Genomic DNA, 144,179 nt, shown 5'->3' on the forward strand with positions numbered 1-144,179 from the left:
AGATGAAGCACTAACATAAACATAATTTAGTTTGTTTGCTAAACGGAATCCCAGAATGTTTAAGAATGTTATAGATTTTAATGTTGTTTTAAGTATTAGAATACAAAGTGATATGATTTTGGTTTTATAACAGGGGTTCTTAACTATTTGGTATTCATGAACCCCTTTGGGTTTCAAACAAACCTATGAACTCCTCTGAATAATGTTTTAAAATACGTACAATAAAATACATGGATGGGATTGTGAGAAAAAAATTATACTAATATGGTTTCAAAATATTGCTAAAAATTTTCAGATTCCATGTTAAGGTTACTATTACTATACTATTACTATTACTAAGATTACTATTACTATAAGATATCCATGGATTTTCATTTGATTTTTCGAGACAATGTGATAACAGAAAAAAAGAATTCACTCTAGGTTTAGAGGATTTGAATTCTTGTGTCCAATGTTCACTAGCTATGTGTTCTTGAACAAGTCATTTAAGTTTTGGGCATTATACTTTCCTCAACTGTAAAATATTCCTTCCAAATATAGATATGTTATCTCATGATCTATAAAATTAGCCTTTTATTTATGCATCAAAGGGAATTTTATAGATTTTTGCATTTATTTATTCACAGGGTTGTTGTTTAATCATTTTCAGTCATATCTGATTCTTTATGACCCCTTTTTGGCTTTTCTTGGCAGAGATACTAGAACAGCTTGCCATTTATTTTTCTAGCTCATTTTATAGATAAGGAAACTGAGGCAAATAGGATAAAATGATTTTTCCAGAGTCAGACAATAAGTGACTAAGGCCATGTTTAAACTTATATCTTCCTGACTCTGAGCCCAGCACTCTATTCACTACACTTAGCTGCCTTGGTACATAGGATAAAACCTTCCAAACATATGCTGATTTCTTGATGGCATAGAGTATCTCAGATTAAGTAGCTATATTTGAAGAATGAGATATCTTATAATTTGAATACACACACACACACACACACACACACACACACATATAAATACACTATTCTCCTATTGATAGTCAAAGGATATAAGCAGACTTTTCAGAAGACAAAATCAAAGCTATCTATAATCATATGAAAAAATGCTCCACATTACTATTTATTAGGGAAATGAAAATTAAAACAACTCTTAGACATTATCTCTTACTTATCAGAAAAAAACAAAAACAAATATTAGAAGGGATGAAGGAAAATAGGGACATTAATTCAGTGTTGGTAGAGTTGTGAATTGTTCTAGTTATTTTAGAGAGAATTTGGAACTATATCCAAAGGACTACAAAACTATGCATACCCTTTGACTCATTAATACCACTACTGGGACTCTATCTCAAAGAGATCAAGAGAAAAGGAATAATAACACATATATGAATGAAAAAATATATGTAGTAGGTGGGGGGCGGAAGGAAGGAGTGGCAAAGAATTGGAAATTGATGTTGTGCTCATCAATTAAGAAAAGACTGAACAAATTGTGGCATATATTGTGATGAAGTATTATTGTGCTATAAGAAATGATGAGGGCAATAATTTCAGAAAAATGTGGAAAGATCTCTCTGAACTAATACAAAGTGAAATGAAAAGAATGGAGAGATTATTGTGCCCAATAGCAGTAACTGTAATGATCATAAGAGAAAGATTTGGCTACTCCAATTAATCCAAGACATTTCCAAGACTCAAGATGAAAAATACTATTCACCTCCAGAGAAAAATGAAGAACATTGACTACAAATCAAAAATTTTCTTTCTTTTTTCTTGCTTTTAAAAACATGGCTAATAATTATGTTTTGCATGACTTCGCACGTATAATTGATAACATACCATTTGCCTTCTCGTGGGTAGGGCAAGGGTGGGAGGGAGAGAACAAATTTAGAATTCAGAAATTAAAAAGAATGTTGAAAGTGAAGAAATTTTAAATTAAAATGATTAAGCTTGATTCTGTTGAGAAAACTGGAAATACATATACAAAAGAAAGAAATATAATTCTAATGGGGAAAGAAAATACATAAAAGGGACCTGAAAATGGAGGTGGTGGAGAGAGATGAAAACTTGGCATTATAGAGAAAGTTTCCAGCGTCAAGAGGACAGCTCAGAGACAAATCAAAGAATTCTGTCATTTATTGTCATTCAGGCTCTAAATATAGGAGTTATATTGGCTTCTTCACTTTCCTTTGACTACCCCCAATGTCCAATCAATTATCAAGTCTTATGAGTTCTACCTCAAATTTTTTCATATCTTATCTCCTTGTATATCACTTTCTCCCTAGTAGATGGAAACTTCTTGAGGACAGGAGCACTAACAACTTTTTTTTTTTTGAGTACCCAGTGTCTAGCAGAGTAGGTATTTAATGTTTCTTACATTTAATTGACTACAACTTGGCCTTGAAACATCCATTAAAAGGAAAGCATAGTTCCATATTCAGAATAATGATTCTCTATAAACTGTTCGAATAAGCAGTTAGCTAAGTTTTCCTCTTGACCTCACTGATCTGAAATATTGGAGACAGTTTATTTTGTAGCATCTCCAATTAATTTCTGACCTTGGTAAATTTTGGGTACAATAAGGCAGCAAAAAAGTGGAGATCAGATTTAATTTTGAATTTCCGGGCTATTGCTGGTTTGGATCACAACTTGAATATTACTTATACATATTATTTTTGGTCAATGACTTTTTTTTGTGGAGCACCCTGGCTAAATATAATTAAGCATAGCAAGTTTTGTTCTCAGAAGTCCTTCAGGTTCTCACATGGGAACTCAGAGTACCAACAGGAAGCACCTGTATTATACTAACATATCAAGCACTCACAGCTCCCATAAGCAACATTGTTCCTGAGGTTCCAAAGCTGTCCTGCAAATAGACACACCCAGTAAGAGTTGAAGGCTGTAATTTGAATTATGAGTGAAAATGCTTTCTGTGATTTAGTATCCTCAGGGATACAATCAAATCCTGGCATTACAACTAACTACAATGTGAGTTTGGATGGAACATGGGTCCATCTCTAAAATATAACTGCTATGTTTTTAATCTTTACATTTTGTCTTGTTTCCAAAAATGTGACTAAGGGAAACATACTTAATTTTGAACCAAGTCCAATGAGCCTTAATTATTCCTGCTTACAAAGTTCAAGTGTAAACATATTTTCCTTGAAAAGTTCATAACGTAACTAAGAAATGAATGATTCCTAGGCAGATTCCTAAGCTGCTACATAGGGCAGTAGATGAAGAAATTACCTGGAGTTAGAAAATCTGGGTGCAAATTTGACATTCGATACTTACTATTGTGATTCTAGGCAAGTTACTTCTTTATCTATAAAATGGGGATAATTGCAACATCCTTCCAGAGTTGTGATGAGGATTAAATGAGATAATCATTGTAAAGCATTTTGTAAACCTTCAAGTGCCACACAAAGGGCAGCCATTATTATTAAATTAAACTGCTAGGATGAATACAGAGAGGACTGGCGAGACTTACATGAACTGATGCTGAGTGAAATGAGCAGAACCAGGAGATCATTATATACCTCAACAACAAGACTGTTTGAGGATGTATTCTGATGGAAGTGGATCTCTTCGATAAAGAGAGCCTTAATTGATCAAAGATGGACAGAAGCAGCTACACCCAGAGAAAGAACACTGGGAAATGAATATAAACTGCTTGCATTTTTGTTTTTCTTCCCGGGTTATTTATATCTTCTGAATTCAATTCTCCCTGTACAACAAGAAAACTGTCCGGTTCTGCACAAATATATTGTATCCAGGATATACTGTAACCTATTCAACATGTAAAGGACTGCTTGCCATCTGGGGGAAGGGGTGGAGGGAGGGAGGGGAAAAATCGGAACAGAAATGAATGCAAGGGATAATGCTGTAAAAAATTACCCTGGCATGCATTCTATCAATAAAAAGATATTAAAATTAAAAAATTAAACTGCTATATAAATGCTAAGTATTATAATTTTAAAAAATACAGAAATATTTTGAAAAGAATTTAGGTTAAATTAATGTTAGTTAAGTATATTCTGTTCTCTAAGAATAAAATAGGCTGTATGTAGAATAAAAATGAAATTAACTCTTTCATAAATCTATTTTTAGCTATGGTATCATTCTCCCTATCTCCTAATTTCTCTTGGGTCAAGACTTACTCCTTCCTTTTTTAGGGAATGGTAAAGATTGTGCCAATGTGGAAGAAAGTTAAAGAGAGAGAGAGAGCTGGACTGGGCAGTACACATTCTAGTGTTGGGTGAAAGGATACAAGGGAATGCATGAAATATCAAGGTCTCATCATCTCTGACACAGGCATTCCTGAGGCAACAGGGAAAGGCAAAGAAGGCATTGATAAAGTCCCCAGAACCCCCAGAATACCAAGGATATTTCTGTTGCTTAGCCCATGATACAAAACTATCAGCTATCAGCACCTAAAACCCTGGGTATTCTTCATACCCAAGACTTTGCATAGCATGGCCTGATTTGCAAAACTTCTCCTGATACCACAGATATACACAGATACACTTGGGGAAATCATCCCAGGAATGCCAGATTTCTGGAACTATAATGCATCAACACAAAGACAATTCGCTGCACTCATCCTCTTTCCAAGTTAATCTGTAAATGCTGAATAATGAACCAATCTGAACATCAACCCAAGGAAACTGCTTCTGTCTCTTGTTATCTGGTGTTTGTACATAGCATCAGAGTGAGAAAAATGCTGGTAAACTCCTTTATATTTACAGCTGTTCCTTGCCACTCTCACAACTCAGCTGTGGTGACAAGGACGTCATCTGAGGAATGTATGGTTAGACAAAAGCAGATGGGCTGGCTGTGTAGAAATTTGTGAAGGGTATTCAAAATATAGAGCTACACTGGGTCCATTCAAGGTTAAGAGAATGCCAAAAAATGCCTTCAACATGTCAGATGGATTTACTGTGGCATATTTATGGGAGTACCAGAGTTGTACAAGATGGATAGGTATAGTTGAGTTGAGATTTGTATTGGAGAGATTGCTGATGTTATGTTATATATGTTGATTGGTATTAAATCAATCTAATTAATTAGTTAAATTAATTAAATCAATTAAAATCACTGTAGTATTAAAGTATTATGGGAAAAAAGTAAAACAAAACAAAACAAATACTTTCCTGATAATTGGAGTGATTCCATATTAAAATAGGCTATTCTGGAAACTATTGAGTTTCCCCATCCCTGAGTGACACTGGATGACCACTATCAGAAATGATAGTTAAGGATTGGATTAGATGACCTCTGGGATCTCTTTGAATTTTATAATCCAATGGGGATGATTTTAAAAATTAAGGAGATTAACACAGGAATATATTTACTTATTATCTTTTGACAAAAATAGAGCAAAACTCTTGAGAGAAAGTAATATATGGAATAACTTCAAAATAAAGCTGAAACTTGAAATGTTTATAAAGATAATTTGGGCAAAAATGGCCCCATTGATTTTTCTTTAGGTGGTGTAAATTTTTTTTGTAGGAATTACTTATAAAAATGATTAAAATTTATTCTCAGTCTCATTTCTCTCATAGTTTTAGGAATGAACAACTTAAGTCCATTTAAATAAAAGGTTCTTAATCTTTTTTGTGTCTTAGATCCCTTTGGCAGTCTGATGAAACCTATGGACCACTTCTCAGAATAATTTATTTAAATAATTGAAGGAAATGCTAAATTTCATTTAAAGGTTAATGAAGATAAAGATTATTTTTTTTCTATTCCAAGTTCATAGGACCTCTGAAATCTCATCCATGGACTTCACAAAGATCTATGGACTACAGGTTAAGTGCTTGTGATTTAAATTAAAAGCCCACTTGTCTTTAAAGACAATAACTCTTTAAAAATTGAAAATATCACTGATTTTATGCATGAACGTGTTGTTACAATGGGATTAGAAGAATGTTTATCTGGGCTAATGTATGATTAGCTTTTCTTGTGTAAATTCTCCTACAAAATCTTTATTTTTGTCTCTATTTGTAGTTATCTTCCTATTCGATGAAGAATATTTTAATCTTTTCATCATCTATATCATCTATAAATATAAATACTTTCTTTGTTCTTTCCTTCAAGATAAGTCATTTAAATTTTCTGAATTTCAGTTTCCTTATCTGTAAAATAAAGAAATTAATAGCACCTACTTCAAAAGATTGTAGTGAGAATGTCATTCACCGAAAAAAAAAAAGCCTCTGGAAAAACCATCATTTATAAGAAATCCCTTTTCTATTTAAATGCTCTATAAGACATGCCATACGAAAGTGGCAAAACAATTTTGGTAAGTCAGTCTTATATCTTGCTTGATATTAATGATCAGAAAGTCATCAAATGACATTTTCTTTTAATGAATCTTGTAGGATTTTTAACATTTACGTATAAGATACTTTGCTATAAACAGATTTCTAAAATATAGGTGACATATATCTACATGTGTGTATGTAACTAGTGTCTAATTTTCATGGGGTAACCTGGTTGTCTCAATGATCACAGAGACTTCCACTTCCCTTGCCATATTTAGGATTAGCTTGTAATTTCATTGGGTTGCTCTCCCTCTCACTTCCTCATCCCATTGCTAAGATACCTTTACTGCCACCTTTATCTATGCTTTTTTTCTTTTTTATACCAGTTCAAAATGGAGTTTTTAATAACAGGACTTGGGAGTATGTCAAAGAAGAAGAAAAGAAGGAAAAAAATATATGGAACTTGATGTCACTCTTTCTTTTTCCATTTCTGGAGTTACTACACCTGGGACCCAATTAATATGAATATGTATCACATGACTCAAATTAACACTGCATGTTTCCATTGGGCTAGAACCAATCACCTTACTTTAATTTCAAATAGTGCAAATTTGAATAATACAACAATTTCTACAATTTCATTATTTCTCTTAATTGGGGCCTAACTATATAACTCTCTATGGGCTGTATTAATTTTTTTTTTCTGGACCTTGTTTCATTTGTTTAATACTTTATTGAATTAATCTCAAATTTCCCTCCCCTGCCCTAGCATGACAGATACATTGAATGTGGTTGTGACTAAAATGTAATTTCATTTTATTCTACTTGTTTACTCTACATTTGAACAAAATGGGATTTGTAGCTATAGAAAAGGTATGTGATATTTAACATGTACCACTAACGGCCATAGGAGATACTATATGAAGGAATAGAGAGATCACAGAATTTCAAGTCAGAGGATGTGTTTTTGAAATGTGCCTTTTATTTCCTGTGTGTGACTTTGGACAAGTAACTTAATATCTTTAAATCCAGTTTTCTAATCTGTAATATGAATGTATCAGACAAGACCTTCTAGTTTTCAACCTATAAGCCTTTGCCTTTTTCTACAGATCTTAATGAAAAAAGAACATTGGGGGTAGAAGCATATTTTTATTCTTTATTTCTATATCATTATTTATTTATTTCTGTTTGCTTCCCTATTTATTTATTCATTGATTTATCTATTTAACCATTTTTCTTTTTAGTTATCTATTATCAAATATAATGTGGAAAACATTTCTGCAATCATATTGTCTTTACTAATTAATAGTAATAGAAATCCTAATGTACAGAATGGACTTTAAAAACCAATTCCAGCTTCATTTTTTTGTTTGGTTAACCAAAAGCATAATGGAGCAAAATCTTTGACAGTATAACATAACTTTTATATAAGAGAATGAGTGAATGATACTCTCAGTTATATTTCCAGTAATTTATAGGTTAAGCATTTAATTAGCAAGTTCTACGACATAAGGGGAAAAAATAAGAATATGCAAAATGTATTTCCTGAGTATTCCAATCATCAAAGTTGGGCCCAAGTAAAAATGTCAAGTATATTCCTTTGTTGTTTTATTCCTTCTTAGTTCCGTTGGTTTCTGCACCAAAAAAACAATTTTGCTCATGGTAGATTTTGTCTCTTTTAGTCATGAACACTACAGGAAATTGAATTAGCAGATTGTGCCCAATCAGACATTACCAAGATGGTAGTCTCCAGGATCCATCCTACTTTGCAGACAATGCTTCCCTTTATGATATCTATAATTCAGATAAACTGGCCTTCTTGTCCCTCACACAGGAATGCTGTCTTCCATCTCTGTGCTGCTGCAGTCTGTCCCTCATATTGGAAATAAATATACTGCCTCCACAGTTCCCCCTCTTAGAATTTTAGTCTCTTACAAAGTTCAGATTAAGTACTTCTACAAGGTTCATGATCCTTCCAGCTGTTACTACCTTCGCATTCAATCACTCCCTTTTTTTCTCAAAATTTTCCTATTCTGTTTTTCTTTACATATTTCAGTTTTGAAGCATTTCTTGGCTTTTCTTCTTACTCCACACCCTTGTCCTGGTATATATCTCCTGACTACAGAATTTCTTCTTTCTGCATTCTATTTCATAGTAATATAACTACATTAGATTGCGAGTTCTGCTCAGTATTAATGCATTGAGCTATGTGATATTGCAAAAATGATGGTTATTGACAATGTGATTGATATTGCTTAACTATTCATATGCTGATTTTAGAGTATGTTGTGCAGCTATTGCTATCTACATATGCATAGGTCTGTGTATATTGCTTTGCAGTAATACTAATTTCTATGTATGTTCTACTATTTATTTGCTACATGTTGCTATATTGATTCATAGGATACAATCTCAATTAAAATTTGAACAAAATGGGATTTGTAGCTATAGAAAAGGTATGTGATATTTAACATGTATTGATCTACCTGCCATGGCGGGGTGGGGGTGGGGAGTGGAGGGAAGGAGGGGAAAAATTGGAACAAAAGGTTTTGCAATTGTCAATGCTGAAAAATTACCCATGCATATAACTTGGAAACAAAAAGCTATAATAAAAAATAAAGTAACAAAAAAGAAAAAGAAGAAAAAAGAAAAGATATGTGACATAATGAATGAAAAAGCTTAAAAGCCTTTTTAATCATAGGGGTAGATACAGAGTAGAAATAAGAATATTATAAAAAATATTGAGAAAGGTTGTAATAAATTTATATGGATATACTCTATAATCAAAAGCAAGTTCAAATCCAGTAACAACTCTGTGTGTGTAGGGGGGGATATAAAATACTCATTATCATTGATCACTCAAAAATTCTTGGTATAAAAACAGTAGATGGTAGTATTTGGAAATCGATTATTATACTTCTCTCAGGAAGTGCAGAGTTGATTAATAAAATATAATTATTAATGAACAAAAACACTTGCCTGTAGAAAAACTAAGAGATCTTTCTTTGCAATGGGAAGAGATGCTTCCCCCAACATAGGAAAGTTATAGAAATGGAAATAGAGGGATTATATCAGGAAAGCACTTAGAAAAAAATCAATGGAATCTTGGGGTATTAGCATAAGTGTATTATTTCTACATTGGTAGTAAGTAGTTCCACAAGAAAATAATTGTATAATTTGGTAGAGTCAGAAAGCCCACTCTTCCATTTTATACAGGGCCTGATGATAGAAAATATTAAAGTAATATATCGTGATGCTTTTGATCTGTCAATCTGTCGATAAGTATTTAATAAACTGTTATTATGTGGCAAGCACTATCTTAAGTGCTAGGAAATGCCAATAAATGCAAAACCATTGTCTTTTACCTCAAGAAGTTCATATTCTAATGGACACTTTCCAAAGCAGGGGCCATTGACCTTTCAAGAGGAGCACCGAGAAGGTAGAGAAGACTAGGATACACGGTATGGTTCAGAAATAAGCAACTAACTACAGGTATACACAGTATTTAAGAATGCTTATAACCAATCTGGGCAAAATTAAGTTTCTATTTAGTAATTTTGCTGTTCTCTGCTTATTTAGTTTTGTATTCTGTATATATGTATCATCACTATGATACCTCACTTTGCATCGAAAAACACTTCTACTCATGGTAGATTTTGTCTGTTTTAGTCATGATCACTGCAGGAAACCACCCCACTATATAGACTTATTAGCAAATAGATGAAAAGGAAATGGGCTGGTCATGTTGTAAGATTAAGAACTCACTAGTATATTCCATTATCATCCATGCAATATGAAGAGATTTGAAGGATAGCTCGAAGCATGTTGAGTGGAACTGCTATGTAGGATTTACTGGAGAACAGGGGCAGGAGTAGACTAAGATTGAGGAGATGTGGAAGAAGTATCTGTGTCAATGAGATCACAAGTCTCTAAAATGTTCAGATTTTATCCAGGTTATCCAACATACCCATTATTTTTCTTTATGTTAGCCAGAGTCAGTCTCCCCAGAAAATGTAATTTGCAAATCTTTAATACCAATAATATGGAAATAACATAAAAAAAAATTTAGGGGAAGTGATGCAAGTGCTTTGTACTAAGAAGGCCCTTAATAAATATGAGTTGATTTAAGGAGTCAGTGATTAATAATTCCTTTCATTTATTGCTTCAGTCTGCTTTACTATAAAATGTGAACTGACTGACATCTATATCTAAATGAACTTTATTTGCTAATCCTATTTGCTATTTGTGATATCCATAGAATTCTTATTAGAGAAATAACTTTAGTGGCCTTTGGGAAAGGAATGAAAGAGAGTCTAGTGTGTCATTTCTAGACAATATAAATAAGGTAGTTGTATGAATTATTTAAACATATGGATGTATTTAAACATATAGATACATGAGCTCATTGAACAAAATGTATCTAGGTGTCATCAGAAATCATATTGCTGAATTTTAATAATATTGCACTTCATTTCATATATTGGGAGCTTATAATTGAAAAGTAATCACCTCTGGGGACATTATGTATCACTCAAGGAAATGGTCCCCAATGTCTTTTTAATTCTTTGTCACAAAAAGGAGTTAAACTAGTGAGTTTTTTTTTTTTTATTCAGATCTTTTTTTAATCCATCCTTCCTTGAAATTCTACAAGTGAATTATACCTTATCAATATGTATTGTATTATTTCAAGTGAACTTGTCAGCATAGTAATCATAGGTTTCATGGAGATAAATATGATCTCATTATCACTTTCCTAGGTTCCATTTTTGGATATTTTGAACAGTTTTTCTTCCATAAAATTGGGGATGGGGATATGGGAGGGTGTCAGGGAGAGTAATTAGCAACAAAAACTCTCACTGTCATCAGAAAATGACTGATTCTGGAAGCCAGGCCCAGGAATATGAACATGTAAGGGAATGTTCATCTCAGCATCCCATAGTCAGAGAGTTAGTAGAGATACCTAGGAAAAAGTAGGATGAGCGCGAAGTGAGTAGTTATCATATTAACACTTCTCCTATTGTTACACAAGAAACAGGTTCCTGGAGATACTCCAGGTCCAAATTCTATGGATCCCTTTAAGCCAATGAAAGGTCATTGATGTTTAATAGTGTTAAAAATAAACCATTCTTATCCATATCAGCTGCATATGGATTGTTGAACAACATCCCACTTTTCTCCTCTTGACAGTTAACATTTTGCATGGCTTCTAAATGAACTTTTCTTTAAACACACATTGAACTTATGAATCAGCTGTGGGTTGTTAAGGAGAATACTGTATTTAGTGGCAAAAGAAATGGAAAAAAGTAATCTACAAAGATTTTTTAAAAAGAGTAGACATAACAAACTATGAGTGATGTGTTTAAGTTAAATGAACTTCCTTCAAGTTAATGAGCTAATACGCTGACTTTTGTAAGCAATGGTGGTAGGAAAGCGAGAACATCTACAAAGTCAGAAAAAGTGAGTGAGCACTACAGACAGACCTAGTCCTGGAGTCAAATACAAAGCAGAATATACTTCATAAGTTTACTTTTAACATATAAACATCTCCTGGACAAAATGAGTCTGCAAACTCTATCCTATCTTCTTTCACTCTCTCTCCAGTCTCGGCCATCAGAATTAAAAGACTGAAAAAAAAAAGGATCCTCTTAAAAATCTTTCATTTGATTATAAAGTTATTCCTTCTACATAATGGGAATTAGGGTTAGGTACATAGAATCCCTGCAATCTGGAAAATCCATGTATATAAAAATATACCAAAAGGCTTTCCTTTCATATCAGAGAAGAATTCTGAATTAGTATAGTGGTAAAAAATAAAATATGTTGCTATCATAAATACTATACATTTTATGCATTTCTAAGTTTCTAAATATTTTCTGTGTCATCTAATGGCTTTCATGTCTCATTTGCTGCTTCCTCAAAACTTCCTTCAAATTCCCATTTAATTTCTTATGCAGACACCAGATACATGAAAACTCTGATGAAGAAAGTTGAAATGTGAAAGGGATAACTGATTTACCTTCAAGTTCTTTCTTGGAATCAGTGGGAAGAAAAGATCTGCAGCATTCTGAGTCTGAGGATGGATCTGTAAGACACACTAACATGAATTTAAAAAGAAAAGGCTCATCATTGTTGTCTATAAATATTTAGCTAACATCCACCCTATGTAAAAGCTAAAACGTGCTTTAGAGTGGCTGATGCAGCTGTTTGTAGCATTAAGAGGACACATACTTCTATCCTTGGGGAATTAGTCAATGAGCTGGGGTTAAGTAGACAAATATATAGAACCATACCAGCTAAACACAGATATGCAAAGAAGAGCACACAAGCCCAACTTTTGTTTGTTTGAGGATAGGAGTTATCTATTCATCTTTCTTCCAATTGAATGAAGGTTTTTAAAAGGTTGGTAGGATAATTGAAAAAAAAAGGTTTGGGGTTACTAATTATTACATACTAGGGAAAAGGTTTTTAAAGGATTGGTTAGGTAATTGAAATAAGCTTTAGAGATTACTAGTAGAGATTACTAGTGAACTAATTTCAAGTGTTCTCCATTTGGACATAAAATGGAGAATCTATTATTTATTCAATTCAAAGAAATTGTGATTCACATAATAAATTCTCTGATTTTTGACAATACATGAGAGAAGAACTTCAGTTTTTTAAAAATAATATTTAATAATAGTAACAACACCCCCAGTATATATATTTTTAAAAACCATAATTTTTACTGCATTCCTAGTAGAAATTGTTTCCTTTATCTAAGGTATACTTTTTTTACAGAGCAGATCTGCAATCAGGCCTTATACATGAAGAACTGTGATTTTATGGTAGCCTCATAGGACTTGTCCAGGGACCTTGGCAAGCATCTAGTCCATCTCCTACATTTTTATGTAGTCAGTAACTGAGGCTCAGTACAAGTTATATGCAGGTAAATAAGAGAGTTAGTATTCCAATGCAGTTTTTAGGATTAAGAATCTTAAAGATTAATTGGATTAATCCTTAGGTTTCTTAGTCCAGGGTTCTTTCCACCGTACCACATGATAAATGAGAAGGAAACACAGAAAGCCTTTTTTGTAATACTGAAAGTGTGTGTATATATGTGTTTGTGTGTGTGTGTGTGTGTGTGTGTGTGTGTGTGTGTGTGAGAGAGAGAGAGAGAGAGAGAGAGAGAGAGAGAGAGAGAGAGAAAGAGAGAGAGAGATGGACAGACAGATAGACAAGACAGAGAAAGAAATAGCAAGAGAGAGACAGAAAGAAAAAAGAGAGTGGGAAAGAGAGAGAAGAAGAGGGAAGGAAGAAGGAGAAATAGAGAGACTAAGAGAGACAGAATGACAGAGACAGAGAGGTGTTTTAGCAAATAAAGTCCTAGTCATTATAAAGTTGATATTTTGGTTTAATTATTGTTAGCAAGAGGCTGCCTTCTCAAGTAGATTTTAAGAATAACTATATTATATACATTCTTCTCTCATTGGACATGCAAGGTAAATAATTTTACTAAAAATGGGTTGTAAGGTGAGGGACTTCTATTGGAACAAGGTGCAAGAGGTGAGGGGAGAAGAGGCGCCATTTAACCAGAAGTAGTCCACTATGGCTCATTTAATTTTGTTGCCCATTAAAAAGAGTCAACTTAACACTTGCTCAGGGTCACTTAGTGGCTTCAAAAATGACCTGGCTAGACAGTCTGGGGCCTGGAGGACTGCTGCAGAGCAGCAGTGTCAGGCCTGCCAAGGGATAATGCAGTGTCAGTCCAAATTAGCTAGGAAAGCCAAACCCTGGCTGTAACCTCTTATTTTGTTTTTGTTTCCAATTATAAAACAAAAGGTACCCAAATCCAAAGACAATGGCCATTGAAGTTCTGGCTTGTTGTGTAATTAGCAGACTAAGAATCTAAATTTGAGGGAGGGTTATGGTGAAGGTCAGAGGATATCATTGTTAAAGGAAGTACAGAAACTAGTGCATTTACATCACTTAGAATGAGATAGTAATAAATTCCACTTATGTAGCCACTTAAACATTGCAAGTGCTTTGTCTATAGTTTCATATTTTAGGCCTTTAGAATAACCCTGTGATTTTTATAATCCACATTTTAAAGGTGTGGAAACTGAGGATCAAAAGAAATGTTCCTATAGTCACACAGTTAATATAGACATAGGATTTCAGTCCAGGTCTTCCTGATATTGGAAAGGACATTAGAAAAATGGTAGAAGGAGAAATACAGGTTTTAGTTTTGCAGGTAAAATATTCTTTTCCCCTCTTCCAAAAACACACACAATTAAATAAAGTTTGATGGTTTTTAGCTAATTTGCCCTCCCCATTAGTATAAATGGGTTTGGTTATTGAGCAATAGAGCATTTTTTTTCCTTTATGTGCATTTTGGAAATCAGCGATAAATACAAACAAATATGACTAAGAGGAAAAATAATTTGCCAGTTAAAGTTCTTAGTATCTTTCTGTCCTTTCCCCCAACCTTTATCCAAACTATAAAAGACCCTAGTAAATTTTTAAAAAGTCTAATGCCCTTTGCACTGTGACTGATATTGTACTTTTGGAGAATTCCAAAGGTTTCCATTCTCCCATGCTTTTACTATAGCTCATTTTGGCAGTATACTTTCCAGGGATGTATGCATAGATGATGAAACTGAAGCTCACATTGCCAGAGTTTACTCAGTGTTTGGGAGGCTCTAAAGGAAAGTATGGCAGAGAAGAGGTATTAGTTTGCCTACCAAATCGAAGGTCCACAAAGCCATTGTGCTGACCTTATTGTTACTGGCCTGGGCAGCACCATTCCAGGAAACTGAATTGCTATAATTTAAATTGTTTCATGAAGATACTAACAATTACCTGGCAAGATATGGTACTGAATACTGAGGCCCTTTCTCAAGTTGAACTGCCAAACATTCAAATTCTAATAAAGGGAACACAGTGATGATAGATTGGTTATGTTGTTCAAATACCAAATGCATGTCTCCCTAAAAGACAATTTTACAGAAAACTCCCAAAAATAAATGCTCACATGGAGGTCAAAAGAAATGTTACAAGGAAACTCTTGAGGTCTCTCTGAAAAGCTTTGGAATTGATTGTGTGACATGGAAAACACTGTCATAGAACTGTCCACCTCAAAGAAGGGCTCTGTGCTTTATAAGCAAAGCAGAATTGCAATAGCTCAAAAGAAATGTGAGATGTGTAAACTGAGACATCTGCACTCCAAATGTTCACATGGACTATTTGTTCCCAACCTGTCGTAGAGCCTTCAGACCTCATCCTAGTCTGATGAGCCACAGTTGGACACACTGTATCTTCACTCTAACATGGTGATGTTGTTTTGGTCCACTTTGAGAAAAAAGAACAATAACCAACCAAATTATTAGTTAAATCCTAGAGACTTACCTAAACTAAAATTAAAATTACTTACTTAGATTCTCAAAAGTATAATGTGTCAGAGGCAAAATTCAAATCCTGGATACTCCAAGCTTGGTACTTTTAAAATATATGTATTAATTAATACATATTCTAATATTCCCTATATTAATAAATTAGTTGCCTGAATTTGGAACAAAAAGAAAATCATGTGTGTATACTGGATGTAAATTATCAATTTGTTTAAGAATACCAGAAAAATATGGAGATTGCTTCACCTTCCTAACTCTTAATCTTTCAACTATTAAATATAAAACATCTTGGAGACTGTCTCATCTTTATGATATAGTAGAGAAAAAAAAAACTGGATCAAGAATCCTAGTTTTTTAGTTCTAGTACATTTTCTAAGTCCAAGAATTTTCTCTGTCTCCCATGCTTAGAAGTTTCTCACTTCTCATCTCTATTTCCTTTTATATCACACTTTGAATCCTATTGTGTGTCTAGTACCCTAAAAACATAACATATATTTTTCGTCTCATATAACCTGTTATTTAGCCACAGAGTCTCCATCCTGTCTGTAGCTGTGCAGTGGAGTCTTCAAATAAAAAAACCTAATTGTAGCATATACCCAGGACAGTGAAGGAGCCAGCTTGAACCAGTCTACAACAATTGATTGTTATTATTTTTCAATGTGAACATTTATCTCAGTAGTTGAGATACAAATCTACAAGGATACAAAGGTACAAATCAGGATTTGATTTATTGTTTTGTGGATTCTCTGAACTTAAAGTAAGAAAGAAAATGTTAATAATGTAGATTTAATTTAAAATTGTTAAGTGTAATTTTTCCCCCTTCATTTTTGAATTGGATCAAACATCAAGAAAGTAATGTGAGTGTGGAGGCATGTTATTGTGCTAGATAAGAAAAGCCAAAATATAGGGATAGAATTTAGAACTCAAAACTTTTTTTTAAAAAATTATTTTAATATGTAATTGGGGAAAAATAAAATACTATTAAAAACATTTACCATCACACCCCTTCATGAACCCCTTTTACAACATCCCAAGGAAGATCATCTAGCATGACAGGAGACTTTATTCACAAGAGATTTACTGCCTTCCAAGACAACCCATTCCATGAAAGATATGTCTACTTATCAAGGTTGTTCAGAGAATTAAATAAGATATTGTGTGTAAGAACATTTTAATATAGTCAATAATATATGAATAGGAGATGGGACACACCGCCTCCTAGACCTAAGCAGGCCTTAGGCAATCTGTAAGGACTCACCAAATCTAATAGTTCTTGAATACATTTCAATTATTTTGAATCTGCCTATCAGCTGCTCCCCTTGGAAATACAGAAATGTTCCTCAGTGCTGTTCCATTCACACTTTCCTGTAGGGTTATATGTAATAATTGAGAAAATTTGTAGCTAGTCTTGAAGTTCCACCTCAAGGGCAAGCACCTGAAATTTGAATTGGATACTCATTCTTCCTAGAGATATTTTTCCTTATTGTCAGTCTTTCTTGCCTTCATTCATCTTAGGAACATATTCTTTCTCACAGGTATAGTTTCACCATCATATTTTTATCATGGAAAAAATATGGCTGCAAAACCTCTGTAGGCTTTGTTCATGTCAATAACATTATACTTTCCACTTTCACCTGTACATTTCCTCTAAGGGTCCATGTGCTGGACATCAATGTGTCATTTCTCTCTCAATAATTTTATCATTTTTGCCTTTTCACACATCCATCTTGGTGAGCATATCTGCTGTTGGAAAGTTTAAAGGCCTGCCTAGCCTGAAAACATGGGTCCCAAAGCTCACCACGTGAGGAGTAGAAATAACTATTTTATTATTGTCCCTTTTTTTTTATTATAAAGGTCAATTTGAATGATCTGGCTGATTAAGCAAATATTCCCTTTTTCTGTAATTGCTTCAAGTATGTCCCACCTGAAGCTATTCTAGACAATGGCTTTCCCTAAAGACCTGCACCAATATTCAATTAAAAGCCCCAAAGTAGTTGGGATTTCCTTGTAAAACATTTAGTTCAAGTTAGAAAGTGTTTCACAAGGAAGCTACTTAGTATTAAAATTTGGGACATGATTTCTAAATTAAAAGAAAAGTTACAATGTTAATTACAGCATAGAGGTAGAAATCCCTTGATACAAACCAGCAAATAAACTGTCAGAATCTAGGACTCAAAAACAACGAAAACAAAAAACTAAAAAACAGAGGAAAAGAAAACAGAAAACTGGATACTTGCCATGAATGCTTTGGGAAAAATATCAGGAAACTTTGGAGATAATAAGACACTTTTCTACTAGATATATTATCCTCTAAACTTAAAAATCTTCACTTTCATTAGTAGTCAGTTGTATGACGCCTACTAGCCTAAGGTCATTGAGAGATTAGTGATAAGATATACAGAGCTGCAGAGTTCATAACACAGCAGATTTGGAAAGAATTCTCATGTTAAGTGCATGACCCAAAAAGAGGACTGTTTATTTCAGCCAGTAACAAACATGACAAATGATGTGACACTCTGACATCATTGCTACTAGAGACTGGAAATGCTGGGCTGAACATCTGCCCAGAATCAAGTTCCCACACGTCCGCTGCCAAAACTAGCTGAATAAATCCAGACCAGTTTAGAAAATTTTCCCCCTGCAAAATGACTTATCTCTCTTATTTTGCAATTCTGATATACTTCAGAGTTTTGGAGAAGGTGAACTTTCATTTCCTATGCATTGAAAAAAATTTACTTCCAATTGTAAGCATTATTTACTTTTCTTCACTATTTGACTTTTTTCTTTGATGCTGACACTAATGCCCAGCCTATTTACCATTTCTTAAATATACTGCCCAAGCATAGTCATTGATATTCTCTATCATTACAATTTGACAGATGAAAAGAGAGGCTCTTTAAGACTTACAGAATCTCCAAACTAAAAGAGAGCTCAGTTATCATCTACTTAATCACTTCCCTTGAGAATGAATTCTGCCTCTACTGTTGGAGTAATAATTTAAGGATTGTTAATAGGTAAGTGAACAGTGAAATTTGAAGGAGAAAAAGATAAAAAACAAACAAGCCAAGTAAGTATTTCTTCTGTTGTATATATATTGAAGTCTGTAGGACTTTTAATCTGAGTCATAGTTGGGAGGAGGGGAAATAGAGGTTCATCCATGGGGAAATTACCAAATAAGTGTGGTACATGGACGTCATGGAATGTAAGTATTTCTTCGGTTTTATATATATATATATATATTGAAGTCTGTAGGACTTTTAATCTGAGTCATAGTTGGGAGGAGGGGAAATAGAGGTTCATCCATGGGGAAATTACCAAATAAGTTGTGGTACATGGACGTCATGGAATATTATTGTGCTATAAAAAATCAGTAAAATTATGAATAAAAAGAAGTATGTTACGACTTATATGAACTAGTTCAAAGTAAGTAAGCAAAACCAGAAAAATAATATAATATATACAATGACTATAGCAATGGAAATGGAACAGAAAAAAAAATTAAACACATATGAATACTATGGTGTCAATACACAAATATTTAACAACAATAACTTTTATAATAGAGTCCACTATGTAGTACCTCATTTGATCCTTATAACCACCCTGGGAAGTAGGTATTGTTATTATCCTCATTTTACAAATGAGGAAACTGAGGCAAACTGAGGTGAAGTGACTTGCCCAGAGTTCTACAACTAATAAATATTGGGAGATGAATTTGAATTCAGATCTTTCTAACTCCAAATTTGGAGCTCTCTCCCCTGTACTCTCTAGTTTCTCTATAATGAAGTTATGGTGAACTCACTGTGTTTCAGAAAGTATGCTGAATGCTGAGGAAAAAAGAAAGACAAAAATAATTCCTCCCCTCAAGCAGCTTAGTTTATAATGGGTAAACTCATCTCTAAATTCATAGGTTATGAGAATATACTTCTCTTCCTTCTCTGCAAAAGGAGGGGAGTTATGGATATGACTTGGTTGATATATTGGTCAATATTTTGGAAGTAAATTTTTCCTCTTTTTAATTTTTTTTACATAAGTTATAATTGAGAGAAAAAAGATGGAGATACATGTTGGGAAATTTGTTGTTTTTGAATTGTTTGTCATGTTCAACTTTAATCCATGAGTAGTTTTGTCCATTAGTGTTTTTTTTAATTTAAAAATTTTATTTTATTATTTATTTTTTCAAATACATTAAAAGATAATTTTCAACATTCATCTTTGTAAAACCTTGGGCTACAAATTTTTCTCTTCACTTTCCCTCTCCCTTAGAGAGCAAACAATTCAATATTAGTTAAACAAGTGTAATTCTTCTAAACATATTTCCATATGTCATACTATGCAAGAAAAATTAAATCAAAAGGGAGAAAAATGAGAAGAAAAAAAAAACAAGCAAACAAACAAATAAAAAAAGGTGAAAAATACTATGCTTTGATCCACATTCATTCTCCACAATTCTCTTTCTGGATGCAGATGGCATTTTTCCATTACAAATCTATTGGAATTGCAAAAATATGGAATGCTTCATGAACTTGAATGTCATCCTTATATAGGGACCATTCTAATCTTCTTTGTATCATTCCAATTTTAGCATCTGCTGAAACGAGCACCATGTGTATTTTTTGGGAAAGATACTGGAGTAGTTTGCCATTTTCTTCTCTAGTGTGTCCCCATTTTACAAATGTGGAATAAGGTAAATAGGAGTAAAATAACTTTTCCAGGGTTATGCAGCTATTAAGTATCAGAGGTCAGATTTGAATTCACATCTTCCTGACTCCAGGTCTCATCTTCTTTCCACTGCACCACCTAGTTGCCCCTTGAGAAATTTAAGTAGTACTTTAAAAAAAAGTACCAATTTAAAAAACAACACAAAAAATAAAGGCAGTGGACAACATATGGAGATTAATGAGCTAGGAGCTTTAGATGGCACTAGGGCTGGAAACAAGGCAACTAACAGAGAAAATCAGTTAAAAGATGGGACTGAGAAAACCTTCCAATCTGGTATTGTTTATAGTATTTTAAAATCTCTGTCCTTATGCCTCACCACTCTACCAAGCTAGAGTAGCAGCTTGATTGGAGTCCCAATATTTAGGGTATAAAATTTTGAGAAGTTGGTCATCACAGGGTGGTGATTTTTTTGGTGACAACAAGTTTGAAGAACATTTACTGAATCAGGAAAGAAATTATGATTTGAATAGGCAAAGGTAATGCCCACACCAAAAAAAAAAAAAAAAAAAAAAAAAAAGGGATAGATCTGGAAGTAGTAATATACTATTAGGTATATATTGATATTGCTTATATATATATGCTTTTATTCCAAGTGTTATCAAAATCTAAATATACAGAAAAAACATCATATGCTAATAATATATAATCTTTGTGAGGCAGGAAGTTCACTCTTACCCTGCTCAGATGAAAGGAGATGATTTGATGACTTGATAAGAGCTTTCATAGTTTCAGAGATTCATAGTTAAAAAGATCCTTACAGGTCATTTGATCCTGCTCCCTCATCTTACAGGTGAGGAAATGATAAGTTAAGTAACTCATTAAAAGTTACAAAGGTAGAAAATTTGAATCTCACTCTTCTGCTTCCAAACTTAACCCTCTTTCCTACTATACCAGGCTGCTGACCTAAGGATGAATATTCTCTTATCATAAGAAGAGATAAATTACCAACCACCATCTTGGCCATAGAGATAACACTTGTTTTTTCCTTGTACTTGGCACAGACATAAAGAAACTAAAAAATAAAAGTTAGGTCAGGAAATGGTGAAATATATCATTTTGATACCATGCTTTTTAATGAGTACAAACTATGTTCTTCATCTTGAATTAGATTTACATAAAGGGAACATAGTGATAGAAATATTGGATAACATAAATATTTACTGTTATTTATGTTATCTTGCCTCTCGCCTGCTATTAATGTGTCTGTTACAGTATCAATATTTCATGAGCTTTGATCTAACACATCACAGAGTAAAGTGACACTATATCACACCAGACCAAGAAAATGTGCATCTTCAAATGTTGGTTGTGTTGGCAGCACTTTTTCCAGATGGGTGGAGATCATTTAAGTTCCCAATTAAGTTCCTTGGGTCTATTGGCAAATTCCATTTTCTACATTTCCTGAAGGGATCATTTATATTAAAGATTCAAGGCTGGTCAAGCCTTTGTAATTAATTGTCTGTAACCCATTAGTTCAGTTGGTCAAAGCAAAGAATTTTTTCTGTTTTACAGTAGATGAAACTGAGGTATAGATAGGCTGAGGGATTGGCACAGGTTCACAAAAGCAGGAAGTTTCTTTTTTTTTTTACATTGTAGATGCTTTATTTTTTATTTTTTTTTAATTTTTTATTTAATAATTACTTTATATTGACACTCGTTTCTGTTCCGATTTTTTTTTCCCCTCCCTCCCTCCACCCCCTCCCCTAGATGGCAAGCAGTCCTTTATATGTTGGATATGTTGCAGTATATCCTAGATACAATATATGTTTGCAGAACCGAACAGTTCTCTTGTTGCTTAGGGAGAATTGGATTCAGAAGGTATAAATAACCCGGGAAGAAAAACAAAAATGCAGATAGTTCACATTCGTTTCCCAGTGTTCTTTCTTTGGGTGTAGCTGCTTTTGTCCATCATTTATCAATTGAAACTCAGGTCTCTTTGTCAAAGAAATCCACTTCCATCAAAATATGTCCTCATACAATATCGTTGTCGAAGTGTGTAATGATCTCCTGGTTCTGCTCATTTCACTTAGCATCAGTTCATGTAAGTCTCGCCAGTCCTCTCTGTATTCATCCTGTTGGTCATTTCTTACAGAACAATAATATTCCATAACATTCATATACCACAATTTACCCAGCCATTCTCCAATTGATGGGCATCCATTCATTTTCCAGTTTCTAGCCACTACAAACAGGGCTGCTACAAACATTTTGGCACATAGAGGTCCCTTTCCCTTCTTTAGTATTTCTTTGGGATATAAGCCCAATAGAAACACTGCTGGATCAAAGGGTATGCACAATTTGATAATTTTTTGGGCATAATTCCAGATTGCTCTCCAGAATGGTTGGATTCGTTCACAACTCCACCAACAATGCATTAGTGTCCCAGTTTTCCCGCATCCCCTCCAATATTCATCATTATTTTTTCCTGTCATCTTAGCCAATCTGACAGGTGTGTAGTGGTATCTCAGAGTTGTCTTAATTTGCATTTCTCTGATCAATAATGATTTGGAACACTCTTTCATATGAGTGGTAATAGTTTCAATCTCATTCTCTGAAAATTGTCTGTTCATATCCTTTGACCATTTATCAATTGGAGAATGGCTTGATTTCTTATAAATTTGAGTCAGTTCTCTATATATTTTGGAAATGAGGCCTAAGCAGGAAGTTTCTGAAACAAGAATTGAAATCAGAATTTCTTGACTACTAAGCACTTGAGTTGTCTAACGACTTTCCTAAAACTTTCATTTTACCCTATAATATATCTTTTCTCCCCAGATTATATTGAAGCAGCATTATCAATACTCTCATTTTTATAGCACTTTTATATTTGTCACTAACCTTGTGAGATGGCTTGTATAGTTATTTTTTGTAATTTAGGATATTGAAGCTATCAGAGCCAGCAAAATGTGCAACATAAAATAGATCAGGGATATCACTAATATACAAAGTCAGTTCTGGTTTTGACCTAGAAACTTATTCTTTACTCATAAATTTCTGCTTGTACCAAGTAGATAGTGCTAACAAAATGACAATCTTAGAGTCATAACAGAAATCAGGGTTGAAGTGACATCACAGAGTAGAAAAAATTCCAGCTTTCAAGTTGGTAGACCTGGGTTCAAGTTTTTATTATGTCACTCAAAATACTCTGCCACTGAACTTGGAGTAACAAAGGGTTCCAAAGTTGAGAATCCTTCACATACTTCACAAAAGAAACTATATCACATATTTGCTATTTGCTATTATAAAAGGATAGAGGTATATGATAATTGTATTCTATTCTGCCATCATCAGACCATACGTATGTTCATATTTGTGTCCAAAAAAGTATATGATCTACTTTTATTAGATCATTTTGTGATAAGTTCTGAATGTCATATTTTATGAAAGTCTTTGGTAGTTTTATGTACAGAGAAAGGATACTAAGAACATGATGGAGACTAAAAAAATGTCACACTAGAGTCAGAAACTAGAGACAGTGTAGTTAAAAGAAAATTTGGGGCAACAATACTTTTCAAATATTTTAAATGTAAGCATATTATTGCTACAACTTACTCTGCTTGGCCCCAGAAGCAGGACTGAAACCATATAGGTGGAGTCATTAGGAGATAGAATTAATTCAACATAGAAAAAGAATTTTCAAAACTGTTTCAAAATGCACTGAACTGACTTAGAAGAAAATAAGTTCCTATAAACTGAATATCTTAAGCATAGTTGGGCTAATTCCTTGTTTGTTGGGATTACAACTTCAGAAAAGAAGAAACTATGAACTATGCCCAAAAGGCTATAAAATCATGCATATCCTTTGACTTTTTCATATCATTACTAGGCACGCATCCAAAAGAGATTTTTAAAAAAGGAAAAAGATCTATATGTACAAAAATATTTATAATGACTCTCTTCTCAGGACAAAAAATTGGAAGTTGAGGAGATGCCCATGAATTGGGGAATGGCTGAATAAATTGTGGTATGTGATTATGATGGAATATTATTGTTCTATGGGAAATGATGAGCAGGATGCTCTCAGATAAACCTGGAAATCCTCCATAAAGTCAAGCAAAGTGAAATGAACTGTGTACAGAGTAATAGCAAAGTTATGGTATGATCAGTTGTGAATCACTTTGCTATTTTCAATAATATAATGATCTAGGACTACTCTATTAAGAACTGATGGTGAAAAACGCTATCCATACCAGAGAAAGAAGTAATTGTGTCTGAATACAGATTAAAACATACTTTTTTTTAAATTTTATTTTTCTAAAGGGTTTTTTGGGGAGGAGGGGAGATTTGTTTTCATAATTTTTCAACACTGACTCTTGCAAAGCCTTCTCTTTCAACTTTTTCCTCCTTCCTTCTACTCTCTTCCCTAGATGACAGGTAGTCCCATACATGGTAAATATTTTAAAGTATATGTTAAATATAATATATGCATACATATTTATATAGTTATCTTGCTGCACAAGAAAAATAGAATTTAGAAAGAAGGTAAAAATAACCTGGGAAGAAAAACAAAAATGTAAGCAAACAATAACAAAAAGAGTATAAATGCTATGTTGTGTTCCACACTCATTTCCCAGTGTTCTTTCTTTGGGTGTAGCTGGTTCTGTTCATTATTGATCAATTGGAACTGATTTGGATCTTCTCATTGTTGAAGACAGCCATTCCATCAGAATTGATCCTCATATGGTATTGTTGTTAAAGTATATAACGATCTCCTGGTTCTGCTTATTTCACAGCATCAATTCATATAAGCCTCTCCAAGCCTCTCTGTATTCATCCTGCTGGTCATTTCTTACAGAGCAATAATGTTCCATAACATTCATATATCACAATTTACTCAGCCATTCTCCAATTGATGGGCATCCATTCAATTTTGTGGAATATTTTGCATAAATTTACATGTGCCTTCTTAGAGAGGTGTGGAATTGGAGAGGAAGGGAGAAAAACTAGAACTCATAAAATTTTAAGACAAATATAAAAATTGTTTTACATGTAATTGGGAAAATAAAAATATTTAATATATAAAAGGAAGATGAATGGATTACATCATTCCAGATGTAACCCCAGCTAAGAAACTAGTGAGACCTAATAGCTAGATGAAAGGACTTGACTTTTTCTGAAACAATAGCAGCAGTGGAGGAGTTGCTGACATAGAGGTATCTTGCAGAGGTACTTTGGTAGGAGATCGGAGAAGAGAAAAAGCTAGAAAAGCTAGCCACTGAATGAGGAGATGAGTCTGGACATTGCTTGGGAGCTGAGGTGACTATTTTGTGGTGAAAACTTGTTTAAATTCATCAAGGAAATTTTTCCTCATTTCTGTCCTTGAACTAAAGCACAGGGAGAGAGACAGAGATGCATATTCTAAACAGAGAGGGCCAAAGAGAGAGAAAAAAAGAAATAGAGACAGAGATAGAGAGAAAAGGAAGGAAAGTTGAAGGAAAGAGAGGAGAGAGGAAAAGAAAAAGAAGAAGAGAAACCATTTGCTGACATGTCCATAATTAAGAGTTAAAATCTACAATGAGGGAACCCTTATATCCTTGGAGGATTCCAACTAAAGCCCTAATTAGAGAGAAGAGGAAGAGTAAAGGGCTGGAAAGAACAATAAGAAATCATTCATAGAAAAGGGAAAGGAGAGGAAGGAAATTCACTTGCTGAGAAGGTCCTTGGATTAAGAATTATGCACTAAAGTAAGGAAGTCGGTCCTTTTTGTCTTACCCAAAGGTTCTTATACTTAGTTGTGAACCCACTTGGGGGTATGTAAGTGAATGTAGGGGTTGTGAAAAATGTAGTAATAAAGAAAGTTATCAAATATTCTGCCAAGATTTAATTCTTTATATAAAAAATAAATAGGCAATCCATCTGTATGTTTTCATCTTTAATAAATAGTAACATATGTAAACAAAAGAATTTTTTAAAAATAAATAATTATATAAATGTATTATTTTTTATTAGTAAATAGCTGATTTGTGTATCTATTTTATATATCTATGTACCCAGGAGTCAAGTAAAAATGTCTTGGGGAAATGATAGTATAAAAAGTTTCATAAGCCTAGTTCTAACTCATCCTTTGCCTTGGAGAGTTCCAACTGAAATCCATGTAGAGGGAAGGGGGGAAATAGAAGAAGTGGAAAGAACAATGGGATATCATCTACCAAAAAAGAAAAGGGGCAGAATGAATGAAGTGACTTAGCCTTGCTCTGTTCATCAGAGCCAACATCTCCCCTCCTCTCCTTCCCCCCCCCCCACCCCAGTCCCTCCCACTGCTCTAAAAAAAAAAAGTTTCTATGGCTACATACACTGCACAGAAGATTTTGCCTTTGCCCAGAGTAAGCAATTAATGCATGTTTATTAAATTGCAATATTTGTTGAATCAAATTAAAAGTCGTATTGGCTTTTCCTTTGGATCTTCAGAAGGTCACACTATTTTTCACGCCTTCTGAAGTAGCTCTCTTGACATAAAAGCAGCCTCTGTGATTCCTCAGTCTGCACAGTCTTTGAACAAGTCTCTCTTCTGAGTGTTTCCCTGGAGTGACTTGTTTCTGATTGCAGCTTTTTCCTCAGCTTAGTATACTCTCTTACCCAGCTTGGCTCTCTTCAGTCTCCGCTTTGCCCTTTTTGTGCCTCTGAGCTTCTCCTTTTATATAATGGGTTTATGGAGCTCTAAGTCCCTCAGCTCCTTTCATTTGGGCTGCTGAAAGAAGTTGGTGAATAATTCCTCAACTTGGTTTGTTAAAGGAGCACATGCCAGTATAACAGGGTGAATGGAACTTTTCAGTGGTAGGAGGACAGAAGAGGGTATGGGTGATAGCAAGTTGCCACCTTAAGCAACTCAAGGGACATTCTAACTGTCCACCACTATCCCCCCTTTATGAGGTAATTCTGAAAATGAAATGACCTATATTTAGTTAAGAGAAAGAGAGAGGAGACATACAGAAAGACAGAAAGAGGCAGAAATACAGAGACAGAGATATAGATACAAAAAGAGATATATATTTAAAAAAAAAAAAAGACAAACCTAAAGAAACAACAAAGAGATAGGTCAAAAATAAGGCCGATAAAAACAGAAACAGAAACAAAAATGGACAGACTTTATTTAAGAGGTTCAGACAGTACCTCTTCCCCAATAATGGGCTCAGGGTAGCAATTCCTAGTTTGAAATAAACATGTGGCAAATTCATAATGGCCATTCTCTTTGGCAAAAAGCTAGAATTATTTAGGAGAAGAGGTTAAAAACAAAATGAAGGCATACAATAAATACCAGGAATGGTAAGTATGACTAACCAGAGTTAGCTAGAGTGAGAAGACTCAGAGAAGAGGAACTATGAAGAGGGAGAGGGAATATCTCATAGTGAATTTCCTCCTAAGAAGAATTTAGCAAAGATCTTCATTATAACCAGATCTTTTATAAGGGAAATATAGCCTTAGGAGTTTCCCAGGCAAAAATGGCACAAACTCAAGAGGAACAGTCAAAGAGCCAGATGATTGCACCTGGAATACCAGGTCTCAGACCAGTCTGAAGCTATGCCAGTTAAGATAGAATGGGAAAGCTAACTTCTTTTTTTGTGTGAAATTATGTTTGATAGAGTTTACATTATGACTTACGGTAATAAGTTAATAAGTTTCCATCAAGTTTGTCTCAAAGGTTGTTGTGACTATCTATCTTTAAATATGCTAAGGAGATTGGGGATAGGATGAATGAAATAACAATAGATTCTAACTTCACATTATTTTGTAATAGCCACTTAGGTTTCTTCCTGATAGGTGAAAAGAATAAATCACATTACCCAGTAGGTGGTCATGAGCTTCTTGGATCATAGATGTTGAGTTGGAAGGGACCTTAGAAATGATCATTTTATTATTTGCTCCCATTTTATAGATGAGGAAATTAAGACAGAATATGTGCCTAAAGTTATAGAGGTAACAAAATGCAGAGCTTGTACTCAGATTCATTGATTCCAAATTCAGAATTCTTTCCCTCTACATAGGACACTGTCTCTATTAGGGAATAAGAATATTCATGGATGCCTCCAAATCCACACAACCATGTTATGCACCTTTAAAGAGCATGCCTTTCTTTAGTCTTTTGGTAATTCTCATTTATTGGGCAATCAACTGGGATAATTTAAAAACTTTGTTCTAGGTTCAGCTCTGTGAAGCTCTATTTGTTATTGTACGGTAATATCTGACTCCATTTGAGGTTTTCTGGGCAAAGATGCTCCAACTATTTTTACAGATGAGGATGCTGAGGTAATAAAGGTTAAGTGACTGTCCAGTCCAACATAGCTAATACCTGTCTGATGCTAGATTTGAATTCATTTTCCCAACTCTAAAACTGTTGTTCTATCCACTGCAAAACCAAACTGCCCCTACTTAAAGCTATTTTCCATTGCTTTGGTGCTGGTTGTCAAGAAGATGCAAGTTAATTAGGGTATCAAGGTAGGTAATTAACTTGTATTGGTTTTACCCATAAAGTGATATGAAAGTAATATTAGAACAACAACCATGTGTCAAACATGTACAAGACACCCTAGTCTCTAAGCTTTTTTTTTTTTGGGGGGGGGGGTTGGGGAGAGTGGGGAGGAAGGGCAGGGGATGAAGGCAGAAGGTTGAATGAAACATAACCAGTCTTCAAAAAAAAAAAAATCCTGGACTTGTTTGTATATACTGTTATCTTCAGGAGATAAATATATGATTTTTTCCAATACAAAAATAAGCTGCGAAATAAATCCACAATGATGTGGAAAATAACTGGTACTTTCAAGTCTCCTTTTTACCCTCCTCACTCCCAAACCATCTACAGATTTGGGAGGACCCAGGGCTTCCTAATCTATCTCCACTTCCCCATAAATACATTCAAACATCCACAATTAAAAGTGGATAACAATGGACCACCTATATCCGTAAATGGGCCATTATCTGCTCTTGCTATTGTATCTTTGGCTGTTTTATAGATGCTTTCATCATCTTAATACTGCAAAGATAACTCCAGTCTTCTGGGGTGGAGTCTATAATCTTTTTTACATTGTTCTCCTAATCAGCTGAAGAGGAAATGAGGGAAAGAGAGAAGTGGAAGCTTCTAGTGAGAATTAAGACTGAATAATATTTAAAGGTAGCTAGTATGTTTTAAATGAGATAAGAGCAGTACATACTCCTATTATTTAATTGTTTGAAATAAATTTTTGAAGTAAGGGTCAGCTTTCTGAACTGAAACTGTCTTCTATTGAAAGCTACTCAAGGAATACTAAGAACAAAAATGACTGGCCACAGGCAAATTTCAGTATAATGATGATGATAATTAAGAATAATAGTCCATGAAACAAAATTAAACATCTTCATTTTATAATCCATTTAATTATAATAATAATATCTTTTTAAAAAATGTGTGCACACATATAATCCTTGCTACTGGGGCAGCTGTCTCAGATGGAATATTTGACCAGGGGAATTTTGAGCTAGAATAGTGCTAAAGCCATCTGGTTGCCCACATTAATTCTGGGACCAATATTTCCAGGAATGGAAAACCATCAGACTACCTAACAGGAGGTGAAAAAGAGAGTGAACCAATATGGGTAGGAAATAAGAGTACACCAAAACTTCTTGCCAATCACCAATGGGCAGATGGCCACTACATTTACGGCCTGGATGAAATAGGAAGACTCAGTATAAAAAGAAAAGATGTGTCCATCCCAAATATTTATAATCTTCAAATTAGATGGGAAAACATTTCAAATATATATTAACTTAACATGAAATTTAAACTATGTGGGATTAAGTCAATGTGTGTATCAATTCACACCATCTCTGTTGTACGCCTGGAGTTGTTTAGAAACTACTTTCACTGAGTCTACAGAAGTTGCATTTACATTCCAATACTCTGATTCAATACAAAAGCAGTCAGTTTCTCCCCCTGTGCAATAAATACTCCACAGTATTGATGCACAAATCATGCATGTTAGGCATTTTATTAATTACATTAATACATTAAATACAAATTAAGTACAAAAAAGTAATTGTTATATTTGTCCTTGGACAGTTTCCATCTTAAGTCCTTTAAGAAAGGTGAAAAGAACAAGATGAATAACATCATCATCATTAGTAGCAGTAATACCTGATATGAACAGGTATTTCTATGAGCACCATCACAGTCAAAATCATTGCCTGATTTCTTCAATATAATGGTTTTCCACACAAATTTAAGATCAATGTTTTTAATTGATGTTACCATATTAAATACTCACAATTTCAGGGTTATGTTGGATTAAAAGCTTTCAAAATATTTTTATTGTGGTTCAGTGGCTTGCAATTCTTTGTAACCCCATTTAGTTTTCTTGGAAAAGATACTGGAGTCATTTGCCATTTTCTTCTTCAATTTATTTTGTAGATGAGGAAACTGAGGCAAACTGGATTAAATGATTTATCTAGGGTCACACAGTGAGTAAATGTCTGAGGCCAGATTTGAACTCGGGAAGATTAGTCTTCCCAACTATAGGCTCAGCACTCTACCAAACTAACTGCCCTTTTGAAATATAGGAAAAGATAAATCAAAGTCATATGGGAGCACAACAAGGCTTATTTCCTTCTTGTCTTGTCTGCTGCTGGAATTGTCCTAAGGACATTATCACTGATCCTACAGAAGATAATCTAATAGTTTTATTCAGTTACAAAAACAGTCATTTTATTTATCCATGCAAGGATAAGCAAAACATTTAATAAAAAAGACTAATAGCAGGATAGTGATTTGTCACAACTAGGATTGTTTCTATTTGAATTTCACTGGAAAATATGAGAAGTAGAAGATAAATGATAATATTTTGAGAATATCAGTGGAAACCTTATATAGCTCTTTACTTATGATATGGCTAGATAGCATTACTGCAATCTAGACTAACAATATTTCCACAGGAAATATGGGGTGGAGTAAGTTATAAAAACTACACTTAGCTCCCCCCCCACCCTCTTTGTCACATTTTGCTTTTCCCACTCCCTCCTACTCTAGACTCTTGAGATAACTAAGTGGTGCTACTTTAGATTGCAATTATTTTCTCTTTAAACCCTTTGTTTTAAATTGTGATAGGATTTCTGGACATCCTGAGCACCCAGTTTAGTATCATACATGTCCAATGCATTAAATAAAGCAAAAACAGCTTTGAGTAATGGGAAAGGCAAAGTATTTGGAGTGAGAACTGCACTCAAACACCTACTCCATTAACCATGAGGCCAAAGATAAATTACTGAAATTTTCTAAATCTTAATTTCCTTTTCTATAAGAGAGGAACAATACTACTTAAAGTATCTACCTTATTACTATTTAAGGAAAGTTGCTTTGTAAATTTTAAGATTTCATATAAATGTAAGCTACCTGGTATTATTATCTCAAAGAAGATAAATATTTCAGTTCCTGATTTGGAGAACCTTGCAATTAACTAGAGCAATTTCATTAATTACTTAAATTCAGAGTCTATATGTAGAATCTGGATCTGTATCATTATTCTTGAATATGCAATGAATGAAAGAACAAGAAAGCATTGTTCTCTATGGCTCTTTCATCTTGAGTGGAAGAGAACTGTTTATCTAAATCAAAACATCCAGGATTAATAGTTACCAGAGCACCATTATATATATTCTTTTACTTGATTTTTACCATAGTATTCAAAGCTGAATAATAAATTAACTTAAAGATCATTCACAGAGAAATGTTTTATCTCTTATGTGGCTATATTTACCAATATGCCTTTTTACTTTTGTAAAAGACCAGGCGACAGGTCCAGTCTCCTATAACATTCTATAAGATAGCTCAGAGCCTACTAGTAAATTTGCCCAATCACAGTGCTCAACATCTAGACTCTACTACTCTCCCTTCTGCCTAACTTTTTTTTTTCTAAATAATAGCTTTTTAATTTTCAAAATAGATGTAAAAATAGTTTTTAACATTTACCTTTGCAAAACCTTGTGTTTTTCTTCCTCTCTTCCCCCCACCTCCTCCCCTAGACAGCAAGTAAGTCAATATATGTTAAACATGTGCATTTCTCATATATATATATATTTCTACATTCATCACACTCCACAAGAAAAACCAGATCAGAAAGGGAAAAAAATTTAGAAAGAAAAAACAAACAAATGTACAATAACAAAAAAGAGGTGAAAATATTTTGTTGTGATCCACATTTCTCTCTCTGGATGCAGCTGGCTCTCTCCATCACAAGTCTTGGAATTAGCCTGAATCACCTTATTGTTGAAAAGAATCATTTGATCAGAGTTGATGATTACATAATCTTGTTGCTGTGTACAATTTTTCTCTTGCCTCTACTCACTTCACTTAGCATTAATTCATATAAGTCTCTTCAGGCCTTTCTGAAATTATCCTGCTGATCATTTTTATAGAACAATAATATTCTATACCATTCATATACTATAACTTATTCATCCATTCTCCAACTGATGGGCATCCACTCAGCCTTGCCACCACAAAAAGGGCTGCTACAAACACCTTTGCACATGTGGGTCCTTTTCCCTTTTTTTATGATCTCTTTGGGATACTGACCCAGTAGAGACACTTCTGGATCAAAGGGTATGCACAGTTTGATTACCCTTTGCTGTCCAACTTCTTTATCCAATGGGCAGGATTATAATAGGATCAATCTTATCAATTGTAAGGTAAAGATTATTGTTTGAGAAGTCACTCAATAGTACACAACAATGAACAAATTAGGATGCTAGGTAGCTTTTCAATTCTGGTGTTTTTTTCCTCTAATTCTTGACACTTGGTATGCTAATACATTTCCAGCTACTTAAATCTAATTTTACATATATCTTCCCACCCTTTTTCCCCAAAAAAAGAGACAATGTGGTACAGTTTGAATCTTGACTCTACCTTTTACTAGCCATATAACTGCTTATTTTATTTCACTGGGCTTAATAAATGTTTATTTTCTTTCCTCTTAGTTTCTACATTTGTAAAATGGTTATGATAATATTTGTACTAGTCTCAAAGAATAGTTGTAAGGAAACAGTCTTATAAATTATAAAGCATTATAAAAATGTGAGCTGCTATTATTAACAACGCTTCTCAAATGCCTATCTGTAACTTTATTCTAGGAACCCCAAGGAAAAAAAACTGAATTTGAATCATGCCTCAGATGCTTATTAGCTTATTAGCAGATTAGCTTATTAGCTGGGCATCATTTAATAGCATCTCTTGGCTTCAGTATTCTCATCTGTTAAAGGAGGATAATAATTGCACCTCCTTTCCTAAAGACTGTTGTATCAAAGAAGGTAACCTATGTTAAGGACTTTGTGAACCTTCATGTATTAGCTTTTATTCCAATCCCTTGCTCATCTTAGAGCTAAGTTGGGTGAATTCTCTATGTACCTTTATGGTTGTAATAGTATACTCCCTATATCAGCACAGTTTTTAAAATATGTATCATTACCTTAAAATAGTTCGTTATTAAATTTCTTAGAACTTAGGTATTATCTATTTATTTTATTACATGATTAATGTTATGACTCTTTTCCTTCAGTCCACACCTGTGATTTTTTCAATGGGAAAATGCATATCAATCAATCAAAAGACATTTATTGAACACCTCTCCTATGCCAGATTCTGTATTTAGCATTGGGGACACAAAGAAATAGTCCCTTTTATGTTGTATCAAAAGAAACAAAATGTATATATTCTATGTGTGTGAGTATACACAGATATCCATTAAAGCAGCCATATCCTCTAAATAAATAGCAGGATTTTTTCCCCTGGAGGTTGAAGGTGGAAGGTCAGAAAAAAATATGACAGAAATTGAGACTTATGCTGAAATTTTAAATAGCCTAAAGATTTCAAAAGACAGAAGTGAGGAAAGAGAGTATTCTAGGAACAAAGAGATCAGCACCAAAGATCAATGCAAAGAACGGTAAGAGAAGTTTGGCTAGATAGTAGATTTGGGGAAGTATAGCAAAATATAATAAACCTGGAAAGATAGATTGCAGTCAAATTGTGAAGGACTTAAATACCACACAAATATGAAAACTCCCCCAACAGATTCAATTCAACAGCTGATTGTTACTGCCTGCCTAAGGTTAGTGACAGGGTAAGTGATATGTCTCTGGTCAGACAACTCATACTGATTGGAGAAATCACTCATTTGAAGATTCAAAGAGAAACTCTTGACTCAAGCTTGCAAAACTCTTGTGAGAGTAAGTAGAAATCTAGCTCCATTAGAGAAATCCAAAAATCAGGTTCTTTTGGATATTGTATTTGATCCAGATACAAGAGAAGAGGAATAATAACTGATTTCCTAGTTCAGACAAAATTTTTCTGGGACCATTTCCTCCCATTTCCAAAGGAGAGTCTCACTTGTGGATCTATTCCACTGGATTGATGAGGAATTTATTCAGAGGAATGTGGAAGATGGGAGACCATAAAACACACACACACACACACACACACACACATACATACACACACACACACACACATACATGCACACTGATAACTCCATCTATATGACATTCTGTAAGTGGTTTTATTTATTCTTATTCCTGGGCAAGGTAGAGATGGAGCTTCTTGGAGCATAAAGTAATAATTAAGATAGAATATTTTGTCCTTGACCTAACTTTGTCTTTTTTTTTAAAGATCATTTATTCATAAACTTCTATTAATAAGTCTTTATTATCTACTATATACCAGGTATTGTATTAGTTACTAGGCATACAAAAATAAATAGAAAAGGAATTTTCTATGACAAAGTGTGAGTTCATGGTTTGAGGAACTTTTTCTTTCAATGCAGATCAACTCCTTTTTCTTTGAGTTAGTGTAGTGTAGCATTGGCTAGAGCACTATATTAAGGTTGGGTGAATTGGAGTTGACAGCTGATATGTGTCTGGGTAGGTTTTGCTCTATAATACCCTGTTCTGGTACACTTATCATGTATTGTTGTTCTTTATAACTTTCTGTTTAAGGCTTTCATCTTCCTTTAAAGAGAGAAAAGCATCTCCATGACAGATAGTATGGCACAAGGGATAGAGATGGCTTCAAATCTCTGAAAGACCCGGGTGCAAGTTGTTTTGCATAAGGCTATCCTTAAGGTAGAGAATTCTTACAAGAAGCTCTTTGGATGAAGAACTTTTGGTACTGATTGTGATGAAATACTATTTTACTATAAGAAATGATGAACTCAATGGTCTTAGAAAAATGTGGCTGGATTTGCACAAAATAATACAGAGTAAAATGAGCAGAAACAAGAGAATAATGCTTACACTAACAAAAATTCTTTTTAAAGAACTTTGAGTGACTAAGTCATTTAGATTATTATAAGTACCCAAATTAATTACAAAGGACATATGAACATGAAGGAAGACCTTGTCTGTATCCAGAAAAAGAAATGATAAATAGAAGTATATCAAAATGGTTTTACATGCATTTCTATGTATATGTATACATATAGATATGTATATATATTTATATATACATATATATATGTATATATAAATGTATATACAGATACATACATATTTGTGTCTTCTGGTAGGGAGGGTAGAAGAAAAAAAGAAGAAATGTACATAATTTTATTATATATTTAAAAGGAATAGCAAGCTATCCATAATAGAGTAGCAGTTTTGTGAAATATCATCTTTTTTCCTCTCTTCTATAGTATGTTTTTCATTGTTGTTGTTGAGACAGTTGGGGTGAAGTGACTTGCCCAGGGTCACATAGCTAGGAAGCATTAAGTAATTGAGGTCACATTTGAACTCAGGTCCTCCTGATTCAGGGCTGGTGCTCTATCCACTGTTCTACCTGGCTGCCCCCTTATTCTATAGTATGTTATAGAAATGCTTGTTTTATTTCTTGATGATAATTGTTAAAACTTAAATAAATATATTTTGTTTAAAAAATGTTCTTTGCCTGTGGAAGAGGCAAAGTTAGAGAGTACTTAGGAGAGGAGAGATCCTACATCTTCTGACTTCCATTTTTGAAAGAGAACAAGCTATTTTAGGCTCTCTTTGACTAGGATGCTCACATTAACTTAGAACACTGAGTAATAATTCTTTACAAATTAAGAGAGTCTTATTTAAAGAGGCTTGAGCACTAAGTGACATTTTACTTGGTCAAATTGGTGCTTAAGCTGGACTTGAAAGTCATTGGTACAAGTCCATAAGTATATAAGTATAAGTCTTAATATATTCTTAGTATGAGAGACTGGGCAATTCATTAAACTGTTCAGGAACTCAGATGATTATCTAAACATATACATTTTAAAACAATTTCTATTTGTATAACCAGAGACAGAATGGATTGCACTTATGAAACTATAGTCAAGATTGTGACTTAGAAATGATCTAAGTGGGATAATTCAAGCTCTAACTCTCTTCTTTGTGCCTCAGATATCATAGCTAGAAAATAAGGAACATTTTACTCATTTACTTTATGTTTAAGGGATGAACAAAAGTAGTTTAAAGTACTTTGCCAAAAATTTAGTGTTACAATAACATAGTTATTAACACATGCTTACATAAGACAATGTCTATATAAATCACATCATTCAATTTTATTTAAATAACAACAAATGGTACATATAACAAAAGACTTGTGAAATTTTCATCCTTTGCTCAGATGAAATTCATGAATAATAAGTGGTTACTTTAATAGTTGGATAAGTATTGATTTAAAAGTATCAAGGATAAAGTGACTGATAATGGAACCAATTCTCATTTGGTTTTTTCTTCAAATGGTTTATTCTTCTTGTCTGGATATCTAGTTTAGAATCTTGCTGATTTTGAATGACTGCAACTGTAATGTCTGGTTTTCTATATATACTTAATTTGTTTATTGAATGGGACTCAAAGTTTGAAGTTATCTTTGATTTCTTTTTCTTTTTTCCTTGAAATGCAGAATCAGACAAGATGCAGCCAGTTTAAAATAATGGATAAAATTAAAACCAAAATTAATAAAGGTCTATTCACTTGACCCTCAAACTGCACTTTGCTTTTGATAAAATCAATGTAAGCAAAAATTTATAAATAATTTTGAAAATGTTGAAGTGCTAGTTAAACTTTTAAAAAATGAATCATATGATCAGTTCTGATGGATGTGGCTCTCTTCAGCATTGAGAGGATCCAAATCAGTTGTAATGAACAGAACCAGCTATACCTAGAGAAAAAACACTGGGAAATGAGTATGGACCACAGCATAGCATTTATACACTTTCTGTTATTGTTTGCTTGCATTTTTTTTTCTTCTCAGGCTATTTTTACCCTCTTTCTAAATCCAATCTTTCTTGTGCAGCAAGATAACTGTATAAATATATGTACCTATATTGTATTTAACATATATGGTACTACCTGCCATCCAGGGGAGGAAGAGGAGGGAAAGAAGGGAAAAGTTCAAACAGAAGTTTTTGCAAGGGCAAATGTTGAAAAATTACTCGTGCATATGTTTTGTATATAAAAAGCTATAATAAAAAATGTACAAAAATTTTAAATGAATCATATTTATATAATAGTATTAGATTTTGCATGCAGAAAATTAATGCATGTAAATGAAGTAGAGAGAAGTTAGTATATTATAATCAAAACCATAAGTGTATTTTCTGTTCCTGAAATTCTCCCAACATTTTGCAATACACTGTCTAAAGTGAGATAAAGTTTAGTTTATCATCAATTATAATAAGATCAATTAAAGAAAATATATGACTTTGTGTAATCATGGAACTATGGCACAGATAATTGAGATATAATTGAGATATAAAATTTTAAACTATACATCTTTCTCACCAATTGTGATTGCATTTTTGGCATAAAAGTGCTATTGAAAAAGTTCAAAATCTTTGCATTTGCATTTTAACACTAACCTAGTTTAATCAAAAACTATACTGTATTTCAAAAGCAAAGAGAAAAAATGACTTTGAAGATATATTCATTTCCCTCATATAAAGGACTTATTATATCATAAACAGATTCCATATTGTAAGAAATCATATGTGTAAGAATCTGAAAAGACCTATTAGGTCATCTTGTCTATCTTTACTGAGGGAAGCATTGTTCTGGCTGTATATTCTTCAGTGTTTTGTCAATTTAAAATATGCTAGAGGATTCAGCCCAGGCAAAAATCTTTAGTAATTCTAGTATTATAAATACAATCAAAACCCTGTGTATCTCTTGGAATATACTTCTGTAAAGCAGTGACAGAGAAAAACAATTAATAGATTAGGGAGCACAAAATACTCATACAACAAAGAACTGAATTGGGAGAAAGTAATGTTTGTTTGACACCCAATCAGGAGACATTTGAAGATTAAAATAGAGATTAGAGCAATAAGAGCTAGATAATTTGACTGCATTAATGTAGAATTGCATGAGCTAGAAATAAAAATCATTCTAGCAATCATGCTGATACTATGAATAATCTGTGATTTCCTTGATGTGAGTTTTCCTTGAACCAAGCATTTATTTACATATTTAATTGGTATTTGTTAAATGTTTTCTATGTACTAGAGTTGCATGGAGAAAAATGAAATAAATCTCGGCCAACACATAGTTTGTATTCTTTCAATCCTCTTAGATTGTAAGATTTGTGTCCATGTTTTACAATAAATACTCCGAAAAGAGTATATTCTTTCCTCTGGGGACCTAGTTTTTATTTTAAAAGCTGAGAATTGACATCATCATTGTCTTTATCATCATCATCATCATCTTCATCATCATCATCATCATCATCACTGGGAATTTTGTAGAGTACCTCAGAAGTCTTTAATTTTAATAGCTTAAAATTGTACAGACCTTTGAGATATCCAGTGTAATATATTTGTTTGAAAAGCACTTTCTACATCCTCTTTTCTGCATCACAGAAGGTCTATGAGACAGATGATAAAGGTATTTTAGTCTTATTTTATAAATGAGCAATTAATACTTAACAAAAGTAAGTGTCTTATTTGAGGCCATAAAGGTAATATCATTGGTGGAATTCAAACTTAGGTACTTTTTATTCTAAAACTAGCATTCTAATCACTTGAATACTTCAGAAATAGAAATCTGTAGTCTGATCATTAATATGAAGGATTATATGAATCCAAACTATCTGTGAGAGCTATCGTACTCATGATGAAAGGAAATTTGAGTATTTATAAAGTTAGTTTTAATGCTATACATTGTAATTTTATTTTGTTGAATAAATCTTATGTTATATTGAGATATTTTTAGCATAATTGTCTGTAGGAAATGTCATAAATTCTGATGACCTCAAGGGGAAATCTCAGGTAGAGTCATAAGTCAAAAAGGGTTAGCTTGAGGAAACTCTAATAATGAACCCAGTCTATCTATATTCAGAGTTTAGTTATAGGTCATAGACTCCATACTCACACACACATATACATTTATGCATATACGTATGTGTATATATACATATATATTCTTGTTTATCCTTCAGTCTCAAAGAGGATAATTAGGGAGGTGACACCATAACATACAAGTTAGTTGCACTTAAGTGAGAAAGCTCTATGCAAAATCACCAATCTCACTTTCTCTACTGGAGTAATGTAGATCCAATAGAAAGATATAGATCAGATGACTGAATTTAGCCATCTATGTGTCTAATGAGTAAAAATACCTCTTTGTTTATAATTAAAAGCCATAAAAATCTGATATCCTCCTGCTTTTTCAGTGTCTGTTAATAATCTTTCATGTATTCTATGTTCCACAAAATTGAACTAATGGGAGTTCCAGGGGTGAAGCCAAGATGGCAAGTAAAGCCAAGAAACTGCTCAAGCTCTCTCAGTTTCCCTCAAAAATCACATGAAACAAAGCCTTTGAAAAGAGTCTGATAGAATAAAACTACTATCTAGATCAAGATAGACTGGAAAAACTTCAAGAAAGGTCAGTCTTATTGGGGTGAAAAGGGTGTTCAGTCTAACTTAGACTTTGGAAAAACTGGTGAGAAGGTCTTAATCACACCAAATCAGCAGCTAAGACTCAGTCCTGGCTCAGTAGATATGCAGATCAGTGGGGTAGAAACTGGGTCCATTCCCAACTCTAAAGGCAAACTCTGGGAAACCAAGGCATTCCTGAAAAGAGCAGGAAAAGCTATCCCCTACAAACACAAGAGGTCCCATGCTCAAAGCCAAGGCTCAGAGCTGAGCTATACAGGAATTCTGGGAGAATGCCACATTTACTCTAGGAGCAGACCTCAGCCATAAAAGTTAAAAAAAAAAAAAAGAGAGAGAGAGAAAATATCAAAAGTAAAGAAAGAAAATGGGCAAGAAACAGAAAAGAACCTTGACCATAGAAAGCCACTATGGTGATAAGAAAGACCAAAACAGCAACTCAGATGAGGACAAAATGTCCACAAAGGAAATCTCAAAGAGTGATATGAATTGGACTCAAGCCCAGAGAGGCTTCTTGGAAGTGCATATAAAAGTCTTTAAAAGGTAAATAAGTGAGGTAGAAAAAAATGAGAAAAAAATGAGAGGTATGTAAGAGGGTCAAAAGTTTGTAAAAGGAAGGAAAAAAATTGACTGAAGAAACCAACTCCTTATTACAGTTGGCCAAATGCAAAAAAAAAAAAAAAATCCACTAAAGAAAACAATACCTTCAAAAGTAGAATAAAAGAAATGAAAAAAAATATATATATAAAAGCTAACTAAAGAAAATCACACATTAAAAACTAGAATGGGACCAATGGAAGGTAATGGCTCTATAAAAATTGACTGAAGAAACCAACTCCTTATTACAGTTGGCCAAATGCAAAAAAAAAAAAAAAAAAAAAAAAAAAAAAAAAAAAAATCCATTAAAGAAAACAATACCTTCAAAAGTAAAATAAAAGAAATGGAAAAGAGAAATATAAAAGCTAACTAAAGAAAACCACACATTAAAAACTAGAATGGGAACAATGGAAGGTAATGGCTCTATAAGACAGCAAGAAAATGTGAAATACCTCATTGGCAAAACAGCTGACCTGTTTTAAGAAGAGACAATTTAAAAATTATTGGCCTAACTGAAGGCCATGACCAAAAAAAGAGCCTGGATAGCATTCTTCAAGAGATCATTAAGGAAAACTGCCCCAAGCCTTTGAAAAAAAAAAATGATCAATCACTTCTGGAAAGAGATCCCACAAGAAATACTCCAAAGAACATTGTTGTGAGATTCCAGAACTATAATTAAAATGAAAAAATGCTGCAAGCTGCCAGACAAAAACAATTCAAATACCAAGAAGCAATAGCCAGGATTACCCAGGATCTTGCAACTTCTACAATAAAAGATGGGAGAGCCTGGAATACAACATCCCAGAAGACAAAGAATCTAGAGTTATAAACAAGAATAATACCTAGCAAGACTTAACACCATTTTACAAATGAGGTGGTGAATCTTCAGTGAAATAAGAGACTTTCAGTCATTTCTATGGAAAAAAAAGCAGAACTAAACAGAAAATTTAACTTACAAACACAGGATTCAAGAGAAACATAGAAAGGTAAACAGGGGAAAATATATGTTATTGAAAGGTTAAACTCTTTACATCCCTAGATGGGAAAACAATTATCTTAAATCTTGAAAACCATATCTGTCACTGGGACAGACAAAGAGGGGCATCACAGGGACAGAGGGCATGGTTGTACCTATACTCTGATGTGAAGATAGCAAAGAAAAAGATTAAGGGGTAAAAAAAAAAAAAAAGTCTGTGCTGGAAAAGAGGAAAAGGAAAGGTATAATGGGACAAACCAGATCACAAGAAGAGCAAAAGACCTATTACAATACAGGGAAAGAAGAAAGGGGGATGAGCATTGTCTCAATCCCATCAATTCTGGCTCTAAGAGGGTATAACTTAATCATTTGGGTTTAGACTTAATGGTGAGTTAATCACCGACTTAATCAGTTGGGTATAGAAATTTATTTAACACTATAAACTAGTAGAGGGAGAAAGAGAAAAGAAAAAGCAGGGGCAGGATAGAAGGGAGAGCAGAAACACTAGGGGGAAAGGTAAGAGAAGGTGGAAAGGGATGAAAAAAGACAAGATAGTAGGTGGGGTATATTAAAAAACACTTCTAAGAGAAGAGAGAGGGATACTAGGAGATAAAGATAGTGGATGGGCCAAAAAACCACAAGGAAGGACAGGGTGGAAAGAGAGAACAAAAGTATATACGGGGAGAAAATAGAATGGAGGGAAGCACAAAGTTGGTAATCTTAACTGTTAATGTGAATGGGCTGAACATATAGCAAATAGAAGAATGGGTTAAAAAACAGAATCCTACAATATATTATTTATAAGAAACACATTTGACACAAAGATACACATATAAGTAAGGGTAAAAGGCTGGGACAGAATTTATTATGCTTCAGCTGAAATAAAAAAAAAAAAGCAGGAGTAGATATTCTGATCAAAGATAAAACAAAAATAAAAATAGGTCTTACTAAAGGAGATAAAGAAGGAAAGTACATCTTGATAAAGTTATCATAGACAATGAAATAGTAATGATACTAAATATATATGTACCAAGTGGTAGAGGAGCCACATTCCTAGAGAAGATTTTGAGCCAGTTACAAGAAGAAATAGAATTCAAAACTATATTCGTGAGGGACCTCAACCTTCCCCTCTCAAAATTAGGCAAATATAACAACAAAATAAATAAGAAGGAACATAGGAAGGTTAATAGAATCCTAGAAAACCTAAATATAATAGACTACTGGGGAAAATTGAATAGGGATAGAAAAGAATATACCTTTTTACTGGCAGTATATGGCAAGTATTAGGGCATAAAAATTTCAAAATTATAATGAAGAAAAGCAGAAATGCAATTTTCCAGACCAGAAGACAATAAAAATTATATATAATAAAGGGCCAGGGAAAGATAAGCTAAAAATCAATTTGAAAATAAATATTCTGATTCTAAAACTGAGTAAGTCAAAGAACAAATCACAGAAACAATCCATTATTTCATCCAAGAGAATGACAAAAAATGAGACAATGTACCAAAACCTATGGAATGCAGCCAAAGCGGTTCTTAGGGGCAATTTTATATCTCTAAATAGTACATGAATAAAATAAAGAGAAGATCAATGAATTGAAATGTACTTGAAACAATACACAGTTTACAAAGTTGCAGGATATAAAATAAACCCACACAAATCATCAGTATTTCTACATGTTACTGACAAATCCCATCAGTAAGAGATAAAAAGAGAATTTCCATTTGAAATTACTGTAGTAGATGAAATAAAATACTTGAGGGTGTACTCCCAAGACAAACCCAAGAACTATATGACCATAATTACAAAGCACTTCTCATAAAAAATAAATTCAGATGTAAACAATTGGAAAAAATACCAATTCCTCATGGGTAGGGTGAGTTAATATAATTAAAATGATAATTCAGCCTAAATTGTTCTACTTGTTCAGTGCCATACCAATCAAACTGCCAAAAAGCTATGCTATAGAACTTGAAAAAATAATAACAAAATTCATCAAGAATAACAAAATGTCAAGAATATCAAGAGAATTAATGAAAAAATACAAATGATGGTGGCTTAGTAATATCAAGCCTAAAACAACAACAATAACCAAAAAAAAAAAAAAAAAAAAAAAAACGAAAAATAAATCAACAGTCATCAAACCTCATCAAACCTATTTGGTACTGGCTTAGAAACAGAGTGGTGGATCAGTGGAATAGATTAGATATCTATGTCAAAATAATCAAAGTCTACTATTTGATAAACTCCCAAACTGCAACTTCTGGCATAAGAATTCACTATTTGAGAAAATTTGCTGGGAAAACTAGAAAATAATGTTAGAAACCCAACATAGCCCTACATCTCATACTCCATACCAATATAAAGTAAAAATAGGTACATGATTTGGGCATAAAGGATGATATTATAAACAAATTAGGAGAGCAGGGGATGATTTGCCTATCAGATTTTTGGAGAAGAGAGGAATTTATGACCAAAGAAGAACTAGAGAACATTATTAAAGGCAAAATGGACAATTTTGATTCCATGAAATTAAAATTTTTTTGCACAACCAACAGAAACAAGTTTAAAAAAAAGTACAAAGCTGGGAAAAAATCTTTACAGATAGTGTTTCTGAAAAAGGTCTCATTTCTAAAATAATGTGTCAAATTTTTAAAAATACTAGTCATTCATCATTTGATAAATGGTCAAAGGATATGAACAATGAAATTAAAGCCATCTGTAGTCATATGAATAAATGCTCTAAATCACTATTGAGTAGAGAAATGAAAATTAAAACAACCCTGAGTTACCACCTCATACCTCTCATATTGGCAGGAATGTCAGGAAGACAGGAAAAGATGATGATAAATGTTGGACAGCATGTGGGAAAACTGGGACTTTAATGCAATGTTGGAGTTGTAAAATGATATAACTATTCTGAAGAATAATTTGCCCAAATAATGCCCAAAAGGCTATAAAATTGTGTATACTCTTTCATCCATAAGGGTCACTATTGCGTCTGTATCCCAAGGTACAATTCATAAAAAAGGAAAAGATCCTACATGTGCAAAAATGTTTGTAGCAGTTCTTTTTGTGATAGCAAAAATTGGAAAATTAGTATATATCCTTCAATCAGGAAATGACTGAAAAGAAAATGTAGGCAAGTGTATTTATTTTATAAAAAAAATCAAATCATGTGAATAATTTCCTAGGTTTTCTCTTTGGTTGTTTATCATAAATATGATTTTACTTTGACTCCTTTGGTCAGTTAAATGCTCTGTGCCAGGCACTCTGCTCATTCTTTGGGATACAAAGAAAGACAACAAAGATACAAAAAAATCAGTATCTGCTCTTGGAGCTGACATTCTAAAGGGATGTGGGGAGGCAATATACAAACAAATAAACTTTAGGCAAACATAAGATTTATATACAGGATAAATTAGTTTTACTCTCAAAGGAAATCACTGAGATTAAGGAAGACTGGAAAGGCTTCATGCAGAAGATGAGTCTTTTACTGAGATGTGAAAAAAGCCAGAGAATCCAGGAGGTGAAGAGAGGAAGGGAGAATGTTCCAGACATAAGGGGCAGCTAATAAAAATGCTTAGGAGATGGAATGTTGAGTTGGAGAAAGAGCAAGAAGTCTATTGAAACTGCATGGGATAAGATGTAAAACTCAAAAAGTAAGAAGTAGTCAGATTATAAAGAAATTTAAATACACTTCTCCACCCCCAAAAGGATTTATTTTAGGGAGAATTATATCTTTCAATTTGTATAAAGTTATTTGAAATACTAGAAGGACCATAATTTAAAAATACCTTAACAGATTAAACATTATCAATGGGTGCAGTCCTAGAAATAACTGGTTGAAAATTTTTATTTCAAAGAAAAATCATAATATCAGTTTATAATTTTGTTATGCTTAAAGATCATTTGTATAGATATAGTCAATTACAAAATTATTTTAAAATTAAAATATGTTTGTATCAAGTAACACATTCCAGCCTTTTTAAATTTTAATTTAATTTTGTTTTTAATTTATAAAATAAAACAAGTATTTCCAAAACAGTATTTCTTTTTTTTTTAATTAATACAAAAAGCTCCTTTAATTTTGATAAGCACTATAAGATCCTGATGTGTTTCCAGAATCAAAAAGAAATTATTTGAATTTATTCATTTCAACATAAAATATGAAAGATGATGATCACCAGTTTCCCTAACACTATTGACATTTTTAAAAAATAAAGTTTCTTTGTTATTTATTTATTTATTTATTTATTCATTATTGTAACTTTTTATTGACAGAACATATGCATGGGTAATTTTTTTTACAAAATTATCCCTTGCACTCACTTCTGATTTTTCCCTTCCCTCCCTCTACTCCCTCCCCTAGATGGCAGGCAGTCTTATATATGTTAAATATGTTATAGTATATCCTAGATACAATATATGTATGCAGAACTGTACAGTTCTCTTGTTGCACAAGAAGAATTGGATTCAGAAGGTAAAAATAACCTGGGAAGAAAAACAGAAATGCAAGTAGTCCACATTCATTTCCCAGTGTTCCTTCTCTGGGTGTAACTGATTCTGTCCATCATTGATCAATTGGAACTAAATTAAATCTTCTCTTTGTCAAAGATATCCACTTCCATCAGAATACATCCTCATACAGTGTCAATGTTGAAGTGTATAATGATCTCCTGGTTCTGCTCATTTCACTTAGCATCAGTTCATGTATATCTTTCCAAGCCTCTCTGTATTCATCCTGCTGGTCATTTCTTACAGAAGAATAAATAATATTCCATAACATTCATATAACACAATTTACCCAACAATTCTCCAATTGATGAGCATCCATTCAATTTCCAGTTTCTAGCCACTACAAAAAGGGCTGCTGCAAACATTTTGGCACATACAGGTTCCCTTTCCCTTTATTAGTATCTCTTAGGATATAAGCCCAGTAGTTAACACTGCTGGACCAACGGGTAACTTTTTGAGCATAATTCCTGATTGCTCTCCAGAATGGTTGGATTCGTTCACAACTCCACCAACAATGCATCAGTGTCCCAGTTTTCCCACATCCCCTTCAACATTCATCATTATTTTTTCCTGTCATCTTAGCCAATCTGACAGGTGTGTAGTAGTATCTCAGAGTTGTCTTAATTTGCATTTTTCTGATCAATAGTGATTTGAAACACTCTTTCATATGAGTAGAAATAGTTTCAATTTCATCATCAGAAAATTGTCTGTTCATATCCTTTGACCATTTATCAATTGGAGAATGGCTTGATTTCTTATAAATTAGAGTCAATTATATATTTTGGAAATGAGGGTTTTATCAGAATCTTTAACTGTAAAAATGTTTTCCCAGTTTATTGCATCCCTTCTAATTTTGTGTGTATTAGTTTTGTTTGTACAGAGGCTTTTTAATTTGATATAATCAAAATTTTCTATTTTGTGATCAATAATGATCTCTGGTTCTTCTTTGGTCACAAATTCCTTCCTCTTCCACAAGTCTGAGAAGTAAACTAACCTATATTCCTCTAATTTATTTATAATCTCATTCTTTATGCCTAAATCATGGACTCATTTTGATCTTATCTTGGTGTACAGTGCTAAGTGTGGGTCCATGCCTAGTTTCTTGCCATACTAATTTCCAGTTTTCCCAGCAATTTTTGTCAAATAGTGAATTATTATCCCCAAAGTTGGGATCTTTGGGTTTCTCAAATACTAGATTGCTATAGTTAATGACTATTTTGTCCTGTGAACCTAACCTATTCCACTGATCAACTAATCTATTTCTTATTTAATACCAAATGGCAAAACAGTATAATTTCAAAAAATGACTGTCCATGAAATGACAAATCTATTTTATATTATCGTTTCTGCTTTCTATAATAAAGCTATCATGCACTTTTCTTTTTCTTTTTTTTTCTTGCCTCCCTCTCTCATCCTAGAAGTGGCTACCATTAGACACAAATATGCAGGTATATGTAAAAAATCACATACTTACATCCATCAATTCTTCCTCTGGATACAGATAGTATCTTCCTTCATATGTCCTCTAAAGTAGGTTTGAGTATATATAATAATCAAAAGGGCTTATTTGTTCAAATTTGTTCTTAAACAATATTAGTTTTAATTTTCTTGGTTTTGCTCATTTCACTCATTAGGTCATGCAAATCTATCTATGTTTTTCTAAAATCATTGAGCTCGTTATTTCTTCTGGAACATGTTTTACATAATAATCATTCTATTTTCTTAAAATTATTTGAAAATATACAAAAAAAGAATGAGACTTTCCCCATTAGAGGTAAGAAATTATGTGATTGAATGACACTATTTATTCCAAAGGAATGAGTTACAAATATGCTATAAGGATGCCTTATTTTGATGAAACTCTCAGATATAATAATAAGCATTTTTCAAGCCGATATCAAACAAAAAATGTATTTTAGCTATCTCCAAGGCAGAGGGATGGTGGCCTGAGAGCTCAGGATTTGTTAGGTCTTTATTTGTTGGAAATGAATTCAATCTCTGAGAACAGAGAACACTCAGAATGGAAAGGTCAAGCAAATCACACTTTTTTTCCATAAGCATGCAGTCAGAGTCAGAACTATAAGCAAATTGTGGCACAGCTCATGAAGCTGTAGAAGGTGAATGTAAAAAGTGACTTCAAGGAGAAAGCCAAGACTTAATTGGTTGATTTGGTTGTTGTATTATATTTACAAAGAAACAAAAACCCTGTGTGTTTCTAATCATTTATGTTCTTTCCTTTACTTTAGCCTGTCATGTTGTTTATTTATTTTTTATTAAAATTTTTTATTTTTAAAACATATGCATGATTTTCAACATTCAGCATTGCAAAACGTTGCGTTCCAATTTTTCCCTCCCTTCCCCAAACCCCCTCCCCTAGATGACAAGTAATCCAAAATAAGTTAGACATATGCAATTCTTCTATACATTTTCCCACAATTATCATGCTACACAAGAAAAATCAGATCAAAAAGGGAAAAAAAATGAGAACAAAAACAAAATTCAAACAAACATCAACAAAAAAGTGAAAATACTATGTTGTCATCCACATTCAGTCCCTACAGTCCTCTCTCTGGATGCAGATGGCTCTCTCCATCATAAGTCCATTGGAACTACCCTGATTCATTTTGTTGTTGAAAAGATCCATATCATCAGAACTGATCTTTGGATAATCTTGCTGTTGCTGTGTAATGTTCTGGTTCTACTGACTTCACTTAGCATTAATTTCTGTTTCTCCAGGCCTTTCTGAAATCATCATTTTTTTATAGAACAATAATATTCCATAACATTCACATACAACAATTTATTCAACCATTCTCCAATTGATGGGCATCCACTCAGTTTCCAGTTTTTTGCTACTACAAAAAGAGTTGGAGCAAAAATGTATAAACATTTTTGCACACTTAGGTCCTGTTTGTTTTTGTATGATCTCTTTGGGATATAGGCCCATATAATCTCTTCAGTAGTCCTGAATATTAGTCCAGTGTTCTTTCCACTAAACTGCACTGCCTTCAACAAACAACAGAACATTGACAGAAAGAGATTAGACATAGATATAACAATTGAAATACTGAAAAGCACCAATCACCTCAAATTCTTCAACATAATTGCCACAATTAAAGGCTCCCAATTTTTATCCAGGCTGGGACCAGAGAAGGATTGTGTCCAGAGGTATAAATATAATATATATAATATATGTTTATTATATTAGCATTAATTAGCAATAAGTACTTATTAACTCTATGGCAGGCAGTGTACTAACTTAGGAAATACAAATGAAAGTAGGAAAAAGGCAGTTCCTGTCTTCAAGAGGCTACATTCTAATTCCCTCTAATTGAGGGATACTACTTAGAAAGAAATTGAAAAAGAGGGGGAGTACTGCATGGGGGGCACAGTAGAGAAAATCAAAAGGGTCAGGGATTTAGCCTGGAAAATAATCAAGATATGGTTATCTTGATTGATCTCCTTAAAATGCTTCTGAGAGGACCAATCAATTAAAGCAAAGGTGTTATGGGCCAGAACTCTGAATTTGAAACAAAGGATTCTTACAAGGTACTAAGTCAGTGGAATTGAAAGACAATAGCCATCTAATTTAGCATAGTTCAGTATGATTGATTTAATCCTACAAGGGATGTTATGGGCCAGAACTTGAAACAAGGTACTAAGTGGAATTGAGGAGACAGTGGCTAAATCTAGTTTAACACTGATCTAATCCTACAACAAATAATGGTTTCCTAGTGATATAATGATTGGTTTGTACTTAGTGTACATCATATAAGTAAGAAGCTCTCAGGGCCAGAAAGGACAAGTGCACTAAAAGCTCTAGGAGGCTGAGAGATTCATTCCATCGTCCACCTTTGTGGTGGCTGCAGGCTGAAGCACAAACCTTTGCAGAGTCGAGGAGATTCAGAAGCCAGAGAAGGCAGGCAGAAGCTCAAGCTCATGGAACCAAAAAGAGAGATAGGTCCCCAGGAAAACTAGCCAAGCCCCAGTGAAGGAGATAAGACTTTGAAGGAAACAATAAAAGATTTGGATTTTAACCCTGGCTATTTATGTGGTGATTACTGAACTGAAAAGAAGGCTGCTCTCAGAGACCCTAAGAAAACTTCAACAGAGAACACTACATTTTAAAAAGAATATTACACAAAGGTTTTTCCAGAATAAAAAAATCTAGGAGTAGGATAAATTTCTAAGAGGAAGAATGCCATATAAAGTCCAAATGGTCAGGAAGGAAGCCTACCATTTAAAATAGTAGCATCAAGATACTAATTTTTTTCACCAAAACAGTGTCTCTCTCACCAAAAATAAAGATTTGCTTCTTTTTGCAATAGATAGCTTCTTCTAGATGCTTTCTCTTCATAGAAGCAAGACAATTTTTTTTACTAGTATTTATTCTCATTAGCCAAATGCCTCATTGGATGAAGAACAATCAAATGAGAAGCACTTAGCATAGTTACTGGGCACACAGGAAGCTCTATACAAATGTTAAAAGATGATGATGATGATTGCTGTTATTCCATAAAATGATAAAAAATAAATAAATAAAACTAAAACTGAAACATTGACTTTTCCTGGTAGAGTTTTATATATTCAAACCTTAGTAACTTGATGTCTACTTTCCCTACCATCAGAGAAAGGAGCTGTGATTTTATTGCTTTAAGGAACTCTCATATGGGATAATTTCCTCTACTCATGCCCTTAAGCATGACTTTCTGTATGTAACCCAGTCTGAATTTTAGAAATTTGGTTAAAATATTAGGAGGCTAAGTGACTCACCAGGATCATATGGCCAGTGTGTACCAGAAATGAGATTTGAACTCAGACCATAGCCAACTCACTGTTAAGGACCATGCCTAAGTGAAGGGGCAGGCAATTCTCTGAAAACCTCTACAACAGTGAATCATAACATCTGAAGAAGTGGCAAAGCAGCCTTTGACACATATGTTCCCTGTGGATTGGAAATGAAATAAATTGGAGGCAAGAAGGAAGAGGAGAGAGGTCAGAGAACAGCAACTGCCTCTCACTCTCCTTATATCATCATCATCCTCTCACAGGAAGAGATCCATTCTACAGGTCTGAGTTAAACCTCCAGCAGCCACTGGCAGGTGGCTCCCATATAACAACAAATCACCATCTAAAACACCATGCAGGCTCACAGACATACACATACAAACTCACATACTTACACACATGATCATACATATAAACACATACATATGTGTATATATAATTACACATGTGTGTTATATGACACATACACACACACTACAAATTATTGCCACAGTCAGATTTTATTGGGGCTTTGTTGTTGCTAAGTTGTTTCAGTCTTGGGGTTTTATGGGCCTAGAGATACGGGAGCATTTTTTTCTCCAGCTCATTTTAGATGAGGAAATGGAAGTAAACAAAGTTAAGTACCTTTCCCAAAGTCCCTCAGCTAATAAGTGTCTGAGGCTGTATTTGAACTCATGAAGAGAAGTTTTCCTGATTTTTAAGCCCAGTGCTTTATCCACTGCACTACTTGAGGGTAGGGATGGGGGAAATTGGAATTATATTTATTTATATGGTGATTGATTATAAAAGGATTTAGTAGAGATGTGACATAATCATTTACATCATAAAGTCAAGTAACCTAGATACTGCTAGTAGCAAAAAGAATAGAGAACTTGGAAACAAGACCTAATTCACTATCACTTTGGTTGTTACTGTGTGTATTTGGGTGTCAGTTTGTCTTTAAAGTGAGAGCTTTGGACAAGTTACCCTCTGAAGTCTCTTCCATTATCTGATCACTTCTATGGTTTTAAAATTGTCCAATTTTTTCCCCTCCTCCATTCAACATATGTAGACAAAGCTGATAACACTTTGTTTGTCAGTTTTAATCCACCAGTTTATTATTCCACTAATATATATGAATTTATCCATGCTCATTCCATAGCTAATCTCTCTCCCCCAGCTGCTTTTCCTAAGATAGATTTATTCCCTTTTTGGGAAAATGTATTTTTTCCATCTCCAAATGTTTAGCACAGTGAGCTAACCTCTGGAATCTAGGAACCTAGAACTTTTGAAAGATGAGATAACCTCTTTCAAGTCAATTATTTAAACTCTGTAAGTTATTCAAATTATAAAGGAATTAAAACATAACCTTTCATATTCAAGTTTAAGTTTCTTTTAAAGGTCCTATGACCATTTGAAAGCAGTAACTTGTGCTTAAAATAATAATTAAAATAGTATTAGTGTCAAATTATATCAGTTTATTATGACTAACAGAAAAATACATATCTGCATTTAAAGTGTTATATATGGAATGGTTAGGTGGGGTAGTGGATAGTGAATAGTGTACCAGGCTTGGATCAGTAGGACCTGAGTTCAAATACAGTCTAAGACATTTACCAGCTGTGTGACCCTAAGCAAGTCCCTTAACTTTCATTGCCTCCAAAAAATAAAATAAAAATATGTTGGTATGCAAAGAAGCATTGTAAAATGAAAAAAAAAAAAAAAAAGAACTTGAAGTCAAAAGACCTGGGGGCTAGTTTATATTTTTCTATGTGATGGTTGTAGTAATTTCAGTTTCCTCCTTTGTCATATCAGGTAGTTGAATTTGATGACTTCTAAAGATTCCTTCCATCTTTACACCTATGATCCCAGAGTAGAGCTTCTGCCATTTGTCTTTTCTGAGCCTCAGTTTCCTCATCTACAAAATGTGTGTAGTTTTATAGGCCTTCAGTATAGAATCATTGTAAAGCTCCAATAAGATAATGTTTTAATTGCTCTGTCATTGTGCAGTGTTATTTTTATGTAAATATTATATTATTATGTTATATTGATATGTATGCACATTTTCATAAAAATGCTTTTGCATCCATGAGAAGGACACATTCACTTGCATATCATCCAAAAAACACATTGACCTTTAAATTAACTGCAAGAGATAGTTGTCAGGACCAGAGTTCAAAAAGTTAAATGTTTTCTTTTTCCAATCCTCAGAGGAAGAAGATGAGGCAATAAATAGTTTGTGAATGGTGTGCTGGGATTGGGGTGATTTCAGTCACTAGAATAAAGGCAGTCTACTTTCCAAAACAAAACAAAACAAAAAAAATGTGATTAGTAGCCGAGTTTCCTTTCCCCTTTTCATGGAAACTCTCACTTTATTCATAGCCCAGGTCACAAACCTTCTAATACAAAGAGAAATTAGAATCCCACCTTCCTACCTCACTTGCCACATTGCAATGCTTCTTAAATTACATAATAGGAAGATCCTAAATATAGAACTAGTAGGGACTCCAGAAACCTGCAAGTCCCACCCTGGTGTTCTATTATTGTTTTGGGGGGGAAGGAGAAAATTTAGTGTTGAGTGGCTTGTCCAGGGACATACAACTAATAAGTGTCTAAGGTCACATTTGAACTCAAGTCCTCCTCACTCCAGAGCCAGAGCTCTATTTACTGAGTCACCTAGATATCTTTTAGCATCCTAATTCTATAGATGAAGAAATTGAGGCATGGGGATGTTAAGAAACATGTCCAGAGCTGAGCACATGATAAACATCTGAAACAGATTTGAAACTAGTTTCATCCTCTAGAGTGAGATTTCTTCCTACTATATCATTTTGCTTTCCAACCACAGAAGAGGTACAGGGAAAGTCCTTTTAGCTGGGTAATGGATCCCTAGTAGGGACAGATCTAAGGCAGAATCAACCTCCAAGCTACTTTAAAGTGAGCCACAGGAAAACAGAAAAAGCATGTATCAGTCATAGCAAAGACATTAGAAATTTTGACTTTAGGAAACATTCTATAAGTACTTAATTTGTCCAGTAGAGGATTCTGGCTATTAATTAGGGAATTTCCTGACTAATGGTAAACTTACAAGATGCTGAGTCTTTGTGTGGGACCTTTAAGTGTATCCTCCCTTGGAATGCATAGATATTTGCTTTGTCATCTCATGTAGAAGAATCTTAGTTATTGGGAATGAATTGGTTATCTGAAACCATTGATGGGGTAGACTGAGATGAAGAATGCCATATTTTGCACTGTACTTTAAGATAATCAAATCAAACTTAAATACTTAAATTTAAATTAAATAAAATTTAAACTTATAATCAAGCTTAATTTGGAGTTTTTCTCCTTTTCTGTTTTCAGAGCTCAGATTGTTTGAAATAGAAATGTTTTTTGAAAAATATGAGAATTGCCATGCTTTCAAAATTCTATCCATAATCCAGACTGTACAGGACTTGGACCCTAAGCTTTATTCTTCCATTCCTTTTCTTCCACCTCTCTATTCAGCCAATAAAGGATAAATATTTTTGTCTGCTGTTGATAACAAAACTTGCTAACTGGTTCTATTATCAACACACTAAAACATCTTGTTGTTCTGAAACTGGCATGATGGAATCCCTTCAAGTTTTACAATAAAAGGACATTTGGTAGGTTCCCTCTTCCCCCAAAATAGTGTACCCCCTCCCCCTCTCCTTTCAGGGAAAAAAGAAATAGGGTTGACCAAATGCTCTGGGATAATTTGTTTAAATTATCTCATTATCCATTATCTTGGTTAAACACTCAGAGTTAGGAATGTCAATAGTTCCATTTCTCTAACTTACCCTGTGTCCCAATCTTTTAGATGATCACTTGCTCTTGTGCTAGCTAGCTCTATGGGTTCTCATAAACCCCATGAAATTTGCTTCTCTATAACATTATCACATCACCCTTAAACTTTTCATGTTAGTTTAAAATGGCCACAAAAGAAGCAGTGGATCTGAAGTTAGAAGGCTTGAGGAAGAATCCTTGTTCTTTTCTTTCCTCTCTGTGTGATCTCAAGTAAGTTACTTCATCTCTGAGATTTCTTTGAGGTCACATAAAATTAAAAGTTTGATCTAAATAATGCTTTGCCCTTCTTCTCCTTTAATTCTCCATTCTTGGAAGACTTTTATTATCTCTTTGAGAGGAAAATATGTTTTTTTTTAATCTTTTAATACCTGAAGAACACATTAGTAAATATACATAAGAAGTGTCATTCACACACACACACACACACACACACACATAATATATATATATATATGTATATATACGCATATATATACAACTAGTACCCAGTGGCCATTTTTGAACAATTGATAATGTGGGAAGAGTAGTAGATTTGGTATTAGAAGACCTGGGATTACGTTGGAACTCTTAAATTTAAAAGCTCTGTGTCTATGGATCATTCACTAAAATTTTCTGTATATTAATTTTTCATCTGTAAAATTAAAAAAGAAACATATTTTCAGGGACTGCTATGGAGCACAGTATTTAGAGAGTTCCAAGTCTGGAATTAGGAAGATTGATTTTAAATTTAGATTCTGACATTAGCTAGGTGGCCCTGGGCAAGTCTTTTAACCCTGGTTAGCTCAGTTTCCTGATCTGTAAAATGAGAATAAGGAAATGGAGGGCCACTTCAATATCTTTGCTTAGAAAACCCCAGAATGTCCAAAGCAATCACAATAGATTTTGGACAGAAAATGCCATCTGCATCCAGAAAAGGAACTATGGAGATTAAATGCAAGTCAACACATGCTATGTTCATTTCTTTTGTTTGTTTTCTCTCCCATGGTTTTTCCCTTTCCCCCCAATGTGATTCATAAAGCAATGTATATTAAAATAAATTAATTTTAAAAAAGAAAAAAGAGAACCCCAAAATGGGGTCATGAAGAATCAGATATGACTGAACAATCCAATCAAAAATATTTGCACTGCCTACCTCATAAAGTTGGTGTGAAGAAAGAACATTGTCAAACTCAATGCACCATATAAATGTGAACTGCTATTTCATATGAAGTTGTCACACTGTTTTATGTGGGAGTTGGGAGGCATAAGCATGTTTTAATATATCAGTGGATTTTTGACATCACCTTTCACTAAAACACAACAATTCATACCTACTCACCCTGTGAAATTTTTCTCCATGCCTTCATCATCAATTTACTGTAAGAATCTCATTTAAGACATTAGGGATTTCCTTAAATTCTCCTGATATTCTCTTGATAATTCTCCTCTGTTTGAAATCCAGGAGCAATTCATGTTATAAGGCAATCAGCTAGCAGTTATTAAATGCTTACTATGACTATGTGTCAAGTACTGTACTAAACACTGGGAATACAAATGTAAGGAAAAGAAAAGAGAATCCTGCCCTCAAAGACCTTACATTCTAATGGTGGAAGACAATATATAAAAGAAAGATAAAAGAAAGGCAGAAGATAATGTCTGGATTGTAGTCAGGAGAGCAATGATTCATAATTGGCATGCATGTTTTTCTTAAATGGAGGTTCTGAGAGGAGCCACAGGGAGAGGTTTTAATGGTGAAGGGTACTTCCAATCTGTGAGCATCAGGACTGGAGGGAAGCTTCAGGATAAAGGATTACTAGCCTTATCACTCATTTTTTATATGAAGATTATACAAATTCACAATCTTTTACCATGATTCACTCTGAGATTTTACAGTACACTAATATTCTTTTTTATTATTAAAGCTTTTTATTTTTCAAAACATATGCATAGCTAATTCTGCAACATTAGTCCTTGTAAAACGTTGTGTTCCAGTTTCCCCACCCCCTTCATCCTCTCCCCTAGTTGGCAAGTAACCCAATATATGTCAAACAGATTAAAATACATGTTAAATCCAATATATGCATACATAGTTATACAATTATCTTGCTGTACAGGAAAAATCAAATCAAGCCACAAAAGAAAATGATGAAGAAAATAAAATAGAAGCAAACAACAACAAAAAGAGTGAGAATGTTTGTTGTTATAAACCACACTCTGTTCCCACAGTTCACCCAGCCTCTCTCTGGGTCTAGATGGCTCTTTTGATTATAAGGCCATTGGACCTGAATCATCTCATTGTTAAAGAGAGCTACGTACATCAGAATTGATCATTGTATAATATTGCTGTTGCCGAGTATACTGATATTCTTAAACAATATTGCTTCTAACTATCATAACTTTTTGGCAAAGAAATAATTTCCTAGTAGATTCTTTTGGTCTCTTCATAACTTTTAAATGAAATGGTTATAATCAGTGTCAATGTTCTTTGCTTTATCCATTTCCATTATTCAGTATCAATAATATACTTATATATGTCAGTTTGGAGCCATTTTTATTGTACACCATATAATTGTGTGATTTTTCTCTAATTTCATATTAATTTTTCTTTCCTCTAACAAAGGACTTTACAAACGAAACTTATTGAGCTATGATTACTACATCAATAGTGAAGTTTTTGGTGGCTGATTAAATGTAATATATTTCATTTTTTGAAGTTATTTGTTTTTTAAATCATATCCAGTACCTCCTACTCATCTTTTCCTAGAAGAAAGTATTCTTGACATGTAGCCATAAGTTTTCTGTATTTCCATTCCTTAGTCCTGAGTTTTTTTCAACATGATTATTTGCTATCCTCACCTATATGTATCTTTAGATCAAAGTTGATGTATCAAAATATGTGTTAATTTAATTTCTAGACTATCAAAATTTTCATAGAATTTCTCTTCTTTGTCCTGTGAAGTCAGTCAAATAACAATTAATTTATTAAATGCCTATGATTTTCCAAGAATTATACTAAGTACTATTTGTACAAAAAAGAGCAAAAAAAAAAAATCAGTCCCTTCACTCCAGAAACTCATAATCTAACGAGAGAGACAATATGCCAGCAACTACAAACAAGATATATACAGGATAAATTGGGAGTAGTATCAGCTGGAAGGCACAGAGATTAAAGAGGACTCAAAAAGGCATCTTGAAGAAGATAGAACTTTAACTAAGATGTGAAAGAAACCAAGAAAACTAGAAGGCTGAAATATGGAGGAAGAAAATCTGTGCATGAGAGACAATCAGTGAAAACATTCTTAGTTGGAAGATGGAGTGTTATGTGCAAGGATCGATAGGGAGGCCAGTGGTACTAGATGGCACTGTATGCAGAGGGGAGCAAGATATAAGACTGCAGAGGCAGGAAAGAGACAGGTCATGCAAAACCAAACCAAAAAAAAATTATATTTGATACTGGAAGTAATGGGGAACTTGTGAGCATTTTGCATTTATTGAGTAGAAGAGGCAACTTGGTCAGTCATGTACTTTAGAAGGATCAATTTGATAGAAGAATAGGGGACAGACTGGAGTGAGGAAATCCTCAAGACAGGGAAACCAAGCAGCAGCTTATTGAAATAGTCTAGGTGTGAGATAATGAGGACCTATTGCTGAGTGTTGGTAATGTCAGAGGGAAGGAGGACATATAGAAGAAATGCTATGAAGATAGAAATGACAGGACCTGACAAGTGATTAGATAAATTGGGGGATAAGAGAAAATGAAGAGGAAAGAATGGCATCTAGGTCATTGTTTGGGTGACTAGGAGGATGGTGGAATCCTTAAAATAATCAGGAATTTAAGAAGAGTATAAGGTTTTGGGGAAAAGATAATGAGTACAATTTTGGACATATTGAGTTTAAGATTCTTTGAGATATCTAGTTTGAGTTGTTCAAAAGATAGTTAGAGATACAATTATTTTTATGGTGCCAAATTTCTCATGAGCAATGAGAAGACCAAATATCCCATGTAATTATGTTTCTTGTTGTCTTTGGTTATACAACAAAACCAATGATAGCAACTGTTTTATTTGTCTTTCCCAGGAGAATTCATGAACTATTTTTTTTTTATTTAACTAAAATTTCCTTTTGTCTTCTGGTTTCATTTGTAGCAAAAATGTCAAAATTAATATGACTCAGTTCCTCTGGCATATGTCCACTTGGAAAAATCTCTGTGACTCTGTGACTCATAATACCTATGCCATCTATTTAATAATGTTATTATAAGAAAAGAACTTTGTATAATAACAAAGTATCATATACATGTGAATTATTGTTTTCATACTGAGATCCATAATACTCAATAGTCACTTCATAAGGATTTCACATTTAGAATATCAAGAGCTAAATTATACTAATAGTCTAAAATTATATGATTCTAAGGATCCCTCTGTTTGCTTTCATACCACTTTGCAGCAATCATGGCAAAAACAAAAGCATACTCAGAACAGGGGGTCTTTTTGCACTTTTGTAAATATTTAAGTATATTTTAAATTATTGAAACTATTGTCTCTGTTGTCCCCTAAGGGCAATGGATAAGCATTAATTCTAAGGGAACTGGTATCTCAGAGATCTGAAGAAATTAATCCATCCCCTTTACATGTATAATTTATTCTTAAGCTGTGACTTAGCCACTCAAAATTAGTCTGTTTTTGTATTTTCTTGAAAAATTATTTTATTCAAGACATGAGATCACCTAAATACAGCAATAAGGAAAACACTCTTGAACAGAGTGAAACAGATTCTCTTTAACGTGATACTTATTTTGTGGTCATTGATAATCCCTCTGGATATCATTTTAAGAGGAAGACTAAGACAAAAAAGTACATTTTTCCCTAATACAAAATGTGAAAGAATGAGGCTGACTAATTAGTAGATAGAGTATGAGTATTCAGTATATATGTGAGCAACCTGGTAAGTCATTTAGATAATGATTGAAAAATAAAGCTTCTAATTGGTTTAGTGGTTCTTTCTCTTTAATGCCAAACAATTGTTTTGAGTGATTTTTCTCGCCTTAATTGACTAGATTTCCTTGGAGTTCACTAAATTAAAAGCCGCCTTAGCTTCAGGAATTTTGGGTGACTAATAAAACATAATTACCTTGGTCACTAACATTTACATTTGGTCACTAACAGAACATAATATTTAAAAAATATAGTTTTAAGTGTTCTCATTCCCAACTTATTCCAAATGTTATTGCCCTAATAATAGATAGCAATGTTGAGAGATGATGTGATATAATAGTAATAAGACTAGTGGTGGATTTATGAAGAATTGGATGTGTGACCCTGAAAAAATCAGTCTCTCAATGTTCTCATGCAATGCATTAATGTATTTAATTACTGATCTATAACAATAAGGGAAGGAGTGTCAGTTTCCTCATTCTGATAGAATTGGGAGCTCTTCACTCTGATAATGTTTCATGACTAGACTCCTCACCATCTCAAATAATTTTATCATCTTTTGATCATATATAGTATATCTAGCTTGGACTTATTCATTTTAACAATAGTATTTAATAAACTTCTTAGAAATAAAGCAGTCTGAAATCAAATACTGTATGTCAGAGATTTTTCTTCTTTCTTTCCTTCCTTTTTTCCTTCCTTCCTTCCTTTCTTCTTCCCTCAGTGACTGACATACAACTTAAATGTTTTATTCATTTCCAGGAAGAGAGAAAGGTAAGGGACCTGTTTTCAGAGCCAGGATGCTAATAAAAGTAAAGTCATGGAGTTAAGGCAAGAGTTAAAGAGAACTAAATCAGTGTTTGATGGGCTAGAAAAGTTTTAAAAGTCAGGGTAGACTAAATCATCTGGAATCTAGGAGACAGAGATTGCTCTAGAAAATAGGAACCAGATTCTATCAGAAATTAGAAACTTAAATTAGAAGCCTAGAATTAGAAAAATTATGGATCCAGGACAGAAGACTAGGTGACCTTGGAGTAAAAAAACAAGGTCAAAAGGTTAGTTGTATGTCTATGTGGGTCTGTTTAAATGTAGCTCACAAGGAAGTGAGAATAGACAACTCTGTCTTCTTTATCCCTTTATAAAGGAAAATTTTGGTTCCTGCCTGTAGGAGAAAAGAAGATTGGAATCACAAGGTTGGCCAATTCCAATTCCCCAGACTAGAATTTTATCTATTTGTTCCCCTAAATAGTGCTAGTTTAGGCTAAATATTTTTGAATTCCAATATGTCTCAATCAATCTCTTAATAAAAATTCAAAGATGTGACTATTATCAACAAATGTTAGCTATTGTTTAATACACACATTGTGTAAAACACACATTGAATAAATCAACTTTTTCAAATAGCAAACTGAAGTAGAAAGCACATGGATTCACACATATGAGACAATACATGGAATCAATGAGGTCATCCACTTAGAGATATATATTTCAGTTCCACCAAGCAACAACCCTCTGTCTACAATTCCCTGCAATCTGGAAATAAGGATATATTTGAAATACCAGCTTCTTTAATTCCTTTGGAAATCTTTCTCTTCCTCCATGGACCTCTCACTAAAGAAACCCTGGAACCAGTCAAAACCAGAAGAAATGTTCTTTTCATAAGCTCTTGCCAACTCTGACTTCCATATAGGAACAGAGTTTTGAGCAATCATTCTCTCCTCTGATGAGGAAAAAGTCTTATTGAAATACTTAGTTTTTAGCCCTAGTTTATATTTTAAAATCTGTTAACATCACCCAGCAGACATAGTCCATGCTTCTATCTCTGTCTACTGAAATCTACCTATCCTTTAACCCTAACCCTTCAATCCAAATAACAAGTTATATTTGAAATAGTCCATGGAGATTTCTCTGAGGGCAAAACACATAAGTTGACTACTGTAACAAAACATTTAAGTTGACATATAATATTAACTCCTCTGTTTTCCTACAATAGTTATTCCTGTACTGCTCATATAAAGCTTATTGCTTTTTCATTTGTTTTATAGTTAAATTTTTAGTTTCTAAAGCATAGGGATCAATTTTATACATTTGGTCTTTTCCAAAGAGCCTAACATAGTTCTTTGTTGGTAACAAATACTCAATCATATTTATTGAGTCAATAAATTGAGAACCTAGAAAAAAGGGATAGGGAGACAAAAGGTACAAACTCAGGCAAAAAAATCTGGGCAACAGGAGTTAGGACTCAAGGGAAATGGCAATATGCACAGAGTTTCTACTGAAGGAAGGGCTTGACACTGAGCCAAAGAGATTTCTCAGATTCAGAACTTTTATGTGGTTGCTATGGAAATTGGAGCCAATTCATCCCAGACTGAGTAGGTAGAAGGAAATAGGTATACCTGACTGGAAAGGAAAGTGTGTGTGGGTGGACAACAACCAATTCTAACATTTGTGACCTTTGAAAAATTGCTTAAAATCTGACATCATGAAAATTTTCCTAGCTGACATTACCAAGTAGTTCAATACTACTTTCTCTTTCTTCTTTGACACTAACATTGTTTCTGTATTTAAAGGCTAATATTAGAACTTTCAGTATCTCTAAAGATAAAATGGGGATTCTCTTTCTAATGATGTACAATGGTATATATGATCATTATATCACTAGCTACCATTATTAGATTCTTCAAGCCCACAAATAAAGAAAAGTGAATTTTCTATTCTCAAGCCTTTTCAAAAAGCCTCAAAAATAAGTTCATCGTATAACATTATTGAACAATAGGTGGTCTTTGATGGTCCCTTTTCATTCATATTACTGTCATTCATATACATTTTATGATACTTTTCATGATCCTGCTGAAAAGGCAGATGTGACTAATCACGTCTTTCCAGAGCTAAACAGAGGTAGTTATAAATCATTTTAATGTTCTGGTCACTAAGTAATGGGAATTAACATCTATCAATTTAGCAAGATAGTGTAATATACACAGATGTGACAGTATACACAATAATTTTAAAATTATTGGATTAAAATGTCATTTTAATTTTATCAGACTTTTAAAGAAGTCATCTAGGTTATTCAGATTGCTATAGTATGTCAAATATCAGTGAAGATAATAATTAACATTTATATGGTACTTTAAATTTTGCAAAGGTCTTAACACATTTTGTCATTTGAGTCACAATAATTCTTGAGATAAGTATTTTTGTCACAATTTTATAAATAAGGGAACTGAAGCTTTGGTTAAATGGTTTATCTGTGTCTATTGAGCCTGCAAGTGTCAGAGATAGGAGTGTTCCTGATTTCAAATCCAGCAGTTTCTCTGCCACATGTCCCTGTACATGTAAGACTGCTTAATATCAGGCAAAATAATCTAGATGGTCATAACTAAAGGTCATTGCTTGATACTAAAGTGCGTCAGATTAGTTCTTTGAACAAATATCTTCTCCATAAAAGTCACTATGATAAAACATAACTCAAAATTTATGGAAACTTTTTTCTTCTAGATCTTTTTCAAAGGCATATTATTATCTCAAAATATGACATGCTTTCAAAAAAAAATTACAAGAAAAATGTGGTTCAGTGTCCATTAGGATAAGTTATATTTCAGGTCAAGATCCTCTGGGGTTATCTTCCATTTGTTAAAAAAGAAAATTGTGGAAACTTCAGAGTAGGTAATATCTTTAGAGAATAGCAAAGTTCAATTCACACTGTAGTAACTTCAGCAGACCAGAGAAAACAAAATTAAAATTATTTGGCAAGAACAGAGACCTTTGGATAAGTACAAATATTTTTTAATCCAATTCTTTGCGGCTAAAAAAGCTCTGGTTATAATTAGCTGATTTGAACTAGGATAACCAGATAACATGACCAGTCTATTCCATCTTAAAAAAAAAAATGTGGCATTTTGTCTACTCCTTTCCTCCTCACCCCATATTAGAGAAAGCCACAATTTTATGTGCACATGCACACACACACACACACACACACACACAGCTGCATGCATGTATATATAAAATTATACTATGCAAACTACTTTCATTTATCAGTTCTTTTTCTTTAAGTGAATAACATCTTTCTTAATAAGTTTTTTTGGTAGTTTATTTGACTATTTGTAATACTCCAAATAACCTAGTCATTCACAGTTATTCTTCAAATACCGTGTGTTATTCTTCAAACAACTATTGTTATTTTTTGACTCAGAACATTTCACTTTTCATTATTTCATTCAAGTCTTTCATGTTTTTCTAAAGTTAGCTTGCTCATCATTTCTTACAGCAGAGGAGTATTCTATCACAATCACGTCCTACAATTTGTTCAGTCATTTCTCAATTAATAGACATCCCCTCAATTTCTACTTCATTGCTACTACAAAGAAAGGTACTATATTTTAGAATATTTAGATTCTTTTCCTTTTTCTCTGAGGAAACAAACCTAAATTGTGGTGTTGTTGGGTCAAAAGGCTTACAATTTTTTATCTATTGGGGTATAATTCCAGATTGTTCTTTAAAACAGACAATTCATAATTCCACCAACAATGTATTTGTGTCCCAATTTTTCCATATCTTTTCCAACACTTGCCATTTTCCTCTTCAACCATTTTAGCCAATCTTATAGTTCAAGATGTTATCTCAAAGTTGTTTTAATTTGCATTTCTCTAATAAATAGTGCTTTAGAGTACTTTTTCATATAATTATATTTAAGTTTGATTTCTTCAAAAAAAATACTACATGTTCACAACCTTTGACCATTTATCAACTGGGGAATGACTCACCCAGAGTTAAGTGATTTGCCCTGCATCCTATAACTAACAATGCACCCTAGAATCTAGGAGATCAGATTTTAAAGGATTCAGAAAATGAGTAGTACTATAGGCTAAGATTCTACAGAAGAAATCAACAGATTCAGCCAGGAGTTCAAAGTCCCAATAATAAAATTCTGAAGACACAAAGGAAAATTGATCTGATAAGAAGGAAAACATATTTAAAGAGGTATTTGTGGATGCACAGAGAACATAATAATCAACTTACATTTTAAAAATGGCTCATACAGAAATGGAATTTGAATAAGAGAGAAATATATGCTATAAAAATTATGCCCAAAATGCCCACTAATACAAGTAAAGTTCAGAATGACCTGAGTCTAGGGAAGATAGCTAAGGATAACAAAAAGAATCAGGGCGGGGGGGATTTAAAAGCTTTTTTAGGAGAAAGGATAAAATTTAATATAGGATCACTGTTGGGATGAATGAAATGGTGATAGCTGACAACAGAAAAAAAAGCAGAGCAGTTCAATTCTAATTTTGATCTGTTTTCCCTGCAAAGAAGAAGAACTTGTGAAGCCAGAAGGAGAAATAAAAAAAAAAAATGGTTAATAGCAGGTGACCTCCAATATAAATAATGAGATTAAAAGCAAGCTTTTTTTTTTTTTTTTTTTTTTTTTTGGTCGTCCTTAATGAATTCAAGTCATTTGATTTGAATTCCTTACATTCTTAGGTATTTAAAGACCTGGCAGATCTGAACTAATGTGAAATCAGTCAGTATCTGAAAAGTCATGGAGGAAAAGTATGGCAGTATTGTCTAGATTTCAACAAAAGGAAGTGAAATAGTCTTTCTAGTAGGAAAGCAAACTTGACTTTAATTCTTGGCAAAAATTTGAAAATGTATTATTAAAGAGATGCTTAGTGAATGTCTAGAAAAGTAAACAATGATCATAAAGAGCTTCATCAAGAACAGCTCATATCAACTTAACTTTATTTCCAGTTTTGACAATTAATTGATCAGGAAAATGCTGTAAATATAGGTTATATACATCTTTATCAAAGTGACAAAAAAGTGACACAGTTATTGTGGAAAAAATGAAAGAAGACTGGATAATACAATTAGATGGATTTTAATCTGATTGAATGGCTCTATTTAAAGCAATCATTAATAGTTCAACTTGGTAGTGGTATGCTTTAGGGACTGTGCTTCTCTGAATATTTAATATTGTTATCAATCACTTAGATAAAAAGTAGACTGTGTGTCAGTATGCAAAAAGATTAAGCTTTAAGGTACATTCTAATAGTAAGATTCAAAAAAATCAGCTTTAAAAGTATAAAACAGAAGAAACAAAATTATAAAGAAAGCTTATTTTAAAAAATCTTGGGAATAAAATGAACTAGAAGCTCAACCTCAGTTAATAATATTATATATCAGATAAAATGTAATACCATATTGGACTAAATTAAGAGACATAGTTTATGGGAATTAGAAGACGTAGCTATTTTGTACTCTGCCTGGATCAAATCACATCTAGAGTTTTGTGTTTAGTTTTGGACAACAGATTTTAGGAAAGACATTGATAAGCTGGAAGATGTCCAGAGGAAGTCAACTAGAAAGGTAGACAGACAACAACCATTTACTAAATGCTTACTATGTGCCAAGCACTGTTGATAAATACAAGTAAAAATAAGGGAAATGCTTCAAGAGTTTACATTTTAATGGAGCAAGACATTTCCAAATGTCTTTCCAAAAAGGATCTGAAAAGTAGGGTTTAGTGCAGACTTGGGGCGAGTGTCCAAATCAAAAGCAGAGCTGGGAGTGGAATGAAAGAATTGTGACTTGGGCCACTCTCTAAAATGAAGGTCCCAAGAGTAACTCAATGGGAGAAAGGAGTAAGATAGAGAAACGTTCCAGGATAAGACACCTGAGATATATCAGCCTAGGGGGCTTCCTACAATGACAGCATTTGGAAAAGACATTTCATTTGCTTAGTTTAGCTCTTCAGCACAGAAGTAGGAGCAATGGGCAGAAATCAAAATGAGACAAATTACAATCTGATATCAATAAAAGCTTCCTATCATTTAGAGATATACAAAAGTGAAATAAGCCATCTTGAAAAGCAGTTGTTTCCCTCTATTTAAAAGTGTTCCAGCAGAATCTAGATAGTAATTGAATTTGTTATGATAGAAATTCTTTTGAGTTTGACTAAATAACTGCTAAAATCCCTTTAAGCTCTAAAATTTTGTGATTTCAGGTTTCATTAATTTTAAGTGATATTTTTCAAAGTCTCTTTTTTGAATATTTAAGGTTTTTTTTTACTAGCTAATTTTACTAATTCCTCATTCTGAACTCTTTATATTTTTTTTGTTTCATTGTTGTTATTTTAGTTTTTTGAAAGTAATTGACATTAAGTAACTTTGTCCAGGATCACAACTAGTAAATATTTGAAATCATATTTGAACTCATGTCCTCCTTACTCCAGGGCTGCTGTTCTAGCCACTGTACCACCTAGATGTCCGTGGACTCTTTCTTTATTAATTTGATTGCTCTTCCATATTTTTCCCTTGAAAAATAACTACAGTGTTCTAAAATTTATGGTATTCATCTACATGAAATTCATTATCAGAATTGACCTTTATTTGTGATTTTAAAGATTCATGATCATTCTGAAGAATGATTCTTCTAAATATCAACCAAACAGTTGAGTTCTATCATTTGTCATATATCACATTGTATTTTGAATTGAAAGCTTGAGAGAACTTTAAGTTGAAAAATAACCATATTAGAAAATTTAGAAAAGAAGGAATTTGAGCTGCCCTTTTTCACAAATGTTGTCTTATTTCCTCCTAATTACGTGTAAAGTTGATTTTCAACATAAATTTTTTTAAAAATAATTCTAAATTTTCTCTCTATCCTTTTTTCTCTCTTCCCTTCCTTTGAGACAGTAAAAAAATTGATATACATTATATATGTGCAATCATGCAAAGCATAGTTCCATATTAGTCATGTTGTGAAAGAAGACACACCCACAAAGGCAGGGGAGACACAAAACTAGGGGAAAAAAGTGAAAAAATTATATGCTTCTATCTGCATCCAGATTCTATCATTTCTTTCTCGGGAGGTAGATACCATTTTTCACATAAGTCCTTTAGAATTGTCTTCAATCATTCTATTTCTGAGAATAGCTAAGTTGATCACAGTTCACAGCTGATAATCATAGAATACTGTTGTTACTGTCTACAATGTTCCCCTGATTCTGTTCTTTTACTTTGCATCAATTTGTATAAATCTTTCCAGGTTTTGTCTGAAAACATCTTGTTCATCATCTCTTATAAAACAATATTGTTTCATCACAATCATATGCTACAACTTGTTCAGCCATTCCCCAATTGAGGGGCATCCCTTCACTTTCTAATTCTTTGCCACTATAAAAAGAGCTGCTATAAATATTTTTCTCAGTGGACAGAATATTGGCCCTGGATTCAGAAGCTGAGTACAAATCCAGCCTCAGACATATAACTCTTACTAGCTGTATAACTCTGGACAAGTCATTTAACCCCAATTACCCTGCCAAAATAATCATAATAATTAATTCTGAGCTCCTTTTTGAGTCTGAGATCAATTTATAGTTTTCTTTTAGGCTTTGGATATACTTTGTCTTACTTTTACTTTGTTTCCTTCTGCGTTAGTATTTTTGCCTGCCTTCCTTTGTTTATAATCAAGAAATTTTTATTGTTGGTATTATTTTGTTCACTTTTAAAATCTAGTTCTTTTAAGTTTATCTTAAAGTTGGTCTATGCTCCCAAAGTAGAAAGAGCCTTGTCTCAAACTTCAGATTGTGTGTGTGTGTGTGTGTGTGTGTGTAGCTGCTTTTAGTGCTAGTTCTGAGAGTTTGTGTTTAATTTTTCCAAGATGGTATAATGTGAGGAAAGGTATGGTCACTATTCTCCTGGCCTATGCCCTGATATATGAGTGACCATAAGAATTCTTCTCTGACCTGAAAGTGTGACTTGGGTCCCTCTACCCTTGCTGCCATACTTCTAGTGTGTTAATACTACTTTTCCCTAATCCAACCATATATTGGTAATCACCATTTTTCCCTAATCCGGGGTTTCAGCCCCAAACATATATTGGTAATGCAACATAATCTGGCACCTAACTTCAGCAAAGGTTTCTCTGTATTCTTCTTCTGAGCAATTGTTCTCTTAAACTCTGTGGGGTGAAGTCTCTGAAAGCTGATATTGCAGATTCAGTCACTCTTGCTGATTCAATCTTCCCCAAAACCTGCTACTGACTTGTGAGATTTTGGTCTGTGTTGACATAGCCTATGCCATTCTCACCCTAGTGAGACACACCTTTCCTGCTAAAATTCTAAGCTGCCTTGGGCTGGAAATTGTTTCATACCATCCTTTTGTTGATTCTGCCACTTTAGAATTCATTCTGAGGCATTATTTCAATGTTGTATTAAGGGGATTTGAGGAAAATTCCAGTCATTCCCTGCCTTAGTCTGCCATCTTGATTCCCTGCAATACTTTATAGTAATCTTGACTCAATTTTAAACTGTTTCCTGTTTCTTTTTTTTTTTAACATAAGTTTTGCAAGAGCTTTCTGTTTTACATAAAAGTACATTGCCATTTGCGTTGACCTTATCAATCTGCAACAACTGAATGTTGCAGAATACTTGTCAGAAATAGCTAAGAATTTTCAAACATTTGTAGCACTGGAATATTAAACAGCTGGATTAAAACAGTAGTAAAACTGTGTAGCACAAAGAATATGCTCTGATGACTGCAGTAGAAATGGATATAACTGAATGATTCTGTTTGATTTACTGTAGCTTGTTAAGATAGCTCTTTGAGAGTTATGACTGGTATTTTTGAGTCACTGAGGGTGTTCTGGGATATGTCAAGGCATAGGGGTAAATTGGACTGACAAAATAACATGCTCACTTCTTATATGGATCTGTGATCTTGTTCATGTGGTACTGTCTCCACCAGTACATATCTCAGTGCCTCCATACTATTCATCTTGTGCCAATATTGCTAAACTTTTTGATTCATTACTTTCAAAGGAACCTCAGAGATTATCTGGTTCTCATTCTGCATTTTGTAGATGAGAAAACTGAGTTCCTAGGAAAATAGACTTGCCCAAGGTCAAAAAAGGTACAGCTTGAAAGAGATCTTTGATTTTCTCCACCTTGCTCATTAAAAGATAAGAAAACAGGATTTCTGAGAAGCAAAGTGATTGGTACAGGATTACATTGCTATTAAGTTATCCACTTTCCTGGGGCTAGTTTTAATTTTACACACACACACACACACACACACACACACACACATATACACCACACACAATTCTATATGTACACATTTATATACAAATATATATATATTTTTTAAAATTTTTTTTAATTAAGGCATTTCCTCATCAATGTGTGTGTGTGTGTGTGTGTGTGTGTAAAATAAAATATATACATTTCATGAGATTGAAATCAAATGAATTCTGAAGATTGTAAAGTATGTTAATCTCTGTATCTAAGATAAATTACTTAATATTTGTTAAAAAATCACATTGTGAAAGATTATGTTATGGGATTCCAATTCCATTTGAGAGTTTCTGTAATTCTGGATAATTCTGTTTCTCGGCATAGGAGATAAATTCTAGATTTCTGATTTCATTACTATAAGGAATTCCTGGACATGGAAACTCTCTACCAATATAAGGGGACATATTTTAACATCTTTTAACATTTTAACAACAGTCTTTGAAAATTGTCTAGAGTGCTGAGAGATTGGGATTTGCCTTCAATCAGATAAAAACAGTGTGTATTCAAGATGAGACATGAATCCAAATCTTTCTTGCTTGGAAGAAAGATCTCTATCCATTGTATTACTTAGTAGAGAAATGTATTTTATCAAAATTTATCATTCCCTCAATGAGATAAGACTTGCAGACAGACTCATTGGATGAAAAATTACAAATTTTTAGATTCTCCTGGACTTGATATAGGTTTAAAAAATGAAATTTATCAGTAAAAATTACCTTTTTTTCAAACTCCAGTACTCCATTTTTCTTTTCTTTCTTTTTTCTTTTTTTTTTAATGCGTATATTTTTTGATCCATGGAAAGTTTGTTTTCTTCATAGCAATGTTTAGCAACTGTTTCCTATGGGAAATTAGTTCTACTGTGGCAAGGACATGTAACTAGAGTTCAGTGAAAGATAGCAAATTTATTTATTTTTTGTATCCTCTTATTTTTAGTTTTATTGTGGTCATATGATTTTAAATCAGTCATTTCTGAAATCTCACCATATGTCCTGCCAAAATTTAAAACACACACACACACACACACACACACACACACACACACACACACACACACAAAGTATATCTGAAAGGTAGCAAATTTAAAGAGAATTATCCATCTTACTTGGGGCTAATTCTGATTGGGCATATCTACCATAATTTGTATCCTCTAGACAGTCTGTGAAGTCATCAAGAGAGAAGTGACACTGTTGAAAAGGTTGTCTTTTCTTTTGGAATTAGAGAAATCTTTGCACATCCCCAGTTTTTCCTTTAGAAAGAAGTACTGATATCATCTCCAAATTGAGTATAGGACCAGAATCTTCTTGTGTTGAACAAGTTCAGTTTCATGGTGCGCTGTACCACTTTTCTTCAGCTCCCTTTCCTGACCCTACTCCAATCCAGGTTCTGGAATTATAATCCCATCAAGTCAACTTTACTATTATTCCTGTGTCAAAAATGTCATTCTCCTTTTCTATGGCTCCATAATTCTAGACAAAAAGTGCCCCTCCCTGGCTACCACTATGTTGTCATTTCCCTTGATAGAATATAAGCTATTTCAAGGCAGGAAACAACTTTATCTCTGTATCTATATGCCCAATTACTTAACATTTTTCTTATTATATAGTACCAATTTAATGAATGATTTTTCATTCACTCATTCACCAAAAAAGAAAAAACAAAACAAAATAAAACATATTAACACACTAGATAACATACAAATATAGGACTATGGGAGAAACTGGTATTTGATTAAAATAAAAATCCATATAGCCAAGCTTTTTTATATCTTTTCTAAATGCATGTCTATATAAAATTGTGAATTTTTAATTAATGAATTTTCTCTCCAAAGAAATTCTTCCTGTTTATTTCATGAAGAATGTTAAATGGAGGAATTGCCTTGCAGTTACCGCTTATATTTTTATCCCTAATTGCTATTTATCTTCATATTCTTTCATCCTGCATTATCTGTTCACATTGTTTACTGGTACAAAGAAGATCTAACTCTTGAATGGGTGAAATATTCAAAGGCTGAACTCAAAACATTTTAATTATCTCCTTAATGTGCTTGTCTAAAAAAAGACATTTCCCAACTTTAAATATAGCTTTAAATTAAGGCAGAGGAAGCAAGGTTTTAAGTAAGTATCTTTTATTAGGTTAATTTTAGTTTTGACAGCCTGTGGCTATTATCTAATTATAGAGAGTTGCCTAAAACAGAAACTCATTACTATAAGCATTAACAAGGTACATTCCTCATACTCTATGGGTTTTCTGAACAAAATCATGTGCCATGCACACTCAACTAAGGATCAGAAATTTTATTAGTTATATAGGAATAACACACTAGTCAATTTATATCAAAATAATTCCTGGGAATGTTGCCTTATTAAAATTACAAAAATATATTGGAATATCAAGTTCAAACATTCTTGATCACCAGATTTCTACAATTGTTGGAGATCACTTAAGGGAAAATTTTAATATAAAATAATATGTTCTTTCACATAATATCTTAGTTCCAAGGAATTCCATGATATGATAATCCTCAAAATCTCCATCAGGTTACTTAACATTATATATTATTATTTATTATTTTAAGATTTGTGTTTAGAAAAAAAAAGGCAAGAAACCAGTAATTAGGTGTTAACAGATTTTTGTTTTGTTTTGTCTTGTTTTATTGTCATTGTTGTTTGCTTATTTCTTAGTGTTTCTAAGAAGCATAGGATGTAGGTTAGGGAGAAAGTAGCAGCTAGGCAAAAGATCTGAGGGACTTCAATGGATTTCAAAGTCAGTATCATTCAACAATCTAGAATCACAATGGCAAAAATTGACATGTAATTGAAGATCATAAATAAATGAAGATTACATAAATAAAACTATAAGGTCCACAATGAAGAAAACTATACTCTGATTCATATGATATCTGGAAAACTACCTTCAAATCTGGGCACTTATACACAGACATGTATGCATGTGCGTGTCTGTATGTACATATGTAGATTTATTTAGCATTTTAGGAGGAATATTGATGAAAAGGAAGAATGGCAGAGAAAAGTGATCAGGATAGTGAAGGATCTCAAATGCATGTTATTTGTGGATTGATTGAAGTAACTAGGGTTACTTCTAGTGGAAAAGATAAGATCCACAGACATAAAAAATTGTCATATACTATAAAATTTTATTTTATTTTTCTTGTTCCTAGAGGGTAAAACTAAGGCCTAAGGCCTTAGCAGCAGTACCAGTTTAAGGAGCTCTCAGTCCAGAGATAGTGAGGGGGTTGGACAAGGAGGAAGGAAGGAAGGAAGAAAAATAAGAAGGGAGGGAAGAAAGATGGAAGAGTGTTATGTACTAGAATCTGCAAATCGAATGTTTTAACAAATAATAAATGAAATAGAATTGAGTTTTAATACACAAATCAATTATCTCTAATAAAACAATTCACAAAAATATTGTTTAGTATTATTCTGCTTAACTTTAGGGAGGATATCCTGCAGAATGTTTCTTTTGTGCCACCAACAAAGTGGCATTTTTCTTGGATTGTTACAAGAGCTTTCTATTCTTATCAGTAAAAATTACCTTTTTTCAAACTCAAGTACTCCATTTTTCTTTTCTTTATTTTTTCTTTTTTTTTTAATGCATATATTTTTTGATCCATGGAAATGGATCTACTCTGTAAAATAGATCTGGGGGAAGAAACCATAATCAGAAGAAAGAGATTTTCTTCCACCTCAATATAAGTCCCCTTAGGGGCACCTATTACTATTCTAGAAGCACCCTATATCTCCTTTATATGTTTTCATGGCTGAAAGAGTAAAATTGAAATTTAAAAAAATTATGCCTAGAATTGTGAGAAATGCTATGTCTCCCCATTGCCTTTTACTTCAAATTCTAATATCTGCTGGTTCTAAACTCTGCAAAACATTCAAGAACCTCTGTTATTCCAGGGAGATTTAGGAGAACCATAATAACTGACTTCCCATATTTGGAAGGCTATCATGTGGAAGAGAGATAGTCTTGTTCTTCTTGGTCCCAGAGAGGGAAAAATTGAGTTTTGCATAAAAGCTGCAAAAAACACAAAGGAAAAAGCTTCCTAAAATGAGAACTCTCCAAAAGTAGAATGGACAGAACTGGCTTCCTTATCATTGAAAGTCATAAGTCTTAGATTCGGAAGATACTTCAGAGGCCATTTAGTCCAAATCCCTCCCTCAAAAATGTAAGTAACTTTTGTAAAGACACATAGGTAGTAACAATAAGAAAGCATTGATCTTCTTGTCCAAAAAATGAGTACTCTTTTTATTGTATCATATAAATCAGACAAGGAAAGGCTAGCTGGCAATTTGTTGGGATTATTATAAAAAGTTATAGATTATAGTATTATGGAGACTTGGAAGGAACTTCAGAGACCATTAAGTCTATTTACTTCATTTCAATAAAATCACTTACCTAAGATCACATATAAGTGTGCACCAGAGATGGGATTTGGACCAAAGTCCTCTGACTCAAGAGCTAGGACTGTTTCAATAACTTGTTCTGGTTATTTTTGTGTTCTTCAGTCATTTCAATCATATCCAACTCTTTGACCCAATTGGGGTTTTCTTGGTAAATATATTGGAGTAGTTTGCTATTTCTTTCTCCAGCTCATTTTACAGATGAGAAAACTGAGGCAAATGAGATGACACAGCTAGTTAAGTGTCTGAGGCCACATTTTAACACAGGAAAATGAGTCTAGTCCCCACTCTATCCACTGTGTCACCTAGCTGCTCTCATCTTTTTTAGTTGAAGAAATGGTTTCTGAGAACTTCTGAGAAGAGTTCTTTGACTCTTTACTCTCATCTTATCAATTTATGTCTTGAATAAGTCTTGAATGAAACTTGAAGCTCCCATCTCTCTACTCACACAATCCTGAATGTATTAACCCATAGATCAGGTCCTTATCACTTCTAATAAACTATTTTAATAATTAGTTGACATGCCATCTTTCCCTTTCTCCCTTCTTCTCTCTCTCCCTCCCTCCTTTACTCTCCCTTTCCCTCCCTTTCCTTCTTTTCCTCTCCCTCTCCCCCTCTTTCCCTCTTTCCCTCTTTCCCTCCCTCCTTCTCTCCCTCTCTTCTTCTCCCCTTTCCCTTTCTCCCTCTTTCACCCCTCTCTCCAGTTGGGGTTAAGTGTCTTGCCTAGGATCACACAGTTAGTAAGTATTAAGTGTCTGAAACCAGATTTAAACTCAGGTCCTCCAGACTTCAGGGCTGGTGTTCTATTCACTGTCCTATTTAACTGCTCCTCCATCTCTCTTCTCTAATACATCTTCTACATAGCTCCCAAATTGATGTTTCTAAATCACAGGTCAGACAATGTCACTAATTGGCCTGAAAAGCTTCCATAGCCCCTCGTTGCCTTTATAATAAAATATTCTTTTCTTTTCTTCAGTAGAGAGAAGATAAATGTATCCCAGGATCATATACTTACTAAGTGTCTAAAGTTGTATTCAAACTCAAGCCTTCTGAATTATGGTTTAGTACTCTGTCCACTAAGGAATTTCCCTTAAAAGCAAAGAAGTACAAGTGAAATTTTCAAGAAGCCTGATTTTTTCACTGCTAGTTCTCTCTCCCATCACTATATATTTATTTTGTATATATTCCATATTTAGCTATCTATGAATGCATTGTATCCCCAACAATAATGTAAATTCCTCAAGCACAGAGACAAAGTCACTTTTGTCCTTGTGTTCCAAGCTTATACTATATAGTAGGAGTTTAATAAATCTTTATTGATTGATTAAGCAGGCTAATGTACTCCATAGCTATTAAGATATATTAGCATAGAGTAGATGCTTGATAAGAATTTGATTAAGGAGTCACCTTTCCCCCGTGTTCCATTTTCTTTTAGTAGATCCACCAAGTTTCTCCAAAGTAACAGTGAATTACTTATATTTTAAAAGAACATTTATAATAATCAATCAATTAACATTTAAGTATTTACCATACGCTAAGCACTGGGAATAATAAGAAAGGCAAATTGAATGCTTCCCTTCAATGTGCTTACATTTTTGTACAGATAAGACAGATAAGAAGCAAATAATTAATTACACACAAGATATACATACAGAACAAGTGGATTATAATCTTAGAGGGCTCTAGAAGATGGTAAACTGGAAGTCGGGAAAAGAAAAAGGCAGGTGGCACTTGATTTGAGTCTAGAAGAAATTCTAACTAAAGGAATAGCATGTCAGGTACATAGATTTGAAATAGGAGATAGAGGGTCTTGTAGGGAAAATATAATTAGGCTATTAAGATTGGATTGTAAAGGGTGTGGGAGAATATAAAAAGTATGAAAGTAAAAATAGAATGAAAAGGTAGGAGGAAATATTAATAGCAATAATATAATAATAAAATAATAGTAACAACATAATAATGATAATTCTTGATCCTTTTTTATTGCCACTTTAGAAAAATCACAGAATTTCTAATTTGGAAGGGGCTTTACTTCAATGGTAATCTAGTTCAATTTACTAGAAAAAAATAAAAAACAAAAACAAAAACAAAACAAAACTCTTCCAGAAGACATCTGAGAACTTCAGAGCTTGGTTAAACAACTCCAATAAAGGGGACCATATCTTCTCCAAAAGAGGAGAGACATCTTTTTGGATTGTTTGGATTGCGACATTAAAAATGTTTTTTGTTTTTTTTTATTTCATGCTAAACAAGTAGCCCTGAGAAATATAAAAAGTTGTACAAGTAATCAAATACGATTCTGTATTTGAAATAGTTATTCCCTATGGCCAAAAAAGCCTCCCAGTATTTCATGAGTATTTTGTAGCTGAAACATTAAAATGAGGCTTTAAAAATACTATTGAATTTCTAAGGACATACAGCTATTTAGATGTTCAAAATGACTTGTTTAAAGCAATTTTGCTTGAATACAGTAAAAATATTTTTATACATCAAATATATTTTTAAAATTTTTAACATTACTATGTCCAAACATTGAAATCTATAGTTAACAAGCTAATTATTATTTTATTTTCCTGCACATATTGTAGAATGAAGATAATTGCATATAAAATTATATCATTCTCAGATACTTAAATGTATTATGTGTATAATCAGATGATTGTGATTTTGCTATACAAGAGTTAAAGATAGGTTTATAATAGGAACTAAAACATTGGGATTTTTTTCTTGTTACTGAAATTTTAACTTGTTGATTGAAAAGGCAAAGAGAAAGAAAAGTTTCAGGGATAAATGCTAGATAAGATTATTCTTTACAATTCTCATGATTCAAAGGGAGGGATCATTTTAAAATAATTAAAGGAGCCTAGATTTGTGACAATGTCAATGAATGGATAATTTTTACTTTCAAGGGCTCATTTTTTTGTGTAATATAGGACAGAGATATCAAATAATTGATCCATGACTTGCAAATATCCTTTTATACTCGAGTGTGCCTGACCCAAATTAAAATGCAATTGGAAAATATTTTTTAAATAATGATACAATGAAAAACAAATAATATTAAATTTTAAAACAAAAAAATATGATTTTGTCCTGTTTCTATTTGAATTTGATAACACCAATTAAGGTTTTTTATTCATTTATTTAGTAGTTCTTGAGCTATTTTTCCTGGAATTGTGCTCCTGATAACAAATAAATAGAAAGCAACTATAATACTCTTTTTGCTATAAACTAGCAAAGAGTTTAAGGCATTTTGGGTAGGCAGATTCAAAAGAATTCCCTAAGTTAAGGTTGTTCATACCAGTATTGCAAGTCTCCACAAAATACTGTTTCCCAAAATTTTTTATAATTGCAATCATATCTCCCCATATGATTTCTTGCATGTTTTAGACTATTATATCCTAGACAATTGCTTTTAAAAGATACTGTTTTAAACAGCTTTTTAAACTGGAGTTTTGCTGTTTTTGCTGTACTTGAAATTATAAAGCTTGGGTTTGAGTAATGCCTCTGCCACTCTTTAGCTTTGTGACTAGAAATATCCTATAATCTCTCTGAGTCTCAGTTTATTTCTGAAGAAGGAAAATGATAAGACTTGCATTAGTTACCTCATAGGGCTCGTAGAAAGAAAATGTTGTGTAAGCTGTAAATTGGTAATGTAATTGTGAGCTAGGACAACTATTGTTATATTCAGGCAAGGCTTTGATTTATCCTTCTCTACTTATGAGGGACTTTGTTCCGTGATCATTGTCTTCAGTAGTGTAAGGTTAAGGATTATGGTTTCTCTTTGGAAAGATTTTAACATCAAAGTCTTCTGACTAGAGGTCTGCTAATGCTGGGAGGAATGTCTAAGGGAATGATCTTTGCCAACTTCTGTTTGACTGTTTTCATGCTTCCCAGTTCTTCTCAATCCTTTTCAGATTTAAGTGTCTTTGACTTCACTCTGGACCTTTGTTTCCCAGTGTAATACTGTGAGAAACAATATTCAATGTAATATCTATCAGTATTATCAGAGAATATCCATTTCATACTATTTATAGTAGAATGAATCTATTTTTTCTTCTCATGACATTTTAAAAGGGATCAAAAGTCATTGGAAGAGGAATTCAGTTTATTCTTTTTGGTCCCAGAGGACAGAACTAGGACCTTACTTGGGGACAAGGATGTGGGGTGTAGAAGTTATAGAGATGTCTTCTAAATTCAGAAAGAAATAAAAGGGTAAGGGAATAGAAAGGGGGAAGGTGATAAAGGAGAGATTGTTAAAGGGAACCCTATTCATATCAGATCTGAGTTAAAGAAAAAATAATATATACATTTAGAAGGGAACAAAAGTCTTCTAAATTTATAAAGAAATAAGGGGTGAGGAAATAGGATAAGGGAATAGAAGACTTTGTAGATTAATGAGCATAGAATAAGGTGTATAGATTAATGGAAGCAGAATAAATGGAAAACAACATATATATTTAGAATGCTATAATAGTCTTTTAAATTCAGATAGAAATAAGAAGGTTAGGAAAGGGTCAGGAGAGAAGAAAAGGGAGGAACCTTGGAGGAGAGAGAGGTTAAATAATAGAAGGACAAGGTAGCAAGTAGAAGTACAAGGGAGTCAGGAAAGAAAGGAAATAAAACATACACAAACATAAAATAAAGATCAAGAATAAAATTTATTATGAAAAAATTAGGATTAATAATCACAATCTCTGACAAAGTTAAAGCTAAAATAGAGTTAACCAAAAGGGAAAAATAAGGAAACTATACATTATGTCAGTCATATTGATCAGCATTGCTTTACACTATTTAAAACAAACAAACAACTAAATAGTATAATATTGAAATATTGCTGTGGTATAGGAAATAATGAATTGTTGGAGTTAGAAAAATATGGAAGAACTTGGACTTTTTTTACATTTTTTTTTAAACTTTTGAGTTCAAGATTCTCCTTTAGTCAATTCTGATGAGAGTAAGGTTCACTCACTCTCCTTTTCCTTTTCCCCTTCACTATAAAAGTTTTTTCTTGCCTCTTTTTAATGACATAATTTATACCATTTCACCTATATCTTTTCTTTTCTTTCAGTACATTTCTCTCTCAATTCTTAATTTCATTTTTAGAAAGATATCATCCCTTTATACTCAACTCATATCCATGCCCTCTGTCTAGATATGCTCCTTCTAATTGCTATAATAATAGGAAAGTTGAATGAGTTACAAGGTTCATCCTCCCATGTAGGATAAACCTTACTAATTCCCTTATGATATCCCTTTCCTGATTACTTCCTTATGTTTCTCCTGTATTATGAATAAAATTTCCTATTCAGTTCTGGTCTTTTCATTACAAATGTTTGAAAATGGGGATGAAGCCACGATGGCAGAAAGCAGACATGACTTTTTGTGACCTCCTCTGACTTTCTCTCAAACCAACAGCAGATTAAGCCTCTAAATTGGTTTTGGAGTCAAAGAACCCACAAATATTTGGAGTACATTCCCAGAAGAAGATACCTTGGAAGAACTTCAGAACAGGTCTGTTTCAAACAGGCAGGGGGGCAATCTGCTGAGCCTAGAACACAGCATAGGGAGAACTGGCCAGGAGCTGGGGCAGGGAGTAAGAGTGTTGCAATTTCCATGTACCTAGGAATCTTCTGTGAGCCTCTTAGGCTACTCTATCTTGGTTGCAAGCAGGTGGTTTGGCAGATTTGCTACAAAAGGCAAATTGTAAACCACTGAATCCAGGAAGAACGGCAGGACCTAGCTACAATTACCCAGCACCAGAAGTCAATCAGCAGAAGTGCCCCAGGAAAACTAAAGCAGCTGTCTTTCCTTTTCATTAAGAGCAGACCTCAGGCCTTAAAAAATGAGCAAAAATCCAAAAAGAACTCTCACCAGAGACAGCTAAGAACAGACTTCAAATCCTGAGGTTGTTAAAGGCAAATCAACTCCAGATAAAGCCCCAAAAGGAGATATGAGCTAGTCCCCTTTCCACAAAACTTTTTTGGAAGATTTCATAAAAGATCTTAAAAGAGAGTTAGAAGAAAAATGGGAAAGAAAATGAGATCTTTTCAAGAAGAAAAAATACCTAAAAAAATACTACCTAAAAAATAGATTTGATGAAATGGAAAAAAATATATAAGTCCTTACCAAATAGATATGAAAAAGATACCAATTGATTGAAAAACAAAATTTGTGAAATGAAAAAAAAATGCAATGAATAAAACAATTCAATTGGCCAAATACAAAAGGAGCTAAAAAAGGTAACTGAATTAGAATTGAACAAATGAAAGTGAATGACTCAATAAGACTTCAAAAATCCAACAAAAATTTAAAAATGAAAAAAAAAAATAGAAGAAAATATGAAATATCTCCTAGGAAAAACAACTGACCTGGAAAATAGATCTAGGAGAGACAATCTAAGCATAATTGGACTTCCTGTATATCACACCAAAGAAAAGATATTGCAAGCAGCCAGAAAGAAACAATTTAAATACCGAGGAGTCACAATTAGGATTACCCAGGACCTACTAGCTTTCATCTTAAAGGATCAAAGGGCCTGGAATCTGATATTCTGAAAGGCAAAGGAACTTGGATTATAGACAAGAATAAGCCATCCAGCTAAAATGAGTATTATCTTTCAGGGAAGAAAATAGACATTTAATGATATAGGTAATTTTATCTATTTTTAATGAAACAACCAGAACTGAACAAAAAATTTGATCTCCAAACACAGAACTCAAGAGAAGCATAAAAAGATAAAAAGGAAAGAACTATTGAGAACTATATTTCTGTTATGGGTATACTTAGAGACCACAGGTATAATTTGATTTTATTATGATAACATGAAAAATAAACTGGAGGTAGAAAAGGGATTGTACTGAAAAAAGAGGGAAACAGGTAAAATAAGGGAAATTACATCTCAGTAAGAGGCAAAGAAGACCTGTTATAATTGAGGGAAAGAAGGGAGGGAAATGAGCATGGAGTGAATCTTACTTGCATCAGATTTGGTTCAAAGAGAGAATATTAGACATATTTGGTTTCACAGAGAAACTTGTCTTATCTTATAGGGAAGAGGGAGGGGAAAGGGGAAAAGAAAGAAAATCCTAATAAAAGGGAAAACAGAAGTATTAGGGAAAAGGTGTAAAAAATGGGGAGGAGCTTTAAGGGGGGAGAGTTGTTTGAGGCAAGTGGTCATCAGAAGCAAAATACTGGGGAGGAGAGAAGGGAGAAAGGAAAGAGAATAACATAACAGGATAAATAAGATGACAGGAAATACAGAATTAGTTATTTTAACTGTGAAAGTGAATGGGATGAACTCTCCCCAAAAATAGAAGCTGATAGCAGACTGGATTAAAAGCCAGAATCTTTCAGTTTAAAGCAGAACAATATATACAGAATGAAGATAAAAGACTGGAGCAGAATTATTATGTTTCAGGTGAAGTTAAAAAAAAAAAAAAAAAAAGCAGGGGTAGCAGTCCTGATATCAGATCAAGTGAAAGCAAAGATAGATCTACTTAAAAGAGATAAAGAAGGAAACAATATTTTAATAAAGGATATCATAGATAATGAATCAATATCAATACTAAACATGTATGCACCAAGTGGTATAACATCCAAATTCCTAAAGAAGTTAAGAGAGCTGCAGGAAGAAATAGCAAAACTATATTAGTATGGGATCTCAACTTTGCTCTCTCAGAAGATAAACAGAATCACAAAATAAATAAAAAGAAGTTAAGGAGGTAAACAGAATGTTAGAAAAGTTAGGTATGATAGATCTTTGGAGAAAATTGAATGGACACAGAAAGAAGTTTACTTTTTTTTCTCAGTGGTTCATGGAATCTATACAAAAATTGAACATATATTAGGGCATAAAAATCTCAAAATCAAATGCAGAAAGGCAGAAATAATAAATGCATCTTTTTCAGATCATGATGAAATAAAACACATGCAATATTAGGCCAGAAGAAAATAGACCAAAAGTTAATTTGAAATTAATTTGGAAATAAGTTGGAATTTAAATAATCTAATCCTAAAGAATGAATGGGTGAAAGAACAAATCATAGACAATATCAATGATTTCAACCAAGAGAATGACAATAATGAGACAACATACCAAAATTTGTGGGATGCAGCCAAAGCAGTTATTAGGGGAAATGTTATATCTCTAGATGCTTATTTGCATAAAATAGAGAAAGAGAAGATTAATGAATTGGGCTTACAACTAAAAAAGCTAGAAAAAGAACAAATTAAAAACCTCAATTAAATACCAAATTTGAAATTCTGAAAATAAAAGGGGAGATTAATAAAATTGAAAGTAAGAAAACTATTGAATTAATAAATAAAACTAAGAGTTGCTTTATGAAAAAATCAACAAAATAGATAAACCTTTAGCTAATTTGATTAGAAAAAGGAAAGAAGAAAATCAAATTGTTAATCTCAAAAATGAAAAGGGAGAACTTTCCACCAATGAAGAAGACATTAGAGGACTAATTAGGAGTTATTTTGCCCAACTATATGCCAATAAATTTGATAATCTGAGTGAAATGTAGGGATATCTACAAAAATATTGATTGTCCATGTTAAAGAAGAAAAAATTAATTATTTAAATAATCACATTTTAGAAAAAGAAACAGAACAAGCTATTAATCAACTCCCTAAGAAAAAATCTCCAGTGCCAGATGGATTTACATGTGAATTCTACCAAAGATTTAAAGAACAATTAATTCCAATACCATATAAACTATTTGAAAAAATAGGGAAATAAGGAATTCTACCAAATTCCTTTATATGACACAAATATAGTGCTGATAATTAAACTAAGTAGGGTGAAAACAGAGAAAGAAAATTATAGACCAATTTCCCTAATGAATATTGATGCAAAAATCTTAAATTGCCAAAAGAGATTAGAGAAAGTCATACCCAGGAAATTACACTATGACCAAGTAGGATTTATATCAGGAATGCAGGACTGGTTCAATATTAGGAAAATTATTAGCATAATTGACTATATCAATAACCAAACTAACAAAAATCATATTATCTCAATAGATACCGAAAACCATTTGATGAAATCCAACATCCATTCCTAATAATGGTTAGTTATAGTTAATAGTTAATAACACTAAAGAGTATAGGAATAAATGGACTTTTCTTTAAAATGATCAGGAGCATCTGTTTAAAACCATCATCAAGCATCATATGTAATGGGGACAAACTAGAACAATACCCAATAAAATCAGGAGTGAAGCAAGATTGCCCACTATCAGCATTACTATTCAATATTGTGTTATGAAGTAGCAGTCACCGAAAAACATTTGGTACTGGCTAAGAAATAGTGTAACTGATCAGTGAGGTAGATCAGGTTCACAGGACAAAAATAGTCAATAACTAAGAACTCATTATTTGACAAAAACTGCTGGGAAAATTGAAAACTAGTAAGGTGGAAACTAGGCATTGATCCACACCTAAACACTATATACCACGCTAATGTCAATGGGTTCATGATTTAGTAACTTATATTTATATTTATATTTATATGTAGTAATATAATAAGCAAATTAGAAGAACACAGGATAGTTTACCTCTCAGATCTGTGGAGAAGGAAGGAATTTGGGACCAAAGAACTAGAGATCATTATTGATCACAAAATAGGTAATTTTGATTATATTAAGTTAAAAAGTTTTTAAATAAACAAAATTAATGTAGACAAGATTAGAAGGGAATCAATAAACTGGGGAAAAAACATTTTTACATTTAAGGATTCTGATAAAGACCTCATTTCTAAAATATATAGAGAATTTACTCAAATTAATAAGAATTCAAGCCAGTCTCCAATTGATAAATAGTGAAAGGGATGAACAGATAATTTTCAGATGAAATTAAAACCATTTCTAGTCATATGAAAAGGTATTCTAAATCATTATTGATCAGAGAAATACAAATTAAGACAATTCTGAGATACCACTCTCTCTCAGACTGGTTAAGATGACAGAAAAGATAACGACAAATGTTGGAGGGGATGTGGGAAAACTGGGACATTGATATATTGTTAGTGGAAATGTGAACGGATCCAGCCATCCTGGAGAGCAATTTGGAACTATGCTCAAAAAGTTATCAAACTGTGCTTACCCTTTGATCCAGCAGTGTTTCTACTGGGCCTATATCCCAAAGAGGTCTTAAAAGGATGAAAGAGACCCACATGTACAAAAATATTTGTGGCAGCCCTTTTCATAGTGGCAAGAAACTGGAAACTGAGTGGATCCCATCAGTTGCAGAATAGCTGAATAAATTATGGTTTATAAATGCTATAGAATATTATTTTTCTGTAAGAAACAAGCAGCAGAATGATTTCAGAGAGGCTTACATGAACTTATGCTAAGTGAAATGAGCAGAACCAGGGGGTCATTGTACATGGTAACAGCAATATTATATGATGGTCAATTCTGATGGATGTGATGCTTTCCAACAATGAGATGATCTATGCATTTCCAATGATCTTGTGATGAAGAGAGCCATTTACATCCAGAAAGAGAACTATGGGAACTGAGTGTGGATCACAACATAATATTTCCACTCTTTTTGTTATTGTTCACTTGCTTTTGGTTTTCTTATTCCTTTTCTTTCCTTTTGATATGTTTTTTTCTTATTCAGCAAGATAATTGCATATATATGTTTACATATATTGGATTTAAGATATATTTTAACATGTATAACATATATTGAATTGCTTGCCATCTAGGCAGGAGGTAGGAGATGGAGGGGAAAATTTGGAACACAAGGCTATGCAAGGATCAGTGTTGAAAAATTATCCTTGCATATGTTTATAAAAAGCTTTCAAAAAAAAGGAAAGAAAGAAGCTATGGGAAAGCAGATTTTGGCATAATATAAGAAATAATTTTCTACAATTTTCTACATTGGATCAGAGCTGTCCAAAACCAAATGGATTGTCCCAAGAACTCACAAGTTCCCTCCCTGTTATTGGAAGAATTCAACCAAAAGCTTAATTGACCATTTGTCAGGTATACTGTGGAGTATATTCACAGTATAGGTAAAGTTAAACTGCATGACCTCTAAGGATCCTTTCCAAGTTTCTATAACTGATGAGCAAATTCCAGCATTCACAGAATAACATGCAATATTTATAGTGTATATACTGAGAGTTCTCATAAATCTCTTTAATTGCTTTTAAGGAGGAGCAAGATAAGACAATACTTTAGTTTGAGCATTGATTGATTGGTTCTCAAAGTACCTAAAAGAGAAGAGTATACTAAAGGCACAGAAAAAAAAAAAAAAAAAAAAAAAAAAAAAAAACATAGACCTATTCTTACCAAAGAGTTAACCAAAAGAATTATTATCAATTTTGTTCTCATTTCTAGAAAAGTTTTAAGAGAATAATCTATATTGTACATTGAGGACATCCTTGATGACAGTATAAAAAAGCAATAGAAAAATTTTCACAAATGAATTTCTATTGCAAAGTACATTATCATAGCCATATAGTTGACAAAGATGTAGCGAGTATAAGATTATACTACATTCAGCTGTTTAACACAGAAAAGCATTAGTTTCAGTAGACAAAATGGCAACTTTAAAACTTTTCTCCAACAAAGGTGTCGCCAATGTTTTTTGAATTACATAATTTTCCTTAAAATGTGTGACAAAAAAGGTTAATTTTATGGCTACCTTTTTATTATTAATATCAAATTATGCATAAGACAAGGGGATTTGCTTGCTACTAATGTTTTCCAATAGTATGATCTATGTGAGAGAAGACTCAGTGCAAAGTCCAAGGTGAGGAAGTAATCCCTATATATGGTGGTGTTCTACAGATTCTCCTTTTGTAAATGACTTTATGATAATTGTATCAACTCCCTGAAGATTACAGAGCATGAAAAATGAGATCCATAATCAACTAAAGTAGTCTAGCCTGTGTATGCAGAAAAAGCCATGTGGAAGAAAAATTGACCAGATTTTGAAAAATTGGCCAGTGGAAAAAAAAATTCATTAAACTGTATATGTTTTCATACATATGTGTATACACAAGTGTGCATGTGTACATATGCACACATATGTAAATTCGTATTATATATGGATAGATAGCTGGATCAATATGGAACTTAACCTGTAATTTCTTTGGTATGGGCGATTCTCCGATTGGGAAATTCTGTGAATGAAGGCAGGCATTTTTCTATTCAAATTATTTGTTGTTATTATTGTGCAGTTATTTTTACTTATGTCTGACTCATAATGATCCCATTTGGGATTTTCTTGGCAAATATGCTAGAATGTTTTTCCATTTCTTTCTCCAACTCACTTTAGGAACAGAGGCAAATAGGAATTAACTTACTCACCTATGATTACTCAGCTATTATAAGTCTGAAATGAGACTTGAATTCAGGTTCCACAGATTCCAAGCCCAAAGTTCTGTTCACTGTGCCACCTGGTTGCCATTCAAATTATAGACTTAAGAGATTTAGCAAAAACACTAAGATTAAGTATCTTTTCTAGGATCACATAGTCAGTATGTGTTTAGGCAGAATTTCAAGTCTTCCAACGTTTATTCTATAACCATCTTGCCACATTGCTTATACAGAAAGACATGCACACTTATATGCATATACACATGTATATGTGTGCATGTAGATACACATACATATGTGTGCATTCATACACACATTAAATTACATACACATGAGTACATATACATATCTATATCAATATCTATATTCATTTACACATACTTTAGGTTGTCCATTATATTGAATGATAAAAGCTGGTAAATAGGCATTAGTTTTTTCTATATATATAATAAAACTACAAGTGTACAATAACTCTTAATAAATGTTTATTGGATGAATTAAATGGATATTTATGATTATGAATATAGAAACATATGTATAAACATGCAATGTATTGTAAATGTACATGTAATATAAAAATGTATAAACACACACACATATAAAACACACACAATATTCATACACATATATGATAGATGTTGTGAAAGGACGGTGACTAAGGTTAAGCCTCCATTACTTTTAGAAAATTGAATAGTGCTTTTAATAACCTCAAAAATTCTCTTTGGAATCAAGGCTCATTTTTTTTCCCTGAGCCTTTGGTATCCTTTTCTATTCTAGATTCCTAGGGAACCATTAAAAAAAATGTTTTCAAATAAGAAGCTATGCATGTCTTATTATTAGATATATTTGTAGGTCATCGAATATCATAATCTTTGATGAACTAAAGTTGAGAATGATCAAAAGGCTGTAGGACTTTACTGACCAAAAACTGCACAAAAGAACCAAAATAAAAATTTATATAAAAAAAGAACAGGCTGGCCATATGTTCAGAATGAGGGATAACTGAAGGAGAGCAAACAAGGTTTTATTAAACTAAAGATTATAGGCATTGTTACAGATTTTAAGCCACAAAAGTCACTAAAATATTGTGTGGGCTCATATGTATTATTCATGGGAGAACATAAGCAGGGAACTGCCCAGGAATTGTGCTATGCAAGATTAAAGTAATACCCATGTTATTGAGATCACAAAGCCTTCAAAATAGTGAAGTATTCTCCCAACCAAACCCTTAATTTTCATTTTATATGACTAAATTTAGAATTGAAAAATAAGAATATGATCAAGAATCTTTGCTGCTAAGTTGGTTTTCATAAATTTCAGTTTTTTCCCTTATAAAAAAGCTATTACAAACTCTTCCAGAATTGTTGTGAAGATAAAATGAGACAATGTTTGTGAAGCACTTTGCTATACACAAAGTACTGTATAAATGATGGCTATTTGATCATCATCATCATCATCATCATTTTTACTTAGGCTGAAAGTTAACATTTTAGCTACAAGTATAAGCAGTCGAAGTGTATTTTCTTTTTTTTTATAACTGTTCTCCTCTACTCAATAATCCAATTAAGTGATTTCCCAAAAGAACTTTCATCAAACATTCTTGAGGACTACCTCTGATACTAGAGAAGTTATTCTAACTTAAGTTCTGTAGATAAGAATAGACAAAACTCTACTATCAATACAATAAAAGTTATGATTAAAGTGCAAATTCTAGCTAATATCATCTAATTTTAACATTAAATAAATTCAGAGATCATGAGAAGAAAAAGAATATGCACTTTAATTGGATTTTATAAATAACTACTCTTAAAGAAGTGTAAACATTATTCTTAAATTCCTAATAACTGTTACTTTTATTGATGCTTTTTCTTTTCTTTTTCTAGTACTTAATGGTATAGTTATTTTTATTTCCTGATACAAAATCCATTATTTTAACCATGAAACTTATAGAGCTTTTTCTGTAAATGATTTGAATTTTGTTACATTTCCAATTTGAAAGGAAACTATTTCTTTAGTAAGAAGCCATACATTTAATATATTTACTGTCTATATGATTCTGATCAAGTCATTTGTCTTGGTATTCTAGGAAATTCTAAGATTACACAACGCAGAGAAGCTGCCAATCTATATATAGAGGATATCTCAGTATCTGAGAGTTCTCTGTATTAGTGAAAGCCCAGATCTAGTTTCTCCTATCCCTTTTCATATTCCTATTCCTCTCCTCATTTCTACTCATATCTTTTATTCCTTATCTAAACACTCCTAGATTCATGGATTAAGTATATTTATTTAAGAATGCATGTAAAGCAAAATTCAATGTAAACACTTTTCTTACTATCATCAAATTCAAAATATAACTGTGAGGAAAAATATCAGCCCCAATTTGTAATAAAATATCATTTCTAAATGTAACAAACTCTTCAGTCAATCAGTCAAAAACATTTATTAAATCACTGCTGCATGTTAATCCTGTGCTAAGAGCTGGGGAAGCAAAAAGAGGCAAAAGGCAATTCCTAATCTCAAAGAGTTCACAATCTAAAAGAAAAGATAACATATAAAAAAATGAATATTTTTTTTAATTTTATTTAATAATAACTTTATATTGACAGAATCCATGCCAGAGTAATTTTTTTACATTATCCCTTGCACTCGCTTTTGTTCCGATTTTTCCCCTCCTTCCCTTCACCCCCTCCCCTAGATGGCAAGCAGTCCTATAATATGTTAGATATGTTGCAATATATCCTAGATACAATATATGTTTGCAGAACCGAACAGTTCTCTTGTTGCACAGGGAGAATTGGATTCAGAAAGTAAAAATAACTCGGGAAGAAAAACAAAAATGCAAACAGTTCACATTCGTTTCCCAGTGTCCTTTCTTTGGGTGTAGCTGCTTCTGTCCATCATTTATCAATTGAAACTCAGTTAGGTCTCTTTGTCAAAGAAATCCACTTCCATCAGAATACATCCTCATATAATATCGTTGTCGAAATGTATAATGATCTCCTTGTTCTGCTCATTTCACTTAGCATCAGTTCATGTAAGTCTCTCCAAGCCTCTCTGTATTCATCCTGCTGGTCATTTCTTACAGAACAATAATATTCCATAACATTCATATACCACAATTTACCCAGCCATTCTCCAATTGATGGGCATCCATTCAATTTCCAGTATGAATAAAAATTAATAACAAAATTGCATATATAATAAATATAGCAGAAGGAAGAAGCTAAAATTAAGAAACTTTGGGAAAGGGTTAAAAGATAAGATTTTAGTCAAGACTTAGAGGAAACAGGAAAGTTGGTAGGTAGACTTAAGGAGAGAGAAGATTCCATCTGTGAAGAACAGACAAAGAAAATGGCTGGAGCTGAGATGTTGGAATGTCTTGTTTGTGGAATAGCCAAGAACGCAGTGTCACTGGATCAAAGAATACATGATGGTGAATAAGATGTGAAGAGATTGGAAAGATAGGACTGAGCTAGATTATGAAGGGCTTCAAATACCAAATAGAAAATTTTGTATTTGATCCCAAAGGCAAAAAGGGGCCATAGGATTTCATTGAATCTGGGGATAGGAAGGTGTTGGGGAGGGTGATGCTATAGTCAGATCTACATTTTGGGAAAATTACTTTCATGGTTGAATCAAAGATGCATTGGGAAAGAGATCACAGACTCTCCAGTAGGCTATTACAATTGTCCAGATGTGAGACAATGAGATCCTGAACTAGAATGGTGGTAGTATCAAAGGAGAGAAAGGGTCATATTTAAGAAATTTTACAGAGGCAAAATCACCCACTGGGCTACTAAGTGGCTCAGTGGATAGAGCACAAGCATGGAGTCAGGATCTGTATTCAAATCCCCAGTCAAATATGTAATGCTTGTGTGACCCTGCTCAAGCCATTTAACCTTTTTGCCTCAATTTCTTCATCTGTAAAATGAAATGGAGAAGTCAGTGGCAAAGAACTTCAGTATTATTTTTACTAAGAAAACTCCAAATGGAATCATTAAGAGTTTGATATAATGGAAAATGACTAAACAACATGAATCAATAAACCTTAGCAGTAAATCAGATAAGGAGAGAGGGTGAGAAATAATGAGGAGTCCAAGATGACTCCAAGTTTGAGGACCTGGGAAGATAGTGATACTTTTTACAATAATAAAGAGGTAAGGTGAGGTTTAAAGGAAGTATAATATATTTCTTTGGGGACCTGTTGAATTTAAGATATCTATTGGACAGCCAACATTAAGTGCTTTTTAAAAAAAATTATAGCTTTTTATACATGAATAATTTTTGACATTCACCACTACAAAACCCTGTGTTCTAATTTTTCCCTTTCTTCCCCTATCCTCCAGTTGGGAAGTAATCCAATTTGTGTTAAACATATGCAATTCCTCTATAGATATTTCGACAAATATCATGTTGTACAAGAAAAATCATATCCAACAGGAAAAAAAGGAGAAAGAAAACAAGATGCAAGCAAACAACAACAAAAAGAGTGAAAATACTATATAGATGGTCCCCATTTAGTCTGCACTAACCTTTCTTTAGGTGCAGATGGTTTTCTTCATCACAAGACCATTGGAATTGGTCTGAATCACCTCATTGTTGACAAGAGCCATGCCCATCCGAATTGATCATTGTATAAACTTGCTGTTGCCATATATAATGATCTTCTGATTCTGATCATTTCATTTATCATCAGTTCATGTAAATATCTCCCAGCATTTCTGAAATCATCCTGCTGATCATTTCTTATAGAAAAATAATATTCTACAACATGCATATACCATAACTTGTTTAGCCATTCTCCAATTGATGGGGATCCACTCAAGTTTCCAGTTTCTTGCCACTACATAAATGGCTGCTAAAAACATTTTTGCACCTGTGGGTACCTTTTCATCCTTTATGATCTCTTTAGGAAACAAGAAAACAAGAGGGGCAGCTAGGTGGCGCAGGTATAGAGCACCAGCCCTGAAATCAGGAGGACCTGAGTTCAAATCTGACCCAGACACTTAACACTTCCTAGCTGTGTGACGCTAGGCAAGTCACTTAACTCCAACTGCCTCAGCAGTAGAAACACAGCTGAATCAAGAGGTACGCCCAGTTTGCTAATCCTTTGGAAATAGTTTCAAATTGTTCTCCAGAATGGTTAAATCAGTTCACAATTCCATCAACAATGTATTAGTGCTCCAATTTTCCCACATCCCCTCCAACATTCATCATTATCTTTTCCTGTCATTTTCACCATTCTGAGAAGTGTGTAGTTGTACCTCAGAATTATCTTAATTTGCATTTTTCTGATTATGGTTTTAATTTCTTTACCTGAAAATTGTCTGTTCATATCCTTTCACCATTTATCAATTGGAGAATGGCTTGAATAGACTCAATTCTCTCTATATTTTAGAAATGAGGCCTTCATCAGAATCCTTGAATGTAAAATTTTTTTCCCAGTTTATTGCTTCCCTTCTAATATTGTCTGCATTGGTTTTGTTTGTACAAAAACTTTTTAACTTAATATTTGATAATCAAAATTATCCATTTTGCATTCAATAATGTATTCAAATTCTTCTTTAGCCAAAAATTTCTTCCTTCTCTGCAGATCTGAGAGTTAAACTATCCTATGTTCTTTTAATTTGCTTATAATATTATTCTTCATGTTTAAATCATGAATCCATTTCAACCTTATCTTGGTATAGGGTGTTAGGTGTGGATCAATGTCTAGTTTTTGCCATGCTAATTTACAATTTTTCAAGCAATTTTTGTCAAATAGTGAGATCTTATCTCAAAAGCTAAGGCCTTTGGGTTTGTCAAACAGTAGATTGTTATAGTCATTGACTATTTTGTCCTGTAAACCTAATCTATTCTATTGATTGAGTATTTTATTTCTTAGCCTTTACCAAATGGTTTTGATGACTGCAGCTTTATAATATAGTTTTAGGTATGGTACAGCTAGTCCACCTTCATTTGCATTTTGTTTCATTAATTCTCTTGGAATTCTTGACCTTTTGTTTTTCCAGATGAATTTTGTTATTTTTTTTTTGTAGCTCTGTAATTTCTTGGGAGTTTGATTGATATGGCATTAAATAAGTAAATTAGTTTAGGTATTATTGTTATTTTTATTATATCAGCTTGGGCCACCCATGAGCACTTGATATTTTCCAAGAGATTAGATCTAACTTTATTTGTGTGGAAAGTGTTTTGCAATTGTGTTCATATAGTTCTTGACTTTGCTTTGGCAGGTAAATTCCCAAATATTTTATATTATCCTCAGATATTTTAAATGGAATTTCTTATTGAATCTCTTGCTACTGGTCTCTGTTGGTAATATATAAAAATTCTTATGATTTATGTGGATTTATTTTGTATCCTACAATTTTGCTAATGTTACGAATTATTTATAGTAGTTTTTCAGTTGATTTTCTAGGATACTCTAAATACACTGTCATATCATTTGCAGAGTGATAATTTGATTTCCTCCTCACACATTATCATTCTTTAATCTCTTCTTCTCTTACAGCCAAAGCTAACATTTCAAATATAATATCAAACAGTAATGGTAATAGTGGGAAAACTTGTTTCACCCCTGATCTTATTGGGAATAATTCTAATTTATCCCCATTACATCTGATACTTGCTGATGGTTTTAAATAGATGCTATTGATCATTTTAAGGAAAACTTCATTTATTCCTATACTCTAGTTTGTTTGTTTTTTTTTTTTCTAATAGGAATGGGAGTTTGATCTTGTCAAATGCTTCTGCATCTATTGAGATAATCATATGACTTCTGTTAGTTTGATTATTGACATAGTCAATTATGCTAATGGTTTTCCTAATATTGCACCAGCCCTGCATCTCTAGTATAAATACTATTTAGTTATGGTGTATTATCCTGGGAATAATTTGCTGTAATCTCTTTGATAATATTTTATGTAAGTTTTTTTGCATCAATATTCATTAGGGAAATTGGTCTATAATTTTCTTTGTTTTGACTCTATCTGATTTATGTATTAGTACCATTCTATGTAAAAAAAAAATGTAGGATTCCTTCTTTCCTTATTTTCCCAAATAATTTGAATAATATAGAAATTAATTGTTCTTTAAATGTTTGGTAGAATTCACATGTAAATAGGGTGAGACAAGTTTCTCTGTGGAACCAAACGTGTGATATTCTCTCTTTGAGCCAAATTTAATGAAATTAAGATTCACACAATGTTCATCCCTCTCCCTTTTTTCCCTCAATTATAATAGGTCTCCTTTTCCTCTTCATGAAATATAATTTCCCTCATTTTACCTTCACTTTCCTCTTTTTCCAGTACAATCTTCTTTTTCCAGTACAATCCCCCTTTTCACCTCTAGTTTCTTTTTCATATTATCACAATAAAATCAAATTTACATGCACTCTCTATGTGCAGAGATATAGTTCTCAGAAGTTCTTTCCTTTTTACCTTTTTATGCTTCTTTTGAGTTTTGAATTTGGATATCAATTTTTTTTTGTTCAGCTCTGGTCTTTTTTATCAAAAATAAATGAAATTCATTTATATCATTGAATGTCCATTTTCTTCCCTAAAAGATAATGCTCAATTTAGCCGGCTAATTGATTCTTGGATGCAATCCAAATTCCTTTACCTTTAGGAATATCAGATTCCAGGCCCTTCAATTTTTTAAGATGGAATCTGGTAGCTCCTGGTTAATTCTAATTGCGATTCCTTGATATTTGAATTGTTTCTTCTTGGCTGCTTGCAATATTTTTTCTTGGTCCAATAATTTGGAAATTTAGCTTTGATATTCTTTGCAGTTTTCATTATGTGGTCTCTTTAAGGAGGTGATCAGTGAATTCTTGCAATGGCTATTTTACCTTCTGGTTCTAGAATATGGGGGCAGTTTTCCTTGATGATTTCTTGAAAGATAATGTCTAGACTCTTTTTTTCATCATGGTTTTCAAAAAGTCAAATAATCCTTTCGTTGTCTTTCCTAGATCCAAATAATCCTTACATTATCTTTCCTAGATCTATTTTCCATATCAGTTGCTTTCCCAATGAGGTATTTTACATTTTCTTCTATTTTTTCTTTTTTTTCTTTTTTTCTTTTTGGTTTTGTTTGACTAACTCTTGATATCTCATTCAGTCATTCATTTCCATTTATTCAGTTCAAATTTTTAGTGAATTATTTTCTTGTTACCGTTTTTAGCTCCTTTTGCATTTGACCAATTGAATTTTAAATGAGGTGTTTTGTTCAATGATTTTTTTCTCCATTTCACAAATTCTGCTTTTCAAAAAGTTGTTTTCTTTTTCCATTTTGTCAAATATATTTTATAAGGAATTATATGTTTTTATCCTTTCATTGTCTATTTTGTAAGAAATTATTTGCTTTTTCCATTTCACTAAGTCTATTTTTAAGGAGTTTGTTTCAAATAATTTCTGTGTTTCCTTTTCCAAACCCTCTTGCAAAGTTCTCATTTCTTTTCCCAATTTTTCTTCTAGCTCTCTTTTAAGGTTCTTTTTGAATTCTTCCAAGAAAACTTTATGAGATGGGTACCAATTCATATTACTTTTGGGGGCTTCATCTGGAGATGATCTGTTTTTAGTGTCCTCAAGGTTTGAAATCGGTTCTTCTCTTCTTCCATAAAAACTATTTATGCCCAGATTTCTTTTTGCTTTTGGTTCTTTTTTTTTTTTTTAAAGGTTGAAGTCTGCTTTTAGTGCAAAGGGGAGATTGTCCAAGTTTCTTCTATAAGTGACGGTGGTGGTTCTGGGTCAATGCTAACTATCTTCTGGTGGTGGGTGGACATGGCCATGTCCTGCATTATTCTGGGTTTAGCCCTTAAACCCTAGAGTTTAAATAGATCACTATTTGCCTTTTGTATTTGTGTTGTATGTCTTGCAGTTAATCTGCTGATCTATTGGCTTGCAACCAGGACAGAATAAGTGACACTGCTGTAGATTCCTCTAGTTATATTCCTAGGCTTATGGGATGCCACATCCCTGGATCTCTGTGCTAACCTGTGCTTGTTCCCTTTGTGCCTTATTGAAATAGACCTTTTCTGAAGTTCTTCCAAAATATCTTCTGCTGGAGATTTTTTATAATCCCAATATTTGTGTGTTCTGTAATAGATTTCTGTCTTTCTGTAATATCACAGAGGCAAAATTCTGCTCACCTTAAAGCTAGCTAAGAATCAGTGTCAGGATGGTGTGTATGTGTGTGTGGGGGTTATGTCTGTCTGTCTTGGTGAGGAGGAGCAGAGGGAGGGAATTGTTGGTAGAGCTGAGGAACCAGGGTTGCCTTTCAATGCTTCTACTTTCATGTTCACAGTTCTGCCATTGATAGCTTCCAGTCCTCCTTCATTCTTCCTGATGGCTTGATGCTCATCTCTCTCTACAATTCATCACTTGTCCATAGGCAAGGGAAGATGAGTCTATTTCTGCCATAAACACCATCTTGCTGTTTCTGTCTGTGTTATCCTCAAACTTCCATTTCTTTCTTTTCATCTGGATAAGCTCTATATCATTTTCTTTCAAATGTTAGCCAAAATTGTCTATTTCCTCCCCTTCTTCCTCTATTCTGATAATTTCAGAAAGAGGAGGAGATGTAATTCTTCAGTTGGAATGGAAAATATTCAGAACTCTACCCAGAAAATTACCAAACTGTGTATATTCTTTGACCATGCTTTACCACTACTAGACCTATGTAGGCATAAGAATGGCACAGAGAAAGGATGTTACTGGAGCTGATTGTTAAATTTCTTGTGTATAAATGCCAAAGAAAACAGAAAATGCTACAAATCATTGCCTTCTTTATTGTTTTATCTAAACTTTAAAAAAAATACAGAAAGTGTTAAAAATGCTGATAAAATATAAAAATATATTGTACTTTTGGGGGGAAAGTTGTTTATTAATTATTTATCAGATGCCATACCTCTGGATGCCAAAGAAATCAAAGAAAGAGGAATGGGATCTAAATGTCCAGAAATGTTTATAGCAGCTCTTTCCATCGTAGTCAAAAATCCAAAAGTAAGGTGGTATTCTCTTATTGAGGAATGGCTAAACAAAATGTACTCTATAAATAAAATGGAATATTGGTGTACCAGGAAAAATAGTGAATTGGACAGTTTCAGAGGACATTGGAAAAATCTTTATGAAGTGATACAGAGGGAGGTAAGGAGAACTTGGAGAACAATTTTGATAACATAATGACATTTTGGGGAAAAATAACTTTGAAGGATTTTAGAACTCTAATCAATGAAACAAAAAATCATGATCTCAAAAGAATGAAGATAAAACAAGACACTCAACTCTGTCAAAGAGGTGATGAACTTAAATTGTAGTTTGGGACATGTTTTTTGGGACTTTATGCTTATACATAAAAAGAGAGATTAATTATTTGAAAATTTACCTTTGTTGAAGGAAGTCAGAGGGACAATTAATAAAAAATGCTTGTTAGTTGAAAATGTTTTAAAATGTTCAATATTTCTATAGTTTTAACCACAATGAAGTATTCTCCAAAATTCTAAATTTAAAGATAGGATGAAAGAAAAAGGGCAGAGAATTTGCATTTTATGTTTATGAATGTATATCAGATTTACTGATATATCATATCATTCATTGAGATCATTTTCATAATTTCATTAGCAAAGCATCAGAAGATATGGTGAATGTAATTATTTCATCAGATTTTTTAAATCAAAAATCAGGTTTTTGCGGTTCTTAAAAACTATCACATGAAATATTTTTCAAATGCACTATCCTTAAGAAAATACCAGCATAGTTTCTATTTAATTTCTAAGTAATCTTCTAAGAAGAAAAGTAGCAAATGAGAATAAGGCATAAATCCATTAATAAATGTCTCTATAAACAAAGTGAAGGCATTTAGGAAATTATTTGAGTGACAGTGTTAGGGAAAAAATTAAAAACAAAAATCAAAACAAACTAATATTCAGACATTAAGGAACATGATGATTTTTGGGATTTGATTTTTTTAGGACTGATTGCTAGTACTTTCCATTTTATTTTTTTTTATCTCAAGGGTGTAAAAACATGTATTATAAATATTTGTGTGTGTGTGTATGCATATCCATAACTATATCCAGTTTCCTTTTTTTTTTTTGACAATCTTTGCTTACCTTCTCTTTATTTTACTCTAATCCTAGTCTGCCAGCTATATATACATTTATTCAAGCTCATTCATATTAAGTCTTTCAGAAAAATAAAATTGTTCTCTATATAATTGCTTTGTAGTCCTCACCTTCATTTTCTTTTTTAAAATGGAACAAATATCAAAATCTTCCTATTATGTCATTAAGTTAGGAGATGAAAAGACCATCTTGAGGACAATGTTTGCCCATTTGAGGCCCATTTCCAAAGGACAAATGAAATGATGATGGGAAAGTTAATGAGTGATCAATTTGTCAGCAATTCTGCAATCATTTTCAGGAAATAAATTAACCACAGAAGGAGAAGGAAAACAGAAGAGGAAGAGGAAGAAAAAGCTTCTTTCCTTTTCTCTCCCTCCTTCCCATGTTTCAAAGAAAAATTAAAGGCTGGGAATAATTAATGCAATGTTTTATAAATAAAAATTCTGGAGCAGGCAGCCAAAAAGAGGGGGGAAAGTCAATGTAGAGTCATTACTTTTTCAACATTTGTAAAAGAGAGAATGCAATAATCTCACTTAGCACTTCCATCCCTATAGAGGAAAGGTTTTTAAAAAGCAGTCTTCATTAGAAGAATGGATGCTCAATCCTATTTTATGGTTATTAGTGGTATAGGACTGAACTATTGTTATCATTTGGGGACTAATTTAAATCTGGAATTCACTCCATTCACTTTTAGTTCCTGCACTGAATCAAGGAGGGGTGTTGTTATACCTCCCCCTGCTGGTAGTAAACATGAAGTGGAGCCTTTATTGGAAGATGTGCCCCAATTCCTAAACCTTTATTTCAGCTTTAAAAAAAAATAAGACTTACTTTTGTAAGCAATGACAAGCTATGTAAATATCATGTTTATTTGTCTAAAAATGAGACATTTAAAATAACTGGAAACATGAAAATGATCAAAATTATTATTAAGGTTTATGGAAAACTATTTATTAGAAGTAAAAATTAAAATTGGTATATGCTTTGATTAATTAAGAAGACAGTATAAACCTTTGTGGTTTTGTAATCTATTCTTGAATTATTTTTATTAAAATTCCTTTTGTGTATCAGATCATATAGTATTGGATTTAGAGTTGAGATATACAGTTCACTAGTCTAATATCTTCATTTTAAAGATGATGAGACCCAGGATTGCATGAATTATGTCATTAACCAAAAGTCACACAGAAGGTAAGCAACAAAACCAACATCTTAACTCAGTACTCTATATTCAGTGCTTTTGTCTTTTCCCCTCACTCTTTTTATAATTTTGTTAATCATTAGTCATTAAACATTTTTATTAAGTGCTATGTGCCAAGTACTATACTTACTGTTAGGTATGCAAGGGTGAAATTTATTCATTAAAAGGCAAGTTATAAGGCATCAAAACCTGAAATCCACAATTACTTAAGTTTGTCTCCATAGTCTCATAGCAATGTACATATTTATTTTACATAAGTTTTCTATAAATATTGAACTAGATAACATCAAAAATTCTTGATGTAGAGTCAAGAGGTTTGGATTCATATCTTTCTTCTGTTGCTTGCTATGTGTCCATAAACAAGTAATTTTACCTACTGAGTTTTAATTTACACATATATGAAAAAGGGCTAATAGTACCTATACTGCCTATCTTGAAGGGTTATTCTGAGCAAAATGTTTTGCATCTTAATTCAGTTAATCAAGAAAAGTGAATCAGGCATGTACAGGACAAGACATCCTGAAGGCGACTGTACTATGGGGATTACAAAGTAATAACCCAATTGCTGCCTTCAAAAATTGCATGACATAGAGGGAATAACTTAATCATTCAATTAGGTATAAAAATTTATCTAACACTATAATGTGTTGTATACTTATATCCTACTATAATAAATAGGATAATATAGTGTAGTAGGATGATAAGTTATATCCTATTATAATAAGTAGGAGGAAAAAGAGGAAAGAAAAGGAAGGGAAGAAACATTAGGAAAAAAAGGTAAAAGAAGAAGGGAGGGTGATAGAAGATAAAGTAGTGGGTGGGGTGGAATAAAAAATACTACTAAGAGAAGCGGGGGAAAAAGAATAGGAGGTAAAGTAGTAGGTGCAGTGGGTCAAAAAAAAACATTACTAAGGACAGGACAAAAAGAGAGAACCAAAGCATATGCAAGGGAGAAAATAGCATGAAGGGAAATACAAAACAGATAATCATAACTGTGAATGTGAATGTGATGAACTCTCTCATAAAATGGAAACAAATAGCAGAGTGGATTAAGAAACAATCCTACAATATGTTATTTACAAGAAACACATTTGTCACAAAAAGACACATATAGAGTCAAGGTAAAAGGCTGGAACAGAATTTATTATGCAGGGGTAGCAATTCTAATCTTACTTAAAGCAAAAGTAAAAAAAAATAGATTTTATTAAAAGAGATAAGGAAGGAAAGTACATCTTGAAAAAGAGTACCATAAATAATGAAGTAGTATTGATACAAAATATTTTGCATCAAGTAGTGGACTATATAATTTCCTAGATAATTAATTAATTAATTAAGCCAGTTACAGGAAGAAATTGACAGTAGAACTATATTAGTGAGGGACCTCAACCTTCTTCTCTCAGAATTAGACAAATATGACCACAAAATAAACGACCAAGAAACTAGGGAGGTAAATAGGATCCTAGAAAACCTGGTTATGATAGACCTAGCAAAAATTGAATAGAAACAGAAAGGAATACACTTTTTTTCTTGGCAATATATGGCACCTATGCAAAAATTGGCCATGACTTAAGGTATTAAAAACCTCACAATCAAATGTAGAATGGAAGAAATAGTAAATACTTCCTTTTCAGATCACAATGCAAAAAAAATGATATTCAATAAAGGGACAGAGATAGATTAAGAACCAATTGAAAATTAAATTTAAAAAATGAGTGGATTAAATAACAAATCACAGAAGCAATCTATAATTTCATCCAAGAGACTGACAATAATGAGACAATATACCAAAACCTCTAGGATGCAGCCAAAGCAGTTCTTAGAAGGAAATTTCATATCTCTTAATAGTTATGTGAATAAAATAGAGGAGGAGATCAATGAATTCGAGATGCAATTAGAAAAAGAAGAAAGGAAAAATCCCAAATTAAAAACCAAATCAGAAATTCTGAAACTCAAAGGAGAAATTAATAAAATTGTACCCAAGAAAACTAAAGAAATAATTAATAAAACTGAGTTGGTTTTTATGAGAAAAAAAACCAACAAAATAGATAACCCTTTGATTAATTTTATTAGAAAAAAAATAAAGAAAATAAACCAAACCACAGCATCAAAAATGAAAAAAAAAAGGTGAACATATCACCAATGAAAAAGAAATTAAATTAATTTGTAGCTATTTTGCCTAACAGTACAGTAGAAAATCCAACAATCTAACCAAAATGGATGAATATTTACAAAAATATAAATTACCCGGATTAACAGAAGAGAAAATAAATTACATAAATGATCCCATTTTAGAAAAAGAAGTTGAACAAGCCATTAATGAGCTTCCTAAGAAAAACATCTCCAAGACCAAATGGATTCACAAGTGAATGCTACCAAATATTTAAAGAACAACTAATACAAATACAAATAAAGTATTTGGAAAAATAGGTAAAGAAAGAGTCCGTTCAAATTCCTTCTATGACATAAATATGGTACTAATGTCTAAACCAAGAAGATCCAAAACAGGGAAAGAAAATTATAAACCAATGTCCCTAATGAATATTGATGCAAATTTTTTATTTTATTGTATTTATTTTTTATATGAGGCAATTGGGGTTAGGTGACTTGCCCAGGGTCACATAGCTAGGATGTGTTAAGTGTATGAGGTCAGATTTGAACTCAGATCCTCCTGACTTGATGCAAAAATTTTAAATAAAATAATAATGAGATGACAGCAATTTACAAGCAGGATACTAAGTATGTCCAAGAGGGATTTATACCAGGAATGCAGAGCTAGTTCAATATCAGGAAAACTATTATCATAATTGACCATAACAATAACAAAACCAACAGAAATCATGTGATAATCTCAATAGATGTAGAAAAAAGGTTTTGACAAAATACAGCACCCATTCCTATTAAAAACACTAGAGAGGATAGGGATTAAGGAAGTTTTCCTTAAAATAATAAGCAGTATGTATCTAAAACTAGTAGCAAGCATTATTTGTAATGAACAGAAGCTAGACATATTCCCAATAAGATCAGTGGCAAAACAAGGATACCCATAATCACCACTATTATTCAACATTGTACTAGAAATGTTGGCTTTAGCAAAAATAAAAGAAAAAAAAATAAAGGAGTTAGAATAGGCAGTGAGGAAATAAAACTATCACTTTATGTAATTATGATAATATATTTAAGTGAATTCAAGAAAATAATCCAAAAACCGACTGAAAACCAACGAACAATTTTTGCTAAGTTATAGGATAGAAAATAAACCTACACAAACCATTAGTATTTCTTTATATTACTGATAAAGCCCATCAACAAGAGATAGAAAGAGAAATTCCATTTAAAATTACTGTAGGCAAAATAAAATATTTGGGAGTGTACCTGCCAAGACAAACCCAAGAACTGTATGAACACAATTAAAAACTACTCCTCACACAAATAAAGTCAGCTCTAAATAATTGGGAAAATATCAATTGCTCATAGATAGGATGGGCTAATATAATTTAAATGACAATTCTGCCTAAATTGGCCTATTTGTTCAGTGCCATACCAATCCAACTGCCAAAATTTACTTTACAAAACTAGAAAAAATAATAACAAAGTTCATCCGGAACAACAAAGATCAAGAATATCAAGGGAGTTAATGAAAAAAATACAAAGGATGATGATTTAGTGGTACCAAATCTAAAACTATATTATAAAGCAGCAGTAATCAAAATTATTTAGTACTGACTAAGAAATAGAGTGATGGATCAATGGAATAGATTAGATACACATATAATAATAATTAAGGTCTATAGTAATCTAGTATTTGATAAACCCCAAAACTCCAGCTCCTGGAATAAGAACTGACTATTTGACAAAAATTGCTAGGAAAACTGGAAAATAATGTAAAAAACTTGGCATATACCTACATCTCACACACCATTCCAAAATAAAGTTCAAGTGGGTACATGATTTGGGCATAAAGGATGACTCCATAAACGAATTATAGCTATCAGATCTTTGGAATGTGAATGGAATGAACTTTCTCTTTGGAGAAGGTAGGAATTTATAACTAAAGAAGAACTAGAGAATATTATGAAAGGCAAAAATGACAACTTTGACTACATTAAATTAAAAAGGTTTTGCACAAACAAAGCCAATCAAAACAAGTTTTAAAAGGAAGTACAAAGCTGGAGGGAAATCTTTACACCCTATATTTCTGATAAAGGTGTCTTTTCTAAAATATATAAAGATGTCAAATTTGTAAGAATACAAGTCATTCTCCAATTGACAAATGGTCAAAGGATATGAACATACAGTTTTCAGATGATGAAATTAAAACCATTCATAGTCATATGAAAAAATGCTCTAAATTACTATTGATTAGAGAAATGCAAATTGAAATAACTCTTTGGTACTCCCTCACACTTCTTACATTGGGTAAGATGACAGGAAAAGATAATGGTAAATGTTGGCAGGGATGTGGGAAAACTAGGAAATTAATACATTGTTAGTGGAATTGTGAAATGATCCAACCATTCTAGAGAGCAATTTGGAACTATGCCCAAAAAGCTATCAAAATGTGTATAACCTTTGACCCAGCATTGCCACTATTGGTCTGCATTTCAAGGAAATTGTAAAGGAGGGAAATGGACCCACATGTGCAAAAAATGTTTGTAGCAGCTCTTTTTGTGGTAACAAAGAATTGGAACATGAATAGATGTCCATCAATCAGAGAATGGCTGAATAAGGTTTGGTATATGAAGATAATGGAATATTATTATTCTATAAAAATGATGAACAAACTGATTTTATTTTTTTAAATAACTTTTTATTGACAGAACCCATGCCAGGGTAATTTTTTATAACATTATCCCTTGCACTCACTTATGTTCTGATTTTTCCCCTCCCTCCCTCCACCCCCTCCCCCAGATGGCAAGCAATCTTATACATATTAAATAGGTTACAGTATATCCTAGATACAATATATGTGTGCAGAACCAAACAGTTCTCTTGTTGCACAGGGAGAATTCGATTCAGAAAGTATAAATAACCTGGGAAGAAAAACAAAAATTCTAGCAGTTTACATTCATTTCCCAGTGTTCTTTCTTTGACTGTAGCTGCTTCTGTCAATCCTTGATCAATTGAAACTGAGTTAGATCTCTTTGTTGAAGAAATCCACTTCCATCAGAATACATCCTCATACAGTATCATTGTTGAGGTATATAATAATCTCCTGGTTCTGCTCATTTCACTTAGCATCAGTTCATATAAGTCTCGCCAATCCTCTCTGTATTCATCCAGCTGGTCATTTCTTACAGAACAATAATATTCCATAACGTTCATATACCACAATTTACTCAACCATTCTCCAATTGATGGGCATCCATTCATTTTCCAGCTTCTAGCCACTACAAACAGGGCTGCCACAAACATTTTGGCACATACAGGTCCCTTTCCCTTCTTTAGTATCTCTTTGGGGTATAAGCCCAGTAGAAACACTGCTGGATCAAAGGGTATGCACAGTTGAACAAACTGATTTTAGAAAGTCTAGAAAGATTTACATGAACTTATGCACAGCAAAACAAGCAGAACCAGGAATGAATTGTACACAGTAACAGCAAGAATGTGTGATAATCAACTATGAAAAAATTGGTTCTTCTCTTTCTGTCTTACAAAGCAATTCCAATAGACTTATTACAGAAAATGTCATCTGCTTTCAGAAAAAGAACCATGGAGATTGAATGTAAATATATATATGCTATGTTCACTTTTTTTTCTGTTTTTTTTCTCTTCCTTTTCTTCTTTTTCCTTTTCTGAATTTTCTCTCCCAATGTGATTTATAAACAATGTGTATTAAAATATAAAGAAAAAAAAAAGAGAAAGGTTTATTGGGCATGTACAGTGACAATTGCTGTCACTGTGGGGATTACAAAGTAATAACCCAATTGCTGCCCTCAAAGAGTACATGATATAGGAGATTAGTCATAAACAAGAAGCTAAAGAATAATTATTGGTCCAATGGAGCTTGTTGTAGGTACTCAAAAGTGCTGAAACTTAAGCCAATTGTGAGTAATATAAACAAGAAGTGTTATAAGTTATAGTTCGCAAATCATCTAATCCATCTAAAGTACTGATCATGTTCATTGCTTTCTCTTGAGATTTCAATAATAATAAAAGTTATTGATTGCTTATTCATCACTCTCATTGGGCAATAGGACCATTTTATTTTCTAATCTCTATGGTAGAAATCCTTTATATCCTGTATAACTCTTTCTTATTTGTTGCAAGTTGTTCATTCTTATCACATGCCTCTCTACTTCCATTTTGTGGATCCTCAACTTCTGTTTTCCAGAAATTATTATATTCTATGAATCACAGCCAAAAAAAAAAAACATCAGAAGGACATTAGGATTGAAAATACATATTTTTGATTCAAGGAGAAGAGTGGAGTCATTAAAAACATTGGGCAATTTCCCAAAGGCAAGACAATTTGTTCTCTCTGTCTTTTTCATTTCTATGCTCTGTTCATTTTAGATTTGATGAGCTCTATTGACAATAAACATTTTCCATCTGCATGCTTTATCTTGTGTGGGATCCATATCTCTTGAATAATCCTAGAACTTAGGAGGTTCCGTAATATTCTAAGGTTTCATTAAATCAGTTCTTGAACTTAAAAAAAAAAAGTATCAAGTTCCATCTCCAATACATATTATTTTTTGGACTCTAAACAAAGATCTTTAACTTCCTGGTTCTTTAGAAAAATCCTAAGATCAAAAGTTACAGAGAAGATGTTAAGATTTAATGGCAATGGAAATGTCTTTATCAAAGAGATTTCTAAGTCAGTGAATTTACAGGTCAAGATCCTAAGATCACCTGCATAAAAGAGCATCTGAATCATCTAACCATTTGAAAAGAAACCATTCAAAGTTGGGCTCTATGCTGGATATCCTTCATAACAGTGACAAATAGCTCTGGCAAGTATATATTTTTATATCTTGCTTCATATTAAAAATCTGAAAATCATTAAACATATTTTATATTTTAGAAATTTTTACATAAAAGGCTTGCAGAAAATACTACAAATTACTAAAAATTAGAGAAAAGCACACAAAAGTAATGCTGAGATTTTAACATATACTTTTCAGCTTAGTAAAGTTAATTTTTTAAAAAGTCAAATGGTAGAGAACATATTGGGAAAGAGTGACATTTATGTGCTACTGCTGGATATGTGCCTTAGCTACATTGGTTACATTGGTCACACAGACACTTTGAAAAGCATTTTAGAAATATAATCCCAAAGTTTCAAAATGTTGCATACTTTTTGACTTAATTCACTACTAAGCCTATGTCCCAAAGAGATCAAAGAAAGGGGGAAATGACCCATGTGTTTAAAAAAAAAGAGGAAATTATAGCAGCTCTTTTTGTGATAGTAAAGAACTGAAATCTAAGAAGGAGCACATTAGGGAACTGAGAAAATTATAAGATATAAATGTAATAGAATACTATTTTATTATAAGAAACAATGAAAAGCATGACTTCAAAGAAATCTAACACTTGTATAAACTTCTATGGAATGAAATGAGAAGATTCAATGGAACAAATTTATTCCATAGTGACAGAAATCTCACTCACACAACCACACACATGCACATGTCCACACACCACCACACCACCACCACCACTACCATTCCTCTAAAACAAAATGAAACAAAACAGAACAAAACTTTAGTAGTGCCAGATCTTTATAAAATCTTCTGACTTTTAAAACCCTTCATTACTTGGTTTTCTTCTTACTTTTCAAGTCGTAATCTATGATGGATAAAGGGGAGACATCATTGGGTTGGAGACATACCCCATTGTTGCTTATCAGGGGAAGAGTGAAATGTGATTCATCTTTTCAAACTGATTGGTTGATCATACATACCTTGGAGTCATGTCCATCCCCTACAGGTCTCAGATTATGCCCAGGAAACCACTGGAATAGATAATTTTTCAGTTCATGTCTGGTTCTGAAAATTCTGATACTCTGGGCTGTATGACATGGAGGGACAATTGTAGATAAAGAGGTGAATGTTAGAAATCACAAGCTGTCTTCAATTTGACTTCAAGCAGTGGATTCCTACGTAAGAGTGAGTTATGGGAGGTAAAATTAGAAAAGCTAAATATGAGTAGAAAAGTACTCATCTACAATTTTCAGTGTAAAGAGTCTGAATATTTTTAGTAGAAAATGGGAAGCCATTGGTAATTTAAGTAGACTAATCTGGTAACAGCATACAGGATAAATTAGAGAAGTCAGAAATTGGTTACAAGACCAGCTTTTGGGAAACTTTTGCTACAACAAATATACAAAATCTTCACTTGTAGAATTTCAATTGGGGCTGAATTTTTAGATCAAATGCATATAAGATTTCTCAGGACAACTCTAGAACCAACTTTTAAAACTTTCTAATTTTCCTGATTTTGCCTCTTCCGGGGCTATTTTCTTGCAATTAAAGAATGATAAATGACCATTGATTTGCTATGTTGCCTTCATATTGATCTATGTCATACAGTTTGTTCACTGAGGATACCAATGGTGATTGAGAGAAAATGGTCAAGAAGGCATTATGCGAAAGGAAAAGAAATAGGGTATCTCTTTCACTAAATCATGAAGGGGAAATATAAGTATTTCACTGGTAAGGTGTCTATATTTTCTCGAGTGAATTGAACTGATGTTAGATGAAAGAAAAGAATTGACCCCAAACTCATAGAATTTTAGAATTTATTCAGAAAAAGTCATCATCTAGAAATGATACTGAATTTTATTTTGTTTTTCAAAGAAATGATAGGTGCCAATGTAGTTATACTTTGTTCTGCAGAAGGCCTCTTCCTACCATAACTTTTTTCATGATGCATCTACAAAATTAGTTGGTTTTGACCATTTATTTGTAATAAAATGTATTGTTATTAAGAAGGTTATATTTTACTAATTCCTATTTCTCACCTCTCAGAGCCCCTCTGGATTTTTAATCTGTAATCCCCAGTGTTCTCCAGTTTAGTACCATCTGCAAATTAGTTAATATGCTGTTTAGCCTTTCTTTGAAATCGGTAATTAAGATGTAAAGTAAGACTGAGCCTAAGACTAATTCCCATGGTTCCCCACTGGGCACTTCTCTTGAGATCAACATATAACTCTTTTATCATCACCCATGCTTTATCTTCTTTCAGCCAGTTTTTGAACTATTTTGCTAAGCTGGTAATTAATTTGATTTATGAAGCAGATTAGTTTTATTTTATCTTGTGAAATATTTGTTGAAATCCCTCACTCATATTTTAAATTTGTGTGGATTGAATAGTTTCAGGCAAAAAGAGAATATTTATTTATCACTTCCTTGGATTTTTGCTTAATTCTGTACTTTTTATGTTATTAGATAACTTAGTCTGTAGATATTTACAAATAATTCCCTTAATATTTGTCCCATCATTTAACTGGGGTCAAAGTGCAATATTTAAGCAAAACAAATGCAAAACATGAACATTTCTTTTTTTCTTTCTGTGTTTTAAAAATGAAGTTCTAGATTTTTTTTTTTTACAATGCTATTAAGTCTTCCCATTTTTCCAGGGTTTAAAAACACATACACACACATACACAGACACACACACTCCTTCAAGGAAATTCAGTCATTTAATTTCTTGATCAACCAGAAAAAAAAATTGTTTTTAGAATCTCTTTGTTTTCTATTAGCTGTCAATTATTATCCCCGCCTCAAATTGACATCCAAATAATTAAATATTCAGGTGCACTGATCTTGCCACCAACAGGCTTCATGGGTATTTGAGAAATTTGTTTAAGTTTAATTGGGAAATTAAGCCACAGGGCAATGTTCCTGCCAAGCTATACTGCTGTGTTCTGAGTAACCAGACTAATCTAGGTCAGAAAAGCACACTAGGATACATAAACACTCAAGAACTACCAATTATACCTTTGATGCCAGCCAGATTCTGGGATACTTTATTCTGCTCACTCCCTTTTGTACTCTTTCTTCCTGTTCCATAAGTCAGTTTTATGACTGGAAATTTTCTGAATAGATTCCATTCCTTACTTTTTTCTCTCTTTCTCCCTCCCTCCTTTCTTCTCTCCCTCCCTCCCTCCTCTCTCTTCTTTTCCCTCTCTCTCTTGTTCCCTCTTTTGCTCCCGATCTCCTCTCTCAGTCTCTCTGTTTCTCTTTCCCCCAACATTTTATTTACCTTGTCTGTTTACAAAACATACCCCATTTAGTTCTCAGCTCTATTTCTGTAGCTCTGGATACCTTTTCTGTACAGCACTGTGGTAAATAGAAGCATTCAGCCATGCTTTCTTTATGCTTATCTCACCTAATTCTAATTGATGTATATTGCCCACAGTCTAATAAAAGATGATTCATTCTTCCTGTCTGATGACTGACTACTTCTCAGCCCAGACTATCATAAAAATCCTTGACTTCCACTTTTATATTGACTTCAAGGTCTATGTTTCAGACCCCAGTGAGAGGCATCTAGGAACTTGGTCAAAATTTGGACGATTCAGTAGGGGTTTACTTGATTTTTCCTCATCTTTACCTCTTATCTTCCTTCAAAGCTCAACTCAAATAGTCACCTCCTTTTATCTGAGACTTTTCCTGATTACCCTCCTTCAGGTTATTATCCCCAATTACCTTGGATTTGTTTACATATACTTATATGTGTACATGTCATTTCCCCTAATGGAATCTAAGCTCTTCAAGGGTAGAAACTATTTCACTTAGTTTTGTATTCTCAGTGCCTCAAATATAGAGGGTTTCTCATGAATATTTCTTAATTTATATACTCACAGGGGATATAAAATAAAGCTGATGAGCTTGGGGAGTTTTGGAAAGGAATTTAGGGCATACATAAAGAGAATTGTAAAGGAGAAAAAAATGATAGAAAGATCACTATACAAAATTAACTGTCCTCTGCTAATTATTCATGTTTGTTGTTTTTTAATGATTATGTGACACTCTGTGGATATTGGTGTTTAGGCATTTTCTCAGTTTCTTTTTCAATCTTAAGGTTGTCAGGTACGTGAACAAATCTTGCCTAGCTATCCTGCTCTACTCGTTGTTCATATAGTTATGATCCAGAGTCACCAAGTGAGGCTTTAGTGCTCCCAAACTCTACATGTAATTGTCTAAATTTGGCTTGCTCTTTCCTGAAAGACAAGAGGTTTATGACAAACAAATGAATTTCTAATTGGTTCTCCCATAGTTCAGAGTCAGAACTGGCAAAAACAGAAAGGGAAGTTGAAGCTGAGGAAAGGGTCAACAATTCTATTTTATGATAACTTGTATTTCTTGCTTCTTGATTTTTTCCATTCTTCTACTCATTGGCTTAAACTGATTGCTTTCATTATTCTCAGAATTTAAGATGATTTTGAACAACATGCAGGATATAAGAAAAGTAAGGGATTTTCAGAGGGATTTTCAGAGGGATGGAGAAACTTTTTGGGATACATCAGTGCAAATATTATTTTTGAGAAATCATTACCTTGAAGACAATGATGTAGAATATAAAAATTGTAGAGACTGTATTCTCTTGTATTTGTGGGAGTGGTTATTACATTCAAATCTCCTAAAAAGGGAGAGGAAAATTTTGGAGGACTTAAGTTTATATACTTGCATCCAAAATTTTCCTTTATCCATTTTTTTGGGGGGGCAGATTATTATCTATAATCCTCTTGGGTGAAATTTACTGACTCTTCTTCCTTCACGTCTTAGTTACAACAGAAAAATTAATTGAATATGTAAATTGAGCTAAATGGGCAGGGAGGTGGCACAGTTAATGGAACATCAGGCCTAGAGGCAAAAAAAAAAAAAATTCCTTTGACTGAGTTCAAATTTGGCCTCAGACAACTGTTTGTTCCTGGGCAAGTCACTTAATTCTGTTTGCTTCAGTTTGCTCATCTGTAAAATGAGCTGGAGAAGAAAATGGCAAATGACTCCATTGTCTCTGACCCCAAATGGGATCACAAAAAATTAGACATGACTGAACAGCCTCAGGAATGACCCAAAGTGTCTAGTTCATTTTTTTTAAACTCCTGACATCTCTACTTTAGAAGAATGGGAAACAGAAGAATGATGAGGTTCATGTTATAAGGAAGATTTTAATTAGTTGTTAGAGCAAAATTAAAGAAAATGTTAAAAAACATTGTTTTAGTTTTACTAGTGGATGAGATTACTAGCTACTAGTTTTCATGATAATGGGGTCTTAGACTTTATACCATGTTCTAACAATATATAGTTCTCCTGAGTTGAGTTTTATAAATATATTTGACAATACTCTAACTTTTCTTTTACATTTTACAGCCTCTCATATATAAGATTTAGCATCTTAGATCATAGGATCATCCATTTAGACCTGGAAAGGAATGTTGAGATCAATTAATCACCATTCATTTTATAAACGAAGAAACTGATACCAGTTGCTTAAGAGATTAAGCTTTGTTCTTACATTTTACACACAGGTATACAGGAACAGAAGCAATATTAGAACTCATCACCTCTGACTCTATAACCCAAATCTGTACCATGTTGTAAGATCACTTGATCTGTAGTCAAAAGACTTGAGTTCAAATTCTACTTCTGATACTAACTTTCTAGCCATAACTTTCTAAGTGTCAGTTTCTTCACTTCTATAACAGATGAAAAATAGGAAAAGCACTTGCACTTTCTACCTCACAGGGCTCTTATGGGGAAAAATGCAATCTAAATATTAAATTGTTATGCAAATATGAAGCATTATGAATTCTAATCAATTACAAAAGACAACATAAGCCAGAACTATTAACATTCATTATCCTTCTATTTATGGAGATATAAGCATAGCTATATATTTATATTTAACTATGTAAACTTTTGGGGTTAAAATATGAATTCTATATTATTAATATATCAGCATTTTTAAAAATTAGATTAGTTTCCCATTAATCAATCTACATGTCTGTACACTGTGGTTCTGATCCTTAAATTCTTTCAAAAATGCCTTTTTAAAAAAAAAATTCCAGGATGAGTTGAATAGCAAGACATTGTACCTGGGAATAATAATATGTTTGGTAGAATTGAATCATTGTCTCTGCTTCCATAATGACTTATTGCTATTCTCAATTGATTGGATTAGGGAAGTACAAAGCCCATTACCAAAATCTATCTTTAATTTTATACTCCAGCCCCATAATGTACAGATATTGTATTGATCAAGTCATAGTTTTAGATCTTGAAGATATTTGTCACTTAGCTATGATAAAATTGAGGACAACAGAAATAAAGGAATTGTACCAGATTATACAGCAAATCAATGACAGAGGCAAGACTAAAACCTAAATGTCTTTAGTATTAGTCAGAATTGTTTACACTCTACAAAAAAATACAGACTCAACACATGATATACTAATATTAATATTTTACATTAAAATATTACTTTACCATTGCAAAAGGCAGCATTTATACATCATCTGATGTGTGCCTTATAGCAGTTCTCTAGAATAGTTTAATGAAAATATAATCCTCATTTTAGTAATGAGAAAGAAATTTGGAAATGAAAGAGATAAAATGGCTCTGCCCTGCTTGCACAGCTCTTATTTGGCCAAGTCAGGGTTCATGTTCAAATATTTTTATATTAATTCTGGTTTACATTCCCTATACATCTTTGATTCTATGAAATCTGAAAGACATGGATTTATTTCCTATCTGTGTAAATATCAATGGCTTTTGTCTTATCCAAATCTCAAAAAACAAAATAGGTTTACATATGAGAAGCTCATTTTTTACTTCTTGTGAATTACTAAGGCAATTAGTAGATAAACAATATTAAGGGATTTTGACTTTTTGTGATCCAGAGACAATTAAAATGTTTTATTATTATCTTTTGCTTTCATATCAGCTTCATTTGTACATTCCTCTGAAATCACTAAACAAAAGTGGTCCTTTCAACAAAAAAATATAAAGAAAAAAGGGGGGAAAGCAGTTTAGTAGAACCAAGCAATATATAAACCATATCTAATATTATAGTGATAATTCTATATAATAACATAGTGATATTCTATATTCATAGTCTCCCACCTCTGCAAAAAGGGAAGAAGGTGCCTTTTTCTATCATTTCCTTAGGTTAAGATGGTTTTTTATAAATATACAATATTCATTGTCTTGTAGTTTCTTTTTGTTTACATTGTTGACATAATTATGTACATTTTATTGTAGAGATATTTTTAAAACTATCCAACAAAAATTCATATGAAATAAGATGTTAACATGTAATCTATTCAAAATAATAACATGAATTAGGGAAAAAATGAGTAAGAGGACACTTTATATTAAGTCACCAGAGTGTAAATGTAGTATAGCTTTAAATGAAAGTTGTTTCCAATGGATGTATTCCATCCCCTGTAGTGTATTCTGTGTAATATGATCCAATCCAAATTTAGCTATATTTGCATCACATAAAAGAGATTTGTTTTTCTTTAATAAAAACATGATACGTAATTTTGTTAGCAATGTGATACGTATTTAAATAGGAAGTTTAAGTATAGAGGGGATAAGACACTATTTGTACCATTAGATGGCAGTATGAGACAAACACCATCACTCCTATCTAAAAAGGGAAATTATGATTAGATCAGAAAGAATGAGCTTACAATATGCTTCATATATACCTATTACATGGGTTATGTACACATAGGTACAGTTTTTAAAATGAGAAAAAATTGAAAGATGCAAATAAATAGACAAAAACAAAGGGAAAAGGTAATGAAGTGAATTCTAGGAGAGAAAATAGATATAGAAGAGAAATAGACATAGTAAAACAAACATGGAGATATTACTATTGTATGTAGCAATATAATGTCATAGAATATGTGACATTTTCTTTGATATTTTCCCCCATGGATTCCTAAGAAAATATAGTCTGATTTTGTAATTTCAATAATGCAAAGAATTCTTGATTTGGAAAATTTTCCCCTAATGTGCATAAATAATTGAAGTCTATAATTTAAAATCTTTAGAGAATTATTTGGAGTACTCTTAAAGATTTAGTCACTTTTTCATGATGACACAACACATCATGTGTCTGACAGGATATGAATCCAGGTTTCCTAACTGGAAGTCTGGCTCTATTATGCCACTTTGATACTTTTAAATTAAATTATTTTATTGAAAATGTTATTTAGGCAGTTTTTGCTTGATTTTTTTTCACCAACTGCAAAATACCTAGTAAGATCTGACTACCTTGTAGGAATGTTTGAAAGGTGATTCTCCAATGAATTAAGTCCCTTGGTTGGGAGAAATGTATTCTAGAAGTATGATTGTGTGTTAGGATGCTCATTGTTATATAGAGCATCCTGTTTAAAAAGTGTTCTGGTAAACCAGAGAACCTTGTAACAGGAAGATTGTGATGGAATTGGCTCTTCTCAGTAATTCAATGATTCAAGACAACTCCAACAAACTTAGGATGAAAAACGCCATCTGCTTCCAGAGAGAGAACTATGGAAACTGAATGTTGATTGAAGCATAGAATTATCACCTTTATTTGTTTCTTTGCCTTTTCTTTCTCTTGTTTTTCCCCTTTTAGTCTGATTTTTTCTTACACAACATGACAAATATGGAAATAAATTTAAAAGCATTGCACATATTCAACCTATCTTGCTCTCTTGGGGAGGGGGAAGGTAAGGAAGGCAGAAAGAAAAAAAAAATTGAAGCACAAAGTCTTACAAAAATGAATGTTGAAAACTATTTTCATATTTGGAAAAATAAAATACCATTGAGGAAAAAAGTATTCTGGTAAATAAAAGGAATCCTGGAAGAATAGATGGAGTCCTGACTTTTTCTTGGGGTCAAGTTTTATCTTTGATATATACTTTCTTTTTTTTTTTATTAAAGCTTTTTATTTTCTAAAAATTTGCATAGACAATTTTCAATATTCATACCTGCAAAACTTTGTGTTCCAAAATTTTTCCCTCCTTTCCCCTCATCCCCTAGATGACAAGTAATCCAATATATGTTAAACATGTGTAATTCTTCTATACATATTTCTTTTTTTTGATTACATAAAATTTATTTTAATACTGTTTTTTCCTTTTTTTTTAATTTTAATTTTATTTTATTTAATAATAACTTTGTATTGACAGAATCCATGCCAGGGTAATTTTTTACAACATTATCCCTTGCACTCGCTTATGTTTCGATTTTTCCCCTCCCTCCCTCCATGATATATACTTTCTATATCACCCTAAGCAAGTTATTAATATCTCAATGTTTACTCTAAAGCCAATCTGTTGATAAGAGAGGGATTCTTAGCCTGAGGAAGAGATTCACAGTTAGATGTTAAAGGATCTGTGAACTTTTAATAGGGAGAAATTACATTTTTATTTTAATTACATTTATTGTACATTTTTACATTTTCATTTTTTTTCTGAGGCAATTGGGATTAAGTGACTTGCAAAGGGTCACACAGCTAGGAAGTGTTATGTGTCTGAGATCAAATTTGAATTCAAATCCTCCTGACTTCAGAGATGGTGCTCCATCCACTGAGCCATGTAGCTGCCCCTGAGGACAGGGACCATCCTTTGCCTATTTTTGTATCCCAAGTGAGATGCAATGAGAAACTTTGATCTTTTTAAGTTAAGGTCTTAAATAGGTTTCATGGCTACGGAGGGGAAAGTGAGGCAATGCCCCCTACATACTTCTTCCTCACTTAAATATAATTCACTTGTATGTCATGGTATCATCTCTCTTATGACATAGTCTACTTCAAGAATGAAAGACAACAATAATCCCTAATGATTATCATAGTGCCTGACATATATTAAGTGCTTAATAAATGTTTATCAACTAATTGACTAACAATTAAACTAGCATTTCCCTCAATTATGAATGTGGACTATAAAATTATCCTAATACATGACTAGACTGATTCTAAAAAAGTGAAGAACTCTGCCCAAGACTCAACTGTACCTATATTGATAGAGGATGTTTTCTCACCTTAGAATCCCTTATGCCAGTGAAATCAAAAGTCCTTCCTCTAATCCTATCTTGGTTAATAAACTAAACCAAGAAAGCAGCAGTCTAACATATATTGACATATATTGATATTCACTATTCAATGTTAACTTGAAAATATATATGCTGATTAGTCTTTTTGCAGAACTTTGTTCATTTTTTAGCATTCATTTACTTAATTCTCTGTTCTAAGCATTTTTGTGACCAAAAGTTAATAGAATAATTCTACACTTTTGAAGTATCTTAAAATAATTGACAATAAGAAGAGCAAGGAATACTCGGCTGGGATCCAGGAGACCTGGGTTCTGTCTGATGCCTGCCCTGAGAGTACCTTGCTTTGTGACCTTGGGTAAAGCTAATCCCTCTGGGTCCTGATTTCCTGAAGGGTTTGTTCAGAATGATTGCTAAGCTTTCCTTCAACTCTAATAATCTATTATAAGCCTTATCCCCAGATGGCATTATTTTGCCATTTTGCAGATGAGGAGGTCCTAAGGGACTAGGGGATTAGAAAGCAAAGAGGCTAAAAAAGCTTTCCCTTTGATTTCCAGAGTAGTCAGTAGTGGATAGGGGGACTGAAGGATGAAGAAGGGGCCTTGCTTTGTTTAGCCCTCATTCTTTCACCTTTCTTCACCTTTGTCAATTCCTGACATGATGATAAAGAGCTCTGTATTTTCAGAGGACCTGAGTTCTAAGCCAACTTACTATCTTGTGTGATCTTGGCCAGGTCTCTTAATACCTCAACTTTCTCATCTTTAAAATGACAGGTGTGGAACACCTAATCTGTTAGCCGCCTTTCAATTCTAAATCTTGTTATTTTTTTTTTTTTTTGAAACTAGCAGAATTGTTAGAGAATTTTCCAATCAGGAGACACTTGGCCTCCTGGGAGTATGTCATTCACCAATAGGTCTTCAAGACGGGAGGTCAAAAAAGTGAGTAGCCAAATTGAAAAGAAAAAAGACTTAATTAGCCAACTAAGGAAGCTTTCTTGCTAGTGGCAGCTTCAATTCTCAAGAATATAAATCTTGATTTATATAGCTTCCCAGGCCTGCTTAGAGAACATAACTAATAATGCATCATTTCAATGGACCAACCGTATTCAATCTGACCCTATCAGAAAGTGGGTCTCTATATTTGGGTGTGACATTGGTGGGATCCTATACAGCAAAAACATGCCCCTAGGCAACAGGGTTTTATGTAATCAGCCTAAGCAGGATGGAGATAATACTTCAAAGAGCTTTTTGCAAAAAGGTTCTTTTTCCTCCAAAATCAATCAACAAGCATTTAGTAATTGTCTAGTAAATACCAAGGACAGGGGCTACAAAGAAAAAAATTAAATATTCCCTGTATTCATGGAGTTCACATTTTTATTGGGAGAGACAATATTATCATAAACATAGGCCTGTGATTATATTGACATAGAGCAGAGTTTCTTAAACTTTTTCCACTAGTTATCTTTTCTTTCTGAGAAATTTTTATGTAACCCTGGACGAATAGGTGTATTAAATGATTATACAAATCAAATATTTACTGATAAAAAACACAATTTCGTGACTCCTCACATTCAGTTATGACACCCCATATAGGGTAAACATCCATAGTTAAGAAGGTGGGACATAGAGAACTCCCAAATTAGGCAATTTGCTCAGTCAATATTGGTAATCTACTCTTTAATTTCTATTTTTAGGATTACATAATCAGTCATTTAACATTTATTAATTGCCTAGTGTATATCAGACATTGCTGGAAGGAGTACTAAAACAACTCATATGTCTCAAGTGGAACTTGACTCTAAATCTTGTTGGCTTTGTGGATGGCTCTCTGGATGGCTCTCTAACCATTATACCGCACTGCTTCTCATTTATCTAAGTAAGTAAAAAATAAACACTAAGTAATTTTTGTGGGGTGGGGAGATACTAACATCTAAAGAGTCCAGGAAGGCCACCTGGAATACTTTTAACTAGTCCTTTCCATAGAATACTTACTCTAGGATACATGTAGGCAAACATGCCCAGAACCACTCCACAGCATAGATTTCACTAAAGAAAATTTAACCATCTAGGCTGAGGGCTTTTGGAAATCACTGAATGACAGGAGTCAAATTTGCCCCCTTTCTTTGCTCACTCAATTGAAATTATAAGGCTCTAATAGGAGTCTGTTAGGAGGCCAGGAGTGGATGGAATGCTGGACCTAGATTCCAAAAGATTCATTCATCTTCCTGAGTTCAAACCTGTCCTCCCAGGAAGATGGAGGGGTAGCATACAATTTACAACAGCAAGAAAATGTAGTAACCTCATATTCGAAAAGTATAAAGACTAAAGTTTGGGGGGATAAGAATTCATTATTTGGTTTAAAAAAAAGTTGTTGGAAAAAATGGATATTAGTTTGGCAGAAACTGGGCATAGACCATTACCTTAAATTTACCAAGATATGGTTAAAATGACTATATGCCCTAGATATAAAGAGAAATATTGCAAGGAAATTTGAAGAACATGGAATATTTTACCTATAGACTTATGGATATGTGAACAATTTATGAATACATAAGAGGTAGAGAGCAGAGCAATTTATGAATAAACAAGAGAGAGAACAGTGTGAGATATAGAATGGGTAATCAATTATATTAAATTTTTTTTTAAATGTACTAACATAGATACTTCCTAGCTGCATGATCCTGGGCCTGTCACTTAACGTTGTTTACCTCAGTTTTCTCATCTGCAAAATGAGCTGGAGAAGGAAATAGCAAATTACTCCAGTATCTTTCCCAAGAAAACCTCAAATAGGGCCATAAAGAATCAGACAGACTAAAAATGACTGAACAGTCCTCAACAGCACCAACAATCACTAGAAGGCTAGGGTAGTCAGTTACTGTTTGTACTGCAGCTCATAACGGAAACTACCTAATACCCAGCAGACAGATGGTTGTAGGGGGTAGTGCCAATGAAACACAGTCTTGAATAAATTCCTTATCAAAATACAGGATCACAAAATCCTGATGTGCTGATCAGGCACAGCCATTCAAATTGATTAGCCGGCTCCCGTTTGCTTACATGCTAAAGCCTTATGGTTTATGAAGCATTTCTTGGTCCTGTTAGTCGTGCGTGCTTGTCTGTATGTGAGTGTGTGTATGTGTGTATGTACACGCGTGCGTGTGTATGTGTGCGTGTGTATGTGCGCCTGTGTATGTATTACCCGTGGAATTCATTAGAGGCGGATGGTTACTATCCTTTGTGTATGGGAAGCTTTTGTATTTCACAATTTTATCCCCCTAAAACTCTGAGAAAGGGCACTAAATTCAGGGTGTCTGAATGCAACCCGCTCCGGGGCATATTGTGATCACCAGCTGGGGTCAGGGAAAAATCCCTATCCACTTGATGTAATAAGACACAATTAGGCATATAATGGGCATTTTATGCTGTCCTCCTCTGAAGCATCTGGCATTGACCACTTTCTAAAACCTGATCCTAGGCTAGCTAGTGTCTATGCTATCACAGCATCTGCGGGTGTCCCTTCACATATTACCTACTACCTAGTAGTGTGGCCATTTCTACAACTGCTGCGTCCTTAGTATTGCCATTTAACAGAGTGAATCCCCAGTGTTAGAGAGGAGACTGTTGTTTTCCGGGGAACTCGGTCCTTCCCTAATTTAAATACCAAATTAATCTTAGAAAGACTCTCTGCCCTGGCATTAGCATTGGCTCTTGGGACCATCATTGTTAGGTTATTCTTTTCAGATGTTAAGAATCTGAAAACAATCCATTTAAAACTCCACTTATAATGTTACCTCTCTATTTCAAGTAGCTGAAATAACTTTGCTAAACTTGTCCAGGAATCTCTTTGTTCTGGAGAAAGTGAGAATTGAGAACTTTTTAGTATACTTTGTTCAAATTCTCAGGAAAGAACCAAATCATTTGTGAGTGGATTCTACATTTTCTTCAGTTCTTTTTAATGATAATTTTTTAATGACTCCCTTGTCATCTGTTAAAAAAAAGGAAAGAAAGAAAAGAAAGGAGTGAGGAAAATGTTCTTCAGAGATTAAGTTTGAGTCTTTCTTAGCCTCATTCTTTTATAATTATATTTATATAAAATACACAACATATACAATTAATATAATATATTAATATATAATATATAATTACACGAATCAGTGTTTTTTTAAACGTTCTCGTCAGAATAAATAAATAAATCAGAAATGCAATAACAAATACAAAGAACTAAAACTCATCACTAAATGAGAATGGAACAGCTTCTTTTTCTTTTCTTTTCTTTTTTTGAAGGGGTAAGGATGCATTTACACTATTTCAGAAAGTTGTACATGGTTTGAAAGTTTATCAACTATTTACAAATACAGATGCAAAAGTGATCATTCATATCATAAGAAATCTTTGTTTAGTTTCAGTGAAATTAGAAAATTAGAACATGAGAAAAAAATTAGACATTCCAAAAGGCAGAATAAGGTTTGTCACTGAAGCATCTTGAATGAGTTTGAATAGCACATTGGAAAACTAAAAAATTACTGAGATTGAAAAAAATTTGCTTGATTTTTAAGCATCAGTTCATGTAACTAACTCAAGGTCATGAATTAAGTTTAAAGCCAAGAATATTATTATTATTATTAAAAATCAGATCTTAGATTTCCTTCATATAACAATCTCTGTCTACCAATGCAGATTGGCCCCTGTTCTGCAATTTAGTGTGTTAGGGAGGAGTCTATAGCATTGAGAGGTAAAGTGAATTATCCATGTCTATTCAGCCATTACGTATTAAAGGGAAGTCTTGAACACAGGTCATCCTGACTCCTAGGTTGGCTCTATATTGCTCGAAGATGACTATTTTACAAATTTATCATAAATATGAATAGGAAGAAACAAAAGTAGAAATTTGAACAGTAAGTGTGAGTCTTTTGACCACCTCTTTCAGACATATTTCAGAAGGAAAGGAGGAAAGGAGGAAAGAAGGGAAGGAAAAGTAGGGGAAGATGAGAGGGGAGGAAGGAAGAAAGGATAAAGGGAGCAAGCAAGGGAGGGAAAAAGACCTGGAGAAAGGAAAAAGAAAACAAAAGAAGATAAGGAGGAAGGTGGAAGTTCCTTAGGAAATCAGTAGGATTTTGTTGAAAAATCTTTAAGTAGGAGTTAGGACCCTTCATTTCTGAACTTAACTTGCAATGTGACCTTGGGACTGGATCAATTGATTAATTTTGATTCCTCATTTCTAAAATGACTAGGACTAGTCATATTTAAGGTGCCTTCTCTGATTCTACACATTTTGTTGAAACATCTGGTACTTGGGGAACTAATATGGGAAAACAAATTCCTAAAGCAAAGGGACTATGTTCTGTGAGTGCTCTCTGAAGCTCTTAGCACATAGTGAGCTCTCAATAAACATTAAAAAAAAACACAGCAGTAGCAGTAATACCGTGACACAAAGCATATTAGAAACAGATGGTGGGGCTGGACAGCTTGATAGGCTGCCTAGTACAGATGGAGTAGGACTGAGATTCTAACCTCTCTTGCTTTGAAGAGTTTGAATGACTGATTATTTTTGGTTCTAATTTGAGGAACAATTTGAGTAACAATAACTATACTCAAGAAGCAGTAATGATGCAAACATTTTTAAAATGTTTGAGTTTAGGAGATCTTATACCTAAGAATCAGTGTCAAAAATAAGTATGAGGATGCTGCAGAGTACTTAGTTTTGGGGAAAGGATCATAGAAAACTTAACTAATTTAGTTTTTATCAACATTTATTTCTAATTTCCATCAGGCCTTTTATTGACCAGCCCTCAGACACTAGCTTGGGGAGTCTTCAATAATCCAGAGAATTCAATCCATTTTCTTGTTATAATTTTAAAAAAAATCTTGAAGTCTGCTATTCATAGTTGCAAAGAGTAGCAGCATCACCTACAAACACAATGTTTTGTGAGCCTAGCCATCCATCATCACACTTGCTTGATGATTAAAAATATTTTCTCTCATTAGCATCTGAGATCAAAGCCAATAAAAGCAATTCTATGTTAACAGAATCACTTGAACTAGGAAGAGTCAGACACTTTTCTTTTTTTTTTTTCCTTGTTCCCTTGAAGGAATCTGTAGAATAATAATCTTTTCTTTTTCTTTAAAACAAATAATCTTTTTTTTCTTTTCCTTTAAAAAATCAGCTTCAGGCCCAGGGGCAGAGAGGTCTAGCTTTCCTTAGGAGAAAGGAGCAGTGTTAACGAGGGGCTGTCTTCAAAGATGTCTTCAGTCCAGGGGGATTCTCTTCACAGGTTTTTGGCACTACAAGGTCTTTGAAGATTTTTGGATTTTTGCTTAACAGGTGGTCTCAGCCCCTGCTGATACCTCTGCTGATCTGAAGCTGCACAGCCCAGCATGATACCTACCTGCCTGGTTTTCTAGAGGAGCAGCCCCAGGAACTGTTCCTTTTTAATTATTATTTTTTTATTTTCTTGGTTCAGTGATTACTTTTTTTTATTAGAGGGTTATGGTTTCCCTCCCCTCCCCACTTTTCACCCATTACCAACTCTCCCCCCCCCCCAAGGCACTTAGCATAAATATCTGCCAATCAATTAGACTAGACTCATAAGAAAAGTCTGTACTGAATAGCATGTAGATTGGTTTGTGGCCACTAGATGGCAGAATTGATTAAGCATTTAGATGTTTAAAGCCCCCAGACCCTTTGCCCAATTCCCCCCACTACTACCACCCCTTCCTTCCCCCCAGCCAATGTTTAAAAGCAGATGGTGAGAAGAGAGGATACTAACTAAATAGCAGCTGGTGCCTTCTCATCCATCTCCCCCTCCCCCGAATCCCTACCCCTAGTTCTGTGCCTGACCTGCCCACAGGCGTTCTGTGCTATTAGGAGCCGGGGTGCTTTTACATCACTCCCAGAAGTGGCACTTTAGGGAGTGACATCACAGCGCCTGCCAATTAGCAGAGTTAAACACTGTGCAATGTTGTCACAGGAGGTGCGGGAAGGCTTTCGAAGCCTGTCATTTGGGAAGTGATGACCACCAAGAAGGAACCCGCCCATCCATCCAGAATGCCAAACACCTGTTCTCCCAGATGCCCAAGCACTGCTTTGAAGTGTCTACATAGAAAGAATCCTTGCTAATCTTATTTTAGATGGCAGGTAATACACCTCATAGTTGCTGCTACATTTCTAGTCTAGGTGAGATAGGGAGAACCAGTCTCTAAGCCCAAATTGAAATCCCATGTGGAAACACAACAAGATGAGAAATATGAACCAGAAAACAGAAATTATTAGTGTCATCATAAAATTTTCTAAACCAAAAGAAAGGAAAAAGCAAAACAAAAACAGATGGGAATTTTCATCATTCATATCTGTTTTAAAAAGAAATTTGTTCAACAAAATAAAAATGTCAGGTAGAATAACACTGATTGCTTTTTGGTCCTTTCTTGCTCGGAAACTTATCTATATTTATAAACTGATACTTTTATTTTCTTCTCTGCTTAGATTTGCATTTTTTTTCAATAAAACACTACCATATTAATTTATATTAATGGCAAAGTATCTCTAGTTTATTTATGAAGGTCTCATTGTTATATTTTTCAAGAGTTTCTGAGAGTTATTATATTGCATATGTCTTGTTTGTCCAGAAGATACTATAATCACAGTATTAGTGGATCATATAGTTCAAACTGAAAAATGACCTAAGGGATAATCTAGTAAAATCCCTTCATTTTATAGATGAGAAAACTTGAAGACTCACACAAGTGAAATGACTTGATCAATATTATGCAGGAAAGTGACAAGGGTAGTCCATGTCCTCTGATTTTAAACCCGCTGCTGTGTTTAATGTCCTATATAATATACATATATACACATACAAGGTGCCTTCCAGCTCTAGATCTATGCTTCTGTGATTAGTACATCTCAATCTATACATCCATTTAACTATGTATCTATGAATACATGTGTGTATGTATGTATGTATCTATCTATCTAACTTTCCAGAAAGTGATCCCTTGCAAAAGGCTAAAGGAACTAATTCAATTTGAATTATCCCTGAGTTATGTTAGTAAGACTCCTGTTGATCTAACATCCATGAAGCTTGAAAGACTCGAAAGTGCTTCACATCAAAATTAATAGGCAGCTAAAGTTGGAAGGGTAGTGATGTCTCAAATACTATTATGAATTAAGCTTTTGAAAAACAGGGTAGATATGTACAATAATAAGCTAGAAGGATGATATCTCAAACACAATTACTTATCGCACTTTTTAAAAGGATGGTTTTACACATATGTGTGTGCATGTGTTCATGCATGTGTACACATAGTAATCATAGACTTTAGCTGAAAGAGACCTTAGAGACCATCTAGTCAAAGAGTTTCATTTTTAGATGAGGAAACTGAGGCCAAAAGAAGTTAATTGACTTGCTCAAAGTTATATGGGCAGCAAATGATAGAGGCAGTATATTAGTTCAGATTGTTCTTATTTCAAAGCACTTGTTCTTTCCATTGTATTAGATCTAGAACATGGAACTTTTTTAATGTGGGGTCTAGAATAGCTTTGTGCATTCACAAAAATCCAAGTGGTAAAATGTTAACTCTAAGAGCTGCTATAAATCATTATGATTCCCTACCAAAAAAGATTGCTTTTCATTTGTATAGTTGTTTAGAGTATCAGTGTTTTGCTTTTCTTCTAACAATGATCAAGAAATATTAACGATCTTAATATTAAGCTTAAGGATAACTGTAGTTTTGAAATTATGTTCCTCTAAAATTTATATATATATATATATATATATTATATATATATATATATATATATATATATATATATATATATATATATATATATACATCTATATTCAATTGTTGAAGGGACATCCAGAACCACTTTTCTTCTTCTTCTTTTTTTTAAAGTCTAATTAGTAATTGTGTTTGAAACATCACCACCCCCTCCATCTTTAGCTGCCTATTTGCTTTGATGTGAAGCACTTTAAAGTCTTGAGATCTATCTCTTCCAAGCCTCATGGGTGTTAGGTCAACAAGAGTCTTACTAGCACAACCCAGGGACACTTCAGATTGCATTAGTTCCTTCAGCCCTTTGCTGGGGACTCCCCTCCCCCATTGCACTGAGCTACTCAGGAAGAGACCTTTTTATCCCTTCTGTTTTTAAAAATCTCCAAGCAGTACTTTGCCATCAAGAAGATACAAATTGATTTTTAAAGCTTTCTTTGACACTGTTCCTTTTCATTATTGCTTGGTTTACACACTGAGTGAGTTACTGATTCATTGGGAAGACTTCTAAGGAAGTCTCTCCACTGTTGAGACATTTAGGTGGAGAAAATCCAATTTTCCCTGCTATAGTTTTATTTTTTTACTAGTTCCCCAGTATCATCAATCATTCACTGTCAACACAACAGGAATTTGTGAGAAACTTTGCTTGTCACACAAAATAATTATCTCATCTCATAAAACAGTAACCCTGCACAGGTGTCGAAATAAATTTCTAAAGGGATATCTTAAGACAAGGAGAGTTTTAATTTCATGAACACCATGAAAGTTCTTTCAGGCCTGAAAAGCATTTAGAAATAACACTTTCACATTTGCTTGGGGGAATGGAGAGGTTAAAATACCCCCCCCAACTAATCGGACTGTCTATGTATAGTTGAAAAATAACTTTCTGATTCCTTGGCTGCTGGCTTTTACATCTGAGTTATGGCAGCGATAACCACAGAGACAGCAAGGCAGATATTAAAACCCAAATCAAAGGCAGCAATATTGAGAATCAGCTTACATTAATGAAGTAGTGAAGGTTCTCTCTGGCATAGATGAAGAGAAGATCGCGAGTTAGATCCCCAGTGGTTTCTTACATGCTAGAGAGAGAAGAAAATGACACTTTCAGAGTAATAGAGAAGTCTCAGCTACCTATCAAAACACATCTAATATTGAGGCTAAACTAAAACAATAGCAACAATATATTTTTCATATAGACACTATTTTAATCAGATTTCATAGTTGGGTGTGACCACAAGATACAGATTTATCAACTGTGTTACCTGATAAGAATATAAATTGGGCAGATTTCCATTGGTAGCATGGGTCCCTTAAGTCTCAATTTACAAGGTTACCAATGAAAAAACTGATTGTTTAGTAATTGATATAATTTATGGATTATAAATAAATCTGATTTTTTTCTCTCTATCTCTGTCTCTGTTTCTCTGTCTCCCTCTCTTTGTGTGTGTGTGTCTCTGTTTCTGTGTATATATACACACATAAACAAACACATTTGCTCAGTAAACAATATGCACGTGAGTGCGTGTGTGCACGCACACACACACACACACACACACACACACACATACACACACATACACACACACTTCTAAATAGGGAGGATACCTGAGTACCTGAGTAACAATAGGACCACTCAATGGAATGTGATAGGATTTTTTAGTAGAAAAAAGGCCTTAGAAATCATCTATCTTGATCTCCTTGTTTTATAAGATAAGGAAATTCAGAGATGAGAAATGCATTGCCCAAAGTTACATAATCTATTAAGAGTAAGGTAGGAATTGAACCCTGACCGCTGAACCTGACTACATTACAGTAGTCCCATTTACGCAAGTCTAGTAGTGTTTGGTCAAAAGATAGTTATAAGATAATATGTTTTTACTTAAGAATAACTATAATTTAGAGATCAATCACCTCTAAAATTTAAAAAAAAATCCAATCAAAAAGAAATAAAAAGCACTCATTTTAAAAAAACACATCTAATTAGTAATTTTGTTAAAGGTATCACCTTCAGCATTTCCATCTTCAGCTGCCTAATTGCTTTGATGTGGACTATTTTAAAACATTGAGCTGTATGTTTTTCTAAGCTTTTGAGTAGTGACACGTAGACCAATGGAAGTACTTTTACTTTAGAGTTTGAGTTTAGAATAAAGAAATAAATTTTGCCTTTTTGATTTTTTTTGTGAAGTCATCTTTTTTTAAATGTGTGTGCAGTTTGTATCAACAGAACATCATCTATGTGTGTAAGATTTATCTAACTGAATGTTGATTGTCAATCAATCATTAAATAGTTGTTGAGGAAGGAGCTAGGTAACACAATGGATAGAGCATCAGCCCTGCAATCAGGAGAACCTGAGTTGAAATCCAGCTTCAGATACTAACTAGCTTTGTAACCTGGACACATAATTTCATCTCAATTGCCACCTACACACATAAACACACAATCTGCAGATATGTATGTGTATATATTCACACATGTGCATGAATACCAGTGCATGTATATACATATGTGCACACACATTTAAAAAAATATCAACTTAGGGACAAACATTGTACAGATATAGAGTCTTGACACTTATGTTGTAGGAAATAGCTTTCAAACCACTTTCTTTGCAATAATATTGTGATTCACATGGTAGAAACATTGCTATTCCCATTTTATAGATGGGGAAGTTGTAACTCAGAGAGATTTAATGACTTACTTGAAAGTGTTATACAGATAGTTATACAGAAGTACTGTATCAGATATAGTACTTCTAATCAGGTTTTCTGGTTTCAAGCCATCACTTTTCCCATTATCCCTTTATGTCTTCCAGAGTAGAAGCCTTAATAGTTTCTGTATTCATCTAACTAGGGAGACCCTGGCAGAGGTTAGAGTGGAATAATTCCTCTAGTAATATAAATTGGCACATTCTATACAACCTATATTCTTAGAGAGTTACTTGATATGCTGAGTGGTCAAATATCTTCCCCAGGTTCACACAGCTATAATGGATTAAAAGCTACACTTGTTTCTTTGTCTTCATGATTTTAAGATTGGGTTTGTGTCACACAACCCCAATATCTATCATATATTTGTGAAGGTAGGAAATATGTGTCTGTATATGTGTATAGTTTTATATATGTATGTATATGTATACACATATATATTCATATATATATACATTTACATGTAACCTTTGTGTCATATATACTGGCAGGAAATAAAAGATCCAGCTATATTTTGTCTGATTTTCTTACTTTTCTTGACTTGTACACTCTCAACTGAGAAATCTGGGAATGACATATACTGAGACTGAATCCCACTTTGAAAGTATGCAGAGATATAGTTGAGCAGAACAAAATATTATTTCAAGAAAAAGAGAAGCAAAACAGAGGTATTCATTTTTTAAATAATCTAATTTTGTATTATCACTTAGAGTCCTAAAGATGAAGGTTTCTCCTACTAAGGCCATCTTGCTACTTTTTGCTGGTAGATCTGGACTCTATGGATTGACTCTTTGTGATGTGATAAACTTTGTTGCTTTCTCTTACTCCAAGGTTGGTGAGCCCATAGTAGTACTCTGTCTTCTTAGATTACTGATATTTTATAGTAAGACAAGAAAAAGAAACACTGAAAAACTCTACCATTCATCATAATATCATTCAACATAAGGTTATTGTCTAATTAGAAGATCTCAGATTGACCTTGATGGATAATCGGGATTTAAATATATTGAAAGGAGAAATGGAGGGACATTCTAGAAGAGAAGAATAGAAAGACTTAGAAATGGGAAAGCATAACGCTGTTTAAGTAACAAAATACAAGTTGGGCTGGACTAAAATAAATGAACAGAGAGAAATGGGAAATATGGCTGGAAAGGTTATTTGGGACTATAAAGGTTCTTTGTTTTGTTTTGTTTTAATTCCGGGATAAGGAATTTGGCTTTTATATTCTATGTAGTTGAAAAATACTAAAGATTTTTGAGAAAGGGAATAAAAGACTTAAAGCAATATTTAAGTACTAATTATTAGATATTAATTTGATAACATTGTAAAGGATTGGATGAATGATGAACAGAATGGGGACAGGAAGCTCAGTTTCTAATAAGGAGCTTAACTAGGCTAACCAGTGGGAATGGAAAGAAAGGGGCAAGTGCATAGGATATTGGAAAAGAAAACTGATTGGAGACATTGGCCATAGTGGTTAGGAAGAATTAAAAGAACTCAAGGTTTTTTTTTTTTTTTTTTTTTTAAAGAACAATTGCAATAATATTAATGAATTCATGAAATCAGGAAGGGAAGCCAATATTTGGAAATTAAATATCATATCAATGATCATGTATTGATTTTTAGATATATTGGACTGAGTTGATCATAGGTCATTCTGCTAATTGCCACATTCAAGAGAGTCTAATCACCAAAACTTGACCTTGGCCATGGAGTAAAAGGAGAATTTATGTGTGGATTAATATGATTTCATCATCTTGAGTAGACAATATAACTTCAAATCATATATGATAGTCTGTTATTTGGAATATCTTCATATATAAAGAATTTTTAAAATTTCTTTTAAATATGATTGTTATTTCTTAATATATTTCTCTCCTTTCCTTATGTAGAAAGCCAACATTTATAATTTAAAAAAATAAATAAAATATTTTTGGCAAAATGGGTAAACCAAGTCTTACCAGTATATATAAGTGTAACAGTATATACAATATCGCACAGCCATAGACCCCTACCTTTGCAAGAAGGGGAAAGTGGCATATTCTGAGATTTTTTCTTCTAAGGTCAAGATAAGTCATTATAATTGCCTAACATTCCGTTTTATTGTCACATGGAGATAGTGATTTGCATATTACTTCTGGGGTTTGCTCACTTCCCTTTGTATCAGTTCATACACCTTTCCATGGCTCCCAGCATTGTTCATATTCATTGTTTTTTACTACCTAGGGATATCCCATTACATTCATATACTATGAGCCCCTTAACTATTCACCAAACAATGGACATTTACTTTGTAGTTGTTTACCACCATTCAAGTGGTACTATAAATATGTTGGTATATATTCTAAATGAAAAACCACTTTGATCAGACAAGCAGTATCTGGAGGATAGTAGGGCTGGAAAACCACTTTTGTCAGACAAGCAGTATCTGGAGAATAGTAGGGCTGGAATCCTGAAAACATTTGAACTAAAGTTTCTAAATCTGAGTCTTATAGAAATCTTTGTCATCCTAAGCATTTTTTGATAAGTTAAAAACTCATACCCATTCATATGAAAGCATATACCCACTTAAAAATCTGACCCCAAAATAAACTAAAATAAAAATGTGATGTCTCTTAAAAACATTGTTTCATCTTACACTCTGATATAAGATTCCCTGCATGCATTATCCCGTCCATGTGCAGGGACTAAACTATCCCACTGAACAGATGGAGATGTGTATTTTAAAGCTTCTGGATGCTTAAAAACATTCCCAGCATTTCGAAATTATGGATACCATTTTGCTCAATAATTTTGTGTTTGTCTTCTGTGAAAACCTGCCACATTCAATAGCCATATGTATGTTAATGAAAGAATAATAATGACAACTAATGGAAGACAAGAGCTATGCCAATGCAGGAAAGTCAGGAAGCAAGGCAGCACTCAGACAATATAAAGCCTGATCTGAAGCTTTGTGAGCCCTAACTAGTTTTATGTTAATGAAACAATTATCAGAACACACAAAACCCTTCCTTTTTAATTTGATAAATTGAGTGGTGATGTGAGTTAATTGAACCATTGGTGTGATAATAAGATGCAATTGGTATGATTTATCAGAGAATGACTTGGTTACAAGCATTGCTCCTAGGGAAAATAACGGCTGTTGTTACTATTTCCTGAGTTGAGCAGGTAAGCTATAAACCTGGGTTATTATTGTACATCTCAGTAAAAAAGAAGGTCATTTTGCCTATAACCTAGGTGGATCCTTTAAGATGGTCACTTAAAGGTACCTTTTCTAAATTTGTGTTTACTTCTGCTTCTCCATCCACCCCAACTTATTTCACAAGGATGCCAGTAACAAGAATTCCTTTTAAGAGTTATTGTCTAGGGGCAATTAGATGGCAGATAGAGATAAAGCACCAGTCCTGTCTTCAGGAGGACCTGAGTTCAAATTTGACCTCAGATGCTTAACACTTACTAGCTGTAATTGGGCAAGTTACTTATTCCCAATTCCCTTGGCCCCTGCCCCCCCCTAAAAAAAAAGGAAAAAGAAAAAAAAGAATATTCCCATCCAGATCAACTTTAAGTATTGCATTGGAAATCTACTAGGGTGATGCTGGGCAAGCCACTTCATCTTTCAGGTCTTCATTTTCCTCATCTGTAAAATGAGGGGGTTGGAATAGGTTGTTTTTCCACTCTTGCATGATTCTATAATTCTAGGTCCCTGATAGTCCTAAATTCTAATCTTCCTTATTTTTGAATCCCTTTAGGTTATCCTAAATAAATTTAATTACTTTACCTAACAGATGTATGCATTTCTGCTGTCTAGTGAAAATTCTATTGTGATTATGTAGAATGAAGAGTAAAACTTCAACTGTTTGAATTCAAGTATTCTTGACTCCATTGTGCCACATATCTAACCAGTGGCAAAAATATTCATTTATTCATTCAAAAGCATTTATCTGAAGCACCTACATTCTGTCAAGAGCTAGGCTTAGGGGCTTCAATAAAAAGACAAAATCAAAACATCTATCTGGAGAAGCTTAGGCTTATGTTCTAGAAACCACATGTGGTCAGATATGTACCTACAAGGGAAGAAAGGGACACTCACACCTAGAGGAACCAGAAAAGGATAACCAACCTTTTGTCTGAAGTTTGAATTGGTACCTATGTCTCTGGCTGTTTAGCATCTTAAAATCCAAACAATTCTACTTAGTTTTAAATTTTATTCTTGTTTCATGGTTGTAGAGAATTCCACAGCTTCCTGATTGACTATCAATGGTTCAGCAGGGCCAGCCTTATTATTTATACTGGCATATGCCTGCAAGGTATAATTTAAGACAATCTTATAAGGTGCAAATAATGAGGCTAGTAGTAGTGAAGAGGTATGAGAATTGGGGTGGGAAATGTCCTCTGATCAGAACTGCAGGTCCAATATGAAAGAATTCACAAACCTGAAATTTGTGTGGCAAAAAGGGATTTTTATTGGCACAGAGAAGCCAGCTTGTTAGGAAGACAGACTTCTCAGTGGGCAAAGTCCTGTTAGGAAGGTAACAAAGATTAACATTGAGAAGAGAATATGTTCACAGTGGCAAAGTCTTGTCAGGCAGCTTTGCCAAGAAGACAGCTTCCTTGGCAACTATAATCCTATTTAGGACTTCTGCAAAGATTAGAGGTTCAGAGTTGTCTTTTATCAGCCCTTTGAGGTTTGGGCTTCAATTCAAAATTGAATGAGATTCCTTCAATGTTGTCAATGCCCCGGGCTTAGATATCTAATTGAAAAGAGATCACTTATTTTAGGAGTTTTGAGCTACTGGGAGTAGCTATGGACCAATCTTCAACTCAATAGAGAGTGCAACCACAATTGAATGAGACAACTTAACTTCCCTAAGGGTGGGTCTCTCCCACAGGAGAGTTTAGACAGTTTCAGGATTCACCCCCTCTTATTTCCCCCCAAAAGTCAAAGGGGACACAATTTGCATCAAATCTATGACAATCCCCTCCCTCACTTGAACTTTTTTGTACATCTCCCCCAACCACTCCCCACAAGGCTTCAATAGCCTCCCCACCCAGCTAAAAGGAGAAGAACAAGAGAGGCACAAATGCCAAGCTACCTTACCAAAGTAAGGAAAGCCCCCTTTCCTACAGGAAGAAATTTAAATATCAACTAGAGCTTTCTCCACCTAAAAAAAAAAAATCAGCACCAGTCCCAGAACCTTGATTTGCAAACTTGCACACTAGATCCCAAGAGTCTTACCTCCCACCCATGTTTGACCCAGGTAAATATTCTACAAAAATCTAACCATAGTTTAAAGTTTTGGTGCCTTTTTTCCCCCAAGCACCTAGGGGGGGCTTTTTAATGTCTTTGTCCTTCTTTCTGTATTTCACTGGCTTCATTTTCTCTCTGCTGACTCCTGTCTCTTTGCTGTGTAATATGTCCTTGCTTGTTCAAATCTCGAACCTCAGACTTCATTAAGATACTTGTTCTCCCATCAATCATACTGTCTATTATTCCTACATTTTAGTTACTTTTTTCCCCTGAATCTCAAAGGTTTTTCAATCTTTAAAAGTCTCTGATCAAGATGCAAATATCCCTGGGAAATATTAAGTTTTATCACCTATCATCCCTACAGTTACCACCTAACACCTTTCTTGACATCTATCTGAGAGCAAGACCCTGAAGGGAATGGGACACATGTTTGACACTTTCCTTCCAGGCTCTAGGGGACTGAAAGATTGGGCATAGCTAGGAAAGGCAGGAAAACTCCAAAGACAAGCCTTTCCCTACCTGACAATTTTGCTTCAGGCTAGCCCTGTAGTCAGGATCTCACTATACCTATTTTTAGCACCTTTTTAAGCTCCACCTTTAGCTCCTTCTGGAAAATCATTGCTGAGGGTTCAAACATTTTGAAACATTTGCCTTGTGTAGGTCTAGTCCTTCCATTTTTCTTCCTGCAAAATGTGAGTAAAAACACTGACAATTGCATTCATATTTATAAAGACAATGATAGGGTGTCAACTTTTCTACAATGAATCAGGTCATTTTAGTATCCCATATCAGAAGAGACAACAGCTTCTACTGCCAATGTCTGGGTTATGGTCAAATTTCTTCCTTCAATAAGGAAGATTTTAATGCCATAAGGTAACATCTTTTCTTGCCACCAATATCATATTAATAAGGGCTATAAATAAAGATTAAATTTAAAAAGAATTACAGTTTGGAGAATTTGATTCCCTGCACATTTAAATATTAGGATATATTTCTAAGGATTTTTGCTACACTATCAGACTGTCAAAGAGACAGATTTCCATTTAATATTTAATTCTATTATTTCTCAGTATTTTAAATGTTCTTTTCATCCCCAGTAATTCACATCCACTTCTAGATCTGCTGTTAACTTGCTGTGTGATATTGGGAGATTTTTTGATATCTCTGTGATTTAATGAATTCCCATTGGCAATATAAAAATAACACCCTACACCTTTCATTCCCCCAAATGAAGAAAGCTTTAATTTAAATATTAGCAGTGAAATATTCTTAATTTCCTTGAATTTGGTAGTAGGAATGATTTTTTCTCCACCACTCATGTAGCTCCTTTCCATGTCAGACTTTATTTAGCATCTTATTCCCCTGTAGATGAACTTTTCCTATATCCCTCTTTATTGAACAGGTCTGTTTCTAGAGCTGCAGTCTTGAAACCATTTCAATGCTTACTTTCCTTTTACAAAGGAATTTTCTACCTTGGGCTTGAATAAACTAAGCTCAATTCAACATTTATAAAATATTTGCCCCACTTTAAAAGGAACTGGAAGAATGGAAAGCCAAATAAAGGTACTCTGCCCTCAAAGAACTTACTTATTTTAAAATAGCAATTTTAAAATTTATGCTAAAAGGGCAAATTATTCACTTATAACCTTTTGTAACACAATGCCTTAATTGTAATTATTATCTCAAAAGGAATCAATAGGTTCAGCTGAGAAAGGTTTCCCTCTTGTAATTCAAAACAAAGGTTAAAAGAAAAATGCTTTAAAACTTGAATGGAACCATGAAAAATAATATTTAGAGAAAATTTTGTAAAGAAAAGAAGGCTCCTTTTTTTACTTTGTTTGTTGAGAACTAGTCTTCTTCTGACTTTGACTCTTTCTTAACAATCAAAATTAAAAAATAAGTACAAATCTTTGAAAAGTAATAACACATATTCTTTGGTGTAGTAGAATAAAAATCAGTGGAAACAATTTAAACAGCATCAAATGTGATCCATGATTTTAAGCCCTAAATTTACTGAATCAAGATTTGACTTTATATGCATTTTTTTAGTTACAGTTCAGTAATTAGTGAATTGAAATGTTTATTGTCTATATCTATCCATATGTAATATATATGTATATACAGCTGCACGTATATGTATATATGTATATTACTATATTGTTATATTATATGTATTTTTGTATATATTAATATTTTGTACACAAGAGTAGGAAAGGAATTTACTTCTGAAAGATATTAGATCAGAATGATAAAGTTCAGAATGAATAACATTCTTTCTTCTCTCTTAAATATAGAATTTTTTTTTTTTTTGATGAAAGGATTTTCATCCAAGAAGGACAGCAAGCTCACATGATTCCTATGAGACTTCTTGGTTGGTTGTTGATCTGATATTGCTTGTATTAGCCATTCAATTTTATAGCAAGGGTCTTGCTTTCAGATAGATGTCAAGAAAGGTATTAGGTGGTAACTGTAGGGATGTTAGGTGATAAAACTTAATATTTCCCAGGGATATTTGCATCTTGATCATAGACTTTTAAAGATTGAAAAATCTTTGAGATTCAGGAAAATCAGCACATAGCTAGGGAAACTGAGGCCTACAAAGATGATGCTTTATCCAAAGTCACTCCAGAAGGACAATTCATTGTGACATTTATCTCTGAAGTGGCAAAGTGTTGATTTTATTATGGAAAAAGAACCCTGGACTGCTGCAACAGCACTTCAAACGATTAAAATAACTAAAATATTTCTTTTTCTCACATCCCCAAGCTAATGAGACAAATTGTCTAGCTTCTGAAGTTTAGACTAGGGGACTAGGGTCAATCAAGTTTGTTAGTACCTTGTATCATTAGGTCTATATTATCACTAGGATGAAACAGTTATATTCCTAGTTTTTTTTTATTACATATCTTGAATAGAGTAACCATTTTGCAAGCTCAGCCTAGCTCTATAGCCTTAGAGCTAAAGAAGTCATGTAGTAGTCTGCCATAGTTTTACACTATACGTAAACAGAAATCTTTAAGGTTGATAATGAAGAAAAAGCTTTTATAGCATTCTGTCCTTCCTCTGTTAGGTTGGATTTTAACAGACAAAAACAATACAAAGTAAAATTAAATTATCCAATATAACCTTAGCAAGTACATCCAATAGAAAAGTTGTGAAAAATGAACTCCAAACATTGACAAAACATTGATGTCAAAACTGATGACATCTAATAAACTTTGATATAATATTTTGATATCCAGAAATGCCTGGCATTTTTATTTTATTACCCATGTCTATGTCAGGGATTATTTATCTGAAATTTGTGAAATTTTTTGGTAAAGTTTTCAACTATTTTTCAATAGGATTGGGTTTTTTTGGTAATCCTATATATTTTGTTTATATATTTTCATGTAAAGTATTGTTCTGAGAATTAGTCCATAGACTTTACCAGGCTGCCAAAGGGGTCCATGAAACAAGTTAATAAATTCAAATCTAAATTAATGATTAGAAATAATGAACATGATATTAATTTGTCTGGTGAAATATCATTAAGAGGCAGAATGACATAGTGGTTATTGAGTTGGCCTTAGAGCTAGAAAAATCTGGATTCCAAGACTGCTTCTATCACATAACTAGTGTAATCTTGGGAATGTCAAATTATTCTTCATGTCCCAGGCACTTCTTGAAGAGTAAAAGTTGCTCAGAAGAAAGTTCCTCACAAGGCAGAGTGTACCTATATGTATATATGTACAGGTGTACATCATATAAAAGCATGCATACACAAGTATTTTATGCATACATGGCATATATATGTGTGTGCTTAAAAGTGACATACTATCTTGAAAAAACTTAATACTAGTTTTACTGTATAGAATTACAAGATCTGGTCTTGACATAAACAAATTTCAACAAAAATCTTAACAATTCAGATCCTTACAAACTTACTTTTGTACTTTAATGAGTGAAACACAAGGTCTAGGGTCCCTCTGTTGGTACCCTAAATACAGGAATATTTTGAGGATATCTGAGGGAGCTAGATGACTTTAGGAATTTAAGTCAGAACTGAATAGGATACCCTTGAAAAATTTATGGACAATCTAGTCCAGAGAATTGTTAGAATCTTATAATACCTTCTCAAAGAGTAGGAGAAATTATGGATTTGAACTTAGAAGAACTGAATTTAAATCTTGTTTTCTTCCATTTACTATCTAAGTGACCTAGGTCATTTGATCTATCTGGTCCTCAGTTTCTCATCTGGGAAATGAGTCTATCTGACTCATTTATTTTGACCTAGATCCCTAACTTGGTTTTAAGAGTCTCTAATGTTATCCTTGAGGTGGTTGTGTAAACTAGATTTCATGTCAGGAGGCTCCTAGTACCAACTGAAAACTGTTTTGTAGGCAGGATTTCCTGACATATATATTACATCCTATCTAACACTTACACTATCTTACCAATAGTAATACCTACCAACAAAAAAAGATGTGAACTTGATTAAATTATGCTAAGTCCCCCTTTTCCATGTTAGTTGATAAACCATTCATTTTCTTGTCTCTATGTTTCCCTACTTTTATTCTATCTTCCTCTACCATTCTAGGATATATGATCTGTTGAAATAAGAAACCACAGGGAAGGTGAACAAGAGAAACATTTCATGTGATATTTCCTTGAAACTTTGAATGAAGCAGTTTAGCATAGTTGTTACAGATCAGCACATAGTACTAGAGAGTTCAGACTGTTATGTACCAAAGGTATGAATACATATGACTTAACACAAACAGCATTCTTTCTACCAGCAGAAGAGGTAAGACAATAAAAGTAGGTGATACTCAGGGCAGAATATAGTTTAATGGAAAGATTACTTAGTGTAGGGGCAGATAGATGGCACAGTAAATAACTCTGGGAGTCAGAGGAGGACTTTAGTTCAAATCCAACCTCATATACTTGATACAAGCTGTGTGACCCTGAGCATCATTCAATCCTGGTCCTCCCTCCCCCTCAAAAAAAAGATTACTTAGTTAGAATGCTGAACTTGAATCACTGGACTTGAAGTGGAATTCTAGCTCTGTGACCAAAGTACTTGAGCAACTCTGGAACCATTCACTTTTTGTTTCTCAGTTTCTTCATCTACAAAATGACATAGCTGAACTAAATGCCTTCTGAGGTCCTCTCTAGCTTTAGAACTATGATCTTTCTTTCTCAGAATGTCTGTATACATAGAAGATGCCATCTCAGGATATATCACCTTTGATTTAAAAGGACAGTGGTTTTATTATTGTTTATCATTCATTTTGAAGAGAAGTAATGACATCATGGTGTGATACCTTGGCTTGCATGTGATTTGGATTTATGTGAGACAGAGTTGCTCTGTCATAAGCCTCGCTCTTTCTTCCAGAGTCATTGAAGTTCAGTGGTGTGACAAAAAATAATACAATTGATGGTGGCCTTAGCATGCAGTGGAGATCTTCAATGTCTGACCAAGCCCTAAGCACTCCATAGCACATGTGTCAGAGCCTTTTGTAGCCTTTGGAACAAATCATTCTCATCTGCCCATTTTTCAGGGGGTCTTCACATACTTGGAATAGATGATCCCTTAATTCACTGACAGAATTCTGAGCCTGTCACAGTATCTGTGTGACTTTGGCACAGTCACTTCTCTTTAGGTTATGCAGTTGGAAAATGAATGAATTGGACTGAATGACTTCTAGGTTCCCTTCTGAATCTAAATTTGTAAACTAATTAGATCTGTATAATATCCCTTTAAAGAGAGAGGACTGGACAAATCATTTTATATTATTCACAGGAAATATACTACTAAATGAAGACTTGTCCAAAGTCATATAGTTAATGTGGCAAAGGAAAGCTTCAAGCCTATGCCTTATGATTTGTAATGCAAGGTCCCTTCCATGACACCATGTTGCAGCAAATTATAATTATATAAATAATTCTTTCTAAAAAGAAATATGAAAGGGGTTCAAATCCAATCTCAGACACTTACAAGCTGTGTGACCCTGACAAATTTTGCCTCAGTTTTCTCATCTGTAAAATGAGTTGAAAAAGGAAATGACAAACCAATCTAATATCTTTGCCAAGAAAATCTCAAATATGGTTGTGAACTGACACAGCTGAAAAACAAAAAAAAAATGAAAAAATGAAAAACAAAAAAAATCAGGAACAGTAGAAATGATTAGGGAAATCAAAAGACTACTGAATAAGAAAAGAATAAGTCAATAAGCTTGGCTTGCAGGGCTGAAAATAGTCATTATACATTAAATATTAGAATCATGTAGATGCTAAGGAGAGAAAAATGAATAATAGGAAGGAGGAACAGATTAACATTTGATAATATTGTGATAATATATTCATCATCATCATCATTATTATAAGCCTTTGAGAAAATAACTTATCTAGAAATGTTATGTTAAGATCTAGATACTGTGAACTCATAAATAGTCTTATAGCAAATAAATATCTGAGGTGGTATATCAAAAAGTGAATACAATGGACTTGAGCAAGAAGAATAAAGACAATTTTTATTACCTTAAAGGGTTTTCACACATTTTCTTGTATTTCAAATTAACAAATATTTATTAAACACCTAATTTATGTAAAATACTAAGTTTGTTCATTCTGAGGTTTATAAGAAAGATATAGTGCTCTAAAAAGATATCAACACCTGAAAAATCAAATAAAAATGGAACAATTTTATTTTATTTTCATAAAAAAACTTTGAGTTCCAAATTATCTTTCTCCTTTCTTCCCCATTCCTTTATCTTCCTGAGATATAAACAATTTAATATTGATATGCATGTGCAATCATGCAACACATATTTACATATTAGTCATGTTGTGAAAAGGCAAAAAACCCAAAGGGGAAAAAATAAAGTGAAAAATCATATGCTTCGATCTGCATTCAGACTCTGTCAGTTCTTTCTCTGGAGATAGATAACATTTTTCATCATGAGTCCTTTGGAACTTGGATCACTATATTGTTAAGAATAACTAAGAAAACAAGCAACTCTAAAGACAATTTCAGGACAATAAGAGGAGAGATATCAAAAAAGAAGATGTTATTTTCTATAGATTTGTAGTGAGATGAGGACAAGTTTTGTGGTGGTGGTAGATGGTAGTAGTGAGTGTTATTAGGATGTTAGTCTATATATTCAAGGTTGCTCTGAATACCAATAAATGGATTTCATTATGAAAATGATGAAGTTTAAAGAATAAAGTAATTTTAAATGGGTAGATAGTAGTTTGCTCCATTATAAAGCATTTTCATTTCTATTATCCTGTTTGGCCTTTGCTAAAACCCTGGGAGTTAGGCAGGTAGGAGAGGCATGATTATTGATATTTTACAGAAAAGTGAAGTTACTTGCCTCAAGTCACATGAATAGTAAATGACAGAGTCAAGATTGGAGCCCAGTTCTTTTGATTTCTGGTCTATGGTTCTTTTTATTATATCTTACTTCCTGTCAGATAAGTTAGGGTAGCAAGAAAAGATTTGGGGTTACATCTCCAAGGGAAACTGTGTGTGTGTGTGTGTGTGTGTGTGTGTGTGTGTATGGATTACCTTTGTTCATTTTCTAGAGAAATTGAACCAGATATCAAGTACAATGTTCATAATTCCTTCAATTTAATCTCCTTGTGTGACACAAAGGAAAAAGACAAGCATTTATCAAGCTCTTATTATGTTCAAGATACTATACAAAGCACTTTGCTAATATTACCTTATTAGGTCTCATAACAACCCTGAGAAAATGTGCTATTATTATTTTGCAATTTAGAAAAACTGAGTCAAGCAAAAGTTAAATGATTTGAGATAGATGCTATTATTGTCCCTATTTTACAGTTTAGAAAACTGAGGCAAACAGATTAAATGACTTGGCTGGGGTCACTCAGCTAGCAATTATCTAAGGGTGGATTGGAACTTAGACCTTGTGACACCAGGCCTAGCTTTCAGTAGTTTTCTGTCTAGCTGCTTCCTTCATAACTCTTTTATTTTAGTGTCCTCTGTATGATATCGTATATTCTTCCTGCACCAATAATAATTTGGTAAAAATTCTTTCTTGAATATTCTTTCTTGAAAAGGAATAAATCCTTGTGGTACAAAGAGGCCCTAAAGATTGTAAATCTTTGACCTCCAAGCTATGTAAACCTTTGAATGCCCACACCATGTTGTAAGATGTCTTTCTTACTGAGTTGATGTATGTCATGGGAAGACACTTGTAAGATTGTAGAAGGAGGCTCTATGATGAGTCTCCCTTAACTAGGAGTTTTTATTCCTGTGATCTCAGTCACTGACCAGCTGTATGATAATTTTGGGTCTCCTAAATACCACAAGGAGTCATTGGATTAGGAATTTTGTAAAAAGTAAGAGAGAATATTATTTATTATTTGTTCCTAAATCCTGATACCATTTGTGCCTATACTTTACAGATTATATTTATACTTTATGCTGTATAAATTACATAAATTTATAAACTCTATAAATTATATTTATACTTTGTGCTGTATAAATTCAAAAACTTGGGCTTGCCCTATTCTAATCTCCAACTTTTTGAAATCAAAACAAGGTAAACTATTTCTTTATTTGTGCTTCCAGGAACTGATGGATAGTAACATGGTTATATGTGACTTTATCAGAAGTTTTAACAGATTTGTGTCTATTGTATAAGCCTTAAACTACTCTGAGATGAATTATTTCTTCCAGTGTTAAATAGTTTAGTTAACCCCAAATTTAATCTCTAAAGGATTTTTTAAAATAAAACTTCAAGACATTTGAAACTTTTAAAAATATGCTTTTTTCAGTTTTCTAGGCATTTGAAAATCATTCTAAATAATAAAACTAAATTATAAAAATATAGGCCGGGAATTAAAGGCACCCTATCGTTGTCTTTAAGGGAAACTTAACAACAGCAATAACTTGGGTTAATTTACCTGACTGTATTTTTAAATAGTAGTAGCCATGGATATTATAACATCTAAAGGCAACATTAATCTAAATTGCAGTTTTAGTTTAAATATGAACTTTCTTCCTTTAAAATAATGAGCTAGAAAACAATTATACAGAACCTACCTTATTTTAAATATCTTACCTCTTTAATTTTGAGAACGTAAAATTTGCTGAGAAATGACAAAAGAAACAGCAACACATATACAATAGGATGTCAAATTGCCTTAGTTTTCAAATCACAGTAAAAAAAAAAAAAGGTTTTCAAATAGTGAGCTGTCTCTTTTATTTATTGATCTTTAACAAGAAATAAAGCCATAGTAAAATGTTCTCTCCATATCTTTCTCACTGTATGAAAAGAAGGTTACAGATCAATTGATTTACCATCACAATTGATTAGATACCTTTCCTACTATCTCTATTGTGACAGCAGACATGAAGTCATATGGATCTTTCATTAGGAAAGTCATTGAAAAGCTAAGGTTCATTGCATGCTTAAATGGTTTGTAGCCTACTCATTAAGTCATTAACTAACCATTAATATTGCTTAACCTCAAACCTTACAGATGAAATAAGTTATTGCCCTTTCCTGCTTCCAGAAGAGCCTGGATAGGCATATACTTGCAAGATTTTTATTACATTTGAGTTTTTTTTAAATTAAAGATATATTAAGAATTATGAAAAAAAGGATCCAGGAACCAGAATCTATGAGGACTAATAAGATTTATATGTGTGATCCCTTTGATGTATACCCTAAAGCATCAAGAGCTGGTGGCTGAGACATGTACATTACATGGAATTGCTTTTTGTTTTCATGTTTAATCTGATTTTAATGTCTTTTTTTACATGTTATTACTACTATCAATAACATTCATTTAATTTATAAAGCAAATCTTATCTCCCATGAGAAAATAGTGTAGGCAGTGCCCTAGTGTTGAACTGTAACAAGAAGAACCAAGATATGCCAGTTGTAGAAGTGGTTACATGTATTGAAAAGTGATTGCTATTTTTATACATTTTTCTTTAGAGTCAAATGAGTAAATGATACACCAAAATGATATTTTGTTACATGACCAAAAGAAAACAAAATCTCTATATTCTGAAGGGTGAAAATAAACATTGGTCAGTATGTTTCCCTTGGAACAGAGTCAGTAAATGAAGTATGTTCTGGTTGTTATTAATAAGCCCTATGCAGAGCATAATATAAGCAAAATCTCAAACAAAAAGTCCCCATCAACCTTGCATTGTTGCATTGCTAATATCCCAGCAGGTCAATGCTAATGAAAGCATAGGTTCTTGCTCATAATTTTTATCAGCTATGTTGCATTTCAGTGAAGCTGCCCATAGACTTATTTGCAGGCAGTTCTTTCCACAGAATTAAAAACAAAAACAACCACAATACAACATCGACCATTTCTTTTGAGTCTAGAGTAAAAATAAAGGGAGTGTTAAAAAAAATAATCCATAAATCCAAGGCACATGTGCAGGGAGGAATGCAAGCTACATACAGTGTGCAATTAAGGAAAGATATAAATAGGGCCTACAGTTCATATACAGGAGTAGTCACAAAACCACAAGGGATACTGTACAGTAGGTAAGTAAATGTAAATTACCTTTGCCAATCTACCCAGTAAGGAGAAGAAAATGATATGTGCATAGCGATTGGACTGAAATATTGCCACAAAGTGTCAGTTTGGGCAAATTGGGGCTGAATTCAATTTGATTTTCCTGCAACTCAAATACGTTGAGCCTTAGTATGCCCTGAACCATAAAAATTAAGCATAGTGGTACTGAATCTGTGGGATATAGTTTGCAACTGTTTAATATTTGTTATTAATTTTAATTAAGATGTGTTTAATTTACAAAGCAGTAATTGACTAAAAGAGCATGCCCTGTCAAATTTGGAAAAAAAAAAAGACTATATGAAATGTTCATTTATTAAGGTCATTTGAAAAAACTCACCATCTCACTTACAGCTAGTCAGGAAACCCAGACGGTCTTTTATAGGCAGGTGCATGTGATAAACAGGAGAGTTAATGCCCAGGGCCATACCTTTCTGAGGCATTTTAATTATTTTCAATGCATTGTCAGGACAATGACACATGTCTAAGGAATCATGCAAATATGTCTTTGCTGAATATATGACCTATACCCTGAGGCACTGAAAAGGGTGAAAATGAACTTTGGTATAGTTAGAAGTCTCTGTACCATAGCTTTAGAAGAACAGTACAATGAATGAATCTCTTTTAGGTCAGCTTAGCCCTGCTTATGTTATCTGAAAAAATCCAGAATATTCTACTGAGAATCTGGAGTGCTATCTACTTCTTCGTGTTATTCATTTTTTCTCCCAAGATATGGTAGAGGGATAGGGAGCTTGATTGGTTCAATAGAACCAGCAGTTTTCCCTCTGAGACCAATAAATGTTAGTTTTGGATAAAGAGGTTTTATATATATGTGTGTGTGTGTGTGTGTGTGAATTGTGTATAGTCATGCCTATGTTTATATATGCTGATAGATGCTTCTTTTTA

General features: G+C 33.2%; 1 pseudogene; it reads right to left on the reverse strand.

Annotated features, from left to right (window-relative positions):
- Window positions 1-20,144: 20,144 nt before the first annotated feature.
- LOC127558430 (uncharacterized) lies at window positions 20,145-20,244 on the reverse strand (annotated as a pseudogene).
- Window positions 20,245-144,179: the final 123,935 nt, after the last annotated feature.

Source organism: Antechinus flavipes, chromosome 3 (genome assembly GCF_016432865.1).
Source record: "Antechinus flavipes isolate AdamAnt ecotype Samford, QLD, Australia chromosome 3, AdamAnt_v2, whole genome shotgun sequence".
In the NCBI taxonomy this organism is placed as follows: Eukaryota; Metazoa; Chordata; class Mammalia; order Dasyuromorphia; family Dasyuridae; genus Antechinus; species Antechinus flavipes.